Source organism: Sebastes fasciatus, chromosome 2, assembly GCF_043250625.1.
Source record: "Sebastes fasciatus isolate fSebFas1 chromosome 2, fSebFas1.pri, whole genome shotgun sequence".
Lineage (NCBI taxonomy): Eukaryota > Metazoa > Chordata > Actinopteri > Perciformes > Sebastidae > Sebastes > Sebastes fasciatus.
Window position 1 is genome coordinate 10,974,331 of NC_133796.1, and position 131,994 is coordinate 11,106,324.

At 40.0% G+C, this 131,994-nt stretch overlaps 4 protein-coding genes across 5 annotated transcripts; 1 reads left to right on the forward strand and 3 right to left on the reverse strand.

Annotated features, from left to right (window-relative positions):
* Positions 1–2,638: 2,638 nt before the first annotated feature.
* LOC141783921 (semaphorin-7A-like) lies at positions 2,639–23,056 on the reverse strand. Of its 2 annotated transcripts, XR_012597382.1 has the most exons (15): positions 22,816–23,056; positions 19,217–19,350; positions 19,048–19,116; positions 18,853–18,951; positions 18,443–18,551; positions 17,275–17,379; positions 17,010–17,152; positions 16,641–16,819; positions 15,824–15,926; positions 14,338–14,527; positions 12,627–12,742; positions 12,246–12,391; positions 6,419–6,498; positions 3,113–4,086; positions 2,639–2,930 (listed from the first exon to the last, which is right to left on the reverse strand). XR_012597382.1 is itself a non-coding variant. In XM_074661524.1 (14 exons), exons 1-14 carry the CDS (start codon positions 22,940–22,942, stop codon positions 3,731–3,733), a joined length of 1,956 nt encoding a protein of 651 aa, XP_074517625.1. In that variant the 5' UTR covers positions 22,943–23,056; the 3' UTR covers positions 2,639–3,730. The 2 variants fall into 2 exon arrangements, 1 of the variants encoding a protein (XP_074517625.1); XM_074661524.1 differs by having other exon boundaries at positions 2,639–4,086.
* On the reverse strand, positions 2,639–48,381 carry LOC141783915 (semaphorin-7A-like). The gene is made up of 15 exons (XM_074661514.1): positions 48,099–48,381; positions 45,660–45,793; positions 45,491–45,559; positions 45,296–45,394; positions 44,886–44,994; positions 43,000–43,104; positions 42,735–42,877; positions 42,366–42,544; positions 41,536–41,638; positions 40,032–40,224; positions 37,906–38,021; positions 37,524–37,669; positions 36,301–36,380; positions 31,993–32,618; positions 2,639–3,459 (listed from the first exon to the last, which is right to left on the reverse strand). Exons 1-14 carry the CDS (start codon positions 48,223–48,225, stop codon positions 32,263–32,265), a joined length of 1,959 nt encoding a protein of 652 aa, XP_074517615.1. The 5' UTR covers positions 48,226–48,381; the 3' UTR covers positions 2,639–3,459; positions 31,993–32,262.
* Positions 48,382–56,625: 8,244 nt separating this feature from the next.
* LOC141783944 (semaphorin-7A) lies at positions 56,626–81,830 on the reverse strand. Its single transcript, XM_074661569.1, is given in 15 exon segments — positions 56,626–57,388; positions 57,390–57,666; positions 59,785–59,864; positions 67,101–67,246; positions 67,483–67,586; positions 69,640–69,829; positions 71,126–71,228; positions 71,957–72,135; positions 72,326–72,468; positions 72,591–72,695; positions 73,480–73,588; positions 73,890–73,988; positions 74,085–74,153; positions 74,254–74,387; positions 81,651–81,830. Coding segments are annotated over 15 exon segments (1,935 nt in total). The 5' UTR covers positions 81,778–81,830; the 3' UTR covers positions 56,626–57,318.
* A 12,352-nt stretch (positions 81,831–94,182) lies between these two features.
* On the forward strand, positions 94,183–108,020 carry LOC141783906 (synaptotagmin-5). Its single transcript, XM_074661503.1, has 6 exons — positions 94,183–94,398; positions 96,299–97,305; positions 102,640–102,811; positions 104,165–104,331; positions 105,068–105,793; positions 105,838–108,020. Exons 1-5 carry the CDS (start codon positions 94,377–94,379, stop codon positions 105,215–105,217), a joined length of 1,518 nt encoding a protein of 505 aa, XP_074517604.1. The 5' UTR covers positions 94,183–94,376; the 3' UTR covers positions 105,218–105,793; positions 105,838–108,020.
* Positions 108,021–131,994: the final 23,974 nt, after the last annotated feature.

Sequence of the window (131,994 nt, forward strand, 5' to 3'; positions counted from 1 at the left end):
GGTCATTTATGAGTCACTCTGGCTTTGGGAAATACTGATATTTGTATATGATCAATAACATTTCTCAAGTGAGCTTGCTGTGGCAGCCCCCAATCACACTTCTAACCAATGTGTTCCCAGCACATCCTGTTCAAGGAACTGTCACAATGCAAGTTGTGAAAGTTTGTTTCCCCCATCAACCTTTTCTGTATTTCCCCACCAGTGATGTTTCTGTTCCATTTAGAGCTCAGGGGTCGACCTGGAGACAGTAGTTTTTCTTTTCTTTCTTTTATGAAGGAGACTGCAAAAAACCTTTAATTTCGAGCTTCATTTGACATGTGTGAGGAAGCCGAGTAGCATGAAGTGGTGCATGTAGCCTGCTGTTATCATTTCACAGCTGTTTCCTTTATGAGGTTTGAAGAACTAAACTGGTAGAATGTAACAATCAATTACAGTAAACTGCGGGTTGAGCACAGATTTGCATTTATATGAAAAAAGAGCATTGCACATGGACGGAAACATGTTTTTAAATAATTTCTTATAATAAAATAAGGCTCTTGTAAGTACAGATTAAAAGTGAGACATTACTGATCATGCAACAAACATGGCCATGTGATAGTTTACACCTGCATCAAAAACTATCATTGCATTCATCAAAAACAAAGACTGACACACATCTTGATGTTGCCCTCAATTGCTGCAGTCATACACCCTCAAACACTCAACAGAGGAGTTTCATTTTCCTCAGCTACATTTCATTCATTACATCCGACGTGCATCAGTAAATACTATGCAATGCTAAATATCATCACAATGAGACAAAAATGTTTTTTTCCAGCTGTTTTTTTAGAAGAAACAGGCGGACACACTGAACTGTAGGCAGTGAGCTGAAGGAACCTTTCAGTTCCTTGAAAAGTAGTTCCCAGGACTAAAAGTCAGCAGATATCATTAGCACCACTGGAAAAGTAGCTGCTGCGTTCAAATGATATTCTGTTTGCAGCCTCTCCAATTAAATAAGTACCAGTGGGCATTGTAAAGAGAAATGTCTGCAAGCGGGATACATCTGGAAAATCTTTAATGCTGCACCATTGACCTCCATTGTTTTGGATTGAAGACAGAAATCTTGAGAGTTGGGTTAGATCCAATAAATCCAAAGCTGCTACAATTACAAAAATACATTATAATAACTAAAATAACACTGTAGTTTTGTCATTCATCCAGCTTCCAGATTCATCCAGCCTTTTCCATGTGATTGATTCATAGATCTACTCCAGTGGGCAACCTCCGGGGTCTGAAAAGTGAAGCCAATGCTGAAGTGCTTTACACTTGCATTATTTCTAATAGCCAGCAGTGGGCGACGACTCTGGTTGCAAAAAAAAGTCTGATTGTTTAGAAGTCTATGAGAAAATGAGCCTACTTCTCACTTGAATTATTACCTCAGTAAATATTGTAAACATGAGTTTATGGTCTCAATCACTAGTTTAAAGTTTTCTTCAATACAGCATGATGTTCATTTAGTAAATTATGGACCCATTTAGAGTAAAAAAGACCATAAAGCAGGGTATGCTTTAGGGCGTGGCTACCTTGTGATTGACAGGTCACTACCACGGCGTTGTCCAGTCTCGGTGTTTTCTGTGTTTTCGTTGTAGAACTTTAACCCTTTCACAGTGTGTTTTCAGTTCATGAAAGTTAATTATAACCTTTTTGGTTGTCTAAAAATGTCTTATTCAGAGTTCGGTTGTACTTAGCTCCACCCTCTCGTGTCTCTTCTGGATGCAAAAATATATGGCGACGGCCAAAATGCCAAACTCGAGGCTTCAAAACGGCAGTCCTCAAACCAATGGGTGACTACGTCCACTTCTTATATACAGTCTATGGTCTACAGAAAGATGTAACATGTTGAAGATGTGTGTGGTATGGGGGGACTAACCCTTTAAAGAAAACAATCACATCAAGTTGCACTCGCTCTTATCAAACACATACAGTATACTTGTATAAAAAATAAAGTGCAACAACTGCCTGACAGAGAAGTTTTGACAAACATGAAAATGTCCAAAGCCCGTTAAGCAAGTCTGAGGTAGTACGCAAGATAGGAAATTACACGTAGGATAGAAAGTCCCCTCCATTCAGACAGAATTTCACATTAAAGGAAACGGATGTATAATATAGTCTTTCAAAAGTGCTATAAGGTAGGATAAGAGATTCCTTTATTACCGCAGTGGGGGAATTTGCCTGACCTTGATATTTGATCCAGTGAAATGCACCATGATACTATCTTACTTGCATGAATGTGGTTTCAACATATTTCAGGTAACCCAACCAACGCAGGTTTCCTGCATGTGACACCTTTGCCCCAGTTCATGTGGTATTATTATATTCCAGCTAAGCAGATGCGGAATAATCAATACCCCAAAGGGTTTAACAGCTTTTAACACAGTTTTAACCAGTTTCCCAGCTGGAACTTTACATGTATTTCTTAATCCAAAGATGGTAGCGGAAGGGACATAACGTCTCGCTTGATTTGTATGACACAGTAATGATAATTTAAAGTTAAATCAACAGATACATGTATTAATATTATTTTGTACAGACTATAAATAATACACTTCTGGTGTCTCAAACCAGCAAGAAGGTTATCTTTTTATCTTTTTTTTAAAAAAAAATTTTTATGTACCATCTTTGGCTCTGTGACTGTATGCGAATGTAGGCACCTCTACGCAATTATATGTAGTTTTGCATTGATATTGTTGTTAGAACGGAATCAAGAAGTTTATCTTAAATTATGCTAATAAAATATTAATTATCATTATTGGTTAAAAGTGCACGCTGCTGTTTGTGGGCTGCTGAGGACGAGCACCTACAGTGAAATTTCAAAGGATTCAGATATGCTAGATAAGGAACATTTTAACTTTTACATACCTCGCTTTCTTTTAAAAATATGCATTTGAAGGCTCAGGATAATTATGTACAAGCAACATTTTTGCTATTTTAATTACCATAATTAAGCAGATTGTTGCAAGCTTGGGACATCTGTTTTGTTTTCATTAACAATGTCTACTGCACTGGATGATTTGAATGATGATGATGCCAATAGTGCAGTGAAATTATTTTGTTAGTTAAAGGTGATAAATACGGGATTGGGAGCGTTTCTCTTGCCTCTCAACGGCTCTCAACATGCTGACAGCAAGCTGGCGGCTTGCAGCTAATGGTGCTAACAGCATTTACAATGGTGAAATTACTGACAGAAATAACCGTATTACCCTGGGGAGAACCGGACGCTTTTGTGACGATGCTGTCAGCTGGGACGGCGTTATCAGCTGTAACAACACCGTATGAGAGCAGTGCAGAGCGACGGCTGTGAGCTAGCCAGTGGGTCACACTCTCATGCACGAACATGCACTAAAAGCACACGTAGCCAGCCCGGATATGTCAACAAAGTGCAGAGAAGCTCTGATTACAACACACACAGAGGGAGAGTGACTTCATTCTCTGCTCAGGTAGACATTACTACACTATATCTTTACACAGCTAATGGTTGTTTGCTGCTGTATTAATGTATAATCTGAATATCGAATTTAACACCTTTAGATTAAAGGAAATTATTACGATTAGGATTTGTGGTAACAAAATAAAATAAAGGATTTTCAATTTAGTTATACTGTTAGCTCTATCTATAGCTACAGTAGGACTACAGACACTTGAAGTTGGAAGTGTCGTTTATCGCCATTGTATTCATGTTATTTACTCTGGATTAACAGGACAAACTCTTGATCAGGACAGCCATTAGACAAAGCCAGACCAGTGGGCTTGATGAACGCCCCGCCGCCCTGCTCTCCAGCTGTAGTTGGTACTGTGCCAGGACTCTGCTGTAGCCCATCTCCTCCGACACGCACGTGTAATCTCCAACCTGCTCGGGACCCATGCTGTCGATCAGAAGAAGGCACTGCTGCTCCCTCGAGCTGCAGGATGTGTTGCTTTCAAGGTGAAGCCAGGTATACTCGGCGTGATGGGACGACACCGGGCACTGGAGGAAATACTTGGACTCAGGGCGAAGTGCGATGCTGCTGCCGGCCTCGTCTGCATGTGTAGCAGTGGAAGATCTAAACGCTGAGAAAAGAACACAAGGTCTGTTAAGCTTTAAGACGGATGTTTATTTAACCTTTATTTAACCAGGCAGGTCTCTTATTTGAATTAGAGCATGGCAAGCCTCTTGGCAAGGTGCATGGACTGTATCTACATATCTATTGGCAGAGTAGAACAGCAAAGGTAGGATGGGCATTTGTAATATAGTCAGGCTTGGATTATGGTAAAGGAAGTTGGATAAGTGTAATATAAATATTAAAAGTACTCGTAGAAGTTGTTCTTCTACGTTGTCTTTACCACATGACCTGAAATGTGAGGTGTAAATAAGCGACAATCTCAGGGGCTGGGAAATTAAGCCAACGCGGAAGTACGAAAAAAAATTAACATCCCAATTAATATCACAGTTAATGTGAATTACAGATGCATCTTGATAGCCAAGCTAGCTAGTTAGATAGCACTAGCATTAGCTGCTAACTTAGCATTGGTTGTGCTTACGGTAACTGCCCCTGCCGGACTTTGCTCTTCCCCAGCTCGACCCTCTCATCCAAATATGGTCACTTCTGGTTCCAAAAAGCAAAGATGCCAAACTTGAGGCTTCAAAACGGTAGTCCACAAACCAATGGGTGACGTCATAGTGATTACGCCCACTTTTATATATAGTCTATGGGTGCAAACAAATAGACCTTTTGGATAATGAAGAAGTTTGTCTTGTGTGGGTGGTTGCAGGATCGAAAAAGGTAGTAGGAGAATAGGGAACTGTATCATCAGCGTAGAGGAACATAGAAGGATTCTCTGATGTTATTTACGTTAATAAGTAAAAGATGGTACCTAAAATTGAGCTTTGTGGTACACCCTTGATGACCAAGAGTGGGCGTGATAAGAAAGTTTGAAAATGGGGGAAGAAAGAACTCAGCTAATAAAGTACGTTTTTAGTATATCTGAAAGACGAGTCAAAGCTCTTGTTAAGAAAAATAAAACTGTAGCACAACATGGTATAGTATAGACCAGACGTCAGTGGCAACATTCACTGTGGCTTTGACATGACAAGGGCAAGATACCGCACAGGAAGTCTCGGAGGTGGTCAAGTCGGTTGTTTGCAAGTTCTCTATATCATGTGAAGCATATGGTAAGATAAGATGGGTTCAAATAAGCCTAAATTCCTCACTTTAAGTAACGAGCAAAGACAGGCAATATTTAAAATGCCTAATTAAAAAGATTTGATGCAGTGGTTGTAATGTCAAGGGCTGCTACTTTATCAACTTAATTCCTGGGATATAGAGACAAGCTGCAGAGAGAAATTACAGCCTGTAATAGGACTGGTAGGGATAATCTGGGTAGTTGAACTTGAATTAGTAAAGTTGTGTTCAAAGAGCTTAGCTATTCACTTGGAGATAAAAGTGCACATGTTGTGTGAGGATAATTGTTTTTATTACAGTGTCCAAAATTCAAATATAGTATTTGGTAGACAAACCTTATGATATCATGACAGCACACATACACCACTCCCAAACCTGGCAGTGGTACTGCATTACTGCGCCCACAGGGCTTTTCAGGCATTACAATATACAAAGCTCTGTCTACTTTGAGTAATTATTTCCAACATGTCCTGCACGGTTATTTGATTAGTGCCATTTTAATTGCACACGGTGTTTGCCTATTATGATCATGTCTGCAGGCATATCCTGATATGTTTGGCTCAATGTTATCCCAGTGCAGCAGACCTATTCTCCTCTGTGTGGTTAAACAGTGTTGTGTGAACCTTAAAGCTGGGCATTCACTGTACGTTTTTAGCCCGTGTCTGGCCCGAACTTTGAGCCGCACGACTCATTTTAGAGTCGGACCGAAGTTCAGCTTCGTCGGGCAGAACCCATGATGAAGTGGAGCATACTCAAGGGCACTTGCTCGCAGTAATTGCTACAGTTGTTACATCTAGGCTAATAGGCAAATAAATGGTTGCTTCAGAGTCATGACTTTTCCTTCAGTTCTTCAAATCTACATTTTTATATGCAATTTTAAGGTAAGGTGATTTTCGAATCGTTCCTTTGAATCTCCGGTGTTAGTCAAACACATGAATGAATGTATCATACGTCCAGCTAAGCTGCAGTTTAGCTGTGGTTCAGCTGTTGTGACACTGGAGTCGCATGAAACAGTGGTTTATCTGTGTGTTATCTGGGTTCTCATTTACGACCAGTCGAGAACAGAGCAACTTCTTGTTTTGTGGAAAGTATGTCAGACTTCCCAGCTGTTTCTGTGAATTGCTATATTAGGTATTCACAGAGACAACCTAGAAATCTGACGTACTTTACATTGGTCTATAACTTTCCATTGGTCTTAAACTATCTGTTTTGTTTCATACCTTTTCCAGGGAGCTGATGAACCTTTGAATGAGACACACAGATGGTATGGTTCCCTTGGGTCAAGTCCTGCAGTGTGCCTCTGTGAAAGGAAAAGGTATGAGTTAGAAAAATATGCCAATAATAGCAAATAAAAACTCACCAGCCATATGCACAAACACACCACACACAACAAAACTACCTGCCAGCTCATGCAAGTACATCTGACATTTAAATTGACGTTAATGGAGAGTACTCAATGCTTTACACAAGGGGAACAACTGTCACAATGTACTCTTAAAATGGATTGAAGCCACTAACACCATTTGAACCCACATCACCTTATAAAGACTTTATTGGCAACAACATTGCAATAACAAGAGCAGAACACAAGCACCTATAAGAGGAAGTTTTGAATGACAAAGTTCAAGTAATGTATTTTAGGTGCGCTTTCAGACTCTAATTCCTCTATGCTACAGGTGACAGAACAGCTGCCAGTGTTCTCACCTCCCAAGTTTCTCTGTTTCACTTCAAAATTAATTGGAGAAATAACTTCAAATTAGGGCTGTTTATCACAAATTAATCAAATGTTTTATCTGTTCAAAAGGTACCTTAAAGGGAGATTTGTCAAGTATTTAATAATCTTATCATCATGGGAGTGGCGAAATATGCTTGCTTTATGCAAATGTATGTATATACTGTATTTATTATTGGAAATCAATTAACAACACAAAACAATGAAAGATATTGTCCAGAAACCCTCACAGGTACTGCATTTAGAATAAAAAATATGCTGAAATCATAACATGGCAAACTGCAGCCCAACAGGCAACAACAGCTGTCAGTGTGTCAGTGTGCTGACTTGACTATGACTTGCCTCAAACTGCATGTGATTATCATAAAGTGGGCATTTCTGTAAAGGGGAGACTCGTGGGTACCCATAGAACCCATTTTCATTCACATATCTTGAGATCAGAGGTCAAGGGACCCCTTTGAAAATGGCCATGACAGTTTTTCCTCGCCAAAATTTAGCATACATTTGGAGCGTTATTTAACCTCCTTTGTGACAAGTTAGTATGGTTGGTACCAATGGATTCCTAATGTTTTATAGTTTCATATGATACCAGTATCTCCACTCTAGCTTTAAAACTGAGCCAGCTACAACCTAAAAATCGCAAGTTGCTTTAATGCGTTTAAGAAATAAGTGGCGTTAATACTCATTTGTGTTAACGCGTTAACTTTGACAGCTATAATATGTGTATAAACATGTAACACAAGAATTATTCCATTATCCCTTAACTTTGTGACTGTGCCTGGTTATTTTATTTAACAAAAGGCAATTCAAATGAAAGTGAAATGATTCAGTATGATGTCATCTGCATACAGTACTGTTCACACTAATACATTGTAAGATAGATTCCCATGTTAAGTTTGGAGTTTTTAGGGGGGTTTCACTGGATTCCACATAGATCCACACAGTCAATCAAGAAACAACTACCGTTCTTCACTTTCATCACCTCCTGGTAAGTATAGTGTGAAAGGGGGGTCATTGCATTGCACCACTTTAGATGCACTGCTAGTCAGACTATTACTCAGAGCAAGAATAGACCACCCTGTCTCCAGTTATCATTGTTAGTCAACCTTTCCCCAGGTGAGCAAACACTCACGCCCATATCACGCCCTCCCCATAGAGCCAAAGAGCACATTCTGACCACATTTTGACCGCATTTTTACGCGATGCGCTATATGTAAAAAGGGGTCTCAGTAACCACAGTCATCAACCTACCAGAGGAAGTGTGCATGCAGATGTGCTCCTCTGCGCTGTATGTAGAGTGGGCTGCTTCAGAGGTGGAAATAAGTGTGTGTGTGTGGGTGGAGGGGTGTGAAGGGGGTGTGAAGGTGGTGGTCTTGTTTCTGTATCTAGGGGGTGTAGGGACCGGTAGTGTCAAAATGTACACACCACCGACACCACCACCTACTGAGAAATTTAATTATAGCCTTTTTTCATTAAAAACTTTCTTCCTGTTTACAGAGAAAGCAGCCAGTGAGGTTTAGAGGTATTTCAAGTTAACTTAGGACCGAGGTCGAATATTTGTGCAAGCTGGACTGAAGCTGTACGTAAAGAGAGAATGTAATAATAACACCAGTACACATCATCCGTGCAGTTCTTCATCATTTGCAAAGTGCTTTACACACAGAGCTGCCACTTGAGAATACTCTTAGAGGCTGTTCACATGCCGCGTTTTTTTGCCCAGAGCTTTACCAACTGTCCCCCAGACTATTTTACTTGCTTCAACCTTTCCGTCCAAGAACGTCACAAGATCCGGTACATACAAAGTCAATGCAAAGACCCGAGTAGATGCCAATTTGAGTTGAAAATGAAAAATTTGCTGTGTCACGAAAGCCTGTCAGCATTGATATTCTCCTGACGTCACAGAGAATCAGAAATGGAGGACAAACTTATTCTCGCCATCTGTGGACACCCGGAGCTCTACGACTCAACGTCAGTACCGTACAGAGACAGAACGAAAAAGGAGAGGGCTTGGGGAAAAGTGGGCAAAGCCATAGGACTATGTGAGAAGTTCTTAAAATATGTATTTGTTACGTGATTCCAGCTATCGGTTATACTTTACTAAGAACCATGTTAGCACTAACGTTAGCATTAGCTGTCTACGTGGTATCTATTACGGAAGGAGTACACTCATTGGCTGTAAAGGGCGAATATTTGGTAGTTGCGAAATACTCCAAAAAACAGTCTAGCGGCCGCATTCGTGTAAGTAATGCGAGTCTAAAATCCGCTTTGTATTTGGTCTAAAATCTTCTTTACATTAACATTATGATAGGAAAGTTGTGTTTTAAATAAAAGTTCATCATCATGAAAGAAGTCCTCATTAGAACGAGTTTTCTGGTTACACCCTTCTATCATCAGACTTGATCAGGCGTATCCGTACAGGATGCAAGATGTATTTCTATATCCTCTAGAGATTACGCTTTTTTTTAAAACTTATATTTCCTGATAGATAAAAGTAGTTGCATTGTGAAAAAAAATCCACTACATATTTTACACATTTTATTATAGTATAATGAGAAACGTTTCTCATAACATGTCCTTTCATAATAGGATACTTTGTTATAATAAACCTTTTTTTCTAACATTGGCAGTTCTGAGCTGCTGTGAATAACAACATAACAACATGTGACAGTGAGCCTTGCATAAGTCCTGTGACTGCTATTTAGCTGCCAAAACACATGACAGCCTTACGCTTTGTGTTCTATTAAAATAACAACATCAGGTGCTGCTGATGACATTTATAGCTGTCCAGCTAACAATGACTGTCCATTGTCTTTCACAAGAACTTAGATCAAAATCCTCACTTATTACGTTCCTGTTAAACTGCAGCGTGTGAAGAGAAATCACCGCTCTGAAGTGATCGTTTGTTTTGGGGAAAATCCTGTTATAAACAGGTTTGGATGCAGAATTGAGAAAGTAGGAGTCACACTCCTTTGATTCTACAAATTAAATTATGTACCCATGAAAATGTCCATAGAAACCTATTAAATTAAACCACTCCTGCTGAATAATCCTCTCCTTCACTCTTCTCCTCTAAGCTCAGTATCCACTCATGTCTTCTGCCAAATAATGGCATATACATGAATAAAATAAACCAGACCCAGTATACACTATATGTATAATTTAAAATGTCATCTTATGACGTTAATAGTAATGACAAAGGCTTGTAAAGACTGATGTCATCTTGCTTAGACCAAGGAGTGTATACACCATCTCTGTCGGTCGGTGCTACAAGCCAAAACAGCTGACAGCTGTTGAGTTAAAAGGCGTTGCTGTGTTGTTAAAAGACGGACTGCTGGTACTACATGTTGGTTCTGTCTCCAAAATAAACATTTGCCAATACTGTAGATTGGCTGGATAAATAGTTGTAGATATCGTGTTGAAATATTGTGGTAACTTGATTTACATCGTCACCAGAGTTGCTCCATATGGGAAGTGATGACTCGTGAGTGGGTGCAGTTTGTGCAGTGAATCAGCTGGAGGAAGGTATCGCTCATTACAACATAAATATGATGACACAACGCAAATAACACTCAATAAAAGGCGGATGTTGAGACAATGTGTACACACTGTGGATGAACATGCGGTATTATACCTGTGTATGAATTATAGGGTGCCCTGTGGAGTTTTTGACCACTAGTGGTGCTATGGAGAATTTATTTTTTATTAACGCTGTCAATCGATTAAAAATATTTAATCGTGATTAATCGCACATTTTTTATCTGTTCAAAATGTACCTTAAAGGGAGATTTGTCAAGTAATTTAATACTCTTATCAACATGGAAGTGGGCAAATATGCTTGCTTTATGTTAATGTATGTGTATATTTATTATTGGAAATCAATTAACAACACAGAACAATGACAAATATTTTCCAGAAACCCTCACAGGTACTGCATTTAGCATAAAAATATGCTCAAATCATAACATGGTAAACTCAAACCCAACAGGTAACAACAGCTGTCAGTGTGTCAGTGTGCTGACTTGACTATGACTTGCCCCAAACTGCATGTGATTATCATAAAGTGGGCATGTCTGTAAAGGGGAGACTCGTGGGTACCCATAGAACCCATTTTCATTCACATGTCTTGAGGTCGGAGGTCAAGGGACCCCTTTGAAAATGGCCTTGCCAGTTTTTCCTCGCCAAAATTTAGCGCAACTTTGGAGCGTTATTGAATGTCCTTCTCGACAAGCTAGTATGACACGGTTGGTACCAATGGATTCCTTAGGTTGTTTCTAGTTTCTCTAGCTTTAAAACTGAGCCCGCTACAACTTAAAAATCGTTATGTGTTAATGAAATTAGTGCCGTTAAAACAAATGTGCGTTAACGTGCTAACTTTGACAGCCCTAATGTAAACAATGGACAATTTGAAATAGTTTTAAAAACTTGCAAATGTTAGTTAGACCTCAAACAAACGCACAATAAGTTTTAGTGAGAAACAGTGAATGTGAACATATAGCTTTTGTTGGTTTACAAGAAAACCCCACAGAGCACCTTTAAAGGGACTATTTGTAACTTTGTACGCGCATAAATGTAGCGGGTCGTCACACATGCGCGCTCGCATATGCGCGTTCGCGTGTAGCCGCTGTACCCTCCTCCTCTGCCTGCTCTCCTTCACTCAGACAGCTCAGCTCGCTCCACCTCTAGACGTGAACGCGCGCTCACTCCACACTGCAGAAGAGTTAGTTTAGCTCTGAGAATATCTAGTGAATGCACAGGGGACGTTTGTGCAGAAATAACTGCTGCAGCTCCTCCAGACCAACAGAGGTTTTCCGTGTCTTGTGAAGTGACGGAGCTTTACGTTGTCTTCTCATTACCGACCGGGTGCCTGTGTCTCCCCTGCTCTCTCCGGCTGCGGGCGGAGAGAGCAGGGAGACATGCTGCAGAGCCCCGCTGCATCAGCCTGCACTTAGGCAGGAAAAGCTACCACTAGGATCAGATCTAAATCATGTTCATGGAGAGACCTTCGTCTGGTCAGCTAACATTACTGCCAAGCAGCTGAAATATAGAGTGATATTGTGGTTTTAGCTCACGTGTGTCGCCTCACTGTTTTGAGCGATGCTCGTTCAGGTATATTGAGAGCGAGCAAGCGCGAGCCCGACGCTGACTTTCGTTGATTTCACGGCCACAGGTGTCGCTGTTAAGAAGCATTTCTGAAAGTTACAAATAGTCCCTTTAAGCTAAGGCCACTACATGTAATCTCTGGATGTGAAATTAAAACGTATGTTTGGATATTTAGATGAAAGTGTTCAGATAAAGATAAAGTAGGGTGGTCTTACTGTGTGTCAGGGGTGCAGTGGGTGCCGTTCCAACCACAGTAAGGATCTCTGGCCAAGACACAATCCTCACATCTGTCTCCATACTGAGTACAGTTGGCCACGTCCAGTTGGACCAGTTCACTTCTGGAGTTCACATACAGCTTCCTCTGCAATGATACACAGAACAGAGGTTTAATTGTACTGGGACTAATCTCTTTATTAAATATCCTCGGAAAAGTTTAGACTTCATCCAAAAAATCTAACTTGCAAGCACTTCTTTAAGAAGTACTACCATTGTCCTTTAACTCAATATAACCATTGTTGGTGAATCAGACTCTTCCATACTCCCACCCTCATGTCTCGTGGGGGGAATAGTTGTGTGGGCAGTGCTGCGTTACTCACAGAGGTGGGGTGAAAGGTGATGCTGAGGATGTGGGCTCTGTGGTCGAAGGGTTGATACTCAGCGATGACGAAGCTCTGACTTTTATCCTGCATCGCCTTATGAACTCTTCCATTAGCTGTATAAAGACACATGAAGACAGACAGGAAGATGACTAAGTACTCAACCCTGTATAAACATGCAACCCCAACACAAGCCAACCCACTCCTATCTCATGTTTCATCACTTCATTATGACTCTTCCAGCAAAGCTTATCAAATGTGTAGATTAAAAAAAAAGTCTGTTGAAAGATTATTTTCTAAGAAATGTTCCTCAAATCGTGTGTAAACCTCGCCTTCAGTAACTCCTGCTACTCTAAGTGGAAAAGCAAATTGAATGTGTTTACATAAAGGCCTAACTGTGCATGGATAAAGTATTTATGAGTTGCTTGCTGTAGGTTGTTTGTCTACAGTATTTTTCCCATTAAAGACAAGCCTTGTGTCATGTGTCTTCCCCTTTGACGTGGGAAACTTCAGTTATTTCAACAGTCTTCATTCTTCTGCTAAAGAGAGCAGTTTGTTGGACCCATCTTCCTCCCCTGCCGCCCGCCCTGTGTGTCTCTTTCGCTCTTTAAACTACGTCACCACACTCCATGAACACTTTCTCGGAGCGTTTACTGCTGCGTTGGATGGGTTTACATTGTAGTTAATGTAAAAGTGCGACTCCTACCGCCACGAAACGATACCTTGTGCGGCGGTATTGACGCCTTTGAAATGAAAACAGGCTGGCTATGAGGTGACTTTGGCGTAGTGGCCACACTCTGTATTGCAGTATGAGCAGCTCTAATGTAATCAAGGTAGATTAGCAAACTATCTTCCTTGTCAGTCAAACAGGAGACTTGAGGCCTGGCCGCCGTTTGTTATATGTCCAAAAATGGTTTCATCCTCTTTCGAAACTTTCTTAAATATATGCTCAACAGCTACAGCATCATTATAGTTCATATTTCTTATACAAAAAGTGGGTTTAAAGAGGACATATTATGCTCATTTTCAGGTTCATACTTGTATTTTGGGTTTCTGCTAGAACATGTTTACATGCTTTAATGTTTTAATGTTCAAAAAACGCTTTGTCTTTCTCATACTGCTGTGCTGCAGCACCTCTTTTCACCCTCTGTTTGAAATGCTTTGTTTGAGCTCCTGTCCCAGCACAATGACACATCATATACTATATCATAAGAGGTGAAATGAATAAAAAAACATCAACCTATTTCACATGAGATATTCCACATGATGCATTTCTGTTCTTAGGAAATGACAATAAACCTCAAAACCAAAGCCGAAGGCCTGGTCCTCAAACCATCTGGAGATCAGTCAGAGTCATGAGAAAACAAGCTCAATCTAGTCTTTTTCATGTAGGTAATCGGTCTGTTCTCTCTATTACTTAGTCCTATTCAGTCTGAGCTGAACAGGATTTAACAGATTCATTCTGCGAGTGTCTGCAGGCCTTTTTCCAACCAGATACTTGATATTAGTATTTAGAGCTTCAGCACTGGGTTCTGTCTCAGCTACATGTTAAACTGAACTTCTCTTGCTCATTTAAAATGTCAAACAATGAGTTGTTGTTTCCTCCCAGTATAGTAAACAATTTAAATGAACCTGGGTATGAAATGAACACACATATACAGAACAGTACACTATACTTAGTTTCAACTTCCTTGATGACTTTATTACTCACTTAGAGACAGGAACAGGACGGTGTGGTGGCTGTTATTCTGGGAACCGTCAACATAGATGTGGGTGTAGCTGTGGTGATTAAAGAGAAGTGGGCCAGAGTTGTTCACAGGCCGGACCCAATGCTCCATCTCCGAATTCTCCTCAATCATCTTCAGGACGTCTAAAGAAATCCTTGTGCTGTCTTGAACACACTGAAGAAAAAAGGCATATGTTTCGGTTTGTGTTGTGATGGTTCAAGTACCAATTACATATGTACTTTATAATAATAATGTTGGCACAGTTCTTAGTAATGTTTGAAACAATGGTTCATTGTTTTCAAACTGAGAAAGACAAAAGTAGGCTTCTCATTTCTAGCCTGCGAGAACTGTTTTTGACGGCTGTAATGACAACTAACTTCATCAGATGTAGCCAGCTAGTTAATGAAGTTATCATTAGCTGTGTTGATGGTAAAACCTGTGTCTGGCTTACTTTTGAATGTTTCCAGCTGACTTGTTTCAAAAGAAGAACCCTCTAAAAGTGTTCTTAAATATGCATTTGATGGCTACATACATCAAATGTAGCTTGACACTGAGGGATGGCGTAGCAGCGTACATTGCTTTCTGCCAAAGTATCTTTACTGATATTACCAGTGGGGGTGGAAACGTGGGGAATTTCTATAAATAGTGGCTTTAAAATATAAAATAATAGATCAATAATAATACAGTTATTTTGCATTCTAATAACACCAGTGTTTCTATAAAATGTGCAAAGAACCTAGTTTGAAAACACTAGTCAAATTTGAGAAAATGTCAAGTTATGTTTCAAGATGTGCTGACATGTTGATTTATCAATTAAATCATGTTTATTACTCAGAATTTGTGCTAAATTTTGGCTAGGAAAAACTGGCATGGCCATTTGCAAAGTGGTCCTTTGACCTCTGACCTCCAGATATGTGAATGAAAATGGGTTCTATGGGTACCCACGAGTCTCCCCTTTACAGACATGCCCACTTTATGATAATCACATGCAGTTTGGGGCAAGTCACAGTCAAATCAACACACTGACACACTGACGGCTGTTGTTGCCATGTTATGATTTGAACATATATTGTTTATGCTAAATGCAGTATCTGTGAGGGTTTCTGGACAGTATTTGTCATTGTTTTGTGTTGTTAATTGATTCCCAATAATAAATATATACGTACATTTGCATAAAGCAGCATATTTGCCCACTCCCATGTTGATAAGAGTATTAAATACTTGACAAATCTCCCTTTTAAGGTACATTTTGAACAGATACAAAATTATTTTGCAATCAACTATGGACAATCGTGATTAACCATGATTGAATATTTTTAATTGATTGCCAGCCCTACTCAGAATGAATAACATCTTCTTCTTTGTAATTATATTCAAGCCCATGGTTTGAAAGATAGCAGCCATAACAATGCCAGGAATCATTTTGTGATGGGACAAGATCCCCTCAGATCGATTTTGCATGACACATACCGTTCTAGACCTGCGCACTTGGTGGTCCGTGCCTTTAAAGGGGGAGGATTTGTAGATGTGTTCAATATCTCGTAACATATAGACACACACAGCACTCATACCCCTGCAGAGAGACACAGAGATTAGCTGGTATACACAGTATAGACATCTGCAGCAACAAGACACTGTTGAGAGGTCAGTAAAGATTTTAGCCATGCTGGTCAAAACCTTTGACAAACAGCTGATGAGAGGGGGCTAAAGTCAGCTCGCTCGAAAAGAAGAAGCGTAAACAAAGTGTCTGCTAAAACAAATAAGAGAACCAGTTCTGTCTGATCAACATAATATTTAAAGCACAGGGAACATGAGCTACAACGGGTTGCCCATTTTGTCAAATGAAGAGTTACATTTCTCTTGTTTTGCTTCTGTGTAAACTATTTTAGAGTCATTATTCCCATCTCATGATGGTTTGTGGCTATGTGCTTTGGTTTGGATAAATTGGCAGACATAACATGTGACTGTGCTGTTTTCAGTAAAGACACAACAACAGCAAAGTCATTCTGGTTTGCGGTTGTGGCTGTCTTTAATCGGATGTTGCCGGAAAGAGTTCAAAGTGTCAAAGAATTTTGCCGAAATGGGCCGAAGTCAAGTTTGGATTACATTTTTGGAAAAGCACAACATTTGATAGGGCTAATGCTTAGGTTATGACTATACTTGAGTACTGTACTTAATGTTTAAGGTCATCTCTTTTACCCCAACATGAATCAAATTCGGAAAGTATCGGTGTTTTAAAACCTTACAACACACTGTCTTGAATGCATGAGTGATAATGGAGTCTTACCATTCATTTCTGAAGAGTGCATAAACCCTGGTATCCTGCCACTGGTCTGCAGGCACAGTAGCCACATCCACCAGCTCAGAGAAATGTTGTTTGCTGTCATGGTCCCCACAGAAGAGCCTGGCGGTCATATGGGATGTCCAGCTAAACTGCAGGGTGTTCTTGGGACCACCACGATCTTCCTAGAAACAATGCACAGCCCAAGGATCAATCACTCCTTCATAATGCAATAAATACATATGTAATTATTAGTATATGTAGTGGATATGGTTACATTTTTTTTGTTTAAAGCTGTTTTTATTCATAAAATCCAGCTAAAAACATTACAATCAATAAATGCAATCCTAATTAAGTTAATTACGAAGGTCTTACCATGCAAACCCTGGTCACAAAAGGGAGCCACATCTCACTGTACATGCCTGTGTCTCTGTTTTTCTCCTTATAGAAGGCATACGCTTTGTTCTGCTTGTGATCGCCTTTCTGTCTGCCGAGCACCAAACCCACATAGTGCTGCTCTAAAGACAAAAAAACAGTGCAAATATTTGTCTCTGTAGCCTTAGAACATATGAATGTTAACTAATGAAACTTATCCTCAGTCCTTACAGAAAACCAATCTCTCTCCATACAGATACTGTACCTTTATCATGTCTTGCCGGTACAACTCGGTTTCTCCCAAACTTGTGGATGCCAACGAACTCTTGAGATCCAGAGTATGTAATGTAGAGATCACTATCCTCAGATTCTGCAAAGACGGAACAATTTTTTAAAGGTATTATAACAGCATTGCTGTGCTTTTGGTTTGCAGCAAGCATCAGTTCACCTTTCATATTCCAGAAAACAGTTTCTCCTGTATGGAAAAACTGCTTACTGATATGCAAAACCTGTGTGAAAGACATAATGTGTCTGTACTTTGGTGTGACGCCAGCGGGAGAAACTGGAGTCTGGAGTGAATAGTTGGTACAAGCAACAAGCGCCAAACTCATTATAAGCAATGATAGCGAAGAAGAAAAAACAAAAATCAGTGGTGGACTCAGGTTGTCTGAGGGGCAAGGGCGGAAAAAATAAATAAATAAAAAGGGCACCAGCTGCATGTGGTGCAGCACAAACGCAGAGAAAGTTTTCTAGCATGCAGTGCAGCCTATATGGCACTGCATTGTGTTTTCCAATTGTAAGGCCACCCTAGAGGGCACATCACATTTTCTCTGGAAGGGCACCCTAGACTCTAGATGGAGAAAACATGATAAAGTGTCCTCTAGGGCCTAGAGGACACTTTATCATGTTTTCTCCATTTAAGGCAACCCTAGAGGGCACGTCATCACGTTTTCTATACTGGAACGGCACCCTAGAGGGCACTTTATCATGTTTTTTCCACTGGAAGGGCACCCTAGAGCGTACTTCATCACATTTTCTCTGGAATGGCACCCTAGAGGGCACTTCATCACGTTTTCTCTGGAATGGCACCCTAGAGCGTACTTCATCACATTTTCTCTGGAATGGCACCCTAGAGCGTACTTCATCACATTTTCTCTGGAATGGCACCCTAGAGGGCACTTCATCACGTTTTCTCCGCTGGAAGGGCACCCTAGAGGGCACTTCATCACATTTTCTCCACTGGAAGGGACCCTAGGGGGCACTTCATCATGTTTTATCTACCATAGGGTCATCCAAGAGGGCACTTTTGCTGCATTTTTTTTCGAATTTGGAGGCCCCTCAAGTCCACAAAATCATGAGTGAAGCAGGTTATTAGTGCTGGCAATAACAGAGAAATCAGAGAAAAGAAAAATTCTGTGTGTGCAGAAACTCACCCACAAAGGCTGATGGTTCGCCTTCTTTTATGCCAAATTCCTTTATGCTTTCCTTTATCTGCTTCATTTTATCATAGGGAATGCACCTGGGTGACTGCCGCGATACATCCTACAAGAAAACACAGAAGATCTCAAACTATCCTCACTTCGTATTCTCCATCTGGTAGAACAAATGTGGTGCATCTGAACAAACTTGAATAAGCAGGAAGTGTTGCACTTCATCTACTTGCAACAGCATCAGTGGATTGTTTCAAATACATAGAAGAAGAAGTGGCTAGTCACAACAAGTAGTGGTAATGACCAGACAGAAAGGAGCACCACCAGTGATTATTACCAATGTTGTTACAACAAAACAGACATTTTCCTTCCGTTTTCAGTAACATGTCCAGTACATCTCTGCAGTGTCCTACCATAGCACAGCACACTGTTGCCTTGCCATTGGTTCCACACAGAAACACATGGTTGTCCTCTTCCATCTTGTGGACCACACTGATGTTATAGTTGCAATCCTAAATGACAAGAGCAAGAATTTTTGCGATAATTCAATCAGATCTGACCAACATATCACATGCTGTGCTGTTTGCTATTAAGTTATGTTCTTTTACCGCTTTCACACTTATTGGATGCCCACTGACGATGCATTCTGTCCACATCACGCTTATTTCCACTGGAGTCTGTGAAAAGAAAAAATGCATCATTATCATTGCCTCCATGTCTCTATAAATGTACGTTATCTGTTATTTGATTGCAGACACTGCCAGAGATGATCACTACCTTCTGAGGATTTTGAAAGTTGAATGAGTTCAGGTGTTTTTGTCCAGCAACTATGACGGTGTCCGACGCTCCTTCCAGAACAATCCCTACGGGTGCCTGGTGTCCAGGTAAAGGTAACCTTTTCATTGCAGTCTCTACAATAAAAAAACATGTTGAATGATAAACATTGGGTGTGTAATGGATAAGGTCAAATTGCCATTGTACACAACTTTGTATACACAATAACAGCTTAACCTGTTGCAGCAAAGATAGCGGCGTGGCTCTATGGATGGCGTCATTTAGCATTCTTCCCGACATGCTAGCATGTCATGGTTGGTACCAATGGATTCAAATATGTTTTCTAGTTTCATATGATACCAGTACCTTCACTCTAGTTTAAAACTGAGCACGCTACAACCTCTGAAAGACAGAATAGCGGCCGTCGGATTGTTAAGAGGTTAACCTGTTTTGTCCAATGGTGCACTGCTTTGATCCAGACTGAAATATCTCTATTGCATGGATTACGGAGGAGGACGTCCCCTATCTTTTCCACCAGTTCCACCATGAGGTTGATAGTTTTCTTCTTTTGTGAAATGTCTCAAGAACGGTTGGACGGATTTCCATGAAATTTGGTACAGATTGATTTGTCCTTAGATGACAAATCCCAATGATTTTTTGTGATCCTCTGACTTTTCCTCTAGTGCTACCAGCAGGCCAAAGTTTCCACTTATATAGTGAAATGTCTCAACATCTACCTGATGGATTGGCACAAGATTCACGATTCCAAGATGAACTTCAGTGATCTCCTGACCTGTCCTCTAGCGCCACCATGAGGTTGACATTTGTTGAATTGAGTGAAATATCTCAACAACTATTGGATTGACCATCATGACATTTGGTGTAGATATTCATGTCCTAGGGTTAATTGATAATTTAACTTTTCATTCAACACCACCATTAGGCTTTCAATCATTATGTATAGTTTGACATCTGTCTTTCAATTACATAACATGTATTTATTGTAAAGTTAAAACAAGTTTCTGTAGTGTTGTTCTTGTTATTGGTGCTCCAAGCCTCCCGTTATTACCCTCCCGTCCTTATCAACAGATAGGACACATACACAACACTGCCTTATTGTGCAAATGGAAGCATTTTCAGAGGCACATAAGCGCAGACAACTTAGGGTAGAATGCAACGGGTGTCACATTAATGTTTGTTAATCAGCATAATCTGCAGAGTCAGAGTGAACATGAATGTGGGAGAATGTATGTTGTCTTGCACCCAAGTGTCAATGTGAAACCCAAAATGCTTTAAAAGCAAAACAGTAACTGGACAGGTCATTTTTTACTGGAAAGTGGACAAGATCAGGCGCCAGCAGCAGCAGAGGGGGATGACCAAAACCTCGAGTTGGACAGTCACGCAGCTGCCTTCAAAGAATTTACAGGAAGTATTTACATAAATAGTTCCATCCTGTTAGATCTGACCTGTAGGCTACTTGTAAATTGCAGACCTCATTCGGGTAGTTTGTAATTATATATATGTGGAAATGTGTGTGTATTTGGCATTGTATTCTATTCTATGTTCTTTTTATGTCTGCCTTGTAAAGCACTTTGTAATTGCTAGTTTTGATAAGTGCTATAGAAGAAGAAGAAGAAGAAGAAGAAGAAGAAGAAGAAGAAGAAGAAAGAGGAGGAGGAGGAGGAGGAGGAGGAGGAGGAGGAGGAGGAGGAGGAGGAGGAGGAGGAGGAGGAGGAGGAGGAGGAGGAGGAGGAGGAGGAGGAGGAGGAGAAGGAGAAGGAGAAGGAGAAGGAGAAGGAGAAGGAGAAGGAGAAGGAGAAGGAGAAGGAGAAGGAGAAGGAGAAGGAGAAGGAGAAGGAGAAGGAGAAGGAGAAGGAGAAAGAGAAAGAGAAGAAGGCACTTTATTGATCCCCTGAGGGGAAATTCAATTTTTTCACTCTGTTATTTTTTTTTTTACACACAGGCCCGAAATACAAATACAAATATAAATAACCTTTATTATTATTATTATTATTATTATCAACCACACAAGATGTATTTGTTAATAGATTAAACCTTCATTGCATTCAACATGAGACTAATAGCATACAGTCAAGCGTTAGATATTATAATTATACAGAAAATTAGTATTCTCTACAAAATGTGTTTATTTGTCAAAACTAAGAGCCAATCAGCTCTTTGATCAGGCGACGGCCAGCCGTTTCCCATCATGCCCTAGGATGGTGGAGAGCAGCTGTAGTGCCTGGCTATAAAAACTGCGGCCGCCTCAATCTCGTAAAGTTATTGTTGTCTTCGCATGCATGACGTGAGAGCAAGTCGGTATTAAGTTGGACACAAATCTAACCGGCATGCACTGTGCGGCGATCGACGGTGACTCATTTCAAACAAGCCTAACTTGTCGTAGGAAAAGCACAGGTGTTACTAATAACATTAACGATGCCTCTGTTCTATTCAAGGGTCCCATTAAGACATGACCATGTGACAGTGAGCCAGCGTGCACAAACTGAAGCAGCTGAATGGAATTCAGCCATCATTAAAGGGCCAGTGTCTATTTAGGGGGATCTATTAGCAGAAATGGAATGTACTATTCATAACTATGTTTTCATTAGTGAATAATCACCTGAAAATAAGAATTGTGTTTTTGTTAGCTTAGAATGAGCCCCTCATATCTACATAGGGAGCGGGTCCTGTTCACAGAGTCCGCCATGTTGCTCCGCCATGTTTCTACAGTAGCCCAGAACGGACAAACGAAACGCTGGCTCTAGAGAGAGCCTTTCACGCTTTTACATTAGCTGGTGGTTCTCTGATGCGCTTGGAAAGGGAGGAGTGAGCGGAGAGGTATTCAGTTGGTTGCAATCTGCAACCACACCACTAGATGCCAAATCCTACACACTGGACCTTTAATTTGATTATTTACACACATGTGTTTCCTATTGCCACATGTCAAAATGTCTTCTGTTAAAAAGTCCTATTGTTCATGATGACGTCACAGCTTAATTAGTTTTAATTAATTGGTTCAATCACTGAAAACTTACACAAGTGTCAAAATGTATTTTACTCTTATTCTTCAGTGCATACTTGTGGCAGTTATGATATGTTTATACTATTCATAGTGATATTGGTGGCACTGAACAATACGTTTACAATGACATTATTAAATTAAATTAAATATTTTGATCATATCACACATCTTATATTAATGACTTTAGTGTATGTGTGACTATGTAAAGTCAGGCAATAGATATACTTGTAGCCTATTTCTATCAATATGTCCCACAGTTTCCTATCACAATTAATATTCCTTGAGAATCCTAAATGAATGATATTCTTCATCCTGATGCTTGAACCTGCCAAAATATTGCTGCCAGAGGAGCACTTAACAATATTAAGCTGAGACGCAATGCAGCAGCTCTGTTCTGTTTGTCTAGACTAAACGCGTGACAGTCTCCTGCTTTTGTGTGTTTCAAATTAACCAGGGAAAAACCTTCACATTCTTTAACTTTAACACATTTTAAAACATTTTTACTTGTCTTTTTTTTTCTTGGATACTCGACATGTACACATCATAGTTCATGTTAAAGTTGAAGAAAAACGTGTCCTACCTTTCTCTGTGAATGTCATTCTCGGTAAAAGCGTTGAGTTCGCCTCTGTCAAACTATTGAGGCATGAAAATGATAAATACACCGTTAGAAATAAGAGCCCCATCCTGCGTAAAATGCCTTCTGACATAGAAGTCCGTGTTGCGTCTGTTCTCTGAACTGCTACTGTAGGACAGAGGTGCGTCTCTCATTGGATGTCGGTCTGTTCATATAATAAGTCCTGCCTCTGACTAATCTTCTCATTAGAATGATAATTATTAAGTGACACATTATTATTATCTGTTTCCTTCCGCAGTTGAATTTTAGCTCATTACAGCCTTTTTTCGAAGAGCTTTATTTTTTCAGAAGTTGAAATAAATTCACAGAATAACAGGAAATTAGCAGGGAAACTGTATATGGGTAATTTATGGGTTCAGGTTCAGATTCTGGCTTGACAACAAAATGAAAACATACAATACTCTGTAATAAAAATGATTTGACTTTGTTAAAAAAAAAAACAGCATTGTTATAAGTAGCTTATAGTTCAACAGCTATTTCATTGAAAGATTAAGATTAAAAGAAAGTTCATGAAAGATTGAAAAGGTACAGTCCAATGTAACAAATAAGTTTGTTGATAATTAATATAAGATATAGATGTATAGTAATAAATATTGTTTTATTTTGTTCTATTTCTAGGTCTAGTTTTATTTTATTTTGAAGAGTCCATGGTTGGTAAGAGGAAATAGTATTTTACAGGTCATTCATTTGGTTGAGGTGGATTGGATCACAGGTATATGCAAAAGGAGCACTAAAAAGGAGAACATCTGAACAAGGCTGAGGGTAGGACATATCAGACTTAATGAAAACATTGCACTTAATAAATAAACATCCCTCAGGACTATGTGAATGCTGTCAAGTAGAAGAATCAGTGGAGCTACACTGTAGAGAACAAGAGTCTAAAACATAAATAAATAAATAAATAAATGTATTTGACATCTTTTACTATTCCACTAAAGAAACTGGGCAGATCACAAGATTCAAGATTCAATATGTTTATTGTCACACCGGTTATACAAGTACAATCGGGTGAAATACTTTTTCCTTGGAAGCTCCATTAAGAAAATAGTAAGTTAAGTAGCAAAAAAATAAAAAATAAAATAAAAAATAAAGCATTGAAATATGTTTTTTTAGTACTTATTAATTAATTAATTAATTAATTTATCTGTATACATTTGTTAGGGGATAGTTACTCTGGTCCACACTCCAACGTTGTGGTGGTAATGCCCCTTAACACCCACCATAAAATCGAAAAAGAAGAAAAAGATCACAGGTAACTTAGTTATTTATTTAATAATTTAATTATTTTTATTTATTTATTTATTTATCCATTTATTTTTCATTTCATTTTCTTTAGTAGTAAAACTATTTTAACTATATTTCAGACCAGCTGGTGGCGGTAATGTACCATAAAGTTGTTGTAAAGTCAACCACCATAAAACTCCAACGAAGAAGAAGAAGAAAGATCTCAGGTATGGCAGGAGGTGAGAGGGAAACACCAAAGAACGTAAATAAATATATATATAAATATAAAACGCGCAGTGATGGAGTTCATTGGACCATGTGCGGGACGGACGACGTCATCTTTGGACCTCTGCTGTCACCATGGTAACAGATGCAGATTGGACTCAGGTTGAACTCTTTACCAAGGTACCAATACTTTAATGTTATTACTCTCCTGTGAGGGAAGCCGACGCTCTCCAGCGTCTCATCAGGCCTGAGAGGAAGGTTTTCTTTATTTAATGTGGGCTTGTGTGTGTGAGAGGATGGTCCCACTGAGGTTGTTGTGAACTTGAATTTAAGGTAAGCTGACTTTATTGTAGTGATTCCAGCTGAAGGGAATTATTGTTGCAACTCCAAAGTTATTAAAGATAAAGAGAAAAGGGGAATTTAAAGGAGACTGAATGTATTTTTTTTTAGCACAGGACTTCCTGCTCACATACCGTGCAGCTCCACACAGTACTACAGGAGTGTCACCATATGAACTCATGTTCAACAGGAAAATGCGCACAAAGGTGGACATTGGCCCAGCAAGCAAATCCACCCAACTGTCGGAGAAGCAGCTGCGCAATCGTATCATCTCCAAACAAAACGCATTGAAAGCCTATACAGATGTGAGGAGAGGTGCACGAGTGCCAAGGATCAAAGAGGGAAGCCTAGTCAGAGTAAAGAAACCTTTGCATGTTAAGAAAGGAGTGTCAAAGTTCCAGGGACCTGCCAAAGTAATACGGAAAGATGGTTCAAACGCTTATGTGCTGTAGGATGGACGTACATGGAACGCTATTCACCTCTCCCTGGTCCCAGAAACTGCAACAGACACCATTACACGCCCTGCTCCAGTCCCTGAGTCGGGGCCTGCACAACCGCCGGATGGTGACATGCACAGACCAGCAACGGTCCGAGAGAAGCCTGACTGGCTTAACGATTATGAACATTAATCGTTCTCTCACGGCCTTTGGGGGGAAATGTTGAAGAGGGAATGACAATGACTTTGAAAAAAAAAAACTAAAAAAATGCTGAACATTGAAAAAAAATTGTGTACCATATCTGAACATGACAAAGTGGACTATAATGTTGAATGTTGTTTTGATTAAGATACAGGTGTCAATATCTTGTGAAATTGATTTTTTTACTTCAGCTTAAGTTAAAGCTATATTTAGGATTAAGTTTCCATGCTGTTAGTAAAGTTGGCCTAGACGGTAATGCTGTTTGTTATAATTACAATAATACTATTATTGGAAAATGTGGGGTTTATGCTATGTGGGACAAGGAAGACATTTAAGTTTGCATTATTCTACAGGAAGGTCTTAAGTGATTTAAGAAACTGTGCATTAACCTTTATTTTACCGGGTAAGCTTCCTAAACTAAGGGGGAAATATGTTGTGTATTCAGTTACTGTTTACCCACTAGAGGGTGCTGTAGATCACATGATCTTGTACTACATGTTCTGAAAGGAGAATTGAGAGAAGAAGAGAAGCAGTAAAGTTCAGAGTTAAAGGGACTGTTTGTAACTTTTTAAGCGTATAAATGTACCGGGTCGGGACACATGTGCGCTCGCATATGCGCGCTCGCATATGCGCGCTCGCATATGCGCGCTCGCATATGCGCGCTCGCATATGCGCGCTCGCATTCACTACACACTGCAGAAGAGTTAGTTTAGCTCTGAGAATATCTAGTGAATGTAGAGTGGACGTTTGTGCAGAAATAAATGCTGCAGCTCCTCCAGACCAACAGAGGTTTTCCGTGTCTTGTGAAGTGACGGGGCTCCGTAGAGAGAAACTTTATCGCCTCCCTCCTGCGCCTGCAGGGAGACACCTGGTGCCGGTGTCACGGTTCACGTGACACCGGCTTTCTCTCTTATCCTGGATATCTTTATTCTGCTTTTGTGAAACAGGCCCCAGTTGTCATTCATGCTGTTGGTAACAACTGAGTTTGGCTATTTATTTGTGTGTGTATTTTTTCTTTTCTTTTTTCATCCTGGTGGACCTTGTTTTTAGTAACATCCATCCATCCATCCATCCATCTTCAACCGCTTATCCGGGATCGGGTCGCGGGGGCAACAGCTCCAGCAGGGGACCCCAAACTTCCCTTTCCCGGGCCACATTAACCAGCTCTGACTGGGGGATCCCGAGGCGTTCCCAGGCCAGAGTAGAGATATAATCTCTCCACCTAGTCCTGGGTCTTCCCCGTGGTCTCCTCCCAGCTGGTCGTGCCTGGAACACCTCCCAAGGGAGGCGCCCAGGAGGCATCCGTGCTAGATGCCCGAACCACCTCAACTGGCTCCTTTCGACGCAAAGGAGCAAGGACTCTACTCCGAGTCCCTCACGGATGACTGAGCTTCTTACCCTATCTCTAAGGGAGACGCCAGCCACCCTCCTGAGGAAACCCATTTCGGCCGCTTGCACCCGCGACCTCGTTCTTTCAGTCATGACCCAACCCTCATGACCATAGGTGAGAGTAGGAACGAAGATTGACCAGTAGATCGAGAGCTTTGCCTTCCGGCTCAGCTCTCTTTTCGTCACAACGGTGCGGTAAAGCGAATGCAATACCGCCCCTGCTGCTCCGATTCTCCGACCAATCTCACGTTCCATCGTCCCCTCACTCGCGAACAAGACCCCGAGATACTTAAACTCCTTCACTTGGGGTAAGGACTCATTCCCTACCCGGAGTAGGCAATCCATCGGTTTCCTGCTGAGAACCATGGCCTCAGATTTAGAGGTGCTGATTCTCATCCCGACTGCGTCACACTCGGCTGCGAACCGATCCAGTGAGTGCTGGAGGTCGCAGACCGATGATGCCAACAGGACCACATCATCTGCAAAAAGCAGCGATGAGATCCTCAGCACACCGATCTGCAAACCCTCCTCCACCCGACTACGCCTCGATATCCTGTCCATGAATATCACGAACAGGATTGGTGACAAAGCGCAGCCCTGGCGGAGGCCAACCCCCACCGGAAACGAGTCCGACTTACTGCCGAGGATCCGAACACAGCTCTCGCTTTGGGCGTACAGGGATTGGATGGCCCTGAGAAGTGCCCCCCTCACCCCATACTCCCGCAGCACCCCCCACAGTATCTCCCGGGGGACCCGGTCATATGCCTTCTCCAAGTCCACAAAACACATGTAGACTGGATGGGCATACTCCCAGGCCCCCTCCAGGATCCTTGCGAGAGTGAAGAGCTGGTCCGTTGTTCCACGGCCAGGACGGAATCCGCATTGTTCCTCTTCGATCTGAGGTTCGACTATCGGCCGAACCCTCCTTTCCAGCACCTTGGAGTAGACTTTACCAGGGAGGCTGAGCAGTGTGATACCCCTGTAATTGGCACACACTCTCTGGTCCCCCTTTTTGAAAAGGGGAACCACCACCCCGGTCTGCCACTCCTTAGGCACTGTCACCGACTTCCACGCGGTGTTGAAGAGACGTGTCATCCAAGACAGCCCCTCCCCACCCAGAGCCTTCAACATTTCTGGGCGGATCTCATCAACCCCCGGGGCTTTGCCACTGTGGAGTTGTTTGACTACCTCAGTGACTTCCACCAGGGTAATTGATGATGGTCCCCCATCAGCTTCCAGCTCTGCCTCTACCATAGAGGGCGTATTGGTCGGATTCAGAAGTTCCTCAAAGTGCTCCTTCCACCGCCCGATTACCTCCTCAGTTGAGGTCAACAGTGTCCCATCCTTACTGTACACAGCTTGGATGGTTCCCCGTTTCCCCCTCCTAAGGTGCCGGATGGTTTTCCAGAAGCACTTTGGTGCCGACCGAAAGTCCTTCTCCATGGCTGCTCCGAACTCCTCCCACACCCGCTGCTTTGCCTCCGTCACGGCAGTGGCTGCTGCTCTTCGGGCCCGTCGGTACCCTGCAACTGCCTCCGGAGACCTCCGAGATAACATATCCCGGAAGGCCTCCTTCTTCAGTCGGACGGCTTCCCTGACCACCGGTGTCCACCACGGTGTTCGAGGGTTGCCGCCCCTTGAGGCACCTAAGACCTTAAAACCACAGCTCACCGCCGCAGCTTCAGCAATGGAAGCTTTGAACATCGTCCACTCGGGTTCAATGCCCCCAACCTCCACAGGGATGCCAGAAAAGCTCCGCCGGAGGTGTGAGTTGAAGATCTCTCGGACAGGGGCCTCCTCCAGACGTTCCCAGTTCACCCTCACTACGCGTTTGGGCTTACCAGGTCTGTCCAGAGTCTTCCCCCACCCTCTGACCCAACTCACCACCAGATGGTGATCAGTTGACAGCTCCGCCCCTCTCTTCACCCGAGTGTCCAAAACATGCGGCCTCAGATCAGATGATACGATTACAAAATCGATCATCGACCTTCGGCCTAGGGTGCTCTGGTACCACGTACACTTATGAGCATCCTTATGTTCGAACATGGTGTTCGTGATGGACAATCCATGACTAGCACAGAAGTCCAACAACAAACGACCACTCGGGTTTAGATCAGGGAGGCCGTTCCTCCCAATCACGCCACTCCAGGTGTCTCCATCGTTGCCCACGTGCGCGTTGAAGTCTCCCAGGAGAACTATGGAGTCCCCTACTGGAGCCCCATACAGGACTCCATTCAGGGTCTCCAAGAAGGCCGAATACTCCGAACTGTTGTTTGGTGCATACGCACAAACAACAGTCAGAGTTTTCCCCCCCATAACCCGAAGGCGTAGGGAGGCGACCCTCTCGTCCACCGGGGTAAACTCCAACATAGCGGCACTCAGCCGGGGATTTGTGAGTATCCCCACACCCGCTCGGCGCCTCACACCATGGGCAACTCCAGAGAAGAATAGAGTCCAACCCCTATCCAAGAGTACGGTTCCAGAACCGAGGCTGTGCGTAGAGGTAAGCCCTACCAGATCCAACTGATAGCGCTCCACCTCCCGCACAAGCTCCGGCTCCTTCCCCCACAGAGAGGTGACGTTCCACGTCCCCAGAGCCAGCCTCTGCCGCCCGGGTCCAGTCCGTCGAGGTCCCTGGCCTTCACTGCCACCCGTGTGGCAGCGCACCCGACCCAAGCGGTTCTTCCCGCAGGTGGTGAGCCCACAGGATGGAGAGGAGGGGGGTGCCACGTTCCTTCTTCGGGGTATCCCCGGCCGGGCTCCGTGGCAAGCCCGGCCACCAGACGCTCGTTGACGGGCCCTCCGTCTGGGCCTGGCTCCAGACGTGGGCCCCGGGCTTCCTCCGGGTCGGGTAACTCCTCCTCTGCCTCGTGTCGTCATTGGGGTTTTTGTGAACCATTCTTAGTCCGGCCCCTCACCTAAGACCAATTTGCCATGGGAGACCCTACCAGGAGCACGAGGCTCCAGACAACACAGCCCTCAGGGTCATAGGGACACACAAACCTCTCCACCACGTTAAGGTGATGGTTCCCGGAGAGGTTTTAGTAACAGTTGAGCTTAATCCTTTAGGCTGCTTTACTCTGCTTAGTCTAAGCAATGACTGTTTGATAGTGTAGCTTCACTGTCTTTGTGTGTGTGTGTGTGTGTGTATGTGTGTGTGTGAGAGAGTGTGTGCAAGCAGGTTCAGTATACAGTATGTGGTTGCAGTTCTACCATGTGGAGTATCCCACCTACATACACTTGTAATACCATGAGGGGTACAGCAGGTGGCGCCACTGCCACGTCTATTATATCACAGGAGGAGGTTATTGCTCAAACATGTGAGTTTTGATGACATTTGTAGAAATCTTTACTTAAATGGGGTCCATCGAGCTCCCATTTAGTGCACTGGGAACTTCCCATTACACCCACTAGTCGTCTTCTGCATTTGAATGGCACTTTGCGGTTCGTTGTTTAGGGAGTTGAAAGTATTGAGGGTTGGTCATTCACTTCTCTCTGATCTCTGGGCTTCAAGCCAGCAACCCCTCCCCGGTCACCTCACCAAGCTCTTGCCACCTGATTTGCTGTGTGGATGAGTATATATGATGTGTTGTGTGCCTGTGAGCCTGCATCCGTGTGTGTGCGTGAGTGTGCGTGCGTGTGCGTCTATTAGAGACCGCCCGTCACTCTGGCTTTGGGAAATACTTATATTTGTATATGATCAATAACATTTCTCAAGTGAGCTTGCTGTGGCAGCATGCAAACGTGTGATTGACACCCGGAAGCATTTTCACATCCTGTAACGTTTCGCCTTTCAGTAAGGCAAAACATTCATTTCCACTTTTTTACAAACAGGTTTCTGTGTTACAGGTTCAGAAAGGAAGCCGAGTGGCATGAAGTGGTGCATGTAGCATGTTGTTATCATTTCACAGCTGTTTCCTTTATGAGGTTTGAAGAACTAAACTGGTAGAATGTAACAATCAATTACAGTAAACTGCGGGATGAGATCAGATTTGCATTTATATGAAAAAGGAGCATTGCACATGGACGGAAACATGTTTTTAAACAATATTTTCTTACAAAAAATGCCCAAGTAAGTACAGATAAAAAGTGAGACAGTACTGATCATGCAACAAACATGGTCATGTGATAGTTTACACCTGCATCAAAAACTCATCATTGCATTCATCAAAAACAAAGACTGACACACATCTTGATGTTGCCCTCAATTGCTGCAGTCATACACCCTCAAACACTCAACAGAGGAGTTTCATTTTCCTCAGCTACATTTCATTCATTACATCCAACGTGCATCAGTAAATACTATGCAGCACTAAATATCATCACAATGAGACAAAAATGTTTTTTTCCAGCTGTTTTTTTAGATGAAACAGGCGGACACACTGAACTGTAGGCAGTAAGCTGAAAGAACCTTTCAGTTCCTTGAAAAGTAGTTCCCAGGACTCAAAGTCAGCAGATATCATTAGCAGCACTGGAAAAGTAGCTGCTGTGTTCAAATGATATTCTGTTTGCAGCCTCTCCAATTAAATAAGTACCAGTAGGCATGGTAAAGAGAAATGTCTGCGAGCTGGACACATCTGGAAAAGCTTTAATGCTGCACCCTTGACCTCCATTGTTTTGGATTGAAGACAGAAATCTTGAGAGTTGGGTTAGATCCAATAAATCCAAAGCTGCTACAATTACAAAAATACATTATAATAACTAAAATAACACTGTAGTTTGTCATTCATCCATTCATCCAGGCTTTTTCATGTGATTGATTCATAGATCTTCAGCAGTGGGCAACCTCCGGGGTCTGAAAAGTGAAGCCAATGCTGAAGTGCCTTACACTTGCATTCTTTCTAATAGCCAGCAGGGGGCGACTCCTCTGGTTGCAAAAAGAAGTCTGATTGTATAGAAGCCTATGAGAAAATGACCCTACTTCTCACTTGATTTTTTACCTCAGTAAACATTGTAAACATGAGTTTATGGTCTCAATCGCTAGTTTAAAGTTTTCTTCAATACAGCATGATGTTCATTTAGTAAATTATGGTCCCATTTAGAGTCAAATAGACCATAAAGCAGGGTATGCTTTAGGGCGTGGCTACCTTGTGATTGACAGGTCGCTACCAAGGCGTTGTCAAGTCTCGGTGTTGTCTGTGTTTTCGTTGTAGAACTTTAACCCTTTCACAGTGTGTTTTCAGTTCATGAAAGTTAATTATAACCTTTTTGGTCGTCTTTTAGAACAGTCTATGGTCTACAGAAAGATGTAACATGTTGAAGATGTGTGTGGTTTGGTGTATTTTACAGACCCCTATGGCAGAGTGACTTCATTCTCTGCTCAGGTAGACATTACTCCACTATATCTTTACACAGCTAATGGTTGTTTGCTGCTGTATTAATGTATAATCTGAATATCGAATTTAACACCTTTAGATTAAAGGAAATTATTACGATTAGAATTTGTGGTAACAAAATAAAATAAAGGATTTTCAATTTAGTTATACTGTTAGCTCTATCTATAGCTACAGTAGGACTACAGACACTTGAAGTTGGAAGTGTCGTTTATCGCCATTGTATTCATGTTATTTACTCGGGATTAACAGGACAAACTCTTGATCAGGACAGCCATTAGACAAAGCCAGACCAGTGGGCTTGATGAACGCCCCGCCGCCCTGCTCTCCAGCCGTAGTTGGTACTGTGCCAGGACTCTGCTGTAGCCCATCTCCTCCGACACGCACGTGTAAATTCCCACCTGCTCGGGACACATGCTGTTGATCAGAAGAAGGCACTGCTGCTCCCTCGAGCTGCAGGATGTGTTGCTTTCAAGGTGAAGCCAGGTATACTGGGCGTGATGGGACGACACCAGGCACTGGAGGAAATACTTGGACTCAGGGCGAAGTGCGATGCTGCTGCCGGCCTCGTCTGCATGTGTAGCAGTGGAAGATCTAAACGCTGAGAAAACAACACAAGGTCTGTTAAGCTTTAAGACGGATGTTTATTTAACCTTTATTTAATCAGGCAGGTCTCTTATTTAAATTAGAGCATGGCAAGCCTCTTGGCAAGGTGCATGGACTGTATCTACATATCTATTGGCAGAGTAGAACAGCAAAGGTAGGATGGGCATTTGTAATATAGTCAGGCTTGGATTATGGTAAAGGAAGTTGGATAAGTGTAATATAAATAGTAAAAGTACTCTTAGAAGTTGTTCTTCTACGTTGTCTTTTCCACATGACCTGAAATGTGAGGTGTAAATAAGCGACAATCTCAGGGGCTGGGAAATGAAGCCAACGTGGAAGTACCAAAAAAATGCAGTTCCTCAAATGACCACTTGAGGCTGGCACCAAAAGCGAGTCAATCCCCATAGAGCCCCATGTTAAAATACCCAACTTTACAGCAGAAATAAACAGGATTACAGCCTGGTACAAAAAATGGTTTTGGTGTGTCGTTCATGACGGTTGTACAGGAGGTGATTTTTGATATAACTCACCCATTTCAATTATATTAAGTTATGCATAATTAAGGGCCTAGCCGTTTTGAGTGACTGGTCGCTACCACAGCGTTGCTGTCACGGCGTTGCTGTCACACCATTGTTAATCGTTGGGTTGTATTAAAAGACACTCAGGAGTTGGCTGTTCATACCTTCTTGTGAGCACATTACAATCAAGCCTGCTTTTCGTTTGCCAAAATTAACATCCCAATTGATATCACAGTCAACGTGAATTACAGATACATCTTGATAGCCAAGCTAGCTAGCTATCTAGCTAGCACTAGCATTAACTGCTAACTTAGTGTAACAGATAGAAGAAGTGACAGTAAATAATATTTGTAATTTTTATTTCTTATGTTATGTGTTTTATTGCAATATGTATTAATTTCACCAAAATCCCTCACTTGTTGTGTTGTTCCTAAGTTTATCCTTGGTATTGGGAGTACTGTTTTAGTTTGTGCTACAGCGCCCTCTGGTGGTTGTTTTAGTTTGTGCTACAGCGCCCTCTGGTGGTTGTTTTAGTTTGTGCTACAGCGCCCTCTAGTGGTTGTTTTAGTTTGTGCTACAGCGCCCTCTGGTGGTTGTTTTAGTTTGTGCTACGGCGCCCTCTGGTGGTTGTTTTAGTTTGTGCTACAGCGCCCTCTGGTGGTTGTTTTAGTTTGTGCTACAGCGCCCTCTGGTGGTTGTTTTAGTTTGTGCTACAGCGCCCTCTAGTGGTTGTTTTAGTTTGTGCTACAGCGCCCTCTAGTGGTTGTTTTAGTTTGTGCTACAGCGCCCTCTAGTGGTTGTTAGCAGACGTACTGCGTCTCCTCCGCTCTCTCGTCAGTCTGCACTGAACCTGACTGCGAGAGGTATGTATCTAAAGTGGCGCGATGTAAAGTGTGAATTCTAATGTTTTAATGTTGATTTAATTACACAGAGCAGTTTACTCTTGCATAGTATCATTAGGACAGACGAACTGGGTCATTTTCTGTCGTGCTTTTTGCTTGTAAAGTGAGTTTTGAGAGGCTAAGCTAACTAGCTAAACATGTGTGTGTGCTGGTGTCGCCGTTTTATCTTCCCGTGGGATCCACATTGAAGCTCGTCCTTTTCTCATGTTAGGTGTTTTTCTATGAGGATAAAACCCATATGACAGCATTTTGCTCTCTCTGGGCTCAAAACAGGTATGTGTATATGTGTTGTACTCCCATTACCGTGTTCAGTAATTATAGTATTCATTTTAAGTATGTTGTGTGAGGTGATTGTGGTACAGTGTAATTTTCATGACAGCCATAGGGGTCTGTAAAATATTTTTTTTATTGTGTCTTATTTGATTTACATGTTTTGAGTTATTTTCATGTTTATAATGAGTCTGCACTGAACCTGACTGCGAGAGGTGTTTTTCTATGAGGATAAAACCCATATGACAGCATTTTGCTCTCTCTGGGCTCAAAACAGGAATAAACCTGAGTTCAACAAGACATGCCAGTGTCCAGCATCTGATTGTGCACCAGAACACAACGCAGTGTGGTCGGGACCTGCAGACCGTTCCGGCTACATTAGCATTGGTTATGCTTACGGTAACTGCCCCAGCCGGGCTTTACTCTTCCCCAGCTCCACCCTCTCGTCCGAATATGGTCACTTCTGGTTTCAAAAAAACAATGTCGCCATGACAGCTAAAATGTCAATCTCGAGGCTTCAAAACAGTAATCCACAAACCAATGGATTACTGTTTATACACAGTCTATGGGTGCAAACAAATAGACCTTTTGGATAATGAAGAAGTTTGTCTCATGTGGGTGGTGGCAGAATCTAAAAAGGTAGTAGGAGAATAGGGAACTGTGTCATCAGTGTAGAGCAAGGGTGGGCAATTCATTTTTACAAGGGGCCACATGAGAAACCTGAGTTGTGTTGGAGGGCCGAACCAACAATAACTTGAACTTAATTCTGCTCAGTATTAATTTTCCCCATTGTAAAAAGCATTAAATTATATATTTTTGATTAGTTGCTACTGGTAATCAGAAGAATAAGGATATTCTGTAAATATTTCTCCATTCTCCACACTGCAGGTGAAGGGAGAACCTGCCAGCTTGTCCCATTTTAGTCCCAACTTGTCCAAACATGCATTTACCTCCGTGAATAAATCACTCCCGGTTGTTGTCCCTTTCATTGACTGCATGGCTGCCAGCTCCTCCGTGATTTTAAAGTCCGTAGATATCCCACGTATGAAAATGAGTAGCTGGGCAGTGTCACGTACATCGCAGCTCTCATCCAAAGCCAGGGAAAAATAGTCGAAGCTGACCGCTCTGTTCTTCAGCTGAAGTTCCAGATTCCCCGCGATGTCCTCAACCCTCCTCGTTACAGTCCGATGCGAGAGGGGCACGTTCTCAAAAGCTCTCTTTTTCTCCGGGCATATTAGGGCAGCAGAGTCCAGCAAACACTCCTTAATGAACTCCCCGTCAGAAAACGGTTTACTTTTTCTGGCGATTTTGTGGGATATGACATAACTTGTCTTGACAGCTGCATCTCTGGATGTGCAACGTTTAGTAAAAAGTCCTTGTTGGTTTTGCAGCTTAGCTAGCAAAGCATCCGACTCTCTTGCGCGCTCTTGTTCAGACAAGTTCTTGTATTTCTCCTCGTGTTTGGTCACATAGTGGCGATTCAAATTGTAATCCTTGAACACGGCGACCTGTACACCACAAACTAAGCACACAGCTTTACCTTTGACTTCTGTAAATAGATATTTAGCTGTCCATGTCTTGTTGAAAACGCGGCATTCGGTTTCGATTTTTCTTTTGTTGCCGTGGGCTGACATGTTGAGGGCTAGCTTAGCTTACCAGCATCACATGTAGCTGTTTACCTACGCATGTGCGTGACTACGTAAATAAAAACAACTTTTCAAAATAAAAGCAACACAGCCGTATTGCGTGCACAGCATAAATAGGCCTATTTCTTTTATTTATGTTCTAATTTACTTGACCTCACACGGGCCAGACAGGGACAGCCAACGGGCCGGATGTGGCCCCCGGGCCGTAAAATGCCCAGGTCTGGTGTAGAGGAACATAGAAGGATTCTCTGATGTTATTTAAGTAAATAAGTAAAAGATGGTACCTAAAATTGAGCTTTGTGGTACACAATTGGTCTTAAACTATCTGTTTTGTTTCATACCTTTTCCAGGGAGCTGATGAACCTTTAACTGAGTCACACAGATGGTATGGTTCCCTTGGGTCAAGTCCTGCAGTGTGCCACTGTGAAAGGAAAAGCTATGAGTTAGAAAAATATGCCAATAATAGCAAATAAAAACTCACCAGCCATATGCACAAACACCACACACACAACAAAACTACCTGCCAGCTCATGCAAGTACAAATTGCATGAAGTTATGAATGAAAAAGTTCAAGTAAGGTATTTTAGGAGTGCTTTCAGACTCTATTCCTCTATGCTACAGGTCACAGATCACTAATTGGAGAAATAACTTCAAATTAGGGCTGTTTATCGCAAATTAATCACACATTTTTTCTGTTCTGTTCAAAATGTACCTTAAAGGGAGATTTGTCAAGTATTTAATACTCTTATCATCATGGGAGTTGACAAATATGCTGCTTTATGCAAATGTATGTATATATTTATTATTGGAAATCAATTAACAACACAAATCAATGACAAATATTGTCCAGAAACCCTCACAGGTACTGCATTTAGCAAAAAAAATATAACATCATAACATGGCAAACTCAAGACCAACAGGCAACAACAGCTGTCAGTGTGTCAGTGTGCTGACTTGACTATGACTTGCCCCAAACTGCATGTGATTATCATAAAGTGGGCATGTCTGTAAAGGGGAGACTCGTGGGTACCCATAGAACCCATTTTCATTCACATGTCTTGAGGTCGGAGGTCAAGGGACCCCTTTGAAAATGGCCTTGCCAGTTTTTTCTCGCCAAAATTTAGCGCAACTTTGGAGCGTTATTTAACGTCCTTCTCGACAAGCTAGTATGGCATGGTTGGTACCAATGGATTAGCTCTAGCTTTAAAACTGAGCCCGCTACAACTTAAAAATCGTTATGTGTTAAAGAAATTAGTGCTGTTAAAACAAATGTGCGTTAACGTGTTATTATCGCGTTAACTTTGACAGCCATAATGTAAACAATGGACAATTTGAAATAGTTTTAAAAACTTGCAAATGTTAGTTAGACCTCAAACAAAAGCACAATAAGTTTTGGTGAGAAACAGTGAATGTGAACATATAACTTTTGTTGGTTTACAAGAAAACCCCACAGAGCACCTTTAAGCTAGGGCCACTACATGTAATCTCTGGATGTGAAATTAAAACGTATGTTTGGATATTTAGATGAAAGTGTTCAGATAAAGATAAAGTAGGGTGGTCTTACTTTGTGTCAGGGGTGCAGTGGGTGCCGTTCCAACCACAGTAAGGATCTCTGGCCAAGACACAATCCTCACATCTGTCTCCATAGTGGGCACAGTCGGCCACGTCCAGTTGGACCAGTTCACTTCTGGAGTTCACATACAGCTTCCTCTGCAATGATACACAGAACAGAGGTTTAATTGTACTGGGACTAATCTCTTTATTAAATATCCTCAGAAAAGTTTAGACTTCATCCAAAAAATCTAACTTGCACGCACTTCTTTAAGAAGTACTACCATTGTCCTTTAACTCAATATAACCATCGTTGGTGAATAAGACTCTTCCATACTCCGACCCTCGTGTCTCGGTGGGGGGAATAGTTGTGTTGGCAGCGCTGCGTTACTCACAGAGGTGGGGTGAAAGGTGATGCTGAGGATGTGTGCTCTGTGGTCGAAAGGTTGATACTCAGCGATCACGAAGCTCTGACTTTTATCCTGCATCGCCTTATGAACTCTTCCATTAGCTGTATAAAGACACAGGAAGACAGACAGGAAGATGTCAACACTGTATAAACATGCAACACCAACAAAAGCCAATCCACTCCTATCCCATGTTTCATCACTTTATTATGACTCTTCCAGCAAAGCTTATCAAATGTGTAGATAAAAAAAAAGTCTTCTGAGAGATTATTTTCTAAGAAATGTTCCTCAAATCGTGTGTAAACCTCGCCTTCAGTAACTCCTGGTACTCTAAGTGGAAAAGCAAATTTAATATGTTTACATATAGGCCTAACTGTGCATGGATAAAGTATTTATGAGTTGCTTGCTGTAGGTTGTTTGTCTACAGTATTTTTCCCATTAAAGACAAGCCTTGTGTCATGTGTCTTCCCCTTTGACGTGGGAAACTTCAGTTATTTCAACAGTCTTCATTCTTCTGCTAAAGAGAGCATGGATCTCTCTCTATAAGGATGGCCATGATGGACTGGTTGGCTTAGCACTATACTGATCTTCTCTAGTGGGTGTGTACTTGACTGTTGCGATATTTCATTTCCATTAAACTAACTGGGAGTTCGCCATGAGCCACGAGGAACAGCACTGGGCTGTGAGGCAACTTTGGCGTAGTGGCCACAACAAAACACATATGCATCTCAACTTGTCACATATTGAGGCTTTGTCAGACCCCTTGGCGTCACTTTGTAGTCGCAGGAAACACATGCTTAACGTTGTGAATTAAACAAAAACAGGATTAGGATTAGGTAACAAAAACACTTAGTTAGGTCTAGGAAAAACAACATGGTTGGGCTTAAAATTACTGCGTTTGTACAGTGAAAATGTGACTTGACGTTGTGAACACAGGACACGAACAAACAATTGATTGTAACATGAAAGTGAAACGTAACGCACGGGATATGAACAGCGGTTTCCTGGATGAAAGCCCTGTGTTTGTTGGACCCATCTTCCTCCCCTGCCGCCCGCCCTGTGTTGGATGGGTTTACATTGTAGTTAATGTAAAAGTGCGACTCCTACCGCCACGAAACGATACCTTGTGCGGCGGTATTGACGCCTTTGAAATGAAAACAGGCTGGCTATGAGGTGACTTTGGCGTAGTGGCCACACTCTGTATTGCAGTATGAGCAGCTCTAATGTAATCAAGGTAGATTAGCAAACTATCTTCCTTGTCAGTCAAACAGGAGACTTGAGGCCTGGCCGCCGTTTGTTATAATACGTCCAAAAATGGTTTTATCCTCTTTCGAAACTTTCTTAAATATATGCTCAACAGCTACAGCATCATTATAGTTCATATTCCTTATACAAAAAGTGGGTTTAAAGAGGACATATTATGCTCATTTTCAGGTTCATACTTGTATTTTGGGTTTCTGCTAGAACATGTTTACATGCTTTAATGTTTTAATGTTCAAAAAACGCTTTGTCTTTCTCATATGGCTGTGCTGCAGCACCTCTTTTCACCCTCTGTTTGAAATGCTCTGCTTGAGCTCCTGTCCCAGCACAATGACACATCATATACTATATCATAAGAGGTGAAATGAATAAAAAAACATCAACCTATTTCACATGAGATATTCCACATGATGCATTTCTGTTCTTAGGAAATGACAATAAACCTCAAACCAAAGCCGAAGGCCTGGTCCTCAAACCATCTGGAGATCAGTCAGAGTCATGAGAAAACAAGCTCAATCTAGTCTTTTTCATGTAGGTAATCAGTCTGTTCTCTCTGTTACTCAGTCCTATTCAGTCTGAGCTGAACAGGATTTAACAGATTCATTCTGCGAGTGTCTGCAGGCCTTTTTCCAACCAGATACTTGATATTAGTATTTAGAGCTGCAGCACTGGGTTCTGTCTCAGCTACATGTTAAACTGAACTTCTCTTGCTCATTTAAAATGTCAAACAATGAGTTGTTGTTTCCTCCCAGTATAGTAAACAATTTAAATGAACCTGGGTATGAAATGAACACACATATACAGAACAGTACACTATACTTAGTTTCAACTTCCTTGATGACTTTATTACTCACTTAGAGACAGGAACAAGACGGTGGTGTGGTGGTTGTTTTTCTGGGAACCGTCAACATAGATGTGGGTGTAGCTGTGGTGATTAAAGAGAAGTGGGCCAGACTTGTTCACAGGCCGGACCCAATGCTCCATCTCCGAATTCTCCTCAATCATCTTCAGGACGTCTAAAGAAATCCTTGTGCTGTCTCGAACACACTGAAGAATAAAGGCATATGTTTCGGTTTGTGTTGTGATGGTTCAAGTACCAATTACATATGTACTTTATAATAATAATGTTGGCACAGTTCTTAGTAATGTTTGAAACAATGGATCATTGTTTTCAAACCGAGAAAGACAAAAGCAGGCTTCTCATTTCTAGCCTGCGAGAACTGTTTTTGACGGCTGTGATGACAACTAACTTCATCAGATGTAGCCAGCTAGTTAATGAAGTTATCATTAGCTGTGTTGATGGTAAAACCTGTGTCTGGCTTACTTTTGAATGTTTCCAGCTGACTTGTTTCAAAAGAAGAACCCTCTAAAAGTGTTCTTAAATATGCATTTGATGGCTACATACATCAAATGTAGCTTGACACTGAGGGATGGCGTAGCAGCATGCATTGATTTCTGCCAAAGTATCTTTACTGATATTACCAGTGGGGGTGGAAACGTGGGGAATTTCTATAAATAGTGGCTTTAAAATATAAAATAATAGATCAATAATAATACAGTTATTTTGCATGCTAATAACACCAGTGTTACTATAAAATGTGCAAAGAACCTAGTTTGAAAACACTAGTCAAATTTGAGAAAATGTCAAGTTATGTTTCGAGATGTGCTGACATGTTGATTTATCAATTAAATCATGTTTATTACTCAGAATTTGTGCTAAATTTTGGCGAGGAAAAACTGGCATGGCCATTTTCAAAGGGGTCCCTTGACCTCTGACCTCCAGATATGTGAATGAAAATGTGTTCTATGGGTACCCACGAGTCTCCCCTTTACAGACATGCCCACTTTATGATAATCACATGCAGTTTGGGGCAAGTCATAGTCAAATCAACACACTGACACACTGACGGCTGTTGTTGCCATGTTATGATTTGAACATATATTGTTTATGTTAAATGCAGTATCTGTGAGGGTTTCTGGACAGTATTTGTCATTGTTTTGTGTTGTTAATTGATTCCCAATAATAAATATATACATATATTTGCATAAATCAAGGATATTTGCCCACTCCCATGTTGATAAGAGTATTAAATACTTGACAAATCTCCCTTTAAGATACATTTTGAACAGATACAAAATATGCGATAAATTTCCAATTATTCGCAATTAACTATGGACAATCATGATTAATCATGATTGAATATTTTAATTGATTGCCAGCCCTACTCATAATTAATAACATCTTCTTCTTTGTAATTATATTCAGCCCATGGTTTGAAAGATAGCAGCCATAACAATGCCAGGAATCATTTTGTGACGGGACAAGATCACCTCAGATCGATTTTGCATGACACATACCGCTCTAGGCCTGCGCTCTTGTTGGCCCTTGCCTTTAAAGGGGGAGGTTGCGAAGATCTGTTCAATATCTCGTAACATATAGACACACACAGCACTCATACCCCTGCAGAGAGACACAGAGATTAGCTGGTATACACAGTATAGACATCTGCAGCAACAAGACACTGTAGAGAGGTCAGTAAAGATTTTAGCCATGCTGGTCAAAAATCTGTGACAAACAGCTGATGAGACGGGGCTAAATTTAGAGGACGGGAACTGAGGTCAGCTTGCACGAAAAGAAAAAGCATAAACAAAGTGTCTGCTAAAACAAATAAGAGAACCAGTTCTGTCTGATCAACATGATATTTAAAGCACAGGGAACATGAGCTACAACGGGTTGCCCATTTGTCAAATGAATAGTTACATTTCTCTTGTTTTGCTTCTGTGTAAACTATTTTAGAGTCATTATTCCCATCTCATGATGGTTTGTGGCTATGTGCTTTGGTTTGGATAAATTGGCAGACATAACATGTGACTGTGCTGTTTTAAGTAAAGACACAACAAAGTCATTCTGATTTGCGGATGTGGCTGTCTTTAATTGGATGTTGCTTGAAAGAGTTCAAAGTGTCAAAGAATTTACCGAAATGGGCCCAAGTCAAGTTTGGATTACATTTTTGGAAAAGCACAACATCTGATAAGGCTAATGCTTAAGTTATGACTATACTTGAGTACTGTACTTAATGTTTAAGGTCATCTCTTTTACCCCAACATGATTCAAATTCAGAAAGTAGCAGTATTTTAAAACTTTACAACACACTTTCTTGGATGCATGAGTGATAATGGAGTCTTACCATTCATTTCTGAAGAGTGCATAAACCCTGGTATCCTGCCACTGGTCTGCAGGCACAGTAGCCACATCCACCAGCTCAGAGAAATGTTGTTTGCTGTCAGAGTCCCCACAGAAGAGCCTGGCGGTCATATGGGATGTCCAGCTAGACTGCAGGGTGTTCTTGGGACCACCACGATCTTCCTAGAAACAATGCACAGCCCAAGGATCAATCACTCCTTCATAATGCAATAAATACATATGTAATTATTAGTATATGTAGTGGATATGGTTAAATTTTCATTGTTTAAAGCTGTTTTTATTCATAAAATCCAGCTAAAAACATTACAATCAATAAATGCAATCCTAATTAAGTTAATTATGAAGGTCTTACCATGCAAACCCTGGTCACAAAAGGGAGCCACATCTCACTGTACATGCCTGTGTCTCTGTTTTTCTCCTTATAGAAGGCATACGCTTTGTTCTGCTTGTGATCGCCTTTCTGTCTGCCGAGCACCAAACCCACATAGTGCTGCTCTAAAGACAAAAAAACAGTGCAAATATTTGTCTCTGTAGCCTTAGAACATATGAATGTTAACTAATGAAACTTATCCTCAGTCCTTACAGAAAACCAATCTCTCTCCATACAGATACTGTACCTTTATCATGTCTTGCCGGTACAACTCGGTTTCTCCCAAACTTGTGGATGCCAACGAACTCTTGAGATCCAGAGTATGTAATGTAGAGATCACTATCCTCAGATTCTGCAAAGACGGAACAATTTTTTAAAGGTATTATAGCAGCATTGCTGTGCTTTGGGTTTGCAGCAAGCATCAGTTCACCTTTCATATTCCAGAAAACAGTTTCTCATGTATGGAAAAACTGCTTACTGATATGCAAAACCTGTGTGAAAGACATAATGTATCTGTACTTTGGTGTGACGCCAGCAGGAGAAACTGGAGTTTTGAGTGAATAGTTGGTACAAGCAAGAAGTGCCATCAAAAACTCATTCAATTCAATTCAATTTATTTTTGTACAGCGTCAAATCACAACAGAAGTTATCTCATGATAGCAAAGAAGAAAAAACTAAAATCAGTGGTGGACTCAGGCTGTCTGAGGGGCAGGGGCGGAAAAAAGATCCTCTGGTAAGCAGTGATGCAGTGTACGTATATGTCTAGGGCTTTTTGTGAAAGGTAAGAACGGAAAAAGTGAAGCTGTAATGCGTCGTCGTTGACAAGGTGGGAGTAATAAAGAATTTGCTCTCTTGGTTCTGACGACGGAGCCTCCGTGTTATTATTGTATTACCTTCATAAGTGTAGGGAATGTGGCTGGAGAGGAGGGACAGTCTGTGTCAGTTGTTTATCATGAAGATTATTTATTCCAGCAAGTGTGCTTAAATATGTTCATTACATCTCTGATGCAGGTGAAACAAACACAATGTAAAAATAACAAAATGATGAAATAAATATTGTGTCATTATTAGGCTGCAGTGAGAAGTGACGGTGGTCTCCGGTCAGTTGTTTGTCAGTTTTCTGATGTGAGCTACAGTATGAAGGTGACTTTTCCAGTCTCTGCTCCTCAAGCAGGACTTTATTTAGTCCAGAAGCCAAACATCATGGACATCAAGGGGCCTGTCACCTTTCACTTAAAGCCTAAATTTAAATCTCAATTAATGAATCTGCTGCAGACTGCCTAAACCTCCAGCAGATGGCAGTGGTGGGTCATTGCTGACTGGAACCATTATTTTTTTACAACAATAGATGGTAAAAATAAATATTAACTCATCAGAAACAGCTGACCATGTGTTAATGTGTCCTCCTTACAACCAAACCTTTTATATAAACTGGAAAAACAAAGTTCGTAAACTTGTGTTTGATGGATTATTTCTCTGTTGTTACAATGCTAATTGGTATTGTCTGTACTTTGGTGTGATGCCAGCGGGAGAAATGGGGTCTGGAGTGAATAGTTGGTACAAGCAAGAAGCGCCAGCGCAAACAATGATAGCAAAGAAGAAAAAACTAAAATCAGTGGTGGACTCAGGCTGTCTGAGGGGCAGGGGCGGAAAAAATAAATAAATAAAAAGGGCACTAGCTGCATGTGGTGCGGCACCAACGCAGATAAAGTTTTCTAGCATGCAGTGCAGCCTATATGGCACTGCATTGTGTTTTCCAATTGTAAGGCCACCCTAGAGGGCACATCACATTTTCTCTGGAAGGGCACCCTAGAGAGCACTTCATCACGTTTTCTCTGCTGGAACGGCACCCTAGAGGGCACTTTATCATGTTTTCTCCATTTAAGGCCACCCTAGAGTGTACTTCATCACATTTTCTCCACTGGAAGGGACCCTAGAGGGCACTTCATCATGTTTTATCTACCATAGGGGCATCCAAGAGGGCACTTTTGCTGCATTTTTTTTCGAACTTGGAGGCCCCTCGATTCCACGAAATCATTAGAAAATGTTGAGCTGAGTGAAGGAGGTTATTATAGTGCTGGCAAGAACAGAGAAATCAGAGAAAAGAAAAATCCTGTGTTTGCAGAAACTCACCCACCAAGGCAGACGGTTCACCTTCTTTTATGCCAAATTCCTTTATGCTTTCCTTTATCTGCTTCATCTTTTCATAGGGAATGCAGCTGGGTGACTGCACCGATACGTCCTACAAGAAAACACAAAAGATCTCAAACTCTCCTCGCTACATATTCTCCATCTGGTAGAACAAATGTGGTGCATCTGAATAAACTTGAATAAGCAGGAAGTGTTGCACTTCATCTACTTGCAACAGCATCAGTGGATTGTTTCAAATACATAGAAGAAGAAGTGGCTAGTCACAACAAGTAGTGGTAATGACCAGACAGAAAGGAGCACCACCAGTGATTATTCCCAATGTTGTTACAACAAAACAGACATTTTCCTTCCATTTTCAGTAACATGTCCAGTACATCTCTGCAGTGTCCTACCATAGCACAGCACACTGTTGCCTTGCCATTGGTTCCACACAGAAACACCTGGTTGTCCTCTTCCATCTTGTGGACCACCCTGATGTTATAGTTGCAATCCTAAATGACAAGAGTAAGAATTTTTGCAATAATTCAATCAGATCTGACCAACATATCACATGCTATGCTGTTTGCTATTAAGTTATGTTCTTCTACCGCTTTCACACTTATTGGAGGCCCACTGACGATGCATTCTGTCCACGACACGCTTATTTCCACCGGAGCCTGTGAAAAGAAAAAATGCATCGTTACCATTGCCTCCATGTCTCTATAAATGTATGTTATCTGTTATTTGATTGCAGACACTGCCAGAGATGATCACTACCTTCTGAGGATTTTGAAAGTTGAATGAGTTCAGGTGTTTTTGTCCAGCAACTATGACGGTGTCCGGCGCTCCTTCCAGAACAATCCCTACGGGTGCCTGGTGTCCAGGTAAAGGTAACCTTTTCACTGCAGTCTCTACAATAAAAAAACATGAATGATGAATGATAAACATTGGGTGTGTAATGGATAAGGTCAAATAGTCATTGTACACAACTTTGTATACACAATAACAGCTTAACCTGTTGTAGCAAAGATAGCGGCGTGGCTCTATGGATGGCGTCATTCAGCATTCTTCCCGACAAGCTTGCATGTCATGGCTGGTACAGATTGATTTGTCCTCAGATGACAAATCCTAACGAGTTTCCACTTATACAGTGAAATGTCTCAACATCTACCTGATGGATTGGCACAAGATTCACGATTCCAAGATGAACTTCAGTGATCTCCTGACTTTTCCTCTAGCGCCACCATGAGGTTGACATTCGTTGAATTGAGTGAAATATCTCAACAACTATTGGATTGACCATCATGACATTTGGTGTAGATATTCATGTCCTAGGGTGAATTGATAATATAACCTTTCATTCAACACCACCATTAGGCTTTCAATCATTATGTATAGTTTGACATCTGTCTTTCAATTACATAACATGTATTTATTGTAAAGTTAAAACAAGTTTCTGTCGTGTTGTTGAAGAAGAAGAAGAAGAAGAAGAAGAAGGAGGCACTTTGTTGATCCCCTGAGGGGAAATTAAATTTTTTCACTGTTATTTTTTTTTTTTACACACAGGCCCGAAATATAAATATAAATAACCTTTAATATTATTATTATTATTATTATTATTATCAACCACACAAGATGTATTTGTTAATAGACTAAACCTTCATTGCATTCAACATGAGACTAATAGCATACAGTCAAGCGTTAGATATTATAATTATACAGAAAATTAGTATTCTCTACAAAATGAGTTTATTTGTCAAAACTAAGAGCCAATCAGCTCTTTGATCAGGCGACGGCCAGCCGTTTCCCATCATGCCCTGGGATGGTGGAGAGCAGCTGTGGTGCAGCTAAGGTGCCTGGCTATAAAAACTGCGGCCACCTCAGTCTCGTAAAGTTATCGTTGTCTTCGCATGCATGACGTGAGAGCAAGTCGGTATCAAGTTGGACACAAATCTAACCGGCATGCACTGTGCGGCGATCGACGGTGACTCATCGCGAACAAGCCTAACTTGTCGTAGGAAAAGCACAGGTGTTACTAATAACATTAACGATGCCTCTGTTCTATTCAAGGGTCCCATTAAGACATGACCATGTGACAGTGAGCCAGCGTGCACAAACTGAAGCAGCTGAATGGAATTCAGCCATCATTAAAGGGCCAGTGTCTATTTAGGGGGATCTATTAGCAGAAATGGAATGTACTATTCATAACTATGTTTTCATTAGTGAATAATCACCTGAAAATAAGAATTGTGTTTTTGTTAGCTTAGAATGAGCCCCTCATATCTACATAGGGAGCGGGTCCTGTTCACAGAGTCCGCCATGTTGCTCCGCCATGTTTCTACAGTAGCCCAGAACAGACAAACCAAACACTGGCTCTAGAGAGAGCCTTTCACGCTTTTACATTAGCTGGTGGTTCTCTGATGCGCTTGGAAAGGAAGGAGTGAGCGGAGAGGTATTCAGTTGGTTGCAATCTGCAACCACACCACTATATGCCAAATCCTACACACTGGACCTTTAATTTGATTATTTACACACATGTGTTTCCTATTGCCACATGTCAAAATGTCTTCTGTTAAAAAGTCCTATTGTTCATGATGATGTCACAGCTTAATTAGTTTTAATTAATTGGTTCAATCACTGAAAACTTACAAAAGTGTCAATGTATTTTACTCTTATTCTTCAGTGCATACTTGTGGCAGTTATGATATGTCTATACTATTCATAGTGATATTGGTGGCACTGAACAATACGTTTACAATGACATTATTAAATTAAATTAAATATTTTGATCATATCACACATCTTATATTATTGACTTTAGTGTATGTGTGACTATGTAAAAATCAGGCAATAGATATACTTGTAGCCTATTTCTATCAATATGTCCCACAGTTTCCTATCACAATTAATATTCCTTGAGAATCCTAAATGAATGATATTCTTCATCCTGATGCTTGAACCTGACAAAATATTGCTGCCAGAGGAGCATTTAACAATATTAAGCTGAGACGCAATGCAGCAGCTCTGTTCTGTTTGTCTAGACTAAACGCGTGACAGTCTCCTGCTTTTGTGTGTTTCAAATTAACCAGGGAAAAACCTTCACATTCTTTAACTTTAACACATTTTAAAACATTTTTACTTGTCTTTTTTTTTTCTTGGATACTCGACATGTACACATCATAGTTCATGTTAAAGTTGAAGAAAAACGTGTCCTACCTTTCTCTGTGAATGTCATTCTCGGTAAAAGCGTTGAGTTCGCCTCTGTCAAACTATTGAGGCATGAAAATGATAAATACACCGTTAGAAATAAGAGCCCCATCCTGCGTAAAATGCCTTCTGACATAGAAGTCCGTGTTGCGTCTGTTCTCTGAACTGCTACTGTAGGACAGAGGTGCGTCTCTCATTGGATGTCGGTCTGTTCATATAATAAGTCCTGCCTCTGACTAATCTTCTCATTAGAATGATAATTATTAAGTGACACATTATTATTATCTGTTTCCTTCCGCAGTTGAATTTTAGCTCATTACAGCCTTTTTTCGAAGAGCTTTATTTTTTCAGAAGTTGAAATAAATTCACAGAATAACAGGAAATTAGCAGGGAAACTGTATATGGGTAATTTATGGGTTCAGGTTCAGATTCTGGCTTGACAACAAAATGAAAACATACAATACTCTGTAATAAAAATGATTTGACTTTGTTAAAAAAAAAAACAGCATTGTTATAAGTAGCTTATAGTTCAACAGCTATTTCATTGAAAGATTAAGATTAAAAGAAAGTTCATGAAAGATTGAAAAGGTACAGTCCAATGTAACAAATAAGTTTATTGATAATTAATATAAGATATAGATGTATAGTAATAAATATTGTTTTATTTTGTTCTATTTCTAGGTCTAGTTTTATTTTATTTTGAAGAGTCCATGGTTGGTAAGAGGAAATAGTATTTTACAGGTCATTCATTTGGTTGAGGTGGATTGGATCACAGGTATATGCAAAAGGAGCACTAAAAAGGAGAACATCTGAACAAGGCTGAGGGTAGGACATATCAGACTTAATGAAAACATTGCACTTAATAAATAAACATCCCTCAGGATTATGTGAATGCTGTCAAGTAGAAGAATCAGTGGAGCTACACTGTAGAGAACAAGAGTCTAAAACATAAATAAATAAATAAATAAATGTATTTGACATCTTTTACTATTCCACTAAAGAAACTGGGCAGATCACAAGATTCAAGATTCAATATGTTTATTGTCACACCGGTTATACAAGTACAATCGGGTGAAATACTTTTTCCTTGGAAGCTCCATTAAGAAAATAGTAAGTTAAGTAGCAAAAAAATAAAAAATAAAATAAAAAATAAAGCATTGAAATATGTTTTTTTAGTACTTATTAATTAATTAATTAATTAATTTATCTGTATACATTTGTTAGGGGATAGTTACTCTGGTCCACACTCCAACGTTGTGGTGGTAATGCCCCTTAACACCCACCATAAAATCGAAAAAGAAGAAAAAGATCACAGGTAACTTAGTTATTTATTTAATAATTTAATTATTTTTATTTATTTATTTATTTATCCATTTATTTTTCATTTCATTTTCTTTAGTAGTAAAACTATTTTAACTATATTTCAGACCAGCTGGTGGCGGTAATGTACCATAAAGTTGTTGTAAAGTCAACCACCATAAAACTCCAACGAAGAAGAAGAAGAAAGATCTCAGGTATGGCAGGAGGTGAGAGGGAAACACCAAAGAACGTAAATAAATATATATATAAATATAAAACGCGCAGTGATGGAGTTCATTGGACCATGTGCGGGACGGACGACGTCATCTTTGGACCTCTGCTGTCACCATGGTAACAGATGCAGATTGGACTCAGGTTGAACTCTTTACCAAGGTACCAATACTTTAATGTTATTACTCTCCTGTGAGGGAAGCCGACGCTCTCCAGCGTCTCATCAGGCCTGAGAGGAAGGTTTTCTTTATTTAATGTGGGCTTGTGTGTGTGAGAGGATGGTCCCACTGAGGTTGTTGTGAACTTGAATTTAAGGTAAGCTGACTTTATTGTAGTGATTCCAGCTGAAGGGAATTATTGTTGCAACTCCAAAGTTATTAAAGATAAAGAGAAAAGGGGAATTTAAAGGAGACTGAATGTATTTTTTTTTAGCACAGGACTTCCTGCTCACATACCGTGCAGCTCCACACAGTACTACAGGAGTGTCACCATATGAACTCATGTTCAACAGGAAAATGCGCACAAAGGTGGACATTGGCCCAGCAAGCAAATCCACCCAACTGTCGGAGAAGCAGCTGCGCAATCGTATCATCTCCAAACAAAACGCATTGAAAGCCTATACAGATGTGAGGAGAGGTGCACGAGTGCCAAGGATCAAAGAGGGAAGCCTAGTCAGAGTAAAGAAACCTTTGCATGTTAAGAAAGGAGTGTCAAAGTTCCAGGGACCTGCCAAAGTAATACGGAAAGATGGTTCAAACGCTTATGTGCTGTAGGATGGACGTACATGGAACGCTATTCACCTCTCCCTGGTCCCAGAAACTGCAACAGACACCATTACACGCCCTGCTCCAGTCCCTGAGTCGGGGCCTGCACAACCGCCGGATGGTGACATGCACAGACCAGCAACGGTCCGAGAGAAGCCTGACTGGCTTAACGATTATGAACATTAATCGTTCTCTCACGGCCTTTGGGGGGAAATGTTGAAGAGGGAATGACAATGACTTTGAAAAAAAAAAACTAAAAAAATGCTGAACATTGAAAAAAAATTGTGTACCATATCTGAACATGACAAAGTGGACTATAATGTTGAATGTTGTTTTGATTAAGATACAGGTGTCAATATCTTGTGAAATTGATTTTTTTACTTCAGCTTAAGTTAAAGCTATATTTAGGATTAAGTTTCCATGCTGTTAGTAAAGTTGGCCTAGACGGTAATGCTGTTTGTTATAATTACAATAATACTATTATTGGAAAATGTGGGGTTTATGCTATGTGGGACAAGGAAGACATTTAAGTTTGCATTATTCTACAGGAAGGTCTTAAGTGATTTAAGAAACTGTGCATTAACCTTTATTTTACCGGGTAAGCTTCCTTCCATTTATATCATGTTTATTTTTGTTATAGCTTATTTTGTAAATTGTACATTTTTATTCTTATTTTATCTAACGTTTTATCTATTCTTTTGTTATTATACTGTTTGTCTTGCACCAACAAAGCCAAAGAAAATTCCTAGTGTATACCTCTTACACCTGGCAATAAACACCTTTCTGATTCTGATTCAGATTTTCTAAACTAAGGGGGAAATATGTTGTGTATTCAGTTACTGTTTACCCACTAGAGGGTGCTGTAGATCACATGATCTCGTACTACATGTTTTGAAAGGAGAATTGAGAGAAGAAGAGAAGCAGTAAAGTTCAGAGTTAAAGGGACTGTTTGTAACTTTTGAAGCGTATAAATGTACCGGGTGGGGACACATGTGCGTGCTCGCATGTGCGCGCTCACATGTGCGCGCTCGCATTCACTCCACACTGCAGAAGAGTTAGTTTAGCTCTGAGAATATCTAGTGAATGTACAGTGGACGTTTGTGCAGAAATAAATGCTGCAGCTCCACAGAGAGAAACTTTATCGCCTCCCTCCTGCGCCCGCAGGGAGACACCGGGTGTCGGTGTCACGGTTCACGTTTCTCTCTGCGGAGCCCCGTCACTTCACAAGACACGGGAAACCTCTGTTGGTCTGGAGGAGCTGCAGCATTTATTTCTGCACAAACGTCCACTGTACATTCACTTGATATTCTCAGAGCTACTAACTCTTCTGTAGTGTGGAGTGAGCGCGCGTTCACGTCCAGAGGTGGAGCGAGAACGCGCGCGCTGAGTCAGTGAAGGCAAGCAGGCAGCGGAGGAGAGGCTCCGGTTGCCGGTGTCTCCCCGCAGGCGCAGGAGGCTGAGGCAGGAAAAGCCAACACTAGGATCAGATCTAGATCATGTTCATGGAGAGACCTTCGTCTGGTCAGCCAACATTACTGCCAAGCAGCTGAAATATAGAGTGATATTGTGGTTTTAGCTGACGTGTGTCTCCTCACTGTTTTGAGCGATGCTTGTTCAGAAATATTTAGAGTGAGCAAGCGCGAGCCCGACGCTGTGGCATATAAATTACCATGAATATTTATTCTGTGCAGCTAGCCTGCTCCAGACCAGGCTAACAGCCAGGCTTGATTAATCCTGGTGTCTGATCTGTTCAGTCAGCAGCCACTCCGATCAGAAACCAGTGTGTTTTTACAGTCTATGATCTTATGCATGTATTTTGCCTTATTTTTTATTAGCCTGCATTAAAATACCATATTTTAATGCAGGCTAATAAAAAAATAAGTACTTAACTGAATACATACCATCAATCAGTTAAATACTTTTATTTTAACATTGTGATCATCATTAATTTTTATTTTTATAATCATTCATGCAATAATCGTTATTACGGTTATATTGTGTTTATGAAGACTGCTGTTCATATTGTTGTTAGAGGTTTGATGAATACATTATTGATTAGAAATGGCTGATAAAGTTCACTGGACCAGTAACTATATAGTGTACGGTATATTCATGAAACAACAGGGAGAGGACACCACAATGCTTTGACCTTTTTTTTTTCTTGGATCACTGGTCTGCTGGGGGAGAAACACGCAGCAATGATTAATACATCCTGTTACTGTGTATACTTAAAGTGTAAATTGAAATTATCACTTACTTCTCTTTCTAATACCCTCAGTTTGTATTGTTCAGTGTGTGCTGTACAGACATCTGACAGTTTGTGAATTCTGTAAAACACATATCAGTTCTTAATTCTGCATGGTGTGGATGTCCTACACTCACTACGATGCCAGGCTGCTCTCAGGCTGTACAGTATCTGGGTCCTGTTAAAAATGATGTTTTCCATGAGCACCACATCACTGCTTTATTATCCATTATGGACTAAATAAGTATTTCCATTGACATAGGCTACATCCAGCCTTCTTTCTGTCTTTCTATATAAATAATGGTCGTACTAGGGCACACCATACACAATTCCTGCTGTGCTAATTATTATGTGTTTTAAAGAATTGTCAAACTGTGAGATGTCTGTAGGCATACAGCACACACTTAAAAAAGCAAATATAGTTTGCAGAGGTGCAAATATCAATGAAAAAAGTGATTTATTTAAAAAGAGTCGAAGTTTAAAACCACAAAAAAGCCCAAGAAAAATTTGCCAAAATGCTCTGCCAATGGTAAACAGTGTATTCTCCTGTTGGTATTGACTCTTGTTTTGAGTTGTCGCCACTGGCTGCAGAATCTCATCCCGATATCTCACTGCATTGAGATGGCCTTCAATGATGACAAGCCTTGTTTTGCCAGTGAGGGAGATGCCGACCACCAAAAGCTGTTACTCGATCGGTGCAACAATCAGCATAGCGTTCTCCGCGTCGTCTCCATACTTTGACCCTGCCATCCAACTATGGCAGACAGAACCTGGACTCATGACATTCCCCCACATGTTCAGGTTCTATTGTCTGTGTTGTCGACACCAGCGCAAACGGGCCTGACGGTGAAGGGCAGTCATTGCAGGCTTCCTTATGAGAATACACTGTTTACCATTGGCAGAGCATTTTGGCAAATTTTTCATGGGCGCTACCCACATAATCAGCTGTGCTGCTGATCCCATAAATGCATGATCCTTACAAGTTGGACATCATTGTGAAGGTAAATAAACAGGCTTTCCAACGATGTAAAATACAATGCCAATTAGCATTGTAACAACAGAGAAATAATCCACCAAACACAAGTTTCCGACCTTTTTTCCCCCGGTTTATATTAACTTCCACCGCTCACTGTTAAGGTGAAGTGACAGTAACTCCTTGAATGGTTTAATGATGACGGTTTCAGTTAACAGCAGTGGTGAGTGAATGTAATGTTATAGCTATTTTTAGGCTTCTTACGCGTTGAGTCGCTCAGCTATTGTCTGCCACGTTTTTATCTCGCTGTTTTATTACAGCAGCCGACAGCCGTGTCTCCTTTTCTACATATTATATGCTTAACTTCTTCCTAATCTTCCATTAAAAGCTGTTTCTCACTGGGTTTAAAGTACGCAGAACAAGCTTACTCCATTTCACCATCAGTAAATCTGTGATCGACCTCGTGAGGAAAACAGTGAACGCGCATCTATCTGAATTACTTACACCTGGCTCAACCTAGTTTCGCTCCACCTCAGCCTGGTTTGGCCTTAGTGAAACCAATTAATCCAGGATGAACTGACTAGACTAGGTCAAGCCTCGCTTTCTCTCTTATCCTGGATATCTTTATTCTGCTTTTGTGAAACAGGCCCCAGTTGTCATTCATGCTGTTGGTAACAACTGAGTTTGGCTATTTATTTGTGTGTGTATTTTTTCTTTTCTTTTTTCGTCCTGGTGGACCTTGTTTTTAGTAACAGTTGAGCTTAATCCTTTAGGCTGCGTTACTGAAACATCTTCTTGTTTCTAAAGTCCAGGCTTTCTGTTTCATCTGCTTAGTCTAAGCAATGACTGTTTGATAGTGTAGCTTCACTGCCTGTGTGTGTGTGTGCGTGCGCGCGCGTGTGTGCGCGCAAGCAAGCAAGCAGGTTCAGTATACAGTATGTGGTTGCAGTTCTACCATGTGGAGTATCCCACCTACATACACTTGTAATACCATGAGGGGTACAGCAGGTGGCGCCACTGCCACGTCTATTATATCACAGGAGGAGGTTATTGCTCAAACATATGAGTTTTGATGACATTTGTAGAAATCTTTAATTAAATGGGGTCCATCGAGCTCCCATTTAGTGCACTGGGAACTTCCCATTCACTTCTCCTCTCTGATCTCTGGGCTTCAAGCCAGCAACCCCTCCCTGGTCACCTCACCAAGCTCTTGCCACCTGATTTGCTGTGTGGATGAGTATATATGATGTGTTGTGTGCCTGTGAGCCTGCAACGAGTGCTGACGGAAGCTGCGGTCATTTCGCTGAATGCAACGTTGGTTTTGGTTTTGCATTTTTTTGAATTTGTGTCGTCAGTAACTGTAGGCGAGGTCTCGTCACTCAGGAAGCTGTGAAGTTGGAAGTCTGCAGAACCTTTTGTCTCTCAGATGATTTTGGAGTTAATTCAGTTTTAAATTGTTTAAAAGAACTAACCTGATCTGTGTAAAAACAGGCGCATATGCAAGTGGTTATCGAATACCTCATTTATCAATTTTATGTTGTTGTTGTTTTTGGCTTGTACAATGCTCCGTATATTAATTCAACTGTGGGGTTTGTGCATATTTTTGTACTGTTATTATTATTATGGACATGGTAATAATGATATTACTGATATTATAGTTTTCTCTTTGATTAAAGCAAACAAAAAAATAGGACAAAACACATGAATGCTTGTAAAAACTGGTTTGTGCTGATTGTATTTAAGAGGAGCACTTTTCCAAAGTGGTTTTCACACATTCAGTTTTGTTCATATTAGTAATATAAAGATATGGTTCTCAGGGCTTTAAACTTGTATGTCATGATAAAGTTTTACTTTATATCTTATTTCCATGTGTGTTTGTTTAATTTCCTCTTCATAGTGTCGTTGGGCCTCTGAAACCACCAGATGGGGTGCATGCAAACGTGTGATTGACACACGGAAGCATTTTCACATCCTCTAACAGGCTTTCAGTAAGGCGACACATTCATTTCCACTTTTTTTACAAACAGGTTTCTGTGTCACAGGTTCAGAAGGTTCCCTAACAAGAAACACAACCTTGATTTTTCACTTTGGTTATTCCACAGGGTCATTTATGAGTCACTCTGGCTTTGGGAAATACTGATATTTGTATATGATCAATAACATTTCTCAAGTGAGCTTGCTGTGGCAGCCGCCATCACACTTCTAACCAATGTGTTCCCAGCACATCCTGTTCAAGGAACTGTCACAATGCAAGTTGTGAAAGTTTGTTTCAGTAGTAAAAACAGGGTTATAGGATTAATACTTGTATCATTGTTTATCACATTTTTATATAGTTAAAAAGGGATTACTTCTACATTCCTCCCTTTGGGACTATAAAGTCCCACATAATAAAATACTATGTTTAAGTGTAAGCATGCAACATCATACATCAATTGGGTTAAAAACACAACTGAGGATACTTAGCACCTTGCCAAGGTTTATGTAGTTACTCTAAGGAAAATATATAAATCACACATTGAATAAAAGAATATATTGTATAAGAATAAAAGATCATATTTATCTAAGTCACTCAACAAGTGTATAGTGAAAGGGATGTTGCTCGTGAAAAGCAAACCTCAACACACAGACAATTGACATTATGCATGGTACAGAGTGTCTTTTGATCAGTGCTTGGGACGTTTTGTGTTGGAGAGAAGGCGCTAGTTTCATCCACTCCTCTTTGTGGCACGTATTAGGTCACTCGTTGGTGACACAGAGACTCATCTGCACGCCACTTGATGTCTTCTTGCTATTGTAGTATAGTTTTGAGAGCAGTGTACCTGCGTACGCCCCTAATCTAAAAAGTTGTGGGCGCTCATGAGCTAGCTGTGAGCTAATAATTCACAACCAGTCACGACACTCTCTGTGATTCTCTCAGCCTTCTCCTCAGGTTTTTCATAGCAATGTCGTTCTCAGCCACTCAAACTGCTGTAGGTGACATCAGGAGGACCACTTTAACGTATACCGGGTCACCTGGTATCCAAAAAGGAACAGCTGAGATCCCAGTTCAATGTTCTTCAATGTTCAATTTTAATGGTGTCAGAAAGTCAACACGGGTTACTCAAATGAATCACTTGATGCTGTACAAGAATATTGCAAGAAGCAGAGTTTTCATTGTGTTTAATATCAACAGACACAAACACAACCAAAACCCGAGCCAGTCCGTACACGTCTGTCCGGACGCAACTGCTCGCGGGCTTTACATCATAACCTTATATACTTGGAACAAAGAACTCATCCATCCACGCAAACGTGTGATTGACACCCGGAAGCATTTTAACATCCTGTAACAGTCTTTCAGTAAGGCGACACATTCATTTCCACTTTTTTACAAACAGGTTTCTGTGTCACAGGTTCAGAAAGTTCCCGAACAAGAAATACTACCTTGATTTTTCACTTTGGTTATTCCACAGGGTTATTTATGATGACTACTGTTTCAGTAGTAAAAACAGGGTTATAGGATTAATACTTTTATCATTGTTTATCACATTTTTATATAGTTAAAAAGGGATTACTTCTACATTCCTCCCTTTGGGACTATAAAGTCCCACATAATAAAATAAAGGATTTTCAATTGAGTTCTACTGTTAGCTCTATCAATAGCTACAGTAGGACTACAGACACTTAGAAGTTGGAAGTGTCGTTTATCGCCATTATATTCATGTTATTTACTCGGGATTAACTGGACAAACTCTTGATCAGGACAGCCATTAGACAAAGCCAGACCAGTGGGCTTGATGAACGCCCTGCTCTCCAGCCGTAGTTGGTACTGTGCCAGGACTCTGCTGTAGCCCATCTCCTCCGACACGCACGTGTAATTTCCCACCTGCTCGGGACCCATGCTGTCGATCAGAAGAAGGCACTGCTGCTCCCTCGAGCTGCAGGATGTGTTGCTTTCAAGGTGACACCAGGTATACTGGGCGTGATGGGACGACACCGGGCACTGGAGGAAATACTTGGACTCAGGGCGAAGTGCGATGCTGTTGCTGGCCTCGTCTGCATGTGTAGCAGTGGAAGATCTTAAATCTGAGAAAACAACACAAGGTCTGTTAAGCTTTAAGACGGATGTTTATTTAACCTTTATTTAATCAGGCAGGTCTCTTATTTAAATTAGAGCATGGCAAGCCTCTTGGCAAGGTGCCTGGACAGTATCTACATATCTATTGGCAGAGTAGAACAGCAAAGGTAGGATGGGCATTTGTAATATAGTCAGGCTTGGATTATGGTAAAGGAAGTTGGATAAGTTTAATATAAATAGTAAAAGTACTCATAGAAGTTGTTCTTCTACGTTGTCTTTTCCACATGACCTGAAATGTTAGGTGTAAATAAGCGACAATCTCAGGGGCTGGGAAATGAAGCCAACGTGGAAGTACCAAAAAAATGCAGTTCCTCAAATGACCACTTGAGGCTGGCACCAAAAGCGAGTCAATCCCCATAGAGCCCCATGTTAAAATACCCAACTTTACAGCAGAAATAAACAGGATTACAGCCTGGTACAAAAAATGGTTTTGGTGTGTCGTTCATGACGGTTGTACAGGAGGTGATTTTTGATAAAACTCACCCATTTAAATTATATTAAGTTATGCATAATTAAGGGCCTAGCCATTTTGAGTGACTGGTCGCTACCACAGCGTTGCTGTCACGGCGTTGCTGTCACGGCGTTGCTGTCACACCATTGTTAATCGTTGGGTTGTATTAAAAGACACTCAGGAGTTGGCTGTTCATACCTTCTTGTGAGTACATTACAATCAAGCCTGCTTTTCGCTCGCCAAAATTAACATCCCAATTGATATCACAGTCAACGTGAATTACAGATGCATCTTGATAGCCAAGCTAGCTAGCTATCTAGATAGCACTAGCATTAGCTGTTAACTTAGCATTTGTTATGCTTACGGTAACTGCCCCAGCCGGGCTTTGCTCTTCCCCAGCTCCACCCTCTCGTCCGAATATGGTCACTTCTGGTTTCAAAAAAACAATGTCGCCATGACAGCTAAAATGTCAATCTCGAGGCTTCAAAACAGTAATCCACAAACCAATGGATTACTGTTTATACACAGTCTATGGGTGCAAACAAATAGACCTTTTGGATAATGAAGAAGTTTGTCTTATGTGGGTGGTGGCAGAATCTAAAAAGGTAGTAGGAGAATAGGGAACTGTATCATCAGCGTAGAGGAACATAGAAGGATTCTCTGATGTTATTTAAGTAAATAAGTAAAAGATGGTACCTAAAATTGAGCTTTGTGGTACACCCTTGATGACCAGGAGTGGCTGTGATAAGAAAGTTGGAAAATGGGGGAAGAGAGAACTCGGCTAATAAAGTACGTTTTTAGTATATCTGAAAAACGAGTAAAAGCTCTTGTTAAGAAAAATAAAACTGTAGCACAACATGGTATAGTATAGACCAGACGTCAGGGGCAACTTTCACTGTGGCTTTGACTTGACAAGGGCAAGATACTGCACAGAAAGTCTCAGAAGTGGTCAAGTCGGTTGTTTGCAAGTTCTCTATATCATGTGAAGCATATGGTAAGATAAGATGGGTTCAAATAAACCTAAATTCCTCACTTTAAGTAACGAGCAAAGACAGGCAATATTTAAAATGCCTAATTAAAAAGATGTGATGCAGTAGTTGTAATGTCAAGGGCTGCTACTTTTTACTTTATCAACTTAATTCCTGGGATATAGAGACAAGCTGCAGAGAGAAATTACAGCCTGTAATAGGACTGGTAGGGATAATCTGGGTAGTTGAACTTGAATTAGTAAAGTTGTGTTCAAAGAGCTTAGCTATTCACTTGGAGATAAAAGTGCACATGCTGTGTGAGGATAATTGTTTTTATTACAGTGTCCCAAATTAAAATATAGTATTTGGTAGACAAACCTTATGATATCATGACAGCACACATACACCACTCCCAGACCTGGCAGTGGTAATGCCTTACTGTGCCCACGGGGCTATTCAGGCATTAAAATATACAAAGCTCTGTCTACTTTGAGTAATTATTTCCAACATGTCCTGCACGTTTATTTGATTAATGCCGTTTTAATTGCACACAGTGTTTGCCTATTGCTATATTAGGTATTCACAGGGACAACCTAGAAATCTGACATGCTTTCCATTGGTCTTAAACCATCTGTTTTGTTTCATACCTTTTCCAGGGAGCTGATGAACCTTTAACTGAGTCACACAGATGGCATGGTTCCCTTGGGTCACGTCCTGCAGTGTGCCTCTGTGAAAGGAAAAGCTATGAGTTAGAAAAATATGCCAATAATGGCAAGTAAAAACTCACCAGCCATATGCACAAACACCACACACACAACAAAACTACCTGCCAGCTCATGCAAGTACATCTTGCATGAAGTTATGAATGACAAAGTTCAAGTAAGGTATTTTAGGAGTGCTTTCAGACTTTATTCCTCTATGCTACAGGTCACAGGTCACTAATTGGAGAAATAACTTCAAATTAGGGCTGTTTATCGCAAATTAATCAAAAAAATTTTCTGTTCTGTTCAAAATGTACCTTAAAGGGAGATTTGTCAAGTATTTAATACTCTTATCATCATGGGAGTGGACAAATATGCTTGCTTTATGCAAATATATGTATATATTTATTATTGGAAATCAATTAACAACGCAAAACAATGACAAATATTGTCCAGAAAACCTCACAGGTACTGCATTTAGAATAAAAAATATGCTCAAATCATAACATGGCAAACTCAAGCCCAACAGGCAACAACAGCTGTCAGTGTGTCAGTGTGCTGACTTGACTATGACTTGCCCCAAACTGCATGTGATTATCATAACGTGGGCATGTCTGTAAAGGGGAGACTGAAAATGGCCATGACAGTTTTTCCTCGCCAAAATGTTGCATAAGTTTGGAGCGTTAATTCACCTCCTAGTATAACATGATACCACTGGATTTCTTAGGTTTTCTAGTTTCATATGATACCACTATCTTCACTCTAGCTTTAAAACTGAGCCAGCTACAACCTAGAAATCGCAAGTTGCTTTAATGCGTTAAAGAAATTAGTGCCGTTAAAACTAATTTGCATTAATGCGTTAACTTTGACAGCTCTAATATGTGTATAAACATGTAACATCATAACAAGTATTATTCCATTATCCCTTTACTTTGTGACTGTGCCTGGTTATTTTATTTAACAAAAGGCAATCCAGACAATTCAAATGAAAGCGAAATGATTCAGTATGATGTCATCTGCATACAGTACTGTTCACACTAATACATTTTAAGATAGATTCCCATGTTAAGTTTGGAGTTTTTAGGGGCGTTTCACTAGATTCCACATAGATCCACACAGTCAATCAAGAAACAACTACCGTTCTTCACTTTCATCACCTCCTGGTAAGTATAGTGTGAAGGAGGGGGTCATTGCATTACACCACTTTAGATGCACTGCTAGTCAGACTATTACTCGGAGCAAGAATAGACCATCCTGTCTCCAGTTATCATTGTTAGTCAACCTTTCCCCAGGTGAGCAAACACTCACGCCCATATCACACCCTCCCCATAGAGCCAAAGAGCACATTCTGACCACATTTTGACCGCATTGATGCGCTATATGAAAAAGGAGTCTCAGTAACCACAGTCATCAACCTACCAGAGGAAGTGTGCAAGCAGATGTGCTCCTCTGCGCTGTATGTAGAGTGGGCTGTTTCAGAGGTGGAAATAAGTGTGTGTGTGTGCGTGTGAAGAGGATGTCTGTGTTTAAAAACTTTCTTCCTGTTTACAGAGAAAGCAGTCAGTGAGGTTTAGAGGTATCCCAAATTGGGATCGAGGTTGAATCTCTGTGCCAGCTGGACCGAAGCTGTACGTAAAGAGAGAATGTCATAATAACACCAGTACACATCATCCGTGCAGTTCTTCATTATTTGCAAAGTGCTTTACACACAGAGTTCTGCCACTTGAGAAAACTCTTAGGGGCCATTCAGATGACGCATTTTTGTTTCACACTCAACTGCCCAGAGCTTTACCAACTGTCCCCCAGACTATTTTACTTGCTTCAACCTTTCCGTCGAAGAACGTCACAACATCCGGTACATGCAAAGTCAATGCAAAGACCCGAGTAGATGCCAATTCGAGTTGAAAATGAAAAATTCGCTGTGTCACGAAAGCCTGTCAGTGTTGATATTCTCCTGACGTCACAGAGAATCAGAAATGGAGGACAGACTTATTCTCGCCATCTGTGGACACCCGGAGCTCTACGACTCAACGTCAGTACCGTACAGAGACAGAACGAAAAAGGAGAGGGCTTGGGGAAAAGTGGGCAAAGCCATAGGACTATGTGATAAGTTCTTAAAATATATATTTGTTACCTGATTCCAGCTATCGTTTGTACTTTACTACGAACCATGTTAGCACTAACGTTAGCATTAGCTGCCTATGTGGTATCTATTCCGGAAGGAGTACACTCATTGGCTGTAAAGGGCGAATAATTGGGTGTTGCAAAATACTCCAAAAAACAGTCCAGCGGCCGCATTCGTGTGAGTAATGCGAGTCGAAAATCCGCTTTGTGTTAGGTCTAAAATCTTCTTTACATTAACATTATGATAGGAAAGTTGTTGTGATTTAAGTAAAAGTTCATCATCATGAAAGAAGTCCTCATTAGAACGAGTTTTCTGGTTACACCCTTCTATCCTCAGACTTGAACAGGTGTGGCCGTACAGGATGCAAGATTTATTTCTATATCCTCTAGAGCAGGGGTGTCCAAACTACGGCCCGCGGGCCAACTGCGGCCCGTAGTCCACTTTTAATTGGCCCGCAGCAAATTCTAAAACTATAATGGAATGTGGCCCACACATGAAACTTGCACTTGAGTGTATTGTAGTTCTTAGTTTTACCACGAGATGGAGCTACTGCCTTCAACAAGGCAGATTCCCTGCAAAACACAATTAATCAAAGAAAAGGTTTGCCACTGATGACCAAAAATGGCAGAACCAAAGAAACGCAAGATAGCAAGTGAGTGCAGACAATTTCAGACACGGTGGGAAAATGAATATTTTTTCATAGAGGTCAAGGGGAAGTGTGTCTGTTTGATTTGCAATGAAACTGTTGCAGTGACGAAAGAGTATAATGTACGAAGACACTACGAAACCAAACATCAGACCTACACGTCCTACACTGGTGTTGAGCGAGAAGAGAAAGTAAAGCTAATGGCAGCTAGCCTGCTAGCTCAACAACAGTATTGTTTCCGTGCTAACAAAACACAAGAAAATGCTACAATAGCTAGCTACGAAGTAGCTCAACTCATAGCGCGACACGGGAAACCTTTCTCAGATGGGGACTTCATAAAACAGAGCCTCACTAAAGTCGCAGGAATAATGTGCCCGGAAAAGACGCATGAATTCAACAGCGTGAGCGCGTCCAGAAACACAGGTGTGCGGCGAATCGAAGACTTGTCAGCTAACTTAAAGCATCAAGTATCACATAAAGCTTGTGCTTTTCATTTTTACTCGATTGCATGTGATGAGAGCACAGATACCACAGACACCGCACAGCTGTTCATTGTTTTGCGTGGAGTTGAAGATAACTTTTGCATTACGGAGGAGCTGCTTGATCTCAAGGGTCTCAAGGGCACAACAACGGGTAAGGACATGTTTGAAGCTGTGTCAGATGCAATTGACAAGATGGGACTTAAATGGGACAAGCTGTGTGGAGTTACAACCGATGGGGCTCCAGCTATGACGGGCGAGCGCAAAGGAATGGCCTCTATGGTGTGCGCCAAGGTGCGAGAGAGTGGAGGTGAGGCTGTTAAAATGCACTGTATCATCCACCAAGAAGCCCTCTGTGCCAAGACAGTCCAGCTTGGCGATGTGATGAACACAGTTGTGAAAACTGTCAACATAATTCGAGCACGAGGGCTCCATCACAGGGAATTTCAAGCTTTCCTATCTGATGTTGATGCTGAATACGGGGACCTACTTTATCATTCTGAAGTGCGCTGGCTCAGTCGCGGCTCCGTGCTGCAGCGGTTTTATTCCCTGAGATCAGAAATTGATCCGTTTTTGAAAGAGAAGGACCGACCTCTTCATGAACTGAGTGACCCTCTATGGTTGGCAGACCTGGCTTTTCTAGTTGATCTTACTGGTCATCTCAACACACTGAACAAGAGCCTGCAAGGCAAAGACCAGCTTGTGCCACAACTTTACGCACACATGAAAGCATTCTGTGTGAAGCTTCGTCTCTTTGAGACACAGCTACGTAACTTCAATGTTGCGCACTTCCCCACGCTGTCCGAAGTCAAAGTTGCTTTTCCAGAGGTCAACCTTTCTGCTAAAAAGGGAAAATATGTGTCTGTCATCACATCTCTCATGACAGAATTCAGTCAGCGCTTCCAAGATTTTTCTGCCATTGAGAAAGAAATCCAGCTGTTCTCGACTCCCTTCCTGATGGATGCAGAAGAAGTCGAAGAGAGTCTGCAATTAGAGCTCATCGAAATGCAGTGTGATGATTCTCTGAAGAATCAGCATCAGCTTCTCCCCCTACCCGACTTCTACCGGAGCTTGGAAGAGGCCAAGTTTCCTCTGATGCGACGCCACGCAAAACGAATGATGAGTCTGTTCGGCTCAACATACATATGTGAGCAAACATTTTCTCTGTTAACTCTGAACAAAAGCAGACTGAGAACCAAAATGACCGACAGCCATCTCTGTGATGTCCTCCGCATCTCAACCACCAAACTTACTCCCGACCTGCCAGCCATCCTTCAGTCCAAAGCGCAGCATCACTGCTCCCACTAAGTGCAGTGCTGTTCCCATTATAGGTGAGTTAAAATATATTACACAGTATCCATGTGTTCACAAGCCTAATTACTTCATAAATTCAGTCAATTAAAGTTGATAACATTTCATCAAAAACGTTAGTTGATTTGTTAACAACCCCAATAACTTATTATTAATATACCCATCCCCTTTTCCCCTTATTGTCCCCCTGTATACAGGGCTGTGAAAGGGGATCACCATCCTGACTAAGAAGCAATCTCAGGCTGCTGTTTTGAGAATGAGCTGCCAACCCTTTTTGTAACAAAATAAATGAAAACACATTAATGGAAAGTTCTGATGTAGGATTTTTTTTTCTTTAAGCATATTCAAATATCAAGCATAATTTACCTCATTTGATTAATTTTGTTAATTTTAAAACCCTAGAGGTGAGGGGATATACCTCACCTCTAGTGAGTGGCCCAGCCTTTCGTATATTTTTCTGTATGTGGCCCTCAGTGAAAAAAGTTTGGACATCCCTGCTCTAGAGAGTACACTTTTTTTAAAACTTATATTTCCTGATAGATAAAAGTAGTTGCATTGTGAAAAAAAATCCCACTACATATTTTACACATTTTACTATAGTATAATGAGAAACGTTTCTCATAACATGTCCTTTCATAATAGGATACTTTGTTATTATAAACCTTTTTTTCTAACATTGGCAGTTCTGAGCTGCTGTGAATAACAACATAACAACATGTGACAGTGAGCCTTGCATAAGTCCAGTGACTGCTGTTTAGCTGCCAAAACACATGACAGCCGTATGCTTCGTGCTCTATTAAAATAACAACATCAGGGGCTGCTGATGACATTTATAGCTGTCCAGCTAACAATGACTGTCCATTGTCTTTCACAAGAACTTAGATCACAATCCTCACTTATTACGTTCCTGTTAAACTGCAGCGTGTGAAGAGAAATCACCGCTCTGAAGTGATCGTTTGTTTTGGGGACAATCCTATTATAAACAGGTTTGGATGCAGAATTGAGAAAATAGGAGTCACACTCCTTTGATGCTACAAATTAAATTATGTACCCATGAAAATGTCCATAGAAACCTATTAAATTAAACCACTCCTGCTGAATAATCCTCTCCTTCACTCTTCTCCTCTAAGCTCAGTATCCACTCATATCTCCTGCCAAATAATGGCATATATATAAATAAAATAAAACCAGACCCAGTATATACTGTATGTATAATTTAAAATGTCATCTTATGACGTTAATAGTAATGACAAAGGCTTCTAAAGACTGATGTCATCTTGCTTAGACGAAGGAGTGTATACACCATCTCTGTCGGTCGGTGCTGAAAGCCAAAACTGCTGACAGCTGTTGAATTAAAGGCGTTGCTGCGTTGTTATAAGACGGACTGCTGGTACTACATGTTGGTACTGTGTCCAAAATAAACACTTGCCAAATGTACTGTAGATTGGCTAGATAAATAGCTGTCAATATCGTGTTGAATGATTTGATAACTTGATTTACATCGTCACCAGAGTTGCTCCATATGGGAAGTAATGACTTGTGAGCGGTGGCAGTTTGTGCAGTGAATCAGCTGGAGGAAGGTATCGCTCATTACAACATAAATATGATGACACAACGCAAATAACACTCAATAAAAGGCGGATGTTGAGACACTGTGTACACACTGTGGATGAACATGCGGTATTATACTTGTGTATGAATTAAAGGTGCCCTGTGGAGTTTTTGACCACTAGTGGTGCTATGAAAATGTTTTTTTATTAAGGCTGTCAATCGTTTAAAATATTTAATCGTGATTAATTGCACATTTTTTATCTGTTCAAAATGTACCTTGAAGGGAGATTTGTCAAGTAATTTAATACTCTTATCAACATGGGAGTTGACAAATATGCTTGCTTTATGTTAATGTATGTGAATATTTATTATTGGAAATCAATTAACAACACAAAAAAATGACATATTGTCCAGAAACCCTCACAGGTACTGCATTTAGCATAAAAATATATGCTCAAATCATAACATGGCAAACTCAAGCCCAACAGGCAACAACAGCTGTCAGTGTGTCAGTGTGCTGACTTGACTATGACTTGCCCAAAACTGCATGTGATTATCATAAAGTGGGCATGTCTGTAAAGGGGAGACTCGTGGGTACCCATAGAACCCATTTTCATTCACATATCTTGAGATCAGAGGTCAAGGGACCCCTTTGAAAATGGCCTTGCCAGTTTTTCCTCGCCAAAATTTAGCGCAACTTTGGAGCATTATTTAACGTCCATCTCGACAAGCTAGTATGACACGGTTGGTACCAATGGATTCCTTAGGTTTTTTCTAGTTTCTCTACCTTTAAAACTGAGCCCGCTACAACTTAAAAATCGTTATGTGTTAAAGAAATTAGTGCCGTTAAAACAAATGTGCGTTAACGTGTTATTATCGCGTTAACTTTGACAGCCATAATGTAAACAATGGACAATTTGAAATAGTTTTAAAAACTTGCAAATGTTAGTTAGACCTCAAACAAACGCACAATAAGTTTTGTTGAGAAACAGTGAATGTGAACATATAGCTTTTGTTGGTTTACAAGAAAACCCCACAGAGCACCTTTAAGCTAGGGCCACTACATGTAATCTCTGGATGTGAAATTAAAACGTATGTTTGGATATTTAGATGAAAGTGTTCAGATAAAGATAAAGTAGGGTGGTCTTACTTTGTGTCAGGGGTGCAGTGGGTGCCGTTCCAACCACAGTAAGGATCTCTGGCCAAGACACAATCCTCACATCTGTCTCCATACTGGGCACAGTTGGCCACGTCCAGTTGGACCAGTTCACTTCTGGAGTTCACATACAGCTTCCTCTGCAATGAAACACAGAACAGAGGTTTAATTGTACTGGGACTAATATCTTTATTAAATATCCTCAGAAAAGTTTAGACTTCATCCAAAAAATCTAACTTGCACGCACTTCTTTAAGAAGTACTACCATTGTCTTTTAACTCAATATAACCATCGTTGGTGAATAAGACTCTTCCATACTCCGACCCTCGTGTCTCGGTGGGGGGAATAGTTGTGTTGGCAGCGCTGCGTTACTCACAGAGGTGGGGTGAAAGAGGAAGCTGAGGATGTGGGCTCTGTGGTCGAAAGGTTGATACTCAGTGATGATGAAGCTCTGCATCGCCTTATGAATTCTTCCATTAGCTGTTTAAAGACACAGGAAGACAGACACTGTATAAACATGCAACACCAACACAAGCCAATCCACTCCTATCTCATGTTTCATCACTTCATTATGACTTCGCTTCAAGCAAAGCTTATCAAATGTGTAGATAAAAAAAAAGTCTGCTGAGAGATTATTTTCTAAGAAATGTTCTTCAAATCATGTGTAAACCTCACCTTCAGTAACTCCTGCTACTCTAAGTGGAAAAGCAAATTTAATGTGTTTACATATAGGCCTAACTGTGCATGGATAAAGTATTTATGAGTTGCTTGCTGTAGGTTGTTTGTCTACAGTATTTTTCCCATTAAAGACAAGCCTTGTGTCATGTGTCTTCCCCTTTGACGTGGGAAACTGTTCAGTTGTTTCAACAGTCTTCATTCTTCTGCTAAAGAGAGCATGGATCTCTATAAGGATGGCCATGATGGACTGGTTGGTTTAGCACTATACTGATCTTCTCTAGTGGGTGTGTACTTGACTGTTGCGATATTTCATTTCCATTAAGCTAACAGGGAGATTGCCATGAGCCCCGAGGAACAGCACTGGGCTGTGAGTTAACCTTGGTGTAGTGGCCACAACAACAACATATGCATCTGAACTTGTCACATATTGACGCTTTGTCAGACCCCTTGGCGTCACTTTGTGGTCGCAGGAAACACATGCTTAACGTTGTGAATTAAACAAAAACAGGATTAGGATTAAGTAACAAAAACACTTAGTTAGGTCTAGGAAAAACAACATGGTTGGGCTTAAAATTACTGCGTTTGTACAGTGAAAATGTGACTTGACGTTGTGAACACAGGACACGAACAAACAATTGATTGTAACGTGAAAGTGAAACGTAACGCACGGGACACGAACAGCGGTCTCCTGGATGAAAGCCTTGTCTTTGTTGGACCCATCTTCCTCTCTTGCTGCCCGCCCTGTGTGTCTCTTTAGCTCTTTAAACTACGTCACCACACTCCAGGAGCACTTTCTCGGAGCGTTTACTGCTGTGTTGGATGGGTTTACATTGTAGTTAATGTAAAAGTGCGTCTCCTACTGCCGCGAAACGATACCTTGTGCGGTGGTATTGACGCCTTTGAAATGAGAACGGGTTGGCTGTGAGGTGACTTCGGCGTAGTGGCCACACTCTGTATTGCAGTATGAGCAGCTCTAATGTAATCAAGGTAGATTAGCAAACTATCTTCCTTGTCAGTCAAACAGGAGACTTGAGGCCTGGCCGCCATTTGTTATAATACGTCCAAAAATGGTTTCATCCTCTTTCGAAACTTTCTTAAATATATGCTCAACAGCTACAGCATCATTATAGTTCATATTCCTTATACAAAAAGTGGGTTCAAAGAGGACATATTATGCTCATTTTCAGGTTCATACTTGTATTTTGGGTTTCTGCTAGAACATGTTTACATGCTTTAATGTCCAAAAAACGCTTTGTCTTTCTTATACGGCTGTGCTGCAGCACCTCTTTTCACCCTCTGTTTGAAATGCTTTGTTTGAGCTCCTGTCCCAGCACAATGACACATCATATACTATATCATAAGAATTGAAATGAATAAAAAAACATCAACCTATTTCACATGAGATATTCCACATGATGCATTTCTGTTCTTAGGAAATGACAATAAACCTCAAACCAAAGCCGAAGGCCTGGTCCTCAAACCGTCTGGAGATCAGTCAGAGTCATGAGAAAACAAGCTCAATCTAGTCATGTAGGTAATCGGTCTGTTCTCTCTATTACTCAGTCCTATTCAGTCTGAGCTGAACAGGATTTAACAGATTCATTCTGCGAGTGTCTGCAGGCCTTTGTTTCCAACCAGATACTTGATATTAGTATTTAGAGCTTCAGCACTGGGTTCTGTCTCAGCTACATGTTAAACTGAACTTCTCTTGCTCATTTAAAATGTCAAACAATGAGTTGTTGTTTCCTCCCAGTATAGTAAACAATTTAAATGAACCTGGGTATGAAATGAACACACATATACAGAACAGTACACTATACTTAGTTTCAACTTCCTTGATGACTTTATTACTCACTTAGAGACAGGAATAGGACGGTGTGGTGGCTGTTATTCTGGGAACCATCAACATAGATTTGGGTGTAGCTGTGGTGATTAAAGAGAAGTGGGCCAGAGTTGTTCACAGGCCGGACCCAATGCTCCATCTCCGAATTCTCCTCAATCATCTTCAGGATGTCTAAAGAAATCCTTGTGCTGTCTCGAACACACTGAAGAAAAAAGGCATATGTTTCGGTTTGTGTTGTGATGGTTCAAGTACCAATTACATATGTACTTTATAATAATAATGTTGGCACAGTTCTTAGTAATGTTTGAAACAATGGTTCATTGTTTTCAAACCGAGAAAGACAAAAGCAGGCTTCTCATTTCTAGCCTGCGAGAACTGTTTTTGATGGCTGTAATGACAACTAACTTCATCAGATGTAGCCAGCTAGTTAATGAAGTTATCATTAGCTGTGTTGATGGTAAAACCTGTGTCTGGCTTACTTTTGAATGTTTCCAGCTGACTTGTTTCAAAAGAAGAACCCTCTAAAAGTGTTCTTAAATATGCATTTGATGGCTACATACATGAAATGTAGCTTGACACTGAGGGATGGCGTAGCAGCGTGCATTGCTTTCTGCCAAAGTATCTTTACTGATATTACCAGTGGGGGTGGAAAAGTGGGGAATTTCTACAAATAGTGGCTTTAAAATATAAAATAATAGATCAATAATAATACAGTTATTTTGCATGCTAATAACACCAGTGTTTCTATAAAATGTGCAAAGAACCTAGTTTGAAAACACTAGTCAAATTTGAGAAAATGTCAAGTTATGTTTCAAGATGTGCTGACATGTTGATTTATCAATTAAATCATGTTTATTACTCAGAATTTGTGCTAAATTTTGGCTAGGAAAAACTGGCATGGCCATTTGCAAAGTGGTCCTTTGACCTCTGACCTCCAGATATGTGAATGAAAATGGGTTCTATGGGTACCCACGAGTCTCCCCTTTACAGACATGCCCACTTTATGATAATCACATGCAGTTTGGGGCAAGTCACAGTCAAATCAACACACTGACACACTGACGGCTGTTGTTGCCATGTTATGATTTGAACATATATTGTTTATGCTAAATGCAGTATCTGTGAGGGTTTCTGGACAGTATTTGTCATTGTTTTGTGTTGTTAATTGATTCCCAATAATAAATATATACATATATTTGCATAAATCAAGGATATTTGCCCACTCCCATGTTGATAAGAGTATTAAATACTTGACAAATCTCCCTTTAAGGTACATTTTGAACAGATACAAAATTATTTTGCAATCAACTATGGACAATCGTGATTAACCATGATTGAATATTTTTAATTGATTGCCAGCCCTACTCAGAATTAATAACATCTTCTTCTTTGTAATTATATTCAAGCCCATGGTTTGAAAGATAGCAGCCATAACAATGCCAGGAATCATTTTGTGACGGGACAAGATCACCTCAGATCGATTTTGCATGACACATACCGCTCTAGGCCTGCGCTCTTGTTGGCCCTTGCCTTTAAAGGGGGAGGATTCGTAGATCTGTTCAATATCTTGTAACATATAGACACACACAGCACTCATACCCCTGCAGAGAGACACAGAGATTAGCTGGTATACACAGTATAGACATCTGCAGCAACAAGACACTGTTGAGAGGTCAGTAAAGATTTTAGCCATGCTGGTCAAAAATCTGTGACAAACAGCTGATGAGAGGGGGCTAAATTTAGAGGACGGGAACTTAGGTCAGCTTGCTCGAAAAGAAAAAGCATAAACAAAGTGTCTGCTAAAAAAAATAAGAGAACCAGTTCTGTCTGATCAACATGATATTTAAAGCACAGGGAACATGAGCTACAACGGGTTGCCCATTTGTCAAATGAATAGTTACATTTCTCTTGTTTTGCTTCTGTGTAAACTATTTTAGAGTCATTATTCCCATCTCATGATGGTTTGTGGCTATGTGCTTTGGTTTGGATAAATTGGCAGACATAACATGTGACTGTGCTGTTTTCAGTAAAGACACAGCAAAGTCATTCTGGTTTGCTGTTGTGGCTGTCTTTAATCGGATGTTGCCGGAAAGAGTTCAAAGTGTCAAAGAATTTTGCCGAAATGGGCCCAAGTCAAGTTTGGATTACATTTTTGGAAAAGCACAACGTTTGATAGGGCTAATGCTTAAGTTATGACTATACTTGAGTACTGTACTTAATGTTTGAGGTCATCTCTTTTACCCCAACGTGAATCAAATTCGGAAAGTAGCAGTATTTTAAAACTTTACAACACACTTTCTTGAATGCATGAGTGATAATGGAGTCTTACCATTCATTTCTGAAGAGTGCATAAACCCTGGTATCCTGCCACTGGTCTGCAGGCACAGTAGCCACATCCACCAGCTCAGAGAAATGTTGTTTGCTGTCATGGTCCCCACAGAAGAGCCTGGCGGTCATATGGGATGTCCAGCTAGACTGCAGGGTGTTCTTGGGACCACCATAATCTTCCTAGAAACAATGCACAGCCCAAGGATCAATCACTCCTTCATAATGCAATAAATACATATGTAATTATTAGTATATGTAGTGGATATGGTTAAATTTTCATTGTTTAAAGCTGTTTTTATTCATAAAATCCAGCTAAAAACATTACAATCAATAAATGCAATCCTAATTAAGTTAATTATGAAGGTCTTACCATGCAAACCCTGGTCACAAAAGGGAGCCACATCTCACTGTACATGCCTGTGTCTCTGTTTTTCTCCTTATAGAAGGCATAAACTTTGTTCTGCCTGTGATCGTCTTTCTTTATGCCGAGAACCAAACCCACATAGTGCTGCTCTAAAGACAAAAAAACAGCGCAAATATTTGTCTCTGTAGCCTTAGAACATATGAATGTTAACTAATGAAACTTATCCTCAGTCCTTACAGAAAACCAATCTCTCTCCATACAGATACTGTACCTTTATCATGTCTTGCCGGTACAACTCGGTCTCTCCCAAACTTGTGGATGCCAACGAACTCTTGAGATCCAGAGTATGTAATGTAGAGATCACCTTCCTCAGATTCTGCAAAGACGGAACAATTTTTTAAAGGTATTATAACAGCATCGCTGTGCTTTTGGTTCGCAGCAAGCATCAGTTCACCTTTCATATTCCAGAAAACAGTTTCTCCTGTATGGAAAAACTGCTTAGTGATATGCAAAACCCGTGTGAAAGACATAATGTGTCTGTACTTTGGTGTGACGCCAGCAGGAGAAACTGGAGTCTGGAGTGAATAGTTGGTACAAGCAACAAGCGCCAGCACAAACTCATTATAAGCAATGATAGCAAAGAAGAAAAAACTAAATCAGCGGTGGACTCAGGCTGTCTGAGGGACAGGAGCGGAAAAAATAAATAAATAAAAAGGGCACCAGCTGCATGTGGTGCAGCACAAACGCAGAGAAAGTTTTCTAGCATGCAGGGCAGCCTATATGGCACTGCATTGTGTCTTCCAATTGTAAGGCCACCCTAGAGGGCACATCACATTTTCTCTGGAAGGGCACCCTAGAGGACACTTTATCATGTTTTCTCCGCTGGAAGAGCACCCTAGAGGGCACTTCATCACATTTTCTGTACTGAAACGGCACCCTAGAGGGCACTTCATCACATTTTCTCCACTGGAAGGGACCCTAGGGGGCACTTCATCATGTTTTATCTACCATAGGGTCATCCAAGAGGGCACTTTTGCTGCATTTTTTTTCGAATTTGGAGGCCCCTCAAGTCCACAAAATCATGAGTGAAGCAGGTTATTAGTGCTGGCAATAACAGAGAAATCAGAGAAAAGAAAAATCCTGTGTGTGCAGAAACTCACCCACAAAGGCAGACGGTTCACCTTCTTTTATACCAAATTCCTTTATGCTTTTCTTTATCTGCTTCATTTTTTCATAGGGAATGCACCTGGGTGACTGCTCAGATACGTCCTACAAGAAAACACAAAAGATCTCAAACAATCCTCGCTACGTATTCTCCATCTGGTAGAACAAATGTGGTGCATCTGAACAAACTTGAATAAGCAGGAAGTGTTGCACTTCATCTACTTGCAAAAGCATCAGTGGATTGTTTCAAATACATAGAAGAAGAAGTGGCTAGTCACAACAAGTAGTGGTAGTGACCAGACAGAAAGGAGCACCACCAGTGATTATTCCCAATGTTGTTACAACAAAACAGACATTTTCCTTCCATTTTCAGTAACATGTCCAGTACATCTCTGCAGTGTCCTACCATAGTACAGCACACTGTTCCCCTGCCATTGGTTCCACATAGAAACACATGGTTGTCCTCTTCCATCTTGTGGACCACACTGATGTTATAGTTGCAATCCTAAATGACAAGAGCAAGAATTTTTGCGATAATTCAATCAGATCTGACCAACATATCACATGCTGTCCTATTTGCTATTAAGTTATGTTCTTTTACCGCTTTCACACTTATTGGAGGCCCACTGACGATGCATTCTGTCCACATCACGCTTATTTCCACTGGAGTCTGTGAAGAGAAAAAATGCATCGTTATCATTGCCTCCATGTCTCTATAAATGTATGTTATCTGTTATTTGATTGCAGACACTGCCAGAGATGATCACTACCTTTTGAGGATTTTGAAAGTTGAATGAGTTCAGGTGTTTTTGTCCAGCAACTATGACAGTGTCCGGCGCTCCTTCCAGAACAATCCCTACGGGTGCCTGGTGTCCAGGTAAAGGTAACCTTTTCATTGCAGTCTCTACAATAAAAAAACATGTTGAATGATAAACATTGGGTGTGCAATGGATAAGGTCAAATTGCCATTGTACACAACTTTGTATACACAATAACAGCTTAACCTGTTGTAGCAAAGATAGCGGTGTGGCTCTATGGATGGCGTCATTTAGCATTCTTCCCGACATGCTAGCATGTCATGGTTGGTACCAATGGATTCAAATATGTTTTCTAGTTTCATATGATACCAGTACCTTCACTCTAGGTTTAAAACTGAGCACGCTACAATCTCTGAAAAACAGAATAGCGGCCGTTGGATTGTTAAGAGGTTAACCTGTTTTGTCCAATGGTGCACTGCTTTGGTCCAGACTGAAATATCTCTATTGCATGGATTACGGAGGAGGACGTCCCCTATCTTTTCCACCAGTTCAATTCACGATTTCAAGATGAACTTCAGTGATCTCTTGACCTTTCCTCTAGCGCCACCATGAGGTTGACATTTGTTGAATTGAGTGAAATATCTCAATAACTATTGGATTGACCATCATGACATTTGGTGTAGATATTCATGTCCTAGGGTGAATTGATAATTTAACCTTTCATTCAACACCACCATTAGGCTTTCAATCATTATGTATAGTTTGACATCTGTCTTTCAATTGCATAACATGTATTTATCGTAAAGTTAAAACAAGTTTCTGCAGTGTTGTTCTTGTTATTTGTGCTCCAAGCCTCCCGTTATTACCCTCCCGTCCTTATCAACAGATAGGACACATACAAAACACTGCCTGAATGTGCAAATTAAATTTTTTCACTCTGTAATTTTTTTTTACACACAGGACCGAAATACAAATATAAATAACCTTTAATATTATTATTATTATTATTGTGGGAATGCTGATTCAGCATTCCCAGTATTGTTCTTCTAAGGTTTATTCAACTTCTTCAACTATTTCTTCCGTATGTTTTTTGGCCTTCAACTAGTCCTGCATACTTTCAGCTACAGAAACCGTTCAACTATCAAAATATTCAGCTCTTTAAGGACATTAGTGCTATATCTTTTCTTGTTTCAACTATTTATACTTTTTAAAATATTAAGCTTTTTCCACATTTTTTTTACAATGTAAGTCAATGGAGAAAATCTTCAAATCCTCTTAAACCTACTCCACTTTGAAATGCTACTGCTTCCTCATACTTTCAGCTACAGACTTCATTTAAACTTTAAACGGGTTACAAGTCTTTGAACTATTAAGCTAAGAATCAGCTTTTTGCTTTTACAGTTTTTCAGTTATCGCAGTTTACATTTTATTAAATTTTCAGACCATTTCAGATTTTATAATGGGTGTGTATTGCGCGGGTCGTTAAGGGCTAGAGCACGTGACATCATTGTTAGAGTGCGGGAAAGCTTTGAAATCTTTTGAAAATTTTCCGAACAAATTGCTCCGTAGCCCACAATTTTCACTCTTCATAGATCATTTTTTCATCAAATTGTAGGAAATTTTGTGACGGTTGCAGTCATGTAGCTATGGAATTAGTCGGACTTACACATTTGTCTCTAGGGTCACAAAAGTGAGAGTAAGTCCAACAAGCCGCTAAATAGAGAGCAATGTTAAATCAGACGGGAAATGTCTGACAGAAAGTTGACAATGGCACTTTTCTAACCTGCTCCCATGATCCCATTTTTGACTCCACACACACACAAAAAATGACATCAATGCGTTCGGCAGAGACGCTTCTCTCCGATGATGACATTATTTTGCCGATTGGACTCACGGTGTTTGTCTGAGAGACACTTTTAATGACATGTATGTCTCTGGTTAACTCCTATTATAAACTGTCTCTCTGAGGGTGCAGTGGAGATCGCCATGGCAATGTTTGATTGCTGCTAAACAGCTGATTCACATTAGCCAATCAGAGCAGGCTGACTAACACACGTACACACACACACACACACACACAACGCACACACACACACACACACACACACACACACACACACACACACACACACAGAAGGTAACTGTATCTTAACAGGGAACTCAGGACAAGTTTTTTTTTTCAAAATAAAATAGTAACTATCTACCATATTTTGTCTAACAACTTACAGTTTTAAAAGTTCTAGCTGCTACTACTACAACTATTACTAATACTACTACTGTTGCTGCTGCTGCTGTTACTACTACCAGTACTAGTACTACTACTACTGCTTCTGTTCCTACTGATTCTACTACTACTACTACAGCTGCTGCTCCTTCTGCTACTAATACTACTACTAATACTACTACTACTACCGCTACTACTATTACTACTACTGTTACTGCTACTACTACTACCAGTGATGTTACTGCTACCACTACTGCTACTACTGCTCCTGCAGCTGTTCCTACTGCCTCAACTACTACTACTACTACTACTACTACTCTTACTACAACAACTACTACTACTACTACTACTACTGCTCCTTCTGCAGCTGTCAGCATTCCCACGCATTTTCAGCAGGAAATGCATTTTCTAGTTATTATTATTATTATTATTATTATTATCAACCACACAAGATGTATTTGTTAATAGACTAAACCTTCATTGCATTCAACATGAGACTAATAGCATACAGTCAAGCGTTAGATATTATAATTATACAGAAAATTAGTATTCTCTACAAAATGTGTTTATTTGTCAAAACTAAGAGCCAATCAGCTCTTTGATCAGGCGACGGCCAGCCGTTTCCCATCATGCCCTGGGATGGTGGAGAGCAGCTGTAGTGCAGCTGTAGTGCCTGGCTATAAAAACGGCGGCCGCCTCAATCTCGTAAAGTTAACGTTGTCTTCGCATGCATGACGTGAGAGCAAGTCGGTATTAAGTTGGACACAAATCTAACCGGCAAGCACTGTGCGGCGATCGACGGTGACTCATTTCAAACAAGCCTAACTTGTCGTAGGAAAAGCACAGGTGTTACTAATAACATTAACGATGCCTCTGTTCTATTCAAGTGTCCCATTAAGACATGACTGTGTGACAGTGAGCCAGCGTGCACAAACTGAAGCAGCTGAATGGAATTCAGCCATCATTAAAGGGCCATTGTGTAGGATTTAGGGGAGTCTATTACTGTAGCAGAAATGGAATGTACTATTCATAACTATGTTTTCATTAGTGAATATTCACCTGAAAATAAGAATCGTGTTTTCGTTAGCTTAGAATGAGCCCCTCATATCTACATAGGGAGCGGGTCCTGTTCACAGAGTCAGCCATGCTGCTCCGCCATGTTTGTACAGTCGCCCAGAACGGACAAACCAAACACTGGCTCTAGAGAGTCAAAATGTCTTCTGTTAAAGAGTCCTATTGTTCATGATGACATCACAGCTTAATTAGTTTTAATTAATAGGTTCAATCACTGAAAACTTACAAAAGTGTCAAAATGGATTTTACTCTTATTCTTCAGTCACATTATTAAATTAAAATTATCTTTTATATTCTGATCTTATATTAATGACTTTAGTGTGTGTGACTATGTATAGTCAGGCAATAGATAGACTTGTAGCCTATTTCTATCAATATGTCCCACAGTTTCCTATCACAATTAATATTCCTTGAGAATCCTAAATGAATGATATTCTTCATCCTGATGCTTGAACCTGCCAAAATATTGCTGCCAGAGGAGCACTTAATATTAAGCTGAGACGCACTGCAGCAGCTCTGTTCTGTTTGTCTAGACCAGGGGTGTCAAACGTACGGCCCGCGGGCCGGATCAGGCCCGCGAACGGGTTTAATCCGGCCCGCGAGATGATTTTGCAAAGCATAAAAAGGAGCTGCAATTTTTTTTTTTTTTTTTAAGATTTTTTTTTGTGGTCTTTTTCCTTTATTTGACAGTGATAGTGGTGAAAGGGGGGGATAGAGGGGATGACAATGCAGAAAGGGCCACAGGTCGGATTCGAACCCTGGGCCGCTGCAGCAAGGATCGAGATCGATGAAACTGTTATATCGCGTAGAAAGTATAACAGAGGATAAATGCTAAAAACGGAGTGGATGTTTGGTGGGGTTTGCAGGGAAACAAAAAAGAGATTTTTAGTCCATGTACCTGATAGAAAAGAACAAACTTTGTTGGATTTAATTGAGAAACATATTGCTCCTGGTTCAATAATCATTTCTGATTGCTGGAAATCTTACTTCAATATTAAGAAAAATGGGGTACATACACAGGACAATAAATCACTCTAAAAACTTTGTAGATCCAAACAACCCAGAAGTACATACACAAAGTATTGAAAGCACATGGAATGTCTTGAAAAATGGATCAAGCGTAGAGGAACCAATATAAGCGATTTTGTTGATGAATATATTGATGAATTTAATTTCAAAAAGAGTTAAAAAAATGCATTTTATGATTTAATTCAGTTGATTAAGAATAAATACAGCTTTTAATTTTGATTTTTGTTAATTTTTTATGGGGGACAAATAACCAATTTTATCCCAATTCTGTTAAGCAAGCAAACTGTTTATACCGGGGCTAAGCAAGTAGGCTACAGCTAGTCCGGAGCTAGCTTGTCATTCTGCCTGCCTGATTTGAACATTACGTGCTTTGGCACCCTCATTGCCCCAAAATGTCTCTGTCAAAAAAGAGAAAAGTGGACGCAGAGTGCAGACTGTTCCAAGAAAAATGGTCATCCTCCTATTTATTCACGGAAGTGAATGGGAAAGCTGTGTGTTTGTTGTGTTTACAGCAAGTTTCAGTGCTGAAAGAATATAACGTTCGTCGCCACTATGAGACTCTTCATGCCGACAAATACAACAACCTTCAAGGACAACAGAGAAGAGAGAAGGTGAATGAATTGTTGGCGGGTCTGAAGAAACAGCAGTCTGTGTTTACTCATAGCCGAGAAATCAGTGACGCTGCAGTGAAAGCTAGCTACCTTATTGCTAATGAAATTGCAATGGCTTCAAAGCCATTTAGTGAGGGGGAATTTGTGAAAACATGCATGCTGAAGGCTGCGGAGATTGTGTGCCCTGAAAAGTGCCAGGCTTTTTCAAATATCAGCCTGACAAGAAACACAATTGCAGACAGGATTTCTGATCTTTCGGCGGATTTGGACAGCCAATTGAAGCGCAAAGTAAAGTCATTTATTGCGTTTTCAGTTGCAATTGACGAAAGCACTGACATTACAGATGTTGCGCAACTGGCCATATTCATCCGTAGAGTTGATGACACTTTGACCGTCACCGAGGAGTTCGTGGAGTTGGTGCCAATGACGGATACCACAACAGCAGCTGATATTTTCACCGCACTCGTCGGCGCCCTGAACAGGGTCGGAGTGGACTGGTCCCGCGCTGTCAGCCTTGGTACAGATGGTGCGCCCTCAATGATCGGGAAAAAAGCAGGTGTTGTGACAAAGTTCAGAGAGAAAGTGCAGACTGCAAATGGAGAATGTGATTTTTGGACTTTTCACTGTATTTTGCATCAGGAGGCTTTGTGTTGCAAGTCATTAAAGATGGATAACGTCATGAAGGTGGTCGTCCAAACTGTTAATTTCATCCGATCCTGAGGCCTGAATCACCGTCAGTTTGACAGCCTTCTCAGAGAGAAAGGCCACAACTATGGGCTGCCATACCACACTGAGGTAAGATGGTTAAGCCGAGGTGCTGTGCTGAGGTGTTTCTTTGAATTACGAGAGGAAATTGAACAGTTCATGGAAAAAAAGGGCAAACCAGTGTTAGAATTTCAGTCCACAGAATGGATGCAGGACCTTGCATTTATGGTGGATGTTACAGAGCACTTGAATAACTTGAACAAAATGCTGAAAGGGCACAACAAAGTTGTCACGCAGTATTATGACAGCATATGTGCGTTCAAGTTGAAGCTGTCATTGTGGGAGACGCAACTCGCAGGTAGTGATGCAGCTCACTTTCCTTGTCTGAAAGATGTGTGCGCGACCCAACATGCCGCAGACATGAAGCGGTTCAAAGATAAAATAACGGGACTATTGCGGGAGTTTGAGCACCGTTTTCAGATTTTTGGTGAACTGGAGAAAGACTTCAAAGTGTTTTGCTCGCCATTCACCGCGAATGCCTCTGATCTGCCCGTCAACATCCAACTTGAAATAATAGACTTGCAGTGTGACTCAGATTTGAAGGGCAAATTTGCTGCAGCTGGCTTGGACACATTTTATCAGTATCTCTTGCCACGTTACCCCAACTTGACAGCCCTTGCTGCAAAAGTGTTGTGCATGTTTGGAACCACATATCTTTGTGAGCAAGTTTTCTCTGTAATGAGCATCAATAAAACAAATCTGCGCTCAAGGCTCACGAACAAGCACTTGAATAACATCCTGAAATTGGCTGCCACTCAGGATGTGACGCCTGATATTGATGCACTTGTGAAAGCTAAAAGATGCCAGGTTTCAGGAGTGAAATAAACAATGGGTAATCCCACTTAAAATGCTGCATGAGACACTGCACCCTGATATAGTTCTGTGAAAATGATTGTCTTCTGTGGAAATTTAAAGAAAGTGAACAGTGTGTGATTTACTGTAATAATGTCAGTCACTTCAATTCATAAGTTTGGTTTGTTGAAATTGTTCATGCATTGCACAGCTTTTATTTTTCTATCAATAAATAGTTTAGCCTACAAGGCAGGGAGTAACTCAACCCTCTTGAATAGTTTCTACCTCAGTTTGTATGGTTTGTTGAGTTAGCACAGGATTAATATGTGGAAATGACAAATGAGGTATTTGATACCTAGAAGAGTTGTTTTATTTATTTATTATTTATTTCGTATTTTGTTCAATCCCAGATAGGCTGTGACTTAAAGTTTAATGGCTTTGTAGATACACTGAGACGAAGTTTAAGTTCCAATCACTGAGGCATTGTGTTCTTGAAATTGCACCAATTTTTTCCTCAGAATTTTCAACTAACTTGAAGTGTTTGTCAAGAGGATTATTTGTGATGTGTACATTTTCAGAATGTGCTTGTACTATTTTGGACCAAAGTAAAACAAAGAAAATAATCTGAAGTTGTCGTTATTTTTAAGTTATTATGCCATGATTTTACCGGTCCGACCCACTTGAGAATAGATTTTTCTCCATGTGGCCCCTGAGCTAAAATGAGTTTGACACCCCTGGTCTAGACTAAACGCGTGACAGTCTCCTGCTTTTGTGTGTTTCAAATTAACTAGGGAAAAACCTTCACATTCCTTAACTTTAACACATTTTAAAACATTTTCCTTGTCTTTTTTTCTCGGATACTCGACTTGTTCACATCACAGTTCATGTTAAAGTTGAAGAAAAACGTTTCCTACCTTTCTCTGTGAATGTCATCCTCGGTAAATGCGTCGAGTTCGCCTCTATCAAACTATTGAGGCATGCAAATGATAAATACACCGTTAAAAATAAGAGCCCCATCCTGCGTGAAATGCCTTTTGACATAGAAGTCTGTGGTGCGTCTGTTCTCTGAGCTGCTACTATCAGAGGTGCATCTCTCATTGGATGTAATAAGCCAAGCCCTGCCTCTCACCAATCTTCCTATTAGTAGCCTAACATGATAATCTCATTAAGTGACACATTATTATTATCTGTTTCCTTACGCAATTGAATTTTAGATCATTACTGCCTTTTTTCGAAGAGCTTTATTTTTTCAGAAGTTGAAATAAGTTCACAGAATAGCAGGAAATTAGCAGGGAAACTGTATATGGGTAATTTATGGGTTCAGGTTCAGATTCTGGCTTGACAACAAAATGAAAACATACAATACTTTGTAATAAAAATTATTTGACTTTGTTAAAAAAACAAACAGCATTGTTATAAGTAGCTTATAGTTCAACAGCTATTTCATTGAAAGATTAAGATTAATAGAACATTTATGAAAGATTGAAAAGGTACAGTCCAGTGTAACAAATAAGTTTATTGATAATTAATATAAGATATAGATGTATAGTAATAAATATTCTGTTTTATTTGTTCTAGTTCTAGGTCTAGGTCTAGTTCTATTTTTATTTTGAAGAGTCCATGGTTAGTAAGAGGAAGTGGTAGTTTACAGGTCATTCATTTGTTTGAGGTGGATTGGATCACAGGTATATGCAGAAGGAGCACTAAAAAGGAGAACATCTGAACAAGCCTGAGGGTAGGACATTCCAGACTTAATAAAACACTGCACTTTATAAATAAACATCCCTCAGGATTATGTGAATGCTGTCAAGTAGAAGAATCAGTGGAGCTACTGTAGAGAACGAGAGTCTAAAACATAAATAAATAAATAAATAAATGTATTTGACATCTGGTTAGGGAGACTATTTCACTAAAGAAACTGGGACTGATCACAAGATTCAAGATTCAAGATGTTTATTGTCACACCGGTTATACAAGTACAATCGTGTGAAATACTTTTTGCTGCAAAGCTCCATTAAGAAAACAGTAAGTTAAATACAAATAAAAATAAAATTAAGTGATCAGTGAAATATGTTTTTTAGTACTTATTTATTAATTAATTAATTTATTTATTTATTTATTAATTAATTATCTTTATACATTTCTTAGGGGATAGTTACTCTGGTCCACACTCCAACGTTGTGGTGGTAATGCCCCTTAACAACCACCATAAAATCGTAAAGGAAGAAAAAGATCACAGGTAACTTATCTATTTATTTGTTTATTTATTTATTTATTCATTTCATTTTCTTTAGTAGTAAAACTAGTGTAACTACATTTCAAACAGGTTGGTGACGGTAATGCACCATAAAGTTGTTGTAAAGCCAACCACCATAAAACTCCAACGAAGAAAAAGAAGAAAGATCTCAGGTATGGCAGGAAGTGAGAGGGAAACACCAAAGAACCTAAATAAACATATATAAATATATATAAAGAAGAATTGGACCATGCGGGACGGACGACTCCATCATTGGACCTCTGCTGTCACCATGGTAACAGATGCAGATTGGACTCAGGTTGAACTCTTTATCAAGGTACCAACACTTTAATGTTATTACTCTCCTGTGAGTGATGCCGACGCTCTCAAGTGTCTCATCAGGCCTGAAAGGAAGGTTTACTTTATTTAATGCGGGCTTGAGAGTGTCCATTCACATGCTCAGTTTATTGTTCAGTGAATAGATATGGTAGAAGGGTTGAGTAAACATAGACTGATAATAGTGGTGTTACAATTAATTAAAGGTGAATATAGGGACTAAAGACAACTAAAAGAGTATAGGTAAAAGAGAAACAGGACATTACCTTACTTATTTAAGTTATCTGAATTACGAACTCAGGGCCCTTTGCTGACTAAAATAGGGATAAGTGGGCCTAGTGTTGTCATAATACCAAAATTATGAATTCAATATGATGTCTGCCTAAAGTATCTTGATACCGATACTGAAACGATACCACGGCAAAAGCCTAAAACATCAGGAAAGTAATGGAATAATAGATGGCAGGTCATGGGACTTAAAAATTATTTTTACGCCATTAATTAAAAGGGACTGTTTGTAACTTCTTACACGTATAAATCAATCTGGTTCGGTGTCCCATACGCGCTCGTGTGTGGCTACGCTGTTCAGACAAGACTCCAACACAAACTACACGGAAGCACCAAAACCGCAAAGTTATATCTAGTGAAGCCCGTCTTGCAAAACAGTGTTGGCCGCAGTCGGAGGACGCGAGGAAGACCGTAGCTTTGGTCTCGAGGGCCGGAGTCTCTGCTGTACTCTGCTCCTCTGCCTGCCTTCACTCACACACCGCGCTCGTTCTCACTCGCTCAGCTCGCTCCACCTCACGTGCATGCACGCACACTACACACTGCAGAAGAGTTAGTTTAGCTCTGAGAATATCTAGTGAATGTACAGTGGACGTTTGTGCAAAAATAAATGCTGCAGCTCCTCCAGACCAACAGAGGTTTCCCGTGTCTTGTGAAGTGACGGGGCTCCGCAGCGAGAAACGTTATTGTCTCTGACCAAAACTCCGGTGTCTCCCCTGTTCCCTCTGTCCCCTCAGCATTAATGGAGAGACCTTCATCTGGTCAGCTAACGTTACTGCCAAGCAGGTGAAATATAGAGTGACATTGTGGTTTTAGCTTACATGTGTCGCCTCACTGTTTTGAGCGATGCTCGTTCATGTCTATGTAGAGCGAGCACAAGCGCGAGCAACAGGACGCTGACTTTCGTTGATTTAATCGCCACAGGTGTCGCCGTTGACAAGCAATTTCTGATTCTTACAAAAAGTCCCTTTACAAAAAAACTACATATTTTGATAATGTCAATGCAAGGCAGTGGAGGATGTGAAAAAAGCCATACAACAGGAATGAATTATTGTACCGTAGTGTGTTCATACATTTTAATATCCAACAAGGACTGGAGAAACTCTTTATTTGGATCAACTGCAGCTTCACATTGCATAGCTGCTTATAATAGGTGAAGACCTTGCAGAGAGAAGAACGGGCAGCAGTACTGTTAGTTATTTTGTTGAATTGCCTCTTAGTGAAATGCTCTGAGTAAATTAAAGTTCCTCTGGGAAGCAGTGATGCAGTGTACGTATATGTATATGTCTAGGGCTTTATTTGTGAAAGGTAAGAATGGAAAAACGTGAAGCTGTAATGCGTCGTCGTTGACAAGGTGGGAGTAATAAAGGGATTACTCTCTTAGTTCTGACGATGGAGCCTCCGTGTTATTATTGTATTACCTTCATAAGTGTAGGGAATGTGGCTGGAGAGGAGGGACAGTCTGTGACAATTGTTTATCATGAAGATTATTTATTCCAGCAAGTGTGCTTAAATATGTTCATTACATCTCTGATGCAGGTGAAACAAACACAATGTAAAAATAACAAAATGATGAAATAAATATTGTGTCATTATTAGGCTGCAGTGAGAAGTGACGGTGGTCTCCGGTCAGTTGTTTGTAAGTTTTCTGATGTGAGCTACAGTATGAAGGTGACTTTCCCAGCCTCTGCTCCTCAAGCAGGGCTTTATTAAGTCCAGAAGCCAGTCATCATGGACATCAAGGGGCCTGTCACCTTTCACTTATAGCCTAAATTTAAATCTCAATTAATGAATCTGCTGCAGACTGCCTAAACCTCCAGCAGATGGCAGTGCTGGATCATTGCTGACTGGAACCATTCATTTTTACAACAATACAGATGGTAAAAATAATTATTACCTCATCAGAAACAGCTGACCATGTGTTAATGTGTCGTCCTAACAGCCAAACCTTTTTTTTATATATAATAGATGATATCATATTAAGACAGGATAAAGAATCATGCAAATCTCCTTTAAAACTAACCTGCTGAAGTCATTGTCCCACATATCACTTAAAAGTTCTCTTTACCATTGTTTCCCAATCTTTTTCCTTAGGGGACCCCTTTTCTATCATTCAGTAAACTGACAACCCCTGACTAAGTTACATATTTTATGGATATTATATTCAATGCATAACAATAACAGTAAAGAACAACTGATAAACTGTACAATTAACCCAAATAGTGAACACAATAACTGCAGGAAGTTTGTGTAAAACGAGCGATTTGGATGACTTTTGAACAGATTATTTCCTGTGAATATTGCATCAGAAATGAGTTTCCTGTTATTTTTAAAGACTTTTAATACAATTCTCTGAATTATGTTTTTTTTTAAATTTTATTTGTAACAATCATTCATACTTAATAGGCTCTTTTTTTGACAAAATCCATTGTTTTCTTCTCCCTGACGCTTGGCCATTGTTCTATCTTTGGTTGTTTAAACAGTGTACTTTTCTAATGCAGGACGAGGCTGTTCAGCAGAGAAGGAACTAGGCACTGTGAATAAAGCTTATGTTCAGGTCTTCACTACACCCTTATCCTGTGAGAGTTGTTTTAAGTTTATATTTGAAATAAAAATCCAAACTTTAAAAATAACAATTTAATTTAGTTTTCAAAAGCCAAGTAATCAAATGCCAAGATATAGGGCAACTGTATATCTTTTTTAAAAATGTTGTTTTACACCCCTTAAATTGAAGAAGGCCTCTCGACTTCCCATGAAGCTTTGACGACCCCTAGTGGAGGTCTGGACCCCCAGGCTGGGAACCAGTGCTCTATACGATATCCAGAGCTTTAATATAGCATCAAACAACTATTTGCAATATAAAGATATAGAGGAGTCACTGAAGTCACTCTCCCTCTGTGTGTGTTGTAATTTGAGCTTCTCTGTGCTTTGTTTAATAGGCGGGCCGGCCGCACATGCCTTTTAGTGCATGTTCATGCATGTGCACCGTCCAGACTCATGGTACGTGTCCACAGGGGTGTTTTTCATCTTCCCAACATTGGACGCTTGGTGGGCTGCCACTAGACACAAGGCTGTCCCCACCTGATTGGACGAACACTTTCCCTTCGTGGGCTGCTACTCCCAGCTTTCAAACTGGAAACAGTATGGAGGCTCGTTTGGAAACTTTCTTCTCTTATTTCACGAAAAGAGTTCACCGAAATGTGTTTCTGAAAACATTTTAGGTGAGAAATAAGCCATGCAGTTGCTAAATCTGTCTTTATTTTGGATCACAAACGTTTATTTTAAAAGATTCTCGGAAGTTTCGAGAGGCGGCGAGTCGTGTCGGACACCCGTGATTTACATAAAGTAGACTAGCCTTCAACTTTATGCAAATAAGGAGTCTTGACGCTGCGTTTCTCGAATCGCGCCGCCACGCTACCAGAATGCATTGCACGGCTGTTTACATAGACAATGAATGGGAAGCGTGGAAAGGACGGAGGCTGTTAGCATCTTAAACTGCGAGCCACTGGCTCAACCAACGCTATGTTGAGAGCCGTGGGGAGGCAACTGCTCTTAATATCAAATTTAACACGTTAAACACAGTATCTACTGTTCTCAATAGAACCTTGAAATGTAGACATTTCTAGATGATTGTTAATACAGTATATTTGCATTTTCTTTTTAGATCAGAAGAGTTATAAGATTAATTATTGGTTATTTGGTTACCCAGCAATTGCTACTTCATTTTGTCATGGAGAACAAGCAAAAACAGACATTACTAAATCATTCACACAAGCAGAGGATGTAAAACTCCTCATAAGGACGGTGTTGTGGGCTGAAAGACTTCATATTATTGCTCTGAAATCAAGACATTACAGATTTGATCTTTTTAAATCACTCTGGTCGAAAAGGTAAAACAAAATAGTCACTGTATTTTCCTAAAGATTCCCACTTGATCCTGGACAACAGAGACTTTGCAGTTGAGTGTGTGCGTGTCTTTGGCCAACAGCTGGAGTTAGACTGCAGTTACGACTGGAAGTTGGCCAGCTACAGTAAATGCTGCTGCAGCACACGTGCTGAAAGCAGACTGCAGCTGATGATCAGAGCAGGTGGCTGAGCTAACTCGACCCACGACACACAATGAAGGATGCCAGCGGGGAAAAGAACAGAAGGAGTGTATTATATGAGTAATTAGAGTTATTTATGCTGTAAGGATTTCATCCGCCAACAGTCCAACAGCCAATGGATACTGGCTCTGATGAAGAGTGAAGATGCGCAACACATGTGAGTCAAAATGTTTTATCAGCCAATGTTAAGTTTTCCTCTGACTGCATTCCTGCAGATCAGCTGCTCTGAATAGGAGACGATGCTTTTCTTTTTTAGATTTCTAGTCCTGTTGTGTGCAACATCTTACAGACCATCACTCAAGTAAGAATTTGCATATTGAGACTGAACATGTTTTTGATTTTATGGAAGAATGTGGAGGGAAAAAGGCCAGCAGAAGGTGCTAGTCACATCTCTTTAAAGTCTGAGGCCTCTAAATAGGGACATAAGGCTAAATTTTACTCTCCATCCAATGATGTAGCTTTGCTAATGTAAAGGGATTTAGAGAGTGCTAAACAATGTCTGTGTCTCACTAATCTGTTTAGCTTTGACTCCGGGTCCTCCAAGTACATTTTACATTTTAAGCTCTGAGCTGATATTACCACAGGGTCCAGCAGTGGAGCAAGCTTAAATTCAAAGCTCATTGTCTGTATAATCTCTATCAAAGCATCTACAACGTTATGGCTTTTTATGAATAAGTGTTTTGAAGATCATATTCAAAGTTGGCCACCAACTTCCCACAGATATTTACCCACAATCGATGATGTCTCGTCCAGTCGAAGAGGACGACCCCAACCAGCCTGAGTGGCAGCTTGTCGTCTCTTTCTGCTGTAAAGGAATGATCGAAGGCATCGTGCTGCTGCTCCTCCTCTGGCTCCTCATTCAGGTTCTCTTCCTTAAAAATATTGAAGGTACTGACATTTAAATAAATTCATGTGTGGGTGTGTAGTGGGGGATGACAGGTGGGGTGTATGTGATTCCCAAGAAAAAAAGGTTACCAAGATTGTGTTCTTTTAAATCTATTCAGCTGTTTCTTTGCAGCAAAAATGTTAATATTTAATGTAAATGTGTTATACAGCATATTTAACTCAATACTACTCTAGTGCTGCTACTTATACTGTACAACCACTGTATAAAATAAACAAGTAATCTAAAGAAAATTAGAAAATATAGAAATATAGTCTCCCAGTCCCCTGGTTAGCACATTCGTCAGAGCAACTAATAAAGCTTGTCGAGTACGTTTTTAAATATGTGTCCAGAATGACCCTTGGTATTAAAGGAACTGTTTGTAACTTCTTACACGTATAAATCAATCCGGGTCGGTGTCCCATGCGCGCTCACGTCTGACTACGCTGTTCAGACAAGACTCCAACACAAACTACACGGAAGCACCAAAACCGCAAAGTTATATCTAGTGAAGCCCGTCTTGCAAAACAGTGTTGGCTGCGGGGGAGACCGTAGCTTTGGTCTCCAGGGCCGGAGTCTCTGCTGTACTCTGCTCCTCTGCCTGCCTGCCTGCTTGCCTTCACTCACACGCCGCGCTCGTTCTCGCTATTTCGCTACGCTCTCACGTTTATGCGCGCACACTACACACTGCAGGAGAGTTACTGCCAAGCAGGTGAAACATAGAGTGATATTGTGGTTTTAGCTGACGTGTGTCGCATCACTGTTTTGAGCAATGCTTGTTCAGGTCTATGTAGAGCAAGCATGAGCCCGATGCTGACTTTCGTTGACTTAACGGCCACAGGTGTCGCTGTTAACAAGCATTCCTGATTCTTACAAACAAAAATCCATGACTAGTTAACATGTACATTGATTTTCCACTATTATTCTGACTATGACAATATTCTGAATTTGATACGGGTCATGTAAACAGCATATTCTGTTTGGATATTCTAAGTTAGGCCTTATTCTGAATGAAGCATTTTCCGATTAAGACGTGGGATATGGGATAGTTTGCAACAGTGTGCCCACTTCAATGTTGATAAGAGTATTAAATACATTTTACTTGATAAATCTCCCTTTAAGGTACATTTTGAACAGAAAAAAAATGTGGGATTAATTTACGATTAATCGAGAATAATTATGGACAGTCATGCGATTAATTGCAATTAAATATTTTAATAGATTGACAGACCTAGTTTTTGGTTAAGCACAAATATCCCAATGTCGACCTTTTCAAGAAGGTGGTTGAAGGAATGAAAGAGAAATATTAGTGTGGAATATTCATGTTCATTAGCCATGTAAACAGCTTAGCTGGAATATTGTCTTTTTCGGGATAAGGGCAAAAACCTTATTATTCAGTTTTTAATGTGGCGACTGCAAAACTGACTCTGTATATGGAATTTCAGAGAGAAGTCTAGTGTAAACCTCAGGAGTATCTTAGTACAAAATATATGATGGAAAATGTTTGAAGATCAACACACTGACGGATGACGCTAACTTGTTTACATCTAAATGGCAGCTTGTTCATCTGTATTCACATGAGAGGATATTTGACCACCCACAGAAAAGCAAAAAAAAAAAAGTGACCCCGGGTGTTATGATGCTTTAATCTGGAGCGACGTAATGCTTCCGTTAAGAGCCCCTTTGGCCTGAGGGCAACCATATTTATAGCGTAACAAAACTCTGCCACTCTGTTTGCCAACAGGCGTGTAATTTCTCTCCAAGTTCAGGGACATACTGTATTTTGCTTTGTTGAAGGTTAAAGGGCGTGACAGGGTGTTGAGATGGGTGACTGAGTCATTCCTTTTGAACAAACATGTATCTTCTTATTTAAAGCTGCAGTATCTTACCCTACTATGGTTCAGCGTAGCAAAGCAAACAGTTGCCTAAAGCAGACGCAGAGCAACATTATCATTCATTTTGAGCCACCCGATGAATGTAAGTCCAATATTCCCTCTCATTTTAGCTCTGTGTTTGGTCTCCACCAACTCCTGAGGCAAATATCTGGCTCTTAAGCTGCTAAATGCTCCATGTTCACTAGTTAGTTGCTATAGCTTTGTCTGTTTGTCGTTTTGTGTTGGGCAGGTAGTGTACGGTGGGTTTATCAGAGCTTTTTTAAATTGAAAACAGCTGCTTGCCAGTGGTGGAAACATGAGAGTGGAGGTGCAGGCTAGAAAAAACAAAATACTCCAAAATAGACTTATGGTGCTGCAGAGATGAATATGACTGCAGAGTTGGGTAGTAATTCTCTGTGGCTTTGTCGTTAGGAATGAACCCTTTCACATTACACTTAGTAATTTGATCAGTTGTTTATATGAAAAATTGGATTGGTGCAGCTTTAAGTATCTATTTCCCATCCCACCCTCTCCCATTTTTAACAGTATTTCACAAACGGGACACAACTGACTTCCAGAGAAACATTAAAGTCCAACTAAGTCCACATAAATCCAAAAGTCAGGATTAAAGTCGGAAGTGTGTTCACCTTGTGATTGACAGGTCACTACCACGGCGTTGTCCGGTCTGGGAGTTGTCCGTGTTTTCGTCTTACAACTTTAATCCTTTGTGTGTGTTTTCAGTTCATGAAAGTTAATTATAACGTTTTTTGTCGCCTGGTCGCCGGTTGTACTTAGCTCCGACCTCTCGTGTCACTTTTGTTTGTTAAAAACCAAGATGGGGACGGCCAAAATGCTTAACTCGAGGCTTCAAAACGGCAATCCACAAACCAATGGGTGACGTCAAGGTGACTACGTCCACTTCTTATATACAGTCTATAACATTTGATTTGTGTGACATAAAAAATCACCAGAGAGTGAGCTATACATTTAGCAAGTAAGGTCCTTATATTGGCCACTGGGTTTCTGCTTAAGTAACAATGACATAAGGCCTTCTTTCTGAGAATTAGACAAATACCCAACATAGGATAAATTAAATAGTTTTAATAAGAAAGCTGTTTTCCCTGGTTTAAAATAAATATAATCAAACCCTCGTGTGACTGTTCTGCAAAGTAAAGTTAACTTCCTTTTATAATTTTGCGGAGAAAGTTTTGAGGGCTGTAGGTGGTGACTGGAACAATATCACACTCCACTCAACACCTCCACAACAGAATCAGTCCAGGGACCCCCGTACTCCCCGTCAGTGAGTAATACAGCTTTTCAAAGAAGTGAAGCTAATGAAGGAAAATACTCATGTGGAGGATTTTTCTGGATGCAGGTTCAGCTGGTTTGGACATGAAACATGAAACCTGCCTTGGCGGAGGTGTGTGCTCTCCGAGTGCACTAGTTTATTTTATTTAATCATTTATTTAACTGTCTTTTGGGTTACTGTTAAAATGCTCTATTGCCTCATGTATTATTTATCATTGTCTTTTATCTAGTTTTTATTTTATTATTTTAATCTTTTTATTTTTTATTTTTTATTATTACATCTTCATTTTTATTTCTCATGCACTTGTCTTTATTTTATTTTTTTACTGTTTACATTTGTACTGTCTTAATATCTGCTTGTCAGTCATCTGTGAAACATTTAAAATTGCACTAATCTGTAGGAAAGGTGCAATAACAATAAAGTTTGATTGATTCTGCCCTCTAGTGGACATACATTGCTTGAGTAAGTGGTTCCTCTATACTTTATTTTGTCTGTCTTAGTGCCAAACAGGATGATGTAATTTTCTTTGTGAAGGAGAGATTTAGGATGCATCCCCAAAGTCTCTTAAATTGCATCCACGTTTCCTTCACGTGCGTCATTTCAGTGCGTCTCTCCATGCATCCCCGGTGGGAGGGATACAAGGAAATGGTGCAAGTGAAGGAAAAGTGGATGCAATTCAAGAGACTTGGGATGCACCCTTTGAAGTGGAAGTTAGAGGATTCAGTGTATAATTATCATGAATGTACGGACATTAAGGAGCACACAGGCTTCAGTTTCTGAACTTCTTAAACATATTAGTTGATGGGCTTATTATTACACTTTACATATGTTCCATCCATCCATTTCTTGAGTCACTTATCAGGATTTTGATGGCAGCAGGGCGAGAAGAACAACTCAACTTCACCCAAAGGTCCCAGGTATATTCACTCCAGTATGTCCTGGGGTCTCTGGTTGTACCTGCTATACACCGAAAGTTACAGATTGTTGTGAGAATGTAGAAACAAATCGTGGGAACAAAGCAGATTGTTTCAGTGCCAAGAAGATGTTCCCCGTAAACCACATTAACATCATAAACTGGAGGGGGAGGGAAAGAAGAGAGCCAGTACATGTTCATAAATGTAGGCTATACATGGCCTTTGTATATGGTGAGGAGTGACTCATCCTCTCTTTTCTTTGTACGACCTTATGGTAGATTTGTGGATGGTAACCAAGACAGTCATATGTACTGTATATGACCCCGACTCTAAATGAATGCATGATTTCACAACATAATTACTGTTTCATGTGTATTGTGGAAGAGTGTAGTCCAAACAGTTTGACCTTTTAAAGGACATTTGATCCAATAAAAATTAGTTATGCTGAAACAATCCGTTGATTAATCCATTAGTTGGACTCTCTTTTATATCATTTAATATTTAGAGCAAATTTGATTTAAAAAAAAAAGTTATTTTTATAAAATGTCGCTATATCGTGACAGTAGTACATGAAACAGGTATCCTGAAAAAAATCATGTTCCTCGTGTCCTCCAGCGCTCCTAATGGCATCTGCAAGATTTCACTTACCGGAGGAAAATGAGCAGTAAGAGCTGATCTGATGTCTGCTGTCCAGCTGCCGTCTATGAGAGCCGGCTGTCAAGCACTCGCGAACTCCGACCAAACGGTCAAACTAGGCCGCGCTGATCAAATATGAATCAATATTATGTTACGATAATTTCTTGCCTCATATGTTTTCAGAATCATCTTGTAGTGCACGGTTTAGCTGTAAAATTAGAAAGTTTGTGGCGCCGCCGCCATTGTTAAATCTGGTGAAGGAACACCAAGTACCCGTCACATGACCGGAGCACAGCCAATAGGAACGCTCTCTCTTTCTCTGAAATGACCTGTGATTGGTCAAAGTCTCCCGTCACGGACTACATTTTCTAAAGCCTGAAAACAGAGCCATGAAACTTAAATTTCAATATGCTGAAAGGTTATTTTGGAATTTTTGCCCAATGATGCCAAAAATATACTGCCACTTTAACCGTAATAAAAGATAAATAAAATACAAGGAATAAAAATAACAATAAAAATAAATAAATAAAAATTATGAAACTACACAAAATAAGCAGATGGTATTAAAAATAATGGAATGTTAATAAAATAAAATAGAATAAAAGAGCAAATAATGATCAGCAATAAAATGTAAAATAAACACTATAATGATGATGATAAATAAAATAAGTATAGACAATATTTTTTTCATTTCTATTTTTTTAAGTTTTTGGTCACAGTTAGCCTACCTCGTGACAGCTGCTAGTGTGTGTGTAATTTCTGTTTAGTGATTTCTATAATTTGTCCTGCAAGACAGTCTAGTCTCCTACAGTCTAGGCCTACAGTAGTTAGTGTAATGAAGTGACGGCAGCGTTGGTAGGCTGGACTGTCTTTAAGAAGCAGCCAGTGGAGCATTTCTGCCTACAACGCACAATCAGAGCGATAGGAATAAAAGCTCAGTGAGCCGGTGAAGCTGTTGGCTGGAAAAGCTTCAGGTCGCTGCGCACTGCTGATGGACCGACTGCTCTCACACTGACTCCACACAAACACACACACACACACTCATCTAACTGCATGGGAACATGTCGCAGTACACTCTGGGAGGTAGGAAGCCTTCTTCTTTATTACTTTTACTGCTTTTGTTTTGTTTTTCCTTGTATATTTTTGACAGGGAGAAAAAAAATGCAAATATCAGGATGCATATTTTTATTAAAAAAATCATTATGCTGCCAATTTTTCCTGTTAAACTAATAAGGAAGAAGAGGAGACAGCTTAAGGAGAAGGGGTTTATTATTATTTGTATGAGGCATGAGCTGTGGAGAGAGGCTGCAACTCATTTGTTTGTTTTAGATAACTTTGTATGAATAAGGACCAAGAGCTTGTAAGCAAATAACATAGCTTATTCTAGCCCAGAAGGTTAGAATAAGCTTCAAACACTTAATGTAAAGTAATTGCATGTTGTTGTTATGACTGTACAGTATATGCATGACTGAGTCTACCAGGACACCACAGTATAGCAACATATACAAATGCTGATTTGCCACAGCTGGCACAGGTTTTGGACCATTACCTCATTTGGTTTTTAATCATGTCCCCTTGCTGCCCAGTCTGAGTCATATTTTCAAGCCATCCCATCAGCCTTTAATGTGCAACATCACTGCTGCATTCAGCCTTTCTGTATTTTTCATTTGTTAATGGAGGCTGTCTGAGGAGCTGCCTGCTCCTGCACACACAGGGGTGACATGGATCTGACAGGTATAGCACTCACTTGCTTTGCTAGAGATCACATTTTTACAAGGTATCATGCAGTGAATGTGCTTTAGAGTCTCTGATAAGTTGCTTGAGATGAGAGACTTGATGTGTGGTAATTATTGGGACACACCCCTCAGATAATCAGATGAGATTTTTGTTTCTCTCTCTCTCAAGCTCCTGATTAAACAAAAATGTTCCTATCAAAGATGTTAAACTCAATACAGCCTCCTTTAGCCTGATTTATGAGAAAAAAATCATAACATTTCTCCCTAATAAGATTGTTTTTCTATATATATATATATATATATATGGTCTTCCATAATAACAAAACAGCTTTTCATCCTCAGTGCTGGTTGTTTACCTTGCGGTTGTCATTGGGTGAAGCTCCACTATCCACCAGTGTGCTCTGCTGCATGAGTCATCCAACCTCACACCCTCATCTGACGTTAAATGGACATCAGGGCTCAGCTCTAACGGCTTCAATCTCAGTAACTCGGGCTGCTCAGTCATGATTTTATACACAAAACCATAGAACTTTTATTTTGAAATTCAATTCAAGAATTCATGTTTTTTTTTAAAGGTATTTGCTAAAATTAATTTCAGCAAAATCTGAATAAAATAATGCATTACATTTGATGTAATGGTGCAACCATAATGCAATCTGTGATTGGAATATTCTATTAGTGCTGCACACAAATATACAGAATAAATATGTACAGTAATGTCAATGTCATGTTTTTTTTTAAATGGTTAAAATCATAATTCTGACCATGAATGTGTAGGATGCTCTAATGATAAATACAAACACACACACACTGACAATTTGATTACCAGGGAAACTGACACCAACGCATTGCATGTGCTCTGTTCCTGCTTTGGATCAAAGCAGCGACTGTGACAATACCATTTATACAATTATGATTACAACCCTGAGACATTTCCTCTTTAATCTCATCAAGGACACCGAGTGTAGACGCAGCAAGATAATGTTTAGAGTCAGATGTAGAAGAAAATCTTTCGTAATGAATTTGGCTTTGTGGATAGACTCTTTTGATTTTTTACTTAACGGACTGGTCAGTGAAATGCACAAAACTGATTGGATATGTTAGTTTGTGGCTTCCTTGTTTTCTTTCTCCCAGTTGATTTATTCTTCCTGATGACTCACAGATCAGCTCTATCTCACTCGCTCATGCTCCTCATTAATCCCGCAAACAGAATATTAAACCGCTTTGTCTTCTTTCTGTCTGTCTAGTTCACCTGCAGATCCTGCTGGCTGTGGGTCTGGCTGTGTTCTGCTTCTGTCTGGTTCTCGGTTGTGTCCTCTGCTTTCGCAGAAGGAAGAGCGTTTCATCAGAGGACAAGGAGGCGGTTTTCTTGTCTCCCCAACCTGCTGAGAGGGTGACTGTGACATTGACTCCATCTCCGTGTACTCAGCCTGTCAAGCAGCAGTACGAGGAGCTGGACGGTGACGTGCTGGAATTCCCTTCCTCTAAAAGCAGCTCTTCTCCCTCTGAGGATGACCTCACTGCTCTGCCCTTTGACCACAGCCCTACCAGGTCTGCTGAGCTGGTGCAATCTGCCGGGTCTTCTTTTCCGATGCGGCGCCTCAGCACCCCGGCAGTTCCCATCCCACCTATAAAATCTCCACGTCACGGTAGAGCCTCTCTGCCCTCCCTCACTAAGCTGAGCCTGGTGTCCAGGTCCCGTCGGGCCACGGGTCGGCGCAGCACCGTGAGCGGTGAAAGTTTTCTGTTCAACGAGAGCAGTCGACTGACTACTGTTCCTGCCAGATCTCCCTCCCAGCAGGGGGAGCCCTGTCTACCACAGTACGGCTCTAGTTCTCTCTCCAGCTCCTCCAAAGCAGCTCCTCTCCTGCACTTCTCCTTGCTCTTCTCCTCTGCTTGTGGCACCCTGATGGTCAACATCCTGGGACTCTCGAGAGCCAGTCGAAGGCGAACCGGTGCTGTGTTCGTCCGGGCCAGCCTTCCTCCCCTCTGCCCCTCCCCTCAGCAGATAGCCTCTCGGCGCCGCAGCCTCAGCCCAGACCTCAACAACCAGAGCTTTGTCCTGCAGGTGGGCTCTGTGGAAGATCTGCGCACCTGCACCTTGAGACTCGCTGTCTACAGCAAGGACTTCTCAGGCCTGAGAGAGGCTGCGCTGGGGGTGGTGGAGCTGCCCTGTGAGCAGGTGGAGTGGGAGCCTGACACCACCACCACCTACACCAGGGAGCTCAGCCCAACTAAAATCAAGCTGAAAAAGGTACACGGTGATTGCATCTTTTCATGTGTTTAATGTATGCATTACAATTTAGTTTTGAAGATAGTATGAAAACACACAAAGGTGCAGTGGAAAACATTAGTCTATATACAGCACATTGCAGATTAGAGGTCTTCTGACACAAACCCTAGTAGGACCTGACTGTCAGCAACTTGACCTGAGCCCAAACAGGCCCTAAGAACCAAGTCAAAGTGTCTGCAGAGTCTAGTAAACATGATGATGAGCATTTGTTGATGAGCTGCTTACAATTTGTTTTAAGCCAACAAGGAGCGCTTGTCGCTTCATTCAGCACCATTTGAAACACCTAATTGATAAAATACAAAGTTGGCTCTTCACTGGTAGCCTCGGAACTTCAATTCAGTACTGCAATGCACACAAAGAGCACAAAGAGCCGGCTAACTCAGGGAAAAACTTATCTGTCTCCCGGCCAAAATGCAAAACTCTTTAAAGGAATAGTTCAAATACACTTTTTCGCCTTCTTGCGGAGAGTTAGATGTGTAGATCAATATCACTTTCGTGTCTGTACGGTAAATATGAAGCTACAGCCAGCAGCTGGTTAGCGTAGCTTAGCACAAAGACTGGAAACAGTAGGAAACTGCTAGCCTGGCTCTGACCACTGGTACAACGTCCACCTACCAGCATCTCTAAAGCTCATTAATCATGTCATTATATCTTGTTGGTTTAATCGGTACCAAAATGAACTATTTGGGGTTTCCCGAGGGGTTACATGCTGGAACTTTCCAGTCTTAATGCTAAGCTAATTGGCTGGTGGCTGTAGCTTCATATTGAATGGACAGACATGAGAGTGGTATATCTTATTATCTAACTCTCAGTGAGAAAGTGAATAAGCATTTTCCCCCAAATATTGCTTTAAATTAGGACTGTCAAAGTTAACGCGATAATGCGTCAACGCAAATTAGTTTTAATGCCTCTAATTTCTTTAACGCAACTTGCGATTTTTAGGTTGTAGCCGGCTCAGTTTTAAGTGATTGTCAGGAAGGAGGCTAAATAACGCTTAAAATTTACACTAAATTTTGTTAATGAAAAATTTACATGGCCATTTTCAAAGGGGTCCCTTCTCCTGAAAGTGGGTTCTATGGGTACCCACGAGTCTCCCCTTTACAGACATGCCCACTTTATGATAATCACATGCAGTTTGGGGAAAGTCATAGTCAAGTCAGCACACTGACACACTGACAGCTGTTGTTGCCGGTTGGGCTGCAGTTTGCCATGTTATGATTTGAGTACATATTTTTTTTATGCTAAATGTAAAATATTTGTCATTGTTTTGGGTCCTGTCAGATCATCTAGATTTTGCACAGACCTTAGACCCATGGTAATTGAAGTCCGACCCAAACAGAGACAAAGTGATCTAGAACGTGTTGATGAAAGATCTGGTACGGGTTGGATTAGGTCTTTGAGTTTTTGAGGCGGTGCTGTCACAATTTGAAGTGCAGATTAAAGCAGGATGGACTATGATCTTGTGTGTGTCTGTGGGTTGGTGGTGGGGATTGGAAGTCCTTTGTAATCTAACTGTATGCACTGCTCTCTCTGATCTTAGTTTACATAGGCTACTACATCATTACTTTCAAAAATCTTTTCAACAAAGTCTGCATTTTCAGTTGATTTAACGGGTAGAGAAACTACGCACACAGGCCTATAGATAGCACATATCATGTTTTATCCATGAAGGAATGTAGCGTCTAATCAGCTCTCCCATTAGCCATTTTTCCACTGTTGTTAGTCATGGTGACATTATTGTTAGCGACCACAGAGCAAACAAGCAGAGTGCAGCGAATTGGCAGCGCGCCCACACAGTGCCCTCTGCGGCTCTGTTGAAACGCTGCCAGAGGGCATTAATAACTGCCTTTTGAAGGGAGGTGGTCCTGTTGTTTCAGTGGACATTACTCAATCAGTCTCTCTGATTTTTGTCAGATGTGCTTACTGTACCTCCGTCCCTCGTTTCATGTCCCATGTATGGTTCAGCCTCCCCTACACACACACATAATAACAGCAGCTGCCGAGTGTGAGTAATTGTGTGGATGTGGAGCAGGCGGTTGCTGTGAAAGAGCTGTGCAGTAGGGACTCCCATCTTTTAATGTAGGCAGTTCCTGGATTTATAGTAAAACGCCCGGTTTTTCTAATCAGTGTAATGGGATCAGGTCAGAGTATTCATGATTATTCATCTGCATTACGTCACTTTTTTTGACAATTCATGGGAATAGGGGGCATGACGTGGCAGCAATTTCATGACTGTGCATTTTAGCACAAAAAAGCCGGATCACGACAGGGCTGCTAGTGATTGTCAGGATGATCAGCATTAAGTTCTTAGTTTTCTGAGCATGCAGGCTCTTTATTTTTATCACAGTCATACATCATACTCTGCAAATGGCCACTCACCTCAGCTTTCTATTGTTGGTCATGATTAAAATAATATTAGGGATGCATAACCTGATGACAGAACTGGGAATAAGTGATGAACAGTAAATATTATCACCATATTTTGTACATAAATTATTTTTATGATCTGTTGCTGCATCAAGCTTTAAGAACATAACGTATCATGCGGATCCCACTAGAATCTGCCTGCCAAATGTTTGCGTGTTATTTTTTTTTGTTAGAATAGAGATAATGTTCTAGGTCTCTTTGCCCTGCTAGATGTTCACATTTCATCCTGTGCCACTCATTTACTTCGGCTCAGCCTCCACACAATTTCGAGCTTTATCAAATTGGCTTATTTCAGCTTGTGGGCTGAAAGCAAATGTTCATGGTGTACAAAAAAACAGCACTGTTTTGGTTCGTTCGGCTGGCAAAGTGATAAATGGTAAAAGTTACACAAGGCTGCCGAATTGGATACTTAAACATTACTAATAATCATTTCACATCACAGGGAGTCCCTCACCAGGGTGCAGAAATTGTGTAAAACAAACACTACCATAATATACCATTGGATTATTAAACTCTTGTGACTAACCTGTTAGCAAAGAGTTGCCTTCGAACGTATCCAACAGTCAGAGAGTTACATAAGCATCCCATTGATTCCTATGGCTCATGGCTTCGTCTCCTTTCCAGCACCTCCTAAGAAACATATCTGGGTTTTTATCTTGCTGGATGTTCATTTTCTTCCCCAGTCTCTAGTTTACTTTGGCTTTTATTTCATAGTGAGCCAACACTGTCTCCTAGAAATTACATTCATATACCACAAATTTGCAAGTTTTGAAAGAAACTTACTGGCGAGCGGTTTCATGTTTTCTTTTAACATTATAAGGAAATGTTCTTAATTAACATATCTAGTATATCAAGTCACAACAATATTGATACTCATATCAGTAAAATATTCACTGCCAATTGTTTTAATTGAAATAGATTTTTTTTATTGACAAAATATGACATATATAAATAAATAATATAGACGCAGCCTACCCAGGAGGCATCAAATCATTTTATACATTTTGTCAAAAAGATAAATCACAATTAAGTCCAAAAGCTTATTTCCATTGTGGTCCTTTTTCTGCCAAAATATCCAATCCTGCAATACAGTATCTGTGTATAGTGACTACAGCATTATTCAACTTTTTTATGCTTATGTTTAGGCACTTGCAGCACTTAGTTAAACACGAAAGATCATGGTCTGGTTTAATACAAAAAAAGTGATTTAGACACAAGGTGTTTATTAACATTTAACCTAGCCTTAACCAAAGAGCTTTTGTTGCCCTAACCTAACCACAGACAGGAGTCTGGATGCAAACCCTGGTCTCTGGTGTCAAAGTCCTGCACTTTGTACGCCCCCCCATCAAACAATTTGTCAGTCTTACAGTATTACTTTTCCCTCTCCTCTAAGGCTTCCATGCTTTATCGATCAATGGATGACTCATATAATCAGTCTGTTGGGGTCTGTTATGTAACCCAAGACTTCTAGAGTGAACAGAGTTACCAAATAGTAACAGACCTCTGCAGTCACATTGCAAAAATAAGAGCAGCAGAGGCTAAGAATGTTCCTCATGATATTTTTTAACATCGTTTATGTGTTTTCTTTTTAAATACATTTTTGAGGATGAGGATGATGCGGTGGTACAGCCAGGTTTTCTAAACCAGCCTTAAACTGAAATCTCTGCAGTTACAGTTTTCATAGGAAAAATAGGAAAGAGACACAGGTGCAGAGGGATGCAACACAGTTTTTACTGCTCAATGAAGGACAGTGTTGGAGTTGTTATTTATGATTTATGAATCGAATCACAATCTCTTATAGCTCACAGAGTTTTTCAAATAATGATATGAATAAAAAAACATAATCATCCTGTGTTGTAATCCCTCCTTTACTGCAAGATGAATGTGCACTTTCTCCCAAAACAAGATCAAAACTAATGTTGAAAAGATTTTTTTAGTGACCAGTATCAGCTAGAAAGTTTGCTGAAAAGTTGAAAAGCTTTACTTCCCTGAAAAACTAATCTTGCTATAGCTTTAAGGTTTGTGTGTTTCCAGAATAATGTCTCGCCTTTTAAAAGGTGGTGTAAGTGTGAGTGACTAGCCTCTGAGGCGAAGTGCTAGTGACAGACCGAGGCAGTGAACCGAAACGCACTTGTTGGATTAAATCGCCTTCACACTCGGCTGCTCGGCCTCACAAAGTTGCTGGCGGGCTCACACTCAGCCGGCTGACAGCAGACGGTGACTCACAGCACCCCACACAATGCCAGCTAATGAGATCTGACATGAAATCAGATGGGATTTACTGTCATACCTACACATTAGCTATTACTTTTATCCAGAGTGCCTCAGTGCATGGATGTCTGTATTATTCTAGGATGGGTGGTCAAATTGGTGACATTGTGCTTAACCTTCACAGCTACATATAAACAGTATTGTAGATTAGCTTTAAGTGATTGAAATTGTGATACTGATTCAGCCCAGCTGAGCTCCTCAGGCAGGTCAATCCAAGAGGCCTCATGAATAAAACTGATTCTCTTCTGGATATATCCTTCTGATGCAGAAAAACTGATTGAAATTGAAACTCCTAACCTGTTCCTTTACTTTGACAGGCAGTGATTCACAGCGAATCCCTGTGAAACATTGATTCTGATAGTGTCAATGCCTTGGTCGACTCACTCACTGACAGAACTATAGAAACTTATTCATAAGCATGAGTTTTAAGTGCTTTACAACTTGAATCTGCTCCATCATCATGGTTTCTTTCCTTGGTTTCGTTTCATTCCCAGCCTCCCGAGCCAAAGGATGATGGGAACATCTGCTGAGTGAAAGATGACATTTTCCCCCTTTCTTACTAAATCTCTTTATTTATCTCTCCTTCCCATCCTCAAGAGTGTGAGTTCTCAGGAAACGTTGGGTCGCAGGAAGAGCTCAGTGTGTGTGCCGCGGGCTTTGGGCCAGCTGTTCATCCTGCTGCAGTACCAGACGCTGGCCCAGCGCATCAAGGTGATGGTCCGAAAGGCAGAGAATCTGGCCAAGCTCACACGGATCCCAGGTGCTGCAGGTAAAGACAAAAAAAAAACACATACCCAAACAATACAACAGTTTGTTTGTCATTGCCTTACGTAATGCCCCCATATGAGTGTTTTCTGATCTGGTGCAGCTAACAGCTGGCTCTTTAGCTGCTAAATGCTCCACTTTGTTCACCGGCTAGTCGCTAACTGTGTCTGCCAGCTGTTTGATACTGAGCAGGTAATGTATAGTTGATTTATTGGAGTTATTTTGTTGAAAACAGCGGTCGATGGTCGATGAGAGCTGAGAGAGTGAACCAAAACCAAAACAAAGAGCTGAAAGATGCTAAAACTCTGTAGAGCTGAGGGGAACTGCAGAGACGAGTGATAATTCTCTGTGGGTTCGTCACTACGAGTAACAATTCTCACATACAAGTAGTCGTGTGAACCAGTGAGGATATAAAACTACTAAATATATGCACTTTAAGAACTGACTCTCAGTATTTTATGATAAAAGACTTTCAATTCTTAGATTTTAAAATTTAATTCAACTCTTTCTCAGTTGACTTTTGCATACAACTTTAAACCACAAGTTCCCGCCTACACTTTGCAAATATTGTTACAATAATGCAGCGTACATGAGCACACTGGCTGACATGTAAACTGCTCATATGGTCTGGTATAGTAAGCCTCCGTCTGTATTCTCCTCTACTGGCTCAACCACAGTCAGACAGACTGTATTCCTGATTGGTTTGCAGTATAATCAGATTAGGAACCGATCAGCCCGGTGTCATTTCCCCTCCTGTCTGTATCATATCTCACTGCATCTGATTTAAAGCTCTGCTTTGATGATGCTGGTGAGGAGAGGAGAGGAGGAAGCGGGAGATTCTGTAAGAGGAAAACAACTTTGATGTTTAGCTTTTCCACGCTTAAATTGACAGTTCAAGGCTGCATGGTCAGTTATTTGTTCTTTGTGAGTTTCGGGATCAAATAGTTCCTGAAATCCGACCGAATACACGTTGTTTGCAGATGCATGATTCTTGTCTGACAAAGACACATTACTTTGTAATTTTAGTAAATCCAATTAGCATGCTAGAATGGATTTACAAGGGAAATCATATTTTACAAGTGATGATGCAGATTTGGAACAGTGACAGTTGAGAGGGTTGTGAGGATGTAGATCATCATGTGTAGACAGTTTCATGTTGAGATAAAACAACACAAGACTGCAGTGAGTTTACATTCATTCATTAACACCAACAGCAACCAAAAATGCTGATTTTTAACCAATTATTTTGCTGCTCCTTTTTATTTGTTTACCCTTGAAGAACCATTTCATCTAAATATGACAAATCTGAAATAGATAAAACAAAATCAGGACTGTGGATGTATTTTTTTCCCCACAGACCACTACGTTGTCATTAACCTGCGTCAGGATGGGAAAGTAATCGGTACCAAGGAGACCAAAGGGGCCAGCGGTCCAAACCCGGTCTGGAACGCTCCCTTCCTGTTTGACCTGCCGTCTGGTGACATCACTCAGCTACCATTGGTCCTTGAGTTTATCGTCATGCAGGTAGGAAGTTATTTGGCAAACTGCCTTTATATATATTACATATTAAACAGCGACATGCATTTTTATCAGGGCTGTCAATTGATTCAAATATTTAATCACGATTAATCGCATTAAAGGCAGATTTGTCAAGTATTGAATACTCTTATCAACATGGGAGTGGACAAATATTGTTGCTTTATGCAAATGTATGTATATATTTATTATTTTAAATCAATTAACAAAATAAAACAATGACAAATATTGTCCAGAAACCCTCACAGGTACTGCATTTAGCATAACAAATATGCTCAAATCATAACATGTCAAACTGCAGCCCAACAGGCAACAACAGCTGTCAGTGTGTCAGTGTGCTGACTTGACTATGACTTGCCCCAAACTGCATGTGATTATCATAAAGTGGGCACGTCTGTAAAGGGGAGACTCGTGGGTACCCCTAGAACCCATTTTCATGCACATATCTTTAGGTCAGAGGTCAAGGGACCCTCGTCGAATTTAGCGTAAGTTCTGAGCTCTTCACTCTACCTTTAAAAAACTGAGCCCACTACAACCTCTGAAAGATCGAATAGCAAGAGAGGTTAATTCGAAATTTTAAGTTGCGTTAATGAATTAGTGGCATTAAAACAAATTTGCGTTAATGCGTTATTATCACGTTAACTTTGCCAGCCCTAATTTTTATGTTAATATGCTGAGATATTGGTAACTAGTGTTTGATTCAGTTATCTCTATGTATCCTCAGGGCCGTCTCTACACTAAGAGCAGTATTCTGGGTCGCGTGTTGATTGGCAGCGATGTCTCGGAGGCGGGACAGGGACACTGGAAGGAAATGTGCAGTCGAGGGCAAACAGAGACGGCTCGCTGGCACATCATCCAATCAGATGTGCTGTAGGACTGATTGACAGACGGACTGTGGGACTGCGCTGTCGTCCCTCCGCCGCCCAGTGAGGGAAACACAGAGAGGTGGAGTTAGGTGGGAATAACATGCGATTGGGCTGCACACGCTTCAAAGTATTTTTTTTTTTGTCTTTTTTATTTTTAGGTCAGTTGTGGATTTTTGGTTCGCTTTGGCAACTTTGATAGATTTCCATGTCATTTATCAACAGATAATGTTCATGAATTAAATAACTGATCATGCTGTGTTAAGGAGAGACAAAAAATATCAGACAAATATCCAGCTGGTGCATGAGTATCTGCAGAGGTTTAGAGGGAGAAGCACTGATCACTGGATGGAGGAGGGATGTGTGGCAGCTTTCTCAATACCAACAGTATTCTGCATCCCGGCATTGCCTTTGTGATTATTTCCACTGTGACTTCTGAAAACTTTAGTCTGTATAACTGTATCAAACTGGTTGTATGCAACTTGTGATGCTGTTGTGGTACTGTTTGTATTGTGATGAAAAATGTAGAAGAAAATCGGCACTCTGTAGCTCCCTTTAAGTGCAATTTATTGGCACATCTTAGTGATGTTTCGAGCAGATGCTCTTCTTCAGACTTAAGAATCAACACAAGACTTTATTAAGTCTGAAGACGAGCATCTGCTTGAAACGTCACTAACTCAGATGATAAATTGCACTTAAATGGAGCTACAGAGTGTGGACCTTCTTCTACATTTTTCATTGCTGTCTTCTACTTGTCCAGCACCGGCCAACTACGGTTTTGGATATGCGTGACCACTTTACACTGTTTGTATTGTGCCCAGAGGCTACAAATGTTAGCGTTGAAAGTTATAAGCATATATATTTGCCACTCTGCTCGTGGTTTGCTGTGGTGTATTACTGTGCCAGTATTTGTCCACATACAGTAACACCTCTTCTTATGAATATATATACAATGCCATTACAGTGCCCTCACTTAGTGTGGCATGCCAGCTGAATTATTGTTTTACTGTACTTTCTTCAGTTCCCAAGAGGGTTTCTAAGTTTTGTTCTCTTATCATCCACAGGAAGACAATAAACATGGGGGTTCACAGACAGCTCAGTTATGAATATATACTTATACTAAAAATATATATAGATTTTTACAATAGTTACAACTTTATTCAACAATAATGCAAAATAGATGATTACAAGAGTGAAGAACCACTTTACTTTTGTCTGCTGTGTTGCTGTGCAACATGAGGTCTTCATAGCCAAATGATTGTGAGCAAGCAGCGGCGTTACCAAATGACATTATTGACTGTCATGCACTACTCATACACCGTGTGCTCCCTGGCTATTGGCTTTTATTATTGATCTTTGAGAATCTGCAGCAGTGTCTCATGCATGGACTGACTGTTCTTTCTGCAGTCAATGGAACACTGTAAGATAGAAACTGAAATAGATGTGGTCTATTTTAGACAGACATATAAGGTGGTTAAAAACAAAAAAAAATATTAAATCATCCATCATTCAGTCAGCCAATCAATGCCAAATTGTTCACATATACAAGTTATTATAGTTATGATTAAAATAATGTTACTCAGATGGAATAGGAATATTACTTTTGTCCCCTTTTATCCACAAGACACATTAATATTACACTTTGTCTGGCCTCTTATTGTCGGCATTAAAAACAACACAAGTTTAAAGGGCAACGCCACAGTGTCCAGGCTAAAGAAATATTTCTTTATAACAATTTAATTTCAATATTTTAAAACTGTGACACCTATTCTAACAAACTGAGGAGGGTTTGAACATAACAATTCTTAGCATGTATTGGGCACCTGTCACATATATAACTAGAATGGCACTCTAAGAGCGCAGACCTCCGCCAAGGTGCCTGACTTTAAAAACAGATCACAGCTCACAGCTGGCGGTACCGTGAGGTGGTCGGCTTATTATTAACACGGTGTGTTTCCGTGTAACGTATCGGCGGATGCCTCTCTCATTCCACAGCCTTGTTATGTCTGTTTAACGTTACACTACGTTGTTTGTCATCCCGCCATCTACCGCTTTTTTATTTCTCACCGCAGAAAGCCAGCAGCTCCCGCACACACATCCACACACGTATCTCTCTGCTCAGAGAAGGAAGAAGGCGGGGTCATGCGTCATCAATGCGCCATCAGTCACACTGCGCATGTGTTATACCCTGTGGTCTTAATGCTCAGGTTGAGCGGAATTCTTACAAAAAATTCCTGAATCCTGATCATGATCCGGATCGCCACCAAAATCTAAAGGATTGTTCATTGTGCCACACCCCACCCCTCCAAAAAGAATTCATTTGGAGTAATCCTGCTAACAGACAAACAAACAAACACACCAACAAACAAACCAACGACGGTGAAAACATAACCTCCTTGGCCCAAGGCCTTTGGCCTTGGCGGAGGTAATAATGACAGAAAATTGTATGTGTTTTTAATACTAACATGTAACATTCTTGGTTTCTCGGAAGGAATCGTTGTGTTGTGTTTGTATTTATAGTATATTGACCATGTTGATGCCTGCTGGTGGCATGTATTGTCTCAACTGTATATGAATGTCTTTACTTTTAAAAGGGAACAGTTTAAAAAAAAAAAAAAAAGAATAAATTGATATATTATATAAATTAATTTTGCCAAAGATGTGGATTTTATTATTAATGATTTTTGAGAGTATTTATTTCTTTGAAAAATGCCTATTTAATTGCTGGAACATCAAACCCAGGAGACAAACAATGATTAAATATATTTTTATTAAAAGTAAACAATCATGTAAATTTGGTCATGTTATACATTAAAAAGGTCTGGGAATGTTTCAACATAGAGAGTCTTCATCCTGCCACATCACACTTAACAAAACTGTGAAAATAAAGAAAAATAATTGTTATAGTTATATTATATATAATAGTTAATAATAGTTCAGTCTAAAAGATAACGTATCTAAAGCAACATTTAAATCAACTGCATCGCAATTTTCATAGTGTGCTAGAATGGAAATCCATCTAAGACTGAGCTTTTAGACAGCGAGTGGATGCCCCCGTCGCCGCTGGCGCTTCAATTCCTTTGAATTCCTTTCATTTCAAACATGATGGTAATTATACTGCAGAGGCAGGCGTTAGGTTTTTCAACTTGCCGTAGCAGCTCGCCATGCGACCATGGCAACCAGAGAGAAACCACAGTGTGGGAAACGACACAGGAGTTAATTTTATCTGTAATTGGGTTACCTGAATCCTCTTTACTAACAGACGAGAACAGAGCAGCATCAGCTTCAAACACTATATTAATCATGTCATATTGCCAACTATTCCTCTATTTTAGGCACAAACCGGTCTTTTTACTGCTGTGGGTGGACAGCAGCAGCTGTAAGGTAGGTATAGGAGCCACAGTGGTGGCGTTGCGTTCTGTTGCCGCCAATTGAAAATACGACACCACCAGGCAACAGATGTTCGCCGGTTGTCTGGAAGCACTTTCAGAGTCTATACAGCCATGCTAGACACTCTGGTCTGACTGCACTTGCAATGCTAACATGGTGATGTTCAGCAGGGATAATGTTTGCTATGTTCGTTGTCTTAGTTTAGTGTGTCAGCATGCTAACGGTTGCTAAACATAAAGGTCATGGGAATTAGTTTGGCAGGTCATAAAACATACTATAGTAGCCTATTGGACAGACATTTCACTCAAAACCACAACCTCGTGGTGGCACTAGAACAGTGGTTCGCAACCTTTTTCCTGTCAAGAACCCCTAAATTGATACACATTAGATCACTATTTGAAGAAAAAAAAGCTTTGAAAATTGGTCAACAATAATGTAGTCTGGCTAAAATATGGAGCACCACCAGTATGACCATTTAAAGAACGTCCTCCTGGAGCTCAGCAGCAGACTGTAATGATGACGTCACTGAGAGACTAATGCTGGAGCTGCTCCAGAGACAATGAATAGCTAAACTCCTCAGACGTCACACAGCCATTATGGTGATTTAATGGGAATATGGTGACATCTTCTGCTTCACAGCTGAAAGCCTCAGAAAAAAATAAAAGTCAATAAACTTGAACTCTATGAACCCACAGTGACGGTCACTAGTGTTGCTGCTCTGATTACTGGAATAAAAATTCAGTTTTAATGCAGAATGTCCCTTTAATTCCTAATAATATTCCTTAAATATATGAAAACCTTTCCTTGGTCGTTCCTTCTCGATCTTTCACCCTTCCTGCTTTCAAATCATCTGGTCCTGATAGAGATGCTGTGTATACTTCATGACTAAATCTTTTAGTCGTTGTTTCCTGTTCACAGTGGGTGACATCCCCGTGATAGTTATAAATATCCATATAATGAAGGTGATGTCATGTAACTCCTAGGGTGATCTTATGTCATTTCAGATCACCAAACAACACACACAGTAACACGTGCACACACTAATGCAAACGCCCACACAAAACATCACAGCTCGCGTCCCAAAACCATCACAATGTGTAAAATGAGGAAATGTATATGTCATGGGCCCAGCTGGATGGAAAACACATTCACACACTTAATTACACTCATCATATCAAGCCACACTTCCCACTCAGATTTTTTTTCTCTTTAGTTTTATTACAAATTCATGGCTCCTTTCCTCACTCATCAGTAACTTGCACCTTCTGCTGGCTTGAACCATCACTTCTTAACAATGAAGTGAGGTCCAAGGAAAGCTCCAGATGTGCTCAAGGTTACTTTGGAGGGTTCAGAGCAAAGTTAAAAATAGTTTCATTTATATAAGCTTAATATAACTGCTGTAAAATCTGAACCCGATTTGATGTTATCAGGCCATTAAATAGGCATCATCAATCACTATAAGCACCATAGATGTGTGTCATTAGGGGCCCACTATGCCTGCTATGTTGTAAAAGTTAAGTTTTGAACACAAACAAAAAGGCTTCTTTAGGTTTAGGCAACAAAACTAACACTTCTTTAGGTTTAGGCAAAACAAAAAATCAGGTTTATGCAACAAAACTACAACTTCTTTAGGTTTATGCAACACAACTACAACGTCTTTAGGTTTAGGCAACAAAACTATAACTTCTTTAAGTTTAGGCAACAAAACTACAACTTCTTTAGGTTTAGGCAAAAAAAAACAGGTTTATGCAACACAAATACAACTTCTTTAGGTTTAGGTAACAAGACTACAAGTCCTTTAGGTTTAGGCAACAAAACTAAAACTTCTTTAGGTTTAGGCAATGAGACTACAACTTCTTTAGGTTTAGGCAAAAAAAATAAACAGGTTTAGGCAACAAAACTACAACCTCTTTAGGTTTAACCAAAAAAAGTTAAGTTTAGGGGAAAACATTGTATTTTGGGTTTCACACGGGTGAAAACCCTGTGTTTTGTGTCCCATCCATCGTCCCCAACCTCCACCCCTTATGGAGTTTCATACTGTCTATACTACAGCGCCTAACGTCTGTTTCTGCTCCAGTCTATTACTACGGTTGTTAGAGGTCGCTGTCGTGTTCTTTTATACCTTCTTTCTATAATCTACCATGTGAATAGATGATAAAACCTACTAGTGGGTGTAGTAGGCCCCTATTGACTCACATATATGGGGCTTATAGCAACTGATAACACCTATTTAATAGCCTGACAATAGTCTAATCTATAACCATTACTTCCCAATACGGATATATGTAGCCTGACGATATAGGTAGGTAGGTATGCAGACTGAATTAAAGTGAATTTGAACAAATATTTTCCCAAGATGCTTCTGTTGTGCTTGGGAATAAATCCTTTAAACATGAAAGCTCAAAATACTGCACATCCTGTTTAGTGTAAAGGATATGGAATAAGATTCCTGGCATGAGGCTGTAAAGCATTTGATAGAGACATGCTTCTCTTTCTTCATTCCTCTGATCTGCCCTCCTCTGCTGCATTGGGGAGGCGAAGAAAAGATGCTTCAAAGCAGCAAAGAGGAGAATATGGGGGTGCATTTGCATTTTTGCACAAGGAGTGGGATACAGAAGGATTTGTTGGTGCTGCTGTGTAATAAATCTCCCTTTATAAAAGGTTTATACATTGTAACTAATGGCTTTATTAAGAGTTAATCAATAATTTACCGATGCTTTATAGATCAGTTATAAGCAATTGTGAAGAACTTTTGAGTTGCCAGGTTGTAAAAAATGTCTCTAGCTGGTGTTTATCCTCCTCCAGCAGGTTGCTTTATCTTTTTAGCTCTTTAGTACATTAAGTCATCAGATAGAGTCCTCCAATTGACCATTTTACATTTTACCCTCTAGAAAAGTATTGCAGAGCATCTGGACAAAAATCCATTTATTAAATTAATACAATTATAACATTTCAACTGCAGACTTGATGATACGGGTATAGACAAATACAAATGTATTATTTGGATAATAGCTGTCACTTTTTTTTTATTAGCACTCCAAACCAACTTCATTTTTATCTGGACCATCCATTGTTTATTTCCAGCTGGACCATTAACAGTCTCTCAACTTTTGCTCAGTTTAGACTTAACTTTTTCTGTATTTTTTTTAAAGATAGGGTTCAAATACCAATAATCATTTATTATTTGATTAATTTGGTTACAATATTATACATATTATTTTGTTTGAGGTGACTTACTAACTTGCTGATGGCTTATTATAATGTGATGCACTTTTCTATTGATAATTTAATTAACACGTGACTGCAGAATTGATGGTTTTATAAATTACTTTTTTAAACAACCTGACTATTAATAACTCACCTGTTTCTTTTTCACAACCTGGCCGCCCTAAAGTTGCTCTTAATAATGAATCCAATGATAATACATTTGTAGATGATTCATTAACCATTAAATGACCAGTGTGCAACAATTGGGGGGATATATTGGCAGAAATGGAATATAATATTAATAAGTGTGTTTTGTATAATCACCTGATAATAACAATCGTGTTTTCGTTACCTTAGAATGAGCCGTTTATATCTACATTGGGAGCGGGTTCCCTCTCCACGGAGTCCGCCATGTTGCACCGACATGTTTCTACAGTAGCCCAGAACGGACAAACTAAACTCTCTGAACTTTTCCTGCTTGGGCCGGAGTCGATAACGTTACTCGCTCCCGTCGCCGCCGCTCTCTCTCTCTTGCTTCATCTCTCACTTCCCACATAGACACACACTCTATGCTCTGGCTCTGCTCCAAATGACTCTAGAGAGGGCCATTCGCGCTTCCGCGTCAACCACCGTAGCTCTCCAGCACGCTTGGCAAACGGGAGAGGCTTCAGTTGGTTGCAATCTCCTCACATCACCACTAAATACCGCCAGATCCTACACACTGGACCTTTTAAGAAAGCTATTAGTCACAACTCATAAATAATAATGGGTGCCTTAAGTAAAGGTGGTACCAATTTGCGGTATTTCATCGAGCTGCTCATTATTGTCTCACATATTACACATTGTTTAACCACACTAAATGAGTTACAGAGGAAACAGGTGCTGCATAATGCTACAACACAGTGAACCACAAATCAATTATGTAAAATAAAACTACCTGGACACTGAGTGGACTGGACACTATGTTTTCTCCCATACAGAGACAGAAAAATAAAACTAACTCTGTCCAGTCCAGTAAGCAGCAGTCCCTGAACACCTCTGCATTGAATGTCAACTGTATTTTTTCACTATTGATCCACACGTACAAGCTTCTCTACTTGTCTGTTCACCTCTCTGGGTAGAAGTCAGTAATAATTCCCCTCTGAAACAGTGCACAGATCATACTGATCAAGTTTTATTCATTTATGTCAGGGTACATTGATGGCTTGTGGGAAAATGTCTGGTGTGGTTTATAAAGTGTGGAACATTAGCATAGAAACTATCATTGTTAACCATTAAATCTGGCTAATGATTTAGGAACTAATGATTTCCAGCCTTACGGAGTTCAAACATCCTCCACACTGCACTGCAGGATGCATCAGTGACTCACTCCTTTAGTCTAGCGCTGCTTCGGTTGCCGTCACTAGACCCACGGTCTGACATTTACTGCCTGTCCCTGGGCACCTGCTTTCATCTTAGGAGACAGCAGGGCTTTTTTTTTTCGACATGACTTTTTTTCAACGTACTATACTATGACTTATTTCCATGAAATTTTTCGACTTACTAAATAATTACTTTTTTTCATAAATTTTTTAAAAATATTATACTATGACTTTTTTTCATGAAATTTTTCGATATACTATACTATGACTTTTTTCCATGAAATTTTTTCGACACACTATACTATGAAATTTTTTTTTATAAAATTTTGACATACATTACTATGACTTTTTTTTATAACAATTTTTGATAAACTATACAATGACTTTTTTCCATGAAATTTTTCGACACACTATACTATGACATTTTTTTAATAACATTTTTGGACATACTATACCATGACTTTTTTCATTAAATTTCTTTTACATACTATATTATGAACTTTTTTCCATGAAATTTTTCGACACATTAAACTGTGACTTTTTTCATGAAATTTTTCGACATCCTGAACTATGACTTTTTTTTCATTAAAATTTTTCGACACACTATACTATGACTTTTTTATAAATTTTTTCGACACACTATACTGTGAATTTTTTTCCATGAAATTTTTCGACACTCTATACTATGACTTTTGTTTTTAATAACATTTTTGGTAATATTCTACTATGACTTTTTTTCATAAAATTTTTCGACATATTATATTTAGATTTTTTTTCATGAATTTTTTTTGACAAACTATACTATGACTTTTTATGCATTTTTTTACACACTATTCTATGACTTTTTTTAATAACATTTTTGAACATACTATACTATGAATTTTTTTCATGAAATTTTTTCGACATACTATATTATGACTTTTTTCCATGAAATGTTTCGACATACTATACTATGACCTTTATTTTAATAAAATTTTGACATACATTACAATGACTTTTTTTATAACATTTTTCGATATACTATACTATCATTTTTTTCCATGAAATTTTTTGACACACTATACTATGACTTTTTTTTAATAACATTTTTGGACATACTATACAATTACTTTTTTCATAAATTTGTTTTGACACATTATACTGTGACTTTTTTTATATAATTTTTTGACACACTATACTATGACCTTTTTCCATTCAATTTTTCAACATACTATAATATGACTTTTTTTTATATAATTTTTTGACACACTATACTATGACTTTTTCAAGAAATTTTTCGACATACTATACTACGACTTTTTTTCATAAAAATGTTTGACATACTATACTATGACTTTTTTTCATAAAATTTTTCGACATACTATACTATGACTTTTTTCCATGAAATTTTTCGACACACTATACTATGACTTTTTTTTTAATAAAATTTTGACATACATTACTATGACTTTTTTTATAACAATTTTCGACACACTATACTATGACCTTTTTCCATTCAATTTTTCAACATACTATAATATGACTTTTTTTTATATAATTTTTTGACACACTATACTATGACTTTTTCAAGAAATTTTTCGACATACTATACTACGACTTTTTTTCATAAAAATGTTTGACATACTATACTATGACTTTTTTTCATAAAATTTTTCGACATACTATACTATGACTTTTTTCCATGAAATTTTTCGACACACTATACTATGACTTTTTTTTTAATAAAATTTTGACATACATTACTATGACTTTTTTTATAACAATTTTCGATATACTATACTATGACTTTTTCATTAAATTTTTCGATATACTATACTATGACTTTTTCAAAAAAAATTTCAACGTACTATACTTTGACTTTTTTCATGAAATTTTTCAACATACTATACTTTGATTTTTTTCCATGAAATTTTTTGACACACTATACTATGACTTTTTTTTAATAACATTTTTGGAAATACTATACAATGACTTTTTTTCATTAAATTTGTTTACATAATATATTATGACTTTTTTTCATTACATTTTTCGACACACTTTACTATGACTTTTTTTTAATAACATTTTTGGTAATATTCTACTATGACTTTTTTTCATAAAATTCTTCGACATATATTTCGATTTTTTTTCATGAACTTTTTTTGACATACTATACTATGACTTTTTTATGCATTTTTTGACACACTATACTATAACTTTTTTTTAATAACATTTTTGGAAATCAATACTATGACTTTTTTTCATAAAAATGTTTTTCGACTTACTAAATTATGAGTTTTTTCCATGACATTTTTCGACACACTATACTATGACTTTTTATTAATAACATTTTTGAACATACAATACTATGAATTTTTTTCATTAAATTTTTTCGACATACTATATTATGACTTTTTCCCATGAAATGTTTCGACACACTATACTATGACCTTTTTTTTAATACAATTTTGACATACATTACTATGACTTTTTTTGTATAATTTTTTTGACACACTATACTATGACTTTGTTTTATAAAAAGTTTCGATATACTATACTATGAAGTTTTTTATAAAATTTTTCGACATTATATTTAGATTTTTTTTCATGAATATTTTTTGACAAACTATACTATGACTTTTTTATGCATTTTTTTGACAAACTATACTATGACTTTTTTAATAACATTTTTGGAAATACTGTACTATGACTTTTTTTCATAAAGGTTTTTCGACATACTAAATTATGACCGTTTTCCATTACATTTTTCAACATACAATACTATGATTTTTTTAAATGAAATTTTTCGACATACAATACTATGACTTTTTTTCCATGAAATTTTTCGACATAGATAGTATATATATATCAATACAATATATCTGTTAAGAACTAAATATAAACAAGGTGGACTAGGCAAAAGAAAGAAAAGAACAAGGCAAACTGTAGGCTAGACGCAAACTAACGCCTACTGACGCCTACCTCTACAGGTGGGATCTGTCTCCTGCAGCTTCGCTCAACGCTGAGGTTATTTGTACCGCTGCATAACAGAAGGTTATATTATTATTAAGGTATTTACAATGTGCCCGGACATGACAATCAATTGTTGCAGTGATGGCGTCTTCCTCATATGGAAGGTGTCAGCTTAGCAGAGGAGGTGGTGCCATGAAGAGGCACCTGACCAGCCAGGTAAAACATTAGCTGGGAAGTGCTAGGCAGGTATAAGTGAGAGAGATAGGAGACTTTGCATTAACTGTAAGCAACCAAATAAGAAAATAAATACAATTAAAATAAAACTCCCATTTAATATAATACACTCGATAGGACAGAAGAAAATATTTTAGACCCTCCAGAGGAAATGCAGTTTGGATTTTTAGTTATGATAAAAAAAAATGTCCGGAGTCCTGACAGCTCTGATGGAGCTTAACAAAAATATACTTTTGACTTATATTGACAAGTACAGAACAGTCTATGTATACTTGGTTTATATTTAATCTTTTGATATAGGTATACTGAAAAGTATAATTAAGTATTCTTGCCTTATAGGCCTACAGAAAGGTCAATTTGGCTTGTACTCGTGAATACTTTTGGAAGCAAATACAGTTTGTAATATTGTATATATATATTGTAAATATTGTAGTATTTTTATTTTTTTTCATCACAAAACATAAAGTCAAATAGCAAAAGGAGCAATTCACTTTATGTAATACATAAATCACTGGCTAAATACTTTAAGTATATAAAGTATATAAAATGTACTTTCATGAACTAAAAAGTGGGCTACAAGAATATACAAGTATACTTCCCGTACAAAAACTATTAAACTAGTAGTTTATTCAGAGTACTTTAAAGTACTTTCATAAACTAAAAAGTGGGTATATAGTATACAGTATACCTATTCACTTGTACTATAGTTCATAGTATAGTTGCAGTACAAAATACAACTTAGATGTGTTGTGTACTCAAAGTGTACTATTCTTAAACTTTTATAAACTAAAACATGGGCCAATTTAGTCCCTACTAGTACACTATACTACTAGTACATTGCTATCAGTATATTTACTACATAAAGTATACTTGGGGGAACTTGAATATACTTTAGTTATGTACACTTCATAAAATAAACTTTAAGTATATTACTTTTTTGTAAGGGCAACAGCATGTTATAAAGTACTAAACATGGCTTCATAACAGTGGAGATTTTGACATGTCACAGGTGTAAATAATAAAATGAAGGGCGATGAATGCTTCTATGTCCGTTTTATGAGCAAATTACTTATGTTTTACTGCATTTCTAATGCGACCATAATGTAATTAGGTAATATATCTTAAAATAGATGTTAAAATATTATGTTACACTGAAAATACTACAGCATTTAGTTTCTAAGTACATTAAGTACATTAATGAAACTGATATAAGGCAACCGAAGAAGGCTATCCATCATGAAACATTTTACTGTCCAACATTTAAAGTTTATGAGTAAGTAGATGTTAGATTTTGGAGCAATTCTAAACAAAGCTTACATTATTCATGTGTGCAGTAATTAAAGTGCTTTTTAATGTCTTTGATTTGACATATGACTTCCTGGCCAGACTGTGTGAACTATGACACTTTGACCATGATTTTCAGTAAAACTGCTTGAACGTCGCCCTCTTGTGGATCTCTGAGGTAAAGCATCTGCTGGCTGAAACAATCACTGAACAGAACTAAACTTGGGGAAACATGACTTTGCTGTTGAGATGCTTTTATCTGCAGCAGCCAGTAAACAGGTCACGTCAGCACAAGTCAAAGGCCGGGCTGTCGCTCTGCATCTCCATGTGAAAGTTGCTTTCTTCACCTCAGTAATACAATAATGCCACATTTAATTTACATTAGGCCAAAACAAACACACCCTGCCTCTCTACTCTTTGAAGGCAAAATCCTGCACATGCTTTTACAAAATCCCTTGTGGGTGTGTGCGAATGCATGTGGGTGTTACATGCAAGACAATGCGTGTGCATGGACCTGTTTGTGTGAGTGATCCCACTGTCGGCCCTCACATCTGGAGCCCACTACAGGCCTGGTGGAGGATCAGAGAACCATTGCCTTTATTAGAGCTTTCTGTGACCATGATTAATGAACGCTCCGTCACGATTAGACCAGCTTTCACGCCCTCTTGCGCCAGCTCAGAACTTTAACCCCTCCGGCTCAGGTTGCTGCTCTGGGCCCTGAAATCACAGCACGGTCAGAGGTCTCGAGTCTATCGGCACCGGATCAAATGCCTGCTGGATCGAAGAAGACAGGGACGCTGTTCAAGTTGCTGGGAGGGTGTAAGTGAGAGACAGGCAGAGAAAACATGTAAACATGTTAACTCTCTCACAGATGTGTTTTTAAAGGCCCACACGCCATACAATGTGGAGTTAGGGACTGTACAAAAATTATAAGTTACTTTCACTTTTAAAAAAGCATTTTCACTATGTTTTTTTGGACCCTTCCCCTGAATTAGATGAAAACTACATCCTCCACACTAGTATCTCAAAATAATATGACAGTATTGAATTAGTACAATTTGTTTAATGCAAGTTTGGGAGGATTTCTATTACCTACGCAAGGCTCTTGAACTTGGCGACAGTTGAGCCAGCGGCTCACAACTAACGCTGCTAACAATGCTAATGTTGCACCCTTAAACAGACGTGACTCCGTCTTCCTTTCGGCAACTTTATTCTTCCTAGTTCTGTTGAAGTTATCTTTACACGAAGCAATCAGAACCACTCGCACACATCAGTAAACAAGCACCAATAATTTCCGTACAGTCCCTTAATGGGTTTTTCCTCTGCTGCATCCTCACCACTTGTATATCTTGATTTTACATTCCTTAATGAACAATATTGGTTCAGATTATAATGCTTTACATGAGTCTAAAAAAGGTGGATATTTTTTGATTCACCTGCCACTATATATGCCAACACTGTTACCTTTAGACTGAAGCTGTTGAAAGAAACCAAAGAGTCAGAATGTGCTTGAAATGCAGCAGGTGTTACGCCGTACGCTGTATACTCACACACATATCTCCAACACAACAAGTTGTCCCTGCTGTGCATTCAGCGGGACAGCATGGTGCAAGACTGCAGCTGCAGGGGAGGGCTGGTGAGAGCTACAATGAAGATGTGTTAAAGACTGTGAGGCCCAAATATCCCAGAGCAGCTGGACTCAGTGTGCCTCTCTCGTCTCCGGGTAAACAATGGGCCAGGCAACGTTAACCAAAAACACATGAGACTCGTTTCTATTCAAACTATCTCCATTGTTGTGTTTTGTGACGGGCTCTTCTGCACGAAACACATGTTTGAAGTTTTGATGGGTTTGAGGATGCTGTGAAAGGGTGCTATTAGTGGTGTTTCAACCCTGGAGAATTTCAGACCATTCAATGACCACATTTCATGGGCTGGGGCCTTATTCTCTACATGCTTTCCTGTAAAAGAGATTTCAAAAAAATAAAATAAAATAAAAACAGACAAACTTGGACTGTGGTCACTTTCAATCCAGGTTAGAATTAGTTTTTTAACATTAGAGTAAATTTGATGGCAAAATCAGCGAAATTCAATGATTTTCCTCAGATGTTCACGAAAGGAATACACTTTTCTCATTCGATGTGTGTGTCAAGTGAAGAAAAGCACCATAACTGTGCTGCCTTTCACATTATTTCTCCATTTTTCACCACTGGGGTTAAATGCCTTGCTCTAAGGTACCATGGCCGTATTTGTTTAAGAAGATGAATTAAATTTACTTTACTCACTTACTTTAGCCATCCAGATGATTACAGCTGTCAGGCGTCAGGAATGTAAACGGTTGACCTTCGGTGTTACAAACTCACTCTTATTGAGTTCATCCTGTTGAGGAAAGGACAATTGAAGTTACTAAATACCATACTTATATTATATTAAATACAACGGTGTTGCTTACTACATGATATACAGTACATGCTACTCTAAAATAACTTAAAGGGGAACTTTGGTATATCTTAACCTGGAACCTATTTTACAGTGTTTTTGTGTCTAACTGACTTATGGGAACAACAATTTTTTAAATAGGTCCAGTATTGAGGGATAACGCTGGCAATTGCGCAGCGTTAAGTTATCTGAAAGTGCTTGTTTTTGCCACTGACAGGCTCAGATTGTTACTATAATTGTCTGACAACATTATGGAAAGGACCCTAAAGAGAAATAAAATGTTTTTCTTACCTTTCGCTTGATCCGGTCTGTTTGTTAATGTGTCCCAAGTGCCGCTCAAGGCGAAGTGTTGTTGTGAAATCTGAATAGTTACGCTTTCTGTACTCCAACACAACGAAGTCTGCCCAACTGGCTCTCTCGATTCCAACATGGATGTATTCCACTATTCCACCGCTGTCTTCCAACCACACGTCTCCTGGCCAAATTTCAGAACGAGACTTCTCCTTGAGCAAGATTCTTTCCATAATGTCAAACACTTGTAATAACAATCCGAGCCTGTCATGGCAAAAACAAGTACTTTTTGTGGATGTAAATGATGGTACAGCTTGCCCCAATCGCACCCTATTGCAGCCTGTGAGCAGCTGCCGTCTAAGCGCTCTCCCTCGATACTAGACCAATTTCAGAAATTGTTGTCCCTATTAGTCAGTTATACACAAAAACATGGGGAAATAGGGTCCAGGTTGAAAAATACCGAAGTAACCCTTTAAAGGTCTTATTGATAACATTTTTATGTAGACAATGCTTTAAAAATAATAATAATAATAATAATAATACATACATACAGAGCCTTTAGAAAGGTGCAGAATAAAAGTATGGCTTTTCCTGAAAAAAAATTATCATGATTGTGAATTAATCATTTTAAAAATGTTGGCGGGTCCAAAATGAATGTTTTGTTTATCTCTGTGAAAGATATCTGACATTTGGTTCCTACTTCTAACAAGGCTTGTGAGCTAATAGTAAAACAAAGTTGGTATCACGTGGTATCTCTGGGTCGTCAGTTAGTGTGGAAAAAACGGATAAATGGTTGAGATTGATGGCAAGTGCCTGGCAACGATTTGTTGTGAAGTAAATGCAATGTGACATCTAGTGGCTGAATGTTATCAATGTCATCAACAGCACCTTTAAGAATCAGAAACGCAGTTTTCCAGCATTTATGAAACATAAAATCTCCAGGACGCATCAGATCCTGTCATTTCTGGCATACAGTAATAATACATGTGTTCTGTTAGACAGTTAACTGTGATAGAAAAGAAAAGACGTAAGAGAATGATGACGTGGAACAAAGGATTTACGGTTGATGTCAGAATGACACACTTTGATACTTTACTTTTATAATCACTGCAGTATGAGCCAAGCTGTTGTCCTCGGCTCTAACCGCTTGCTCCATGTACTGCACACCACTCCCAGCCAGCAGACCCTGGCCACTCTGCGTCACCTCGCCTCTGTTCGCCTGCCAGGGGAAATAAATAAATAGGAGTAAACCAATAATGGATATCAGATGATTATGTGACAATGATGTTACGGGAAACCTTTCAGGCTCAACACGTGATGCACAGAAGATCAGCTCTGAGAGTTTCTAATGTGCTTTATATTGCTTTGTAAAAAAGAAAGAGATAACAAAGCATTATATTGCGTTTGATATCTGCAAGCATTACGACATCCAGTCTGTAAGGGTTTTATTATTTACTGCCTATTATCATTACTGGATGTTGTTTTGAATTAAATGAAGATCACAGCGCATGTTTCAGCCGGTTTGATCACAATAAGTTCTTAATTAGGAGTCTCAGATCAAAGTCATGGCACCATGTTTCTGTGACACAGACGGGCTAAGAGCCAAAGATAAAAAGTTTAAATTGTTCTGGTTTAATCAGGCGCTTAGTGTCTATTGTCATGACTTTGTTCCTATAGACCTGAAAGAGTCTGTCCCAGATCCTATTAACCTCTTTGTTCCTTATCAGCCCCTTTACTGCCTTCGCTCTATATCACGGTGGGAGGTGAACGTCAGGCTGCACGGGGATACAGACCACACAGATGTGCCCATTCATTCGCAGACACACACATATATATACACACACCCAGACATATCAATAAATGCAGGTACAGTCACAAAGTTACAGCTGCCTGTTTCTCATACGAGGTGCTAAACTCTCAAAAACAGCCTTTTCTGAGATGTTTCTGTAATTAACTTCACACATTGGTCCTCATGTGAGAATCTCAGTTTGAAAGACCTGGAAACTCCCTTGTTTTCTCCTTTTTTCTCTCTGACACAAAGAATCTTCTTGATACTGCTGCTGCATATTGTGTAATAACGAAAAGGAAAAGGAAAAGTCCTAAATTACCAAATTAACTGTATTTTTATTCCCAAAGGAAAACATAACCAAAAACAGAGAATATCATACCGAGCAATTTTCAATGCAATGAAGTTAACTTTATTGACTAATGCAGACTTTAAAACCAGGGGCATGCACAGACATTTATAGGTGCTAAATTTGTGATCCAGAGTAGTAATATAGCATCAAACAACTATTGTCTATGCAAAGATATAGAGGAGTAATGTCTACCTGAGCAGAGAATGAAGTCGCTCTCCCTCTGCGTGTGTTGTAATCTGAGCTTCTCTGTGCTTTGTTGACATAGCTGGGCTGGAAAATGAAATGAAAAATTTCAATTGTTCTGTTGTCTGCACACTGACCACATAACTGAACATAAATACCGTATATTCCCCACGCAGCATGTTCTACGCCAATTAACTGAATAAAGAGAATCAATTAAGAATGAAACCTTTGCAGACACTTTGCAGGACTATTATTTTGTCATTGTCCAAAGCCTGAATAGACTATAATGAATTCCATCTGCAAGGATGTTTTTTGCCTCAGTTTTTTTTTTTAATGGAAACACCCATTCACACAGTACCACTAGAAATAAGTGGTATAGGCAAATGCTACGGGCACCATCCATCCATAGGGGTGCCCCAAATGAGGCAAGAAAAAATGAGTGAACGAGTGAAACGTCATACGTGATTAGCCTCAGCCATCAGTAGCCTCAAATATACTGTATCATGTGACCAAAGCTATCTGGGGCCCAGGGAAGAAAAAGAAGAAGAGGAGGAAAAATGTGAAAAAGACAGAGGTAATGTGATGAATTAATAGTTCATGTAGTGCATAGTAGTCACGGTTGAAGCAGAGTGCTGCTTACTTTGGACGATTTGCAAATAACTAGCGTTAACGTCAGTTACTCCCACCTTAAATTTATTAGGGAAAGTTGGAAAGACTATTCAGGTGTTTTGGGAATAACCTACAACATAATTTTGAGTGTGATCTGTATTCTTTCACACACACACACACACACATCTGGGGATTTGGGGTCTTTGCCATTGTTGTTGGAGGTGCCAACAACGGAGGCGGAGGCGCAAATATGCATTGTTATCTCAAAGACATAAAGCTAAGCAGTTACGAAGCGAGTGTATGAACATAATGATTGTTGGTGGAATTGGCTGTGATGTAAGGGGTACCAGCTGAAATCTTGCCTAGGGCTGGCTCTGCATTCACAGACGTGTAAAACTCACAACTGTGTGCAACATGTTTGTAACTCTGCTCTCTGTGTTGCTGAAAGTTGTTCTGTGGAAATATTCAAATTAAAATCATTCGAGGAATTTACTGGAAATCGTGATTTCATGATGTTGTAAAAGTATTCAGGGAGTACTCGTGTTTTTCTTGCCATTTCAAAACAATCATCATGTGTTACAAGCCTCCACTGTCGACACTTTCAACAACCGATAGTTACCTCTTCGGCATTCTCCGCAGTAGACTGTTGCTCATTATCAGCTGGTTCTGATTAATGTGATCAAATGCTTTTGATTCATCCATGCTTGCTCAAATCATTGTTTGTTAATGACACAACTTCCTTGGTACTTGCTTTGTGCATTTTACTGTGCTGACGAGCTTCACAAACTACAAATTTACAGGGAACAGTAAAGACAGCCGAATAGTAAAACCAAACATTTACACAGAGCAATTAGAGAGCTTTACCACATGAAGTTTGTCACCATCTGCTCATGCTTACTGGAGCCTTTACAGTGTTAAAAATCACCTCTTCCCACCCATTTTTAAGCTCTGTAGAATAAAGCCCGCCTTGTTAAGGACTGCAGAATTCATTTGTTGCCTGAAGTCCAATTTGTTCGCTATTTGTTTATATTGCATCTCACATATCTAAGATGGGCCCTCAGTGCCTCCGTCAGGTCTCCGAAGTTTGACCTGTAAGTCTGCATGCGGGGAACAAGTGCCTAGTGGTCCTCATAAAGGAAATTATGGAACATGGTTTTTATTATGGCCAGTGACCGTAATAAACTCACTGCAGGTCTGTCTTGTATTTTCAGCCTGTATATTCTTTTAGCAAGGCGAGTAGAAGGAAATTGTAAAACAACATAGTTTCAACCAAGCGCTTTGATTGGCCAAAGACGTGTTCCAGTCATACTTACAATACCTCATAAACAGAGCTAGTGTTGCTTTATAAACAAGAAAGAGGCTGTTGTGCTAAGGTAGCCAGGAAACCCGTGTCGATTTTAATGTGGATTGTAAATCTTTATTTAGAACAGCCACCCTGTTGTGATTAGAGAGGCAGTTATACCTTTATATTTAGGGATAAGAAATGTTAACTCAAACCGTCATTTAGCCACTTGAAGGTTGTGATGCAGCCTCTTCACTGAATATGGTTAAACTATTGTAGTTTGTTCGGACTTCAGGTTTCTGCTGATGGGAATTCAGTTTGTGTTTCTTATACTGTGTGGAGTCTGTCCTTACCTGCCAAAGGACACGTTTTCCAGACAAGTGAACTTGTCAAGATCTTCAGCTTTCCATCAGCGCATTTCTCTTTGTGTTGTTTGTCGTTCTATCATTCGCCGTTCTATAGGTGCATTGGTCTGTCAATCTATCACAAAGGCAAGGGGGTGAAGTTAGACTCTGAAGTGACCATGCACCTCTGGTGTCTGTAATCTTCTGACATCTGATCTAATCAGCTTGAACACACCTTGGAAATCATCAAGAGTCATGAAATCAGTTTTCTGCAACATTAAGAATATTAGGCGCCTATTTTGCCACAGCTCCCAGGGGCAAAATTTGTAGCGCCCTGATATCTATATCTTTTCATAACATAAACCTACATCTGTGCCAAATTAGTTGCTTTTATCGTAAAATGCACAATTGTTATGCTTAACTGCCCGGCGACTGTGAGTGACACTTTTCTCATTTTAGAGCCCTTGCAATGTTTCACCTTGTCTGTCTAACACAGCCACACGCACATACAGAACACATGCTAACATTGTGTGGTAGCAAGACCTCACATACAGGGGAATACGATTTAGTGCGCAGCTCTAATTAGAATTGCCTGTCGTCGTTATTTACCCAGTCGATCTGATTAGCTCTGGGCTCCTAGGAAGCATATTGTCCATTTAATCAAAGCATGGCCGATTAAGTCTGGAAGCCTGGAGCTGAGTGGACAGTGAGCAGACCTTCAGTTTGGCTCAGTGTGCCATTATAACTGAAAGAAAAAACGCCCCAATTAGTCGCCCTGTCTCTGTTCCTTTTGGGACAACGTCACCTCCAAAGACATAAATATTTCCCTTGAGTGTGAACAGAATGATGAATAATCCAGTCCTTTCCATTGTGTGTGTTCTACCACCGCCTCTGTGTGACTTACTGCATGCAGGAATGTCTGTCCCAGGCCACACAGCTGTACTAGGTATAGTGCAGCCTGATTCATGACAAGGGTTTCACATTATCTTTTCAGAGCTGTTTAATTCGCAGTTTCGCCGCAGAGTTTTACACATTTTCCCCATTCAGCTCCCCACTTCATGCTGGCAGGGTGTAAATTAAAAGTCGTTTGGGAGAATAGAGTTCCAACCACGCACACTGTTTCAATGTCATATATCGGACTTTTGTCTGCATGTGGTCCCGTTTATTTAAAGTGGTAGATCACTGCCAGGCGTAGGGCTCTGATTCCTACTGTGACAATGCATGCTGGAAATGAAATGCACGTTACACAGTACGTTACATTTGGTTTTTTGAAAGTCCTGTCGTGGTATAGGATCAAGTATTTAACATTTTCTGTGAAGGAGGACTACATTTGGGCAAAGAACTTAATGCCAGTGTTTTCCTTAACCCCCTAAACTACAGTATTTGTATTGTGGGTCAGTCAGACTGTCAGTTAGGGGGTCTTTGTAAACCTTGTGCCTGCATGTGCAGAAACATTTGTATTGGGCAGCACACTTAAAGTCACAGACTTCCTTTGTGGCCCTGTGATGTTGCTGATCTGCAGGTCTGACCGCAGGAAAAAAGGAGATCCGTCCTCTCCCACAGCTTGTAATCCCTCCCGTCCGAGGAGGTCACGGCCGCGTTGGGAGGCATTCCAGACACGGCCACCGCTTCTACCCCATTAAACCGATCACTGAACACACACAAAGTGTGAGCTCTCACCGCCTGGCTGGGTCACGGTGCTACTGCAGCAGGATCCCCCCTCTGGCCTGACTGATTAGGATGTAGTTGAGGGTTAACCCACCTGAATCCGTTTACACAGCTTTTCTTTTATCAAAATATACCCTCCCACTAAGCCAGTATAAACCCTTACAGTTACAGCACCACTGCCATGACTGATGGAGGTCACACATGGGACAGGATTTTTTTTTAGAGAAAGAAAAAGATTAATTCTCATCATCGGGGAGTATTTGTATTATTGCAACATTTGCAGCAGGTGGTTCACCTCAATAACTAAGTTTTATCTACAACTTGAAGTTCCTTGGTAACAGTGAAAAAAAACTTATAAACAACACACATTAAAGCAGCAGTGGGTAGAATTGGAGAGAATATGATTAAAAAAAAGTTATTTTTTATTTCAAATGGTCACTATATCCTGACAGCAGTGCATGAGACAGGTAATCTGTAAAAAAAAAAAAAAAGAAATGGTTAACAGACTGGAGGAAAACAACCAATCAGAGCGGAGCTGGAGCCTGCCGTCTATGAGCATCTGTCAATCACTCACAAACTTCACTTACAAAGTTTGTGACCTGGCCGCCATGTTGAGATCAGTTGAGGAAATACTAAGCACCGCCCACTAGCCGGAGCAAACTTTCTCATTTTACAGCTAAACAGTACACTACAAGATATTTCTGAAAACATTTGAGGAGAGAAATAGGCATTAACGTAACAGAATATTGATTCATATTTGATCAGCGCTGCCTAGTTTGACCGTTTGATCGAAGTTTGCGAGTGATTGAGAGCTGCCTCCGTTGAATGAACAGCAAATAGGAACGCTTTCTCACTGAAATGACCTCTGATTGGCCAATGTTTCCTGTACGGGCTGGATTTTTTAAAGCCTGAACACAGAGCCATGAGGAGGTGCAGAAGTCTAGTTTTCTCTCAGAGCACTTAAACTACAATATGCTGACAAGTTATTGCCCAATGATGCCAAAAACATTCTGCCTACTGCCACTTTAAGAGCAGCAAATATTAATGCAAATATTAAAGTTTTAATGAACTGATTCAGCATATTCTGACATCACCATGCCCACACCACTGCCCATTGTCTAGTAGCATCTCACCTGTGATAACACAATGCTCAGGATTTTTATACTGATAATTTGTCCCAAGAACCATCCTTCATCCTTTCTATTGTTGTTCTTTCTCCTCATGTGGGCTACTTTATTACGTCATCATCCGCCGAGCCGAGCCAAATCCATCACACAGCTTCAGCACACGGCTGCAGTGCTGCACGGGGCGACATGTGTTGGGGTCTGAGTCATGTCATTGCCGGACTTGCTTGTGAGAGTCTGTGTTTCCAGCTGCTTGTACTGCTGGGTGCACCTGTGAGAGCAAAAGGAAAGCTCTCCCTTTCAAAGTCTCCTGCAAACTATAAATCATAGGAGCTTGTGCAGGTACAGTCGGGGTCGGACAGACATCAAAGGGGGCAAATGGCAGCGTGAATTCACACGGGACAAATAGTGTGAGCTGCGAAGTAAGATTTTAGCCGGAAACCAACTTTTGATTATGGTAATTTATCTCTATCATTACTACATAAATGAACATTTCATAAATTGTTTTGGCTAGGACAAACAACAAAGGAACTGAGCTAATCAGGAAGGTAGTAAACATATTGTCACTGTATCATGTAGCCTATCAGCCTGGTCTCATAGCAGTTCATGAAATAGTCACAAAATATAATGTATTGATTCACGTAAAATGGTAAATGGTAAATGGACTTGGACTTATATAGCGCTTTTCTAGTCTTCCGACCACTCAAAGCGCTTTACACTACATGTCAGTATTCACCCATTCACACACACATTCATACACTGATGGCAGAGGCTGCTAAGGTGCCAACTTTGCCCATCAGGATTTAATCTAAATACTCATTCACACACCGATGGCTATGCCTCCGGGAGCAATTTTGGGGTTAAGTGTCTTGCTCAAGGACACATCGACATGTGACCCGGAGCAGCCGGGGATCGAACCACCGACCTTCCGATTGGTGGACAACCTGCTCTACCCTCTGAGCCACAGCCGCCCTTAGTACATAGACATGAATATCAAATTTTTTTCATGATGGTCAGCACGAAATCAATTCGTATGTAATTCACGTAACTATGAACTGTAAAGTAGAAAAGTGGTGAACAACACGTATGAGGAGGTCAGGGTGGATGAATGGGTCAAAAAACACTGAACCCAAACCACAATCTTTTCCTAAAGCTATCTAAGTAGTTTTTGTCACGTAACTTCCGTACAGTTACGGCACTTCCGGAGTTATTTTAACCCAAACCACGATCTTTTCCTAAACCTAACTAAGTAGTTTGTTGCCTAAGCCTAACCAAGTCAATCTTTTCCTAAGCCTAATTAAATAGTTTTATTTTGAAAAGTCACATGTTGCTGGACATTTGTGGGAAAAAGCACAAAAAATATGTTGTTGAAAGTCGTGCTGAGTGTCATGAAAAAAAAAGGAAATTTGTGTCTATGTACAGGAATCAAATAGATTAAATTTCATGAACTGCGAACACAAACTGAGACTGTGTTGAGCCTATAGTATACATGGCATGTACAGTATAACAACGTTTTCAGTATTTAGAAATGAAGCAACTTACTGGAATCCAGAAAAAAATACTTTTTATTTCCAAATACACGATTGTCAGCGCTAACTAACTAACGTGACACTTTCCAGTGAGAAACGGCAGCTGGTATTAATGATAATGATGATAACTCTTGCAGGTAGTGACAAATAACTTATGTGCATCCCAAATCATCAACAGACAACATGGGTTAAAAGCACCAAAACCCCCTTGCACAAGTAATGTTAGCATTATATAAAAAAAAAGAAATCCTGTTGTTTGCCTGTTGCACAAGTTAAGAAGAAAGAAGCCCCCTTATAATGTTAGCGTGTATGAACTTCCTGCTGTTTACCATCAACGTTTCACTAATAAGACACTGTCAATACAGGATTTATCAAGTATGATCAGCCTCACAGGATCATAAAAAGAGACACCTGTTAGTGATTTTCTTTTTCCTCCGAAATACTAAAATGTGATGCATTTTCCATCCAAAGCCAAACGTTTGAATGAATGATAGATGCTAATACCTACAGTATTGTGTAATTGTGCACTCTGAGCTAACAGAGAGGTTTCCTTCATGGGGTATTGAGGATTTTCCGATCATCACTGTTGCTATTTGTACACTTTTAAGGTACACAAACAACTTTTCATGTTGATCTCCCAATGAGTTGTCATTTGGATTTATTTTCTACCCCTGCGTGCATGTGCATCTCACAATAATGTTGCTTGGAAACCCGTCTCTGTAGACGAAAGGCAGAAGACAGGATTTTCATGATTCACAGTGTTTGATATACTCCAGACAAACAGGAAACTGAAAAACTGAAGCAGTTTGACAGTTCTAGGAAATGTGTGTAAATTATTCACATGTATTTCAACATGGTGAATCTGCAATAATGAAGTATTAAAAATAACATTTTCCATAAGAGACCTCAAGCTGAAAGTGAGATGTTGTGGGGAGGTGGGAGAACAAAACCTTTTAAAGTAAACCAAAAAATATTTTTCCATTGGCTGCGTCACATCTCTAGAGCTTTTTATACGCAGGGAAGAAATCTACTTTTTTTACCATTGTGAATTTCATGAAGCAATAAGAGGTGATGCCGCTGTGTTTTCATACCTAGTCCCTGCGGAGCAAAGGCCCCAGGTCCACGTTAGTGAGAGAATGATGACACGACACCCTAACCTCAACTCCAAATGTAAATGAGATCCGATGAATACATTTAAAAGGAGTAGTCTGTGCTTGTTATACATGCTCTGCTGTCTGTTGTAATAAAACTAACAAATTGTCAGAAATGATGACGGAAAGAAACAGAAAAAAGCAAGCCAAAGCATTTGTCCAAAGGTCAGCCAAATGTCAATTTATTAACTTTTCGTCTCTGCTAAACACAAACCAACACATTTGAGTTGTGCAATGTACTGTATCTGTTGTATTACAAAATAAGTTTTTCTTCCACATGATCAGTTCTGACACTGACGGATCGCTGCTGTGTTATTTGGCTTGAACAATAAGGTGTTTACTATGATAAGAGAGGCAGCAGCACTCACATTTCTGAAACTCTCTCAGTTTCCAAGCAACAGAACTACAATAAAAACAGAACTGCAGCAACATATCAAGTTAAAGGACCTGAAAACTTGGGCCAGGTTTGCTTCATACTTATACTTGTCAGTATTTTATTGACAAGCGGCGTTAGATGGGAGTGCAGTGAAAGACTATTAATTATGAATAATTCACTCAGATGAAGAGGGATCATTTGCCCTGAGAGTACACTTTTAAAAAAGAGTTATCTCTGTTCAGCTCTGTGACATGAGTTCACGATACTCGTGTTACGTCTATCAGGCAAGGGAGATTTTAATATTTTTGCCAACAGTATGGAAAATGTTACTTGTCCAGTGTGCATATCATGACGGACTGTAAGGACAAAAAGCACTATGAGAAAATAGAATTAGTCACAGTTATTTTCTAATTTTTATCTTTTGCTTTTACTCGGTGTGTAAGATCACAAATATGTCTCTGATGTGCAGATGTGCTCTGATGTGCAGGTGTTTCACTGGATTAAATATCAATACATTAAATGCCAAAAATTACAGAAGTGCTTGCAGTATCGTATCGCTTAACACTGTGCAATGTCTGCAGTGTATAACAGTGATTATCAAAGTGGAGTCCGGGGACCCCCAGGGGTCCGTTGCACTCTGCCAGGGGGTCCGCAAAATAGTTTGCTATAAATTATAAATTGTGCTGTATCATTTAAAAGTACATATCTACGAATGAGGACCATTTGCGGCAATAAAACAAGCATATTATGTCCATTACGCCCTCCCACATTACTGAAGCTTTGGGCCAGTAGAAAGTCTGATATGATTGTGACACTTGACGTAAATCCGTCATGAATCAGTCACTTCACTCAGAGAGCAACGAACCGTTCCTGCTGCTGCTTATCTTGACTTATTAGCCAGCGAGCTAGCTGGTGAGCATAGAGAAATATATGAGTCGGTCCACATCATCAAGTGTCTCTAAGCCCGAAAATCTGACAACAGTTATATTGAGAACAGTGACGGGAGAGACCAAAATGCATCATGTGTCTTCAGGTGCTAGCGAACAAAGCCATGAAGCCGGCCAAGCTAAATCAGGGCAAAATAAAGTGGTATTAACATGAATCAAATTAAAATGTGTTTCTCCATATCACTATCAAGCTGGTCTGAAGTATTTAGGTTGGAAAGATTTTTGGATTACAAATAGTTTACAAATAGCATCTAAGAGCAGAAATGGTGGTAAGCATATGTT

What these genes read in the sequence shown, in the direction of transcription:
- LOC141783921 (XM_074661524.1), bottom strand. Translation starts at nt 22,942, where the DNA reads ATGTCAGAAGGCATTTTACGCAGGATGGGGCTCTTATTTCTAACGGTG. An exon ending in ACCGGCAAGACATGATAAAG is followed by an intron (nt 17,153 to 17,274) that starts GTACAGTATCTG and finishes TTTTGTCTTTAG; the next exon opens with AGCAGCACTATGTGGGTTTG. An exon ending in TCACCTTTCACCCCACCTCT is followed by an intron (nt 12,392 to 12,626) that starts GTGAGTAACGCA and finishes GTATCATTGCAG; the next exon opens with AGGAAGCTGTATGTGAACTC.
- LOC141783915 (XM_074661514.1), bottom strand. Translation starts at nt 48,225, where the DNA reads ATGTCAGAAGGCATTTTACGCAGGATGGGGCTCTTATTTCTAACGGTG. An exon ending in AATGACATTCACAGAGAAAG is followed by an intron (nt 45,794 to 48,098) that starts GTAGGACACGTT and finishes TTTTTATTGTAG; the next exon opens with AGACTGCAGTGAAAAGGTTA. An exon ending in TCATCAGCTCCCTGGAAAAG is followed by an intron (nt 32,619 to 36,300) that starts GTATGAAACAAA and finishes TTGTTTTCTCAG; the next exon opens with CGTTTAGATCTTCCACTGCT.
- LOC141783906 (XM_074661503.1), top strand. Translation starts at nt 94,377, where the DNA reads ATGTCGCAGTACACTCTGGGAG. An exon ending in GTCGCAGTACACTCTGGGAG is followed by an intron (nt 94,399 to 96,298) that starts GTAGGAAGCCTT and finishes CTGTCTGTCTAG; the next exon opens with TTCACCTGCAGATCCTGCTG. An exon ending in CTAAAATCAAGCTGAAAAAG is followed by an intron (nt 97,306 to 102,639) that starts GTACACGGTGAT and finishes CCCATCCTCAAG; the next exon opens with AGTGTGAGTTCTCAGGAAAC.